This window comes from Monodelphis domestica, chromosome 1, assembly GCF_027887165.1.
Source record: "Monodelphis domestica isolate mMonDom1 chromosome 1, mMonDom1.pri, whole genome shotgun sequence".
Lineage (NCBI taxonomy): Eukaryota > Metazoa > Chordata > Mammalia > Didelphimorphia > Didelphidae > Monodelphis > Monodelphis domestica.
In genome coordinates this window covers 443,534,574-443,678,752 of record NC_077227.1, presented here as the reverse complement: position 1 = coordinate 443,678,752, position 144,179 = coordinate 443,534,574, and the positions used below count along the sequence as shown (strand labels likewise).

Below are 144,179 nucleotides of genomic sequence, written 5' to 3'. Positions count from 1 at the left end.
ATTAAAGTGAGGAGTGAGTATATTTCAGGCATAGGCAGTGGTCAGTGCAAAGGCACAGAGATGGGAAATGAAGCATTCTAAGGAATAACAAGAAAATCAGGTTGTCTGTGCCAAGAGGTATAGGAATTGGAATAATATGTAATGAAGTTGGAAATGTAGTTTGGGGAAAAGTCATGAAGCTCTCTAAAACCACAGGAGTTCATATTTGATCCTAGAAGCAATAGGAGCCACTGGAGTTTCTTGAGAAGGGGAGTGACAAGGTCAGACCTTCTCTTAAAGATGACTTGGGCTGCTGGTATAGAGCATGGACTGAAATGAGGAGAGGCTTGAGGCAAGCAAGCCAATTAGGGGTTATTGTGCTAGTTTAGGTAAGAGGTAAGGAGGACCTAAGCAAAGGTGGTGGTTGTGTGGTTAGAAAGAAAGCGATAAATGAAAAAGATTTGTGAATGGGTAGAAACAAGAAGATCTGGCAACTGATTGGATATATAGAGTGAGGGTAGGGAATGGGAAGTCAATGATAATGCTAAGCTTGTGAATCTGGGAGACTGCAGGGAGGGAGGCAGTGAAGGGTAGAAGAGGATAGGCTCAAGGGTGTATACAAGGAAAGGGAGATGAGTTCTTTTGAATTCGAGATGTCTATGGGACATCCAGTTTGAAATGTCTAATCAGGAGTTATAGGTGATATAGGACTAAAGCTTAGAAGGGACTGAACAATACAGACAGATTTGGGAGTCATCTGCACAGAGGTAGTAACTCCACAGTTGGGAATTATGAAGTGACCAAGTGAGAGAGTGTAAAGAGAGAGGAGATAGCCCAGGCATACGTCCATGATTAGGGGGTATGATATGGATGATGAACCAGCAAAGGATACAGAGAGAGACTGATATCCTGATTCACAACAAGTGTTTTCTCTAAAATGCTACATAATACAAACTCCCTTTTTAACCCCCAATTTCCCACACTATAATTCCTTTGCTTTTTGTTCTGATTTCTTTGGGTTTCTTTTATAATGTCTACCATTTCTATCTATAGTGCTTTAAAGTTTGCAGAATGTTTTACAAATATTACCTCATTTTATCTTTGCAACAACCCTGAGAGGTAGGTGATATTATTCCCATTTTACAGATGAGAAAACTAAGGCAGATAGAAGTGGGCGAGTGATTTTCGCAGGGTCACAGCTAGCAAGTGTCTGAGGATGGATTTGAATCCAAGTCTTTCTGACTCCAGGTCCATTATCAACCTCAGCATTTGTGCAGTTTGTACATAGACTCAAAGAATCTTAGTGATAGATGGGCCATTAGCAATTATCTGACTATTTCTACAACAATGCTACTCTACGATTATCCTTGACACGTGCTCTCTCTCTGTCTCTGTTTCTGTCCCCGTCCATCTTAGAATCAATACTGTGTATTGGTTCCAAGGCAGAAGAGCAGTAAGGGGTAGGCAAAGGGGGTTAAGTCGCATAGCTAGGAAGCCAAATCTTCTTTCTTTTACTTTCCCCTCTTTTTCCTGATCCTGTGCCCGGAGGCCAGGTCACACAAGTCAAATCCTCCTTCCAGTGGACAGCCCTTCAGATACAAAGGCAGTCTGATCTTTATTCCCTGCCATAATGGCTTCTCTTTTTTGTCATCTCTGGTTCTTTGAATTTATTTTCATTTGGCAGGGTCTTCAGGCTTCCCAGCATCTCTGGATTACAACAATAGAGAAGCCTGTAGTCCTCCTGGGGTGGGTGTAGAGGATGGGGTACAGAATTTCCCTCCTAAGACCTGTCAATAGCAACTGGACCTAGGACTTCATTGGTAGAAGAAACACCCAGAGAAAGACATTCTGATCAGTGCTGCTTGGTGCCTTCTGTTTGCCTAAATCCACTGGAGAAGGAAATGGCAAACCAACCACTCCAGTATCTTTATCAAGAAAACCTCATGATGAGTATTGGTATGCTATGGTCCAAGGGGTCATGAAGAATGGGACACAATTGAACAAAGGAACAGCAACAACAACTTTCTTTGCAACAGATAGGCTTAGAGAGTTGCCTAGAGCTATACCTGATAATATTTTTCTTATGTGAACTGCAATGAGAGCATAGTTCATAGAAGAGATAAAGAAGGCTCTGAGCTGTAAGGACAAGTGCTTCCTCCTATGTTCCAGACACAAGCTTCCCAATTGGGGGTCTGTTTGTTGAGGATGGAGCAGAGAGCTCTGACTTGTCTCAGGGAATACAAAGTTGCCTCTGCCCTTGAGAGGGTAATTCATTAACTCTTCTCTAAAGTATGAGTTGCTTTTTCTCCAGTTGGCTTGGAGTTAGTTTTCTCTGAAGTCTATTTTACTCTAAGAGGTAAAAGAACTCGGTGTCCTCAAGTGTTCACGTGCCACTCTGTCCTGTGCTCCCAGACCTATCAGGTTTATAGAATGTTCAGAAAAAGCAGCAGACAGATACAACACACTCTCCTGTACAGACATTACATAGACCCACATTCACACTCTCTCTACTCATAACCACACAAGCACATATACGCTATATATATTCACACTTACACATAGACCCATCTTTGGGATGTGTATATTCATAGGCTTATACGGGCTCGCCAATAAGACATGCATATAAAAGCTTCTTCCCATAAACCTTGTGTTGTTTCCCCATATTAGCTGGCCAGAGCTCCCTGCTATTCCAAGAGGGTGTCAATGATCCTGAATCTTTCACTCATTCTGGGGGAAGCTGTCAAACCTTTTGCCTCTTTCTATTTTAACCTGCCCTTCAGAACTCTGCTCCACCTCTGCCATGAAGCCTTTTATTCTCTTTAATCTGGGGACCTTAATTTAATGTGGGAAAAATTGAAAAGAACAAGTGATTCTCAGTTATGCTTTTTTTTTTAAACAACTGCGGGGTCACCATCATCTTGGGACTCTTTTTCTAGTCTGCAAAATGAGGGAATTGGAATATATGACCTCTGGGTCCTTTTCATTTCTAAAATCCCATGATTCTCCTTTAGGAATTTGGAGTGGTAGGATATCTCATCCCTACCTGTGTGGGATAAAGAAAGACTTATACTTACAATATATGGCATTTCTTGTTGATTCCAGTTGGCTGCAAATTTTCAGGCTTGTGCCAGGTTGGGTTCAGAAACAGAAGCCAGGTTTACTTCTGCTGAGAGGATACTCCAATATATGAAGGTAGGATGATTCAATATATAGAACTGCTATATGATCTTTTAAAAAAGTTAATCAACTTAAATTTATTTATAAAAGGAGGTAAAAATAATCCTTGGCACCTGACCATCTCTCTTTACTCCAGCCTTCCCCATCCCAATGTCTGGTGCATAATGCTCCCAGCATCCCAGGGCATCCTACAATTCTAAAAAAATTTCATATAGTCTCATTCTTGTGTCTTCCTCCTACCATTATTCAAACTGACCCATCTGAATGCTATTCTTTCAGAGCCATATTAACTGCCTGGAGACAGATTAAATCCAATAAAGTGATCTATTTAAATAGGCCAATGTGTTATCCTCCCAGGTAATAACCAGACCTTTGGTCAGTCAAAATACATATATCTCCAGCAGGCCACAATGAATGATTAAAAAAAAAAACAACCCTTACTTTCCTTTTTACTTTCTGTTTTAGAATCAATACTGTGTATTGTTGGTTCTAAGGCAGAAGAGTGGTAAGGGCCAGCCAATGGGGGTTAATTGACTTGTCACACAGCTAGAAAGTATCTGATGCCAGATTTGGATCCAGGCTCTCAATCCACTGATCCACCCAGCTGTCCCTTGAATGATTTTTTTAATTGTGGAGATTTCAGGCTATTAGAGGAAATAGTTGGGGAGGGGGAAGGTTACAGAGGAATGTTTTAACATCACCTAAATCATAGCTTGTTAACATTTAACCAGAATCTGCCAGCCTAGGGTTTGGGAAAAAGGAGTTATAATAATCACTTTCTTTTTCTTTTAAAAAATAAAGCTGTCTGTTCCTGAGGCCCCTTTACACATCAGTGGGGTGAGCTGCCCCCCAGGGTGGCCACAGCAAGGGCAAATCACCTTCAAGAATTATCAGATGAAATACAGAGACAATACACCAATAGTTCTCAATGACATCAACCTGACCTTTCACAGTCAAGAAGTGGTGGGCATCGTGGGAAGAACAGGCTCTGGTGAGGGATCCCCTGGCCACCCTTTTGTCCATGTTCTTTGTGAATTTGCAGATATTCAGGGGGTAAAAGTCAGCATCTGTTGGACCCCCTTTTGTTATTTCTTCTTGCTTTCTCTCATTCTATAGAGTTAACAAACATGATAGATGAAAGGAACTTGAGGGTCAGAGAGGCAATATTATTTGACCAAGGTTACATGGCTTGTAAGGAGCAGAGTTAGGACCAGAATCTGGGTCCTTTTTAGTCTCCCTTCTAGTCTAGTGCTTTCTCCACTGTACATCTTGCTATTTTTCTTCTTGACTAATTATTCAAAGTCTTTCTACCCTCCTAAAACTCTGTAAATGCCATGAGGGCAGGAATGCTGCCTTATTTCAAATTTGAACTCTCGACCCATGCTTAGGACAGTATCATGTATGCTGTAGTTTTGGTTTTTTAAACTGAATTAACTATTCATTGACTCAAAACCCTGAGCTCATACAGATTCAATGAAACAAACAATCCCTACCCACTGGTGCCCCCAGATACAATGGGTAATTCAGTAGTTAAAGTTTCCCTATGGAATTGGTTAACTAGGTCACTGTGTGGGATTTGGATTTCCAACAAGGGCCGATAACGTATTTCAGAATGAAGTGGTAACAAGATTATTTTACTCCTCACTCCTATAGGAAAGTCCTCCTTAGCAGTGGCTTTATTCCGGCTGGTCGAGCCTGCTGCTGGCAGTATCTTCATTGATGATATTGACATCTGTAGCCTTGGCTTAGAGGATCTGCGGTCTAAGCTGTCAGTCATCCCTCAAGATCCTGTTCTGCTATCGGGCACGATAAGGCAAGAATTGCCTCATGCTTACTGAATCCTGAAGTATCAGAGTTAGAATTTGTTTTAATGCAGCAAGCCTTTGTTCAGCACTTATTAGTACCAAGCACTATGATAAGTGCTGGAGATACATGGGCAAAAAGGAAAACAGGTTTTGCCCTTCAGGAGCTTAGAGGATACCACCAAAGGAAGCATCTAGTCTAGTGTTGGTAAACCTTTTAGAAATGGAGTGCCAGGCCCATCCCATCCCAACTCCTAGACTAAGTGCTGTGCCAGCGCCCCCCAGAGACCATGTGCCATGCCCCTCCTCTCCTACATGCTAGGTATGTCCCTGCCCCCAAAACACAGGGGAGGGAGAAAGCACTCCAATTGGGCTGCTGTGTGGAGGGGTGGGTGAAATGAGGCATGTCCTCATTGAGTGTAGAGAGGGGGAGGGGGGTGGCCCAAGTACTCTGCTCCCCTCCAGCTCTGCTGTCTGTGAACCATCCACCTTACTCTGCTGTGAACTCACTCCCATTGGCTACTGGGTGGAGGGGCAGGGGATGTGAAAAAATGTCATCAGGCAAGGTGGAGGGGAGGGGGAGCAGCTCCACCTGAGTCCTTCTGCCTTTCTGATAATTAACTCTTGGGGGGGTGGTGGTGAGGGTGGTTAAGTGCCCACAGAGAGTACATTGTGTTCCATTGCCATAGATTTGTGATCACTGATCTAGTCCATTATCCATCCCCCTGTTCTACATAGGAAGAAACTTAATTTCAGAAAAAGGAAAAGCCAGGTCTACAACCCAGATTTCCCAGTCTTCCTTCCTTCCTTCCTTCCTTCCTTCCTTCCTTCCTTCCTTCCTTCCTTCCTTCCTTCCTTCCTTCCTTCCTTCCTTCCTTCCTTCCTTCCTTCCTTCCTTCCTTCCTTCCTTCCTTCCTTCCTTCCTTCCTTCCTTCCTTCCTTCCTTCCTTCCTTCCTTCCCCATTTATAAGTTAGACCACCTGACTCCCTAGGAGGCTAGTGAATTATATCTAGAATAACTGATATCCTTACCTTCTCTCTTAGAATCAATACTAAGCATCAGTTCTAAGACAGAAAAGAGGTAAGGGCTAGGCAGTTGGGGATTATAAAATGACTTACCTAGGGTCACACAACTAGGAAATATCTGAAGCCAAATTTGAACCCAGGACTTGCTGTTCGTATCTACTGAGACACCTAGCTGCCCCTTCTAGTGCTCTCATCACTAGATTATGTTGACTTCCCTCAGGAAAATGTTTATAGTATTGGGTAAGCCACATGAACAAATAAACCACCTTTGAGATAATGGGTCCAACATTAGCTGCCTGGTTTTCTTTATCATGCTTCACTGATATTGTTGAAAAAGTATCTCTTTGCCTTATGGCAGGTTCAACTTAGACCCCTTTGAAAATTATTCTGATGAACAAATCTGGCAAGCTTTGGAAAGAACATGCTTGACTAAGACCGTGAGTAACTAAAAACACCAAAATCTTTTTATTTTATTTTATTTTTAACAAATGATCGGTTCTTTGGGAGACTTGAGAGGGATTGCTATGGTCTAACTTACACTGCCTCTCTGGAAGATGCTTTAAGGACAAACCAAACTATGTCCAGATGGCAATGAATATATAAGTAAAGGATAGATGAGGTAGAGCCTGCCTCTGCTCCTCTTTCTGGAGGTGGTGCTTAGAGTAACACTTGTATCTTTGTGTGGCAGATCTCAAAACTCCCAGAAAAACTGCAAGCTGAAGTTGTGGAAAATGGTGGAAACTTCTCTGTTGGGGAAAGGCAACTTCTTTGTATAGCTAGAGCCCTTCTTCGCAATTGCAAGGTAAGGAAGGAGCAAAGAAAGATCATAGGCTCATAACTCTTGAGTTAGAAAGGACCATTGAAGTTGTATACTCCAGCCCCTGTAATTTTATATTTGAGAAAATTACAACTCCGAAAGATGAAGTAACTTACCTATTTGATCTATGTTAGTAACAGAGCCTAGGTTCTAACCTAGAGTCTTTGACTACAAATCTAGCACTCTTTGGAGCACATGCTATTGATGTCAGAACTGCCATTAAGAGATGGAGTCAAAATGGTGAAATAGCAGGAAGATATATGGTCAAGTTCTACCCTATACCTCCAAACAGATATTAAAAAATGCATTAGAGTAACTCCTAATCTGAAAATAAAAAGCAAGAGCAAAACAAAACAAAAAACAGTAAATTTTTTTTTTCAGTCCATATCAGCACCGGAACCAAGACAGAGAGATATGTAGGTGTTGGGAATAGAGTGTAGCCAATAACAGCCATTTTTAATGCAGGAAGAAGCCGTACTCTAGCATAAGAAGAGTTCCCAAGTCCAGCACAGAGGGACCTAAACATGTGCAGAAATAGATGTCATCTGGCACTCTTACCATAAGTCTAGAGTGAACTAAAAGAAATCTTCATAGAGAGATAGCATTCTAGATATTGTAGCGCACAAGGGCCTTAGGTTGTGTATTGAGGAAGGAATAAGTACAGAAGCAAGCAATAGCTGTGTAGATCTGGCCCAAGAATACCTTCTAGTCCAGTCTGAAACCTGTAGAGGAATTATCAGGGCTGGAATCCCAAACCAAAGAGGAGACTGCTCTTCTATCACTGAATCTGTAGAGATTTCTAGGTGGCTGATAGTGTCTGGGTCCAGCAGCAGTCTACTGTAAATCCAAACAGGTATGTTGCTCAGACTCAAACTCAAATCAAGAATTTGCTGATCTTTCTAAGTATGATTAGAAGGACAGTGATCAAACTGAGCCTTGGCTCAGATCACTTTGAGAGCCCTAAAATCTTTAGGATCCTAGTAGGAGTTAACCTAAAGATCCTAGAATAATACAACTCTCCATAACCCAAGAAAGCAGTACCAGAAACCTAGAGGGTCTAAATTCAGCCTAGATATTACCCCTAAATATGTGTAGAGTCTGGTTTTTACATAAATATTTAAATCAGTAAATATACTAGAAGAATGAATGAACAAAATAGGAATAGATTCCTACTTTTAAAAACTTTTATGATAGGTACTCTTAAGGTAAAAATCCAGAAAAAGAGAATAACTCTGAAACATCTATCATAAAAGCCTCCAAGGAAAAACATAGCTTGGATATAAGCTCAACTAGAATTCCTGGAAAAGATTAGGTAAAAGATTTTTTTAAAAAGAGTTAAAAATGTATATATTTTTGTAAATTAAATGAGAGGACTAAAGGAAAAAAATTGGAAAATAAATAACTGAAATGAAGAAGTAAGTGGAAAGGGAATTCAAAGTTTGGTATAAGAAGTACAAAACAAACTCCCTGAAAATCAGAATGGATCAAACAAAAGATAATACTCAATGAGACCGAAAAAAGGGGAAGAAAATGTAAGATATTTCATAATATAAACAACTGCCTTGGAAAAGAGAACAAGATGAAATAATTTAAGTATTATTGGTCTGCCTAAAAGCCATGACCAAAATAAACAAACAAAAAGGAAACATAGACATCATATTTCAATAAACTGTTAATAAAAATTCCTACCCAAATGTTTTAGAAACAGTGGGCAAAGTAGAGACAGAATCCACTAACTATCTCCTGAAATAAACTCTCAAAGGACAACTCCCAGGAACATTAGAGCCAAAATCCAGAGCTTCTAGAGCAAAGAAACTATTTTACAAGCACCCAAAAAGTACGAACTTAAATACTAAGGAACCACAAGCAAAATCACACATGATTTAGTAATCACCACTATCAAGGAGAAAAGAACTTGAAATATAATAATCCAGAAGGCAAAGAGTATAGATTTATAGTCAAGAATAACTTACCCAGCAAAGCTGAATATAATCAGAGTATCTCATAGCTCAGTGCATAGAGTGCCAGGCCTATAATTGGGAGGACCTGAATTCAAATATAGCCTCAAACATTTCCTAGCTGTGTGACCATACGCAAGTCATTTAACCTCTGTTGCCTAGTTCTTACTGCTCTTCTGAAGACAGAAGGTGAGGGTTTGAAAACAAACAAACAAACAAAATAATCCTACCAAAAGAAAAACAATGAAACTTTAATCAAGTAGAAGACTTCAAGCATTTCTGATGATAAGACCAGTCCTACATAAACACTTTGAAATGAAAATACAAAGGTAACATGAGTGAATAATCATCATAAATTAAACAAGGATAAATTGTTTACATTATGATGTGTGGAGATGATGATGCATGTGTCCCCCTCAGAACTCAATCACCACAGTCACAGGAATTTAATTAGACAAAGGGTTAGAAGTGGTTCTGTTATGATTATCTTAAAAGAAGTATGGAAAAGAAGAGAAAGAGAAAAACATGCTAGAGAGAAAAAAGGGAGAGAAGGATGGGGGAAACTATCTCACATAATTGGAATATGCAAATAGAAATTTATACAACAGGGAAGCAGGAGTGAGGGGAGTCTAACCTGGAATAAGGGAAGTACACATATGAGTAATTTGGTACAGAAATATATTTCATTCAATAGGGAAACATGAAGAAAAGGAGAGGACGAAAGGAAGGGAAGAAGGGGAATAAATTAAGAGAGGGATCAGTCCTAAACCAAACAAATTATAACTAAGGATGTACAAAAATGTTAACAGGAACTCTTTTTGTAGTGATAATGAATTGGACTTTTAAGGGATGCCTGTTAATTAGGCAATAGTAGAATAAGCTATATATAAATGGGATAGAATACTATTGTGCCATAAGAAATAATATAGGGGATGATTTCGGAGAAATCTGGGAAGATATATGACAAGATTCAGAGTGAAATATGAAGAAGCAGAACAATTTATGCAATAACAATATTGTAAAAATATATAGCTTTGAAAGATTCAGAACTCTTACTGTTCTATACAATGCAATGACCAATTATGATTCCAGAAGGCTGAAGATGAAACCGGTTACTGACTTCCTGATAGGGAAGTGTTTTTGAGACCTAAACAAACAAACAAAATTTTTTAGTTTGTTTTTCTGTCTATTTATTTCCTTTACTCCTATTTGGTCAGACTTACTAAATTTGTCCAAGGTCTATAGAGAAGTAAGATACATTATTTTTAAAAATTAATTTTTGTTGATTAAATTGAACTCAGGTACCTCTTTCCTTTTCTCCTTCCTGAGAAGGTACCATTTGACCAAAAAAAATGCATATATAAACTATGTCTTTTGTGTTTCTGTTTATCAGTTCTTTCTCTGGAGGTGGACATTCATGGGTTATTCTTCAAAGATTAATTCTGTAGCTGGATATAATGTTCTCTTGGTTCTATTTGGAAAGCTTTTAAAATTTCATGTGATTTTTAAATTTTTTAAAATTTAATTAATTTAATTAATCATTTATTTAATTTTTTAAAATTTAATTAATTAATAATAAAATGAATTTAAAAATTCATTATTTGTCAGTAATAATAACAGTAATTTGTTTGGGATTGTTTTGGGTATAGATCTATGGTTTCATCAGTGATATGTATGTGAGAACTCACTCCATCAATGAATATGAGTATGATTGAGATGGTTTTGTGGGAGCAGTGATATAGCCCATATATTTCAGAAATATATCTTGAAATCAGATGATCCTAAGTTTAAGACCAGTCCTCCATCCACTGTACCATTCTGCCTTTTAACAATGTGATATTATTATAATATAATTTGTTATAATAATAATCCTTTGAATTTTCCTTAATATTATCCATTTTTCAAAATTCTTTCTTATACTTACTTCACTAACTTGGGAAGTAGAGATCACTATACCATTTCACAAATAAGGAAACTGAGGCACATTTTCTCCAAGGTTCCCTTTGTGATTCAGGTCAGGATCAGAACTTAGGTCTTTGTATTTTTGATGTAGTACATACTTCCCTTTATAACACTTGTCTTTATTTGCTGTTCACCTTTACATCATGGTATTAAGCAGTATTCAATTTTAGTTCTTTCCAGCAACCCACTCCATTCTGTAGTTATGACTCCTCAGGGCATGAAGTAACTTGCACACTTAATGATGTAAGCAATCATATTCATTAGCAGTCAACCAGGCATGGGTTAGTGTGCACTCTGAACCAAAATTCGTGTTGTTGATAACTGCAGTGATGTCACAGTCATATACTATTAGTCATGTCTTCAAACACAGTAGGAACTGTTCCCTTGCCCTACATCCACACACCATACATACACCTTTTTCTTATAGTCCATGACCCTGTCTTCCCCCTGCTAATATAGACCCTCTTTCCCTCGCCCCCTTCCCTGCTACACTGGGCATCGATAATTCACCTTTGACAAATGAGTATACCTTTGGGTTAAATATACAAAGTGTTATGTGAACTCTAAGGTGGAAAGATTATTATTGATTATTACTGATCTCAGGGAGAACTTAAAAGAAATATCATTTAAATTGACTAAATCTGGTAGATCAACAGGTTAAGAGGAGAAGGAGTACATTTTATACATAGGATACTATTAGCAAAAGCATGGAAGTAGGAAAATATAGGGAGTATTCAGGGGACCAAAAAATATTCTTGTTAAGCGGGATTATAGAGTACATGGAGGTGGGTAATGTGAAATAAGGTTGAAAATGTAGAGTGGTGCCAGATTTTGTCTGCTTTGAATGCCAGGTGGAAGAGTTTGAGTTTTATTCAGCAGGCAATAAGGAAGTACTGAAGATTTTAGAGCAGGAAATTTATATGATAATTTATTTGCATAAGGACAGTTTGAATTTTTCCCTTTATATAATTTTAGACAAATAGGAAGAAAGCATATTGGAAGCAAGCTTTAGGGACTTTGGAATCTTAGAGACTTTGCATTCTGGTTATATATAATTAACTCTGGGGTAAGTAGGTAGTGCATTACATTGAGTGCTGGACCTGGATTCAGAAGAACTGAGTTCAAATCCAGAATCAGACACTTAGTACTTACCCTTGTCATTTAATCTTTTTATATATCTACCACCCAGGGTTGTTGTGAGGAGGATCAAATAAGATTTTATTTATGAAACACTTAGCAAAGTGTCTGGCACATAATAGGTATTTAATAGATGCTTATTCTTTTCTCCTTCCCTAGGTCAGGGTTCTAATTCTATCTTCTTTGCCAGATTATAGTAATCGATGAAGCTACTGCCTCAATTGACCTGGACACTGATGCCCTGATTCAACGTACAATTCGAGAAGCATTCCATGGTTGTACAGTGCTGATCATTGCACATCGTATCACAACTGTACTGGACTGTGATCGCATACTGGTCATGGAAAATGGAAAGGTACAAAGAACTCCCTGGGAGCAAGAAGAGAGGGCAGGATTCATACCAGGGCAAAAAGGTCTTCCTTTTCAAGATAAGCCATAGCTGCTCTTTCAGCTACTCAACCCTTAAGAATACTAGTATTAGGAAGAACCTTAAAAATTAGTCTCCATTTTAAAGATGGAGAAAACTGAGGAATATAATGGGGAAGAGATTTGCCTGAGATTGGTGGCAGAGCTAGGACTTGAACAAATGTTTCCTGATTGCTAATCCAGTAATCTTTCCTACTCACTATGTTTTTATCATCTGGCTATTTTCTAGGTGTTGGAATATGACAAACCTGAAGTCCTACAGCAGAGACCTGATTCCGCATTTTCAGCTTTGCTGGCAGCAGCATAAAAACCATAAAGTTAGAGTGTGGGGTATGGGAGAGCTCCAGGCGGATCTGAAGATCAGAGATGGAAACAGCTCAACTACTAAGCAGTGAAGCTCTGAAGCCCCCAGACTACAGAGAGAGATTGTTTATGAGTTCTTTGATGAACTCAGTTCATCCAGAGATCCAGATCATGTCAAAATTTGATGATCTCCTTAGAGAAGGATGAGCACATTTTTTTTAATTTAAAAAATTCTGTTCTTAACTAACATCAAATAAAATGAGCATTTCCATATCTGACATGGAAAGGAAATGATTGTACAAGAAACTTTGAGTCTCTATTATGTAGAGCTTGCTTTTCTTTTTAAGGATATAATAAATTCAACATGTAACTTTCAAAGTTGCCCATCAGTCTGTAATTCCTTCTGGCCTCCTTTCCTCTTCTTATTTTGCATGTCGGTGGGGGAAAGGGAAATCCTTTCTCCTGTTTACCTCTCCCATTCAATCCTGACACCTCCCAAAAACTGAAAGAAAAAGAAAAAAACCTTTTAAACAAATATACACAGTGAAGCAAACACATTTTCACAATGTTCACATATAAAAATGAATATTTTACTCTGCAACTTGAATCTATCACTTGTCTGTCAGGAAATAGGGTAGCATGCTTCCTCAGTCCTCTGCAATTATGGTTGGTCATTGCCCAAGAGAGTCTTTAGTAATATCTCCAAATGGTATGTTATCTCTCATTGTTTAAATTATCTTTGACTCACACATTCTTTAAGATTGAGTTATTTAGCCTCTACTTTTTAGTCCTTCTTTTAGTAGCCTTTTATTAAGTGTATTTTTTATTGCAATGTAGTCAGTAAAGTATGTGTTTAATACAGCTTCTTTTCGGCATTTGGTCATGAAGTTTTATATACCATAAAATAAAGTCAATTTTTGTATAAGTACTATATGGTACTGAAAATAGGTATAATTTTTTTTCTGTTTCTGTTTAGGAATCATCATAAAGCAATCATATCTAGCATTTATGAAATAAAATTCAGGTCCTTAAACTCTTTCTTATTCTCTGGTTAGATTTATTTAGGCCCGAAAAAGGCATTATTGAATTTAACAACTCTTATAGTTTCATTGTTTCTTCCACCTAGAACTTATTTTTTTATTTTAAATATTATGATGTTATACCATTAAGTATATTTGTGTAAATTATCCCCTCTAGCATTTGTCATTTCTGATGTGTGAAGTGAGACCTCATAGTTATTTTAATTTGCATTTATTTAATCAATAGGGTTTAGAGAACTTTTTCATGTGACTATAGATCATTTTAATGTCTTCTTCTGAAATTGCCTACATATCCTTTGATTATCAATTGGGAATTGGCTCTTATTTTTATAAATTGGACTCTGCTATGTATATATTTGAGAAATGAGGCCTTTATCAGAAAAACTTGCTCTAAAGTGTTTCAATAGTGCTTCAATGTCTATGGTACTCTTTAGCAAAATGTGGTTTCCATGATGATCTCTTTCAATTAGGTCTAATTTTGCTTTTGCTTTATCTGAGATCATGATTGATACCCTTGCCCTCAACAGACTTAGCTCCAGCCCTTCATTTCAATTCTCTGGTTGTCTTTCTGTCCCAAGTGGGTTTCTTGTGCACAATATATTGTTGGATTTTGGTTTCCATTTCATTCTGCCATCAAATTCTGTACTATGGCTCTTAGCTCATTACATTTACATTAATAGATGTGATCACTAATTGCACATTTTCCTCCATAATGTTTTCTTTTGTTTATCCTTTGTTGTCTCTTTTATCCTTTCTCTTCTCAGAAGTTTGTTTTGCTTTTGACACTGCCATTTCCAATCTATCCCCTTATTCCCTACTTCTATCTCTTATCCTCTTCCCTTCTTATTTCCTTATTGAGTAAGATAGATTTCTATACTCAACTGAGTACATATATATATGTATATATATATATATATATATATATATATTCTTCCTTGCAACAATTCTTAAATTCTCATTGATCTGTCTTTCAGATCAGTCAGTTTTCCAGTGAGATATTTCAATTTTTCCTTTATTTTTTCCCCCTTTTTTTGACTTGGTGTCATGGAGTCATTAGCTTTCACTTGCTCAATTCTAATTTTTATAGAATCATTTTCTTCAGTGAATTTTTGTATCTCCTTTTTCATTTGGCCTATTTTGCTTTTGAAAGACTTCTTTTCTTTAGTGAATTCTTGTACTTTTTTAAAACATTAGGCCAATTTTTTTAAGGTGGTATTTTTTTTTGTGTGCCTCTTATCAAGCTGTTAATTCTCTTTTCATGATTTTCTTACATCACTCATACTTCTTTCCCCAATTTCCCCCCTTTTACTCATTTCTTTCTTTGGTTCTTCTAGAAATTCTTGTTATGTTTGGGTCCAATTTGTATTTAGCTGTTTTCACATTATTGTCTTCTTCTAAGTTTATGTCTTGGTCTTCTCTGCCACCATACTAGTTTTTTGTGGTCAAATTCTTTTGTTGTTGTTGTTGTCATTTATCCATTTTCCTTGTCTATTTTTTCATTTTTAACTTTAAGTTAAAGTTAGTCTCTTCTTATTTGGGGGTGGGAAGTTACTGTATCAAGCTTCAAAATTTTTCATGTTACTGTTTTCAGAGATAGTTCTGGGGGTTGGCAAGTTTTCAGTGTTTCTCAATTAGTGTTATCCTGGGAAAGGTATTGTTACTGTTCTCATGGCCTGCCCTTTGGTCTTTTCCCAAAAAAGACTCTTTGTTTCCTTGCAACTACTAGTACTAGTATTCCCATTGGTCCTGAAATTATGACTGGATCTCCTACTCTCCTGCAGTTACAAATGATAGTAGTCTTTGTGGCCTTGGATCAGTGACCAGGGCCCCTACTCCTTGGTGACTAACCACAAGCATTCCTTTCTGACCCGAAACTGCAACCCAGAACTGCATGTGGGCAAAAAGAGTTGCTAATCAGCACCAACTATATCCAATGCCCACAAAAGATCCCTTGTAACTTCTTTCTGACTAGTTGTCCAACCTTCTTATCATCTCTTGGCTAAGAGCCCCCAAAGCTGCTCCTGGTCTTGTGATGGCCACTTCCCCAAAGCCCATTGCTGGTGCTCCTACCTTGCTCTGGGCCAGTCCCCCCTCACCTCCCTCCTTCCTCCACCCCTGCAGTATTACAGACCTTTCTTGTGGCCTTCCTAAATTGTCTTAGGCTTAAATAAGTCTCCCTCTGACCTTTTTTTCTGGCTCTGTTGCTCCAAATTTTGATTTGAGGAGTTATTTTAAAGTTGTTTGAAGGAGATTGTTGGGAGAGTTCAGCTAGGTCTCTGAGACTCAGTCATCTTCTTTGCCTCTTCCTGCTTCAGATTATGCATTTCTGGTGGGGATGTTAGGGCTTTGTGTGATATACTGATTTGTATCATCTGGGGTCCTGACACTATTTTCTCTGAGTATTGAGTGTTGTTTTCTTTAAAAATCTTGGGTAGCTCAGGCCAGGATGCTGTAAACTTTCTGTAGTCTCTTTGTGGTCTGATTTAATGGTTTGATCATTGCCCTCATGATCTGAACTGTCTTAAACCCAGCGTGGATCTGAGAAACACAGTAGACAGTTGTTATCCTCAGTGCTTGACAACTATCTGGCAGACTCTATAGGTTCACAGTAGTAGAACTTCAAGTAATTCCCTGTATGTATTCTCTGTGCTGGTTATTTGGTTGCAAGTCTCAGTACAAGTCTTTGGGAAGATTGTATGATCTTGGAATAATACAGCAACTGATTTTCTCTTGTTTTTGCTCTCTGCCTTGTATATAGCCATAGGACCTCAGAAGGCTCTGGGTCTGCCTCCTGGGATGGAACCTTTCCCAAGTGATCATACGTCTCTAACAATCTCATTATAATGAAATGGCCTGAAAAAATTATCCATTGTGGTTCTTTATTATATTTCTCCATCACCATTCAGACCCATATTTTTCACTGATTTTTATTGAAATAGGTTTACAAGGGGGATATGCTGTATTCTTTCCTCTTACTCCACTTTTCCTTGTTAGAGTCAGGATAGGAATATTTTCATAATTCAAATCTCTTTTTTTAGGGTAAAGTATCATGAAGGAAGGGATGTTAAAAGCACCTTAGTGTGAATATGGCCTATTCAGTCAAATAAATAATAATTGCTCCTCTTTCAACATTGCTTTATGCTTTAGAAAGCACTTGCCTCCCAAAAAATCATGAGGTCATGGGTGTTGAGCAATATGGTCTTCTGAGACCAAGACATGTGATGTTTGCTCAGTTACATAGCTGGTAAGTGGAAGAGTCAGGACTCAAACTCAGGTCTTCTGCATCCAAGTCTAATGCCCTTTCCCTTACATTCTGCTGCTTCTCACATAAGAGGTAAACCAACTCCATGTTGTATCCAGTAATAGCAATAAAGTATGATGACCAACTATGAATGACTTAATTATTGTCAGCAATACAAGGATTTAGGACAACTTCAAGGGACTTATGATGAAAAATGCTATCCACCATCATGGAAGAAATGGAATCTAAATACAGATTGAAGCATATCATTCTTCATTTTATTTCCTCCATGAATTTTTCTATAGTGTAAGTGAAATGTGTCTTCTTTCACAATATGTTGAACTTGTATTGAATGACAACACTTGTATAACCTATATCACATTACTGGTTATTTTGGGTAGGAGAGAAGTGGGAGAGAGTAAGAGAACATGGTTTGCAAAATGTCAGAAAACAATGATTAAAACCCTATCCACATGAAAGTGGAAAAATATGTAAATGAACTCCAAGATAGCCTGCTTCTTTGTAGTTTTGCATATGTAATTTTTTATATTGGACTTGAGGCAGTTGCTTCAGTCTTGCTCAGGCACTTCCTCTCTGTATTTTCTTCATCTACTTTTCATATTTGGCTTTTTTCTACTTGTCCACATCCCCATTTCTTCCTTCTCCAAGCCTTGTCCTCAAAGTATACCCAAATACTCTTACCTATTGTTCTGCACAAAACACATAACTGACATTTTCACTGAGGTCCACTTCCATAATCTTTGATAGAGAAGCTCAAAATGGGAGGTTGATTGGATCATACATCTAGATTTGGAAGGGACAAGGGACCACAGAGATTATTTAGTCTAACACATTCTATTTCACTGATGAGAAAATAGAGCCCCAAGGAGCCTAAGATATTCTTCCATTGTACACTTCTATAGCTCTCTCAATGTCGTCCTTTAGGTTTGCCCAGCTATTTGGCAATGTAATTCACATTTTTAGTAAACATTAGAGATTGCATTATAAATTCACATCTCCTCATTTCTATGGTTTCAAGGCATTAATCACATCCAAACCCATTTCTGTACTTTTTGATAGGTACTGTGACCAATTTTTTTGTTGTGAGCAAGGGTTGTTAAATCATTCAGTAAGTATTTATGGAGTGTCTACCATATGTCCCCCAGGACTAGTCTGGGCTCCAGTATTAAATTATTAATCATTGACACCACCAAATTAAATGAAGATTATTATTTTTGGTTGCTACTTACAAAGAATTCTATGAGAGAAATGGTGAATTGTTTTTCCTATTGATCATATAGCTTAAGTATCAATACTGTCATCCTTTAAAATAATTAATTTTAACTTGATTCTATTCAGTAAACATTAAGTGCCTACTAAGTGCAAGCTACTGTGCTAAGCACTTGAAATACAAAGATGAAAACCTTTATATTTCCTGTCATCAAAAACTACATTCTAAGTAGAGAAATACAACTGGAGCTGTGAAGCTCTGCATAGCTTCTGCAAGTCTAGTTGTGAACTCCTAATGATAAAAATGTAGGGGTGGCAGAGAAATCAATTTATTTGTGCCTACTTTGTGCAAAAGTACCGGGAACCTTAAGTTTGGGAACCCTCTTTCCCATGGCCATGATACCTCAGAGTAGGCGATGCTGAGGCTCTGGGCCACTGTCCCCAGAGAAACTTTGGGTGCCTTTGGCCATTGTGGGGTGCCTCTTATGTTGCTACATGTTCTAACATGTTTCTCACCTGGAGTGAATGTCAGGCACAAGTGAACTGATTTCCTGCTGCCATGTTCAAGAAGTTTGCTACTGAGGATGAGACTTGGGCCTTTGTTTGATAAACTACAAGCCCTGGTCATTCTATAGAATCAAAAAATAAATGTAACATACAAGACCCCCACATGAAGCCAATAAAGAGACCGCCAGGAGTCCTCAAATGAAGAGGAATAACCTAGCCCCAAACTTGCAAAACAAAATACAGACTCATTACCTTCACTTAGCAGATTTATTTTCTTTTATGGGAAATGCCACTGTAATTTACACAAATGGCTGCTGCTCCAGTAATGAAAGAAGGAAAACCTGAGCAGTCATTGAAGTTTATTGGGGGCCAGGCCATCCCCTAAATGTGGGTGATAGACTTCCTGGGTGACAGACAAACCAAAGAGCAGAACTACATGGTGCCTTCAAAGTAAATGAATAAGCAAAGAATCAAAACATCAGTGAGCTGGTTATCTACACAGTTAGCAGGTTTATTCAAAATTGGGTTAAAAGCTGGAAGAAAAATGTCTGGAAAATAGCCCAGGAAATGATGTCATCAACAAAGAAGACTATGTGAAGCTCCATGTACTTACTCAAGGAACAGACATTAAATGGGTATGTGTTTCTGGTCATTTGAGGTTTATAGGAAATAAAGAAGCTGATAGATTACCAAAGGAAGGAACTAAAAAATCTCAAGACCTATATAATAGAGGCAGCGAGGTGGCACAGTGTAGGCCTTGTAGGCTAGTGGAAGATATATCATATTATACATGTATAAATAAAATCTGAGAAGCAAATTTGCACAAGAGCCCCGGGAGTACAAAGATGACAAATGGCATAGTTCTACTCTAGGGAATATGCAATTCTCTTAAGGTGGAGGAGACAAGTAGGTACACAAGTAAGTCTAATAAGAGAGAGAATACAATAGGGGCAAAGAAAAGATGAAAAAAAAAACAAAGAGATATAGGAAAAATTGGGGAGCAAGAGAAAAAGACCACAGATTTAGAAGTGGAAGGGACATTAGAGATCATTTATTTCAATCTCTTCATTTTATAAATGATAAAACTGAGGCCTAGAAAAGGCAAAAATGGGCCTTTGTCATCCAGGTAAAAAGTGATAATCAACTAATGTGGAGGAAAGGTGACCTCAGCTCTTAGAAGCTGAGACTTGAAAGAAAAGGCTTTCATCAGATGAGGATAATAAGGCATGGCCTGTCCAAACATTCTGACTTGGGAGAAAAAAAGATGAGGTGAATAGTTTTAAATTTGCCTAGAAATATAACAACAACAGCAACAACAGCTAGAATTATATAGAGTGCTATAAGGTTTGCAGTTTACATTTATCACCTCACTTTTTCTTTACAACAGCCCTGAGAGTTAGGTCTTCTTGTCTGCATTTCACAGATAAAACAACTAAAGCAGACAGAGGTTAAGTGACTTGCCTAGGGTCACAGATAATGTGTCTGAGGGCAGATCTGAACTCACTTCGTCCTGATTCTTGAGTACAGGACTCAATGTATAGTACCACCTCTCTGCCTTATTAAATATATATTAGTGGTAGAAGCTGGAGGAGATTTCAGGATGAAAAGAAACAATTCTACAGTGCTTAGGATCCAAAGGATGGAACTTTTAATGAAATTGGCAGGAGTAAAGGAAGAATAAAATCATGTACCTATAAAATCTACAATGTCAGGGCCAAGAAGGAGACTTATGAGTTTCAACATGACTGGGAGGCACAGGTAAAATTTATTAGGGAGTTGAATATTTCATTGAAACATTGAATGCCACTGGAAGTAGTGTAAAAAAAAAGTACGGAGTGGTAGAAACTTATTGAACCCTAAGGAGGGATATGAGTGAGACTATCACATTTCTATTTGGGATTCCTGACAAGAACTACTACTTAGTTTCTCCAGGGAAGTTTTTGCCAGTTTATAGGCTCTTATAGGCTGAATTCAGCTGTAGTTTTCTCTGTGGTAATTTGGCCACCAGATGTCAGAATCACTCCAAAAATGGAGGGATCCCCAGGGCTGAATTCTCAGCTGGCCTGTTCTGGGAACTCTCCAGGAAATGACCAGGGAAATCTAGTTGGGGGGAAATCTTCCGAAGTTTAGTGGGATAGCAGGCCTGCTGTCTTCATAAAAGGCCCTCTGATGAACTTGTCTGTAGGCAAAAAGTTGGCCGAGGATGTTGCTGATGTCACTAGGCTCTTTCATTTTTTCTTTTGTTTAACTTCCCAAAGCCCCAGGCAGCCAATCGTGGCTCTCATAATTTCTCCTCTTTGACCTCTTATCCCTTTTAGATCCTTCATTCTTACTGACATGCCAGTTGTCTCTAACACCCAAGAAGAGCATTTCTCAAACTAATTTAAGCAAAGAATACTTTTGATCTTGAAATCATAGGATTTGGGTGTGTAAGATCCTTAGAGGTTACCTAAAGTCCTTCCCTCTTATTCTACGGATGAAGAAACTGAGGCCTAGAGAGAAAGGTCTTAGTCCATGTCCTAGAAAGTACTAAAATGGCACAACTGGTATTCACAGTCAGACTCTGTGATTCCAAATTCAGTGCTTTCTCCATTAGGTCACATTGCTTTGATGTCCATCAAGGCTTCTCAGGGACATGAGATTCCTGGGGAACAATAGGAAAATTGTGGAGCAAAATGTAGGAAAAGAATCCTGTATTTGGAGTAAGAGGATCTAGATTCAAATGCTGACTACATTAATCCCTCTGTGACATTGGCAAATCATTTAACCTCCCTGGGTGGTTTTATCTTTGTAGAATGTGCAAGTTGGATTAAATGATATCAAGGTTTTCTTAATGCTTTAAATGTCTGATCCTGAGTTAAAACATTTCCTAATTCAATATTTATTATCTTCAAAAGAAAATTTTGCTAGTCCTGAAATTTTTTCACCCCATCCCTCTTCACATCATGTGATACACTAGGATTCTTCAGAAGATAGATGTTAGGAAATGTTGGTTTGCAGGATTATTCCTGGCAGAGTGAGAGGGTGTGCTAGTGGAGTAAGGGTAAATTGGGAGAGGGAGAAAGAACTTGCATTTTAACCAGAATCTGAGACTAATATAATGAAAATCAAATGGAATTTCAGCTATTTTCCAACAGATATGGGGGTGGATTCTCCCCACCCCAAGGACAAGAGAGCCTTTGTAGCACTCCTTGAGATAATTTCACAAAAAAGATTAAGACACTTTCTCCTAGACCAGTGATGAGCAACCTTTCGAACTTGGTGTGTCAAAATTCACCAAAACCGAGCATAACTCTGGTGATGTGTCACTTAAAAGAAAAAACCCTATAATTTCATGATATTTATGGTTTAAAAGAGGAAAATGTATAATTGTAATATATAACTATTTAATAAAACAAAAACTATTTATTTAACTTACCTGCTTAGTGACTTTTTTGTTCATCTGTCAGTCAGTTTTCTTTTGTTGGTCTTGATATTATTTAACTTGTGTGGGGTGCCCTGAACTAAGATAAGTGAGGGGGAGGGGGAATTCTTTAACTAACCTGCCTATTAGTGACTTTTTTGTTGCTGAATTTCATTGGCTAAACCTCCAATTGAAGGTTGGTATTTTGTACAATTCAGGCCCAAGCAAGTATTACTAACTTCATCTGTCAGTCTGTTTCTTTTGTTGGTTTTGATATTATTTAACTGCTCACCCAGGCTCCTCCTCTCCCCTAGCTGCCTGACAGGCACCACCAGCAGCTCACCCCCCCACCCCCTCGGGCAGCTGTGGAGCAGCTCCCCACCAAACACCCCCATGGCCATGGCCAAGGCTGCTGGGTGTGGTGGCTCCCAGACCTTGAGGCGTGCTGAATCTGCATGCAGCCATATGCCATCGAAAATGCCTACACATGCCAGTGCTGACCCTTGTGTCATAGGTTTGCCATCAAGGTCCTAAGTGATCATTCCACTTATTTACAAGGCTAGCTCTATATTCTAACTCAGTGGTAGATCAAGAATTGTCTAACTCTGAACTTCCTTGTCATTAGTTTTGTTGGAGCAACAGTTTGAAAATTAGAGATAAAAGTATTTGCATATGTCAGAGAACCACAGCACTATGCCCTCTGAGCTAAACTGTTTAGATTGAATACACAAAAGGAGACACTCCTGAAGCAAATTAGGAACAGCACCATTGGAATAGTCCTGGTGTTCTGGGCAAAATCTGCAATGCATAAGTTAAACTGTAAACTAGATATTTCCTTAAACATAGCCCAACCTAATAGTGCTAGCTATTCTGTGTCATTCAGATGTACAACATTTACACACTTACAGGAGCAGATGAAGATAATAAAATTTCTAAAGAATTCATAGAAACAATTTTTTAAAGTGCATTCATTGTGTGAGGTCTAAAATGTATATTTCAAAGAGTAAAACAAAAGAAAAATGATCCTTTGCATAGAGACAGGCAGTTAGCATATGTTGCAACATGTCCTTGACACCTACTATGTTGCTAGAGAAATGAAAAACATTCTGCAATCATTTAATAATCATTTAAGTGCTTCTGGGAGGCAAGGCTAACATACCCCACCACAATCTCATTTTAGGTTACTGTGTTTAGCAACACTTTACACATTGTGATATAACAGAAAGAGTGCTGGGGATAGATGTCACTGTATTATTTATAACAATTGGATCAGTAGTTTAGGGTCAAACTTCCTCTTGTGTAATAAATGGTAGGGTGGTCACCTCTTTACCTGCTACTGGTTCATTTTCTTATTCTCTTTTATCCCAAGTAGTAAGAGGATCAAAGGGTATGTTTTGATTTTTCTAATTAGTTATTAAAATTGAAATATCTTCATTAATCAGTTATATTGGAGTCCCACAGAAATTTATTAAATGTTGTTTAATAAATAATAATAATAATAATAACAAACTGGAGAAGCTTCTATTTTTTCTATAAGCTTTTGACTATATACTTTATATGTCAAATCTTTTAATATCTCAAATTTAAAGAAATGTCTACTGACTATACTATTTATTATCATGGTAACTATCAACAAAACAAAGATACAAATGATCATTATGTTAATATGTTGCTAATTATTAAATTAATATTTATTCTCTGTAAGAAAGATGACAAAATCAGCATTAACTACAATTACTTCTCACTTCTGCAAACATAGTCCCACCATTCTGTTACCTCATACTGAGAAAAAGTCTCTTCTCAAGAATTTGCTCCTGAAGTGAGTGAAATGCCAGTAGGTATCATCTCAAAAGAATTCAGGCTCAGATTTTCTCTATGGTGAATGCAATGTACACTGTGGCCTCCTTTCCTTAAGGGAATAGACTTACTATATAAATATGGAGGTGAGATTATATACATTTCAGCTATGTGGGAAAGACGGAGGAGTTATTGTCAGTTTCCATATTAGACATTTTCCCTAGGGTGCATGTCAATGTCTGGTGGTTAGGGTGTTGCATGTGTTTATTCCACAATCCTCTAGTTGGGGAGGTGTTAAACTGTAATGCAAATAGTCAGCTGCAATGCAAATGGTATTATAATGAGTTAAAGGCTACAAGTAGCAATTTGCTTTTAGACACAGTGGGGTTTTCCCTTGGAAAGTCCCTGTAAATTTTGTGGTCACTAGGGCCCTCAGAAATTGGATGTCCTAACAGGATTGCCTTTCCTCATCAGCTGCCTACCCTAATCCTAACCCTAACCCCACCCCATGAAAATAAGCTCACTTCTCTCAGGAAATAAGTCCTCTTAGTTCTTTTTCTCTGTCTTCTCCTCAGCCACCAGAGTTAATGGTCTGGTCTCTCCAGAATGGCAGTTAAACTCTCAGTCTTCATAGACTCTTCACTGAATGACAGTTAAACTGTCACTGTCAGTCAATAAAATTTATTAAGTACCTGCTTTATAGCAGACAGTGGGCCAGGTGCTGGGCATACAAAGAAAGCAAATTATATCTCTCAAGGAGTTCATAGTCTAATGCATAAACAACTACAAACAAACAAGCTATTAGCAGGATAAATAGGAAATAATCAACCAGAAGGAAGACACTGGAAATAAAGGTGATCAGGAAAGGCTTTCAGCAGAAGATGTGAGTTTAGCAGGGACTTGAAGGGAGGGTAGGCAGAAGGCAAAGATAGGAGACAGGGCATTCCGTGCACGGGAGACAGCCAGTGAAAACATCATGTGAGAATTTAAGACTACTATAGACCCCCTTTCTTTCTTTTGGTACCCTAAGACCAGCCTTGGATTTTACAGGGAAAATTCCATATCGAGTTTGAAAATAGCCCATTCTCTGAATCCCATCTTTGACTGAATTAAGAAGAAAGGCTAATGGTTTAAGATAAGGGGAATCAGAGACCTTTGGGTCCCTAGCCCCCAGAAGATCAGCCTCCGATTTAGACTGAGATGGATTCCATCAAATCAATGGGATTTAGAAAAGTGATGTCAGAGGGAGCATAAACTTTGACTGGGGAAAGGAAGTAACTCTTTTGCCTCCAAATCCTGGTGAGAGAAGTTGGCTAGGTAGCATTGGAGTGCTCAGAGTGTGACCCTGCAGCTGGCTTGGGGAGGTGGCTAGGAGAGTGCCAGTGAGCGTGAGCACTGGCTAGGGGAGTCCTGGAGCCCACACAACCTGTAGGGCTTGGATCTAGCTTGACACCTAGCTCATCTGAGTTCTGGCTAAGAAGCAGGAGCAGTTGGCTAGGTGATGAGACACATGAAGGGAACAGCCTGCCACATTTAACTGATGCCTTTTCTTTTTCTGACTTGCTTTGTTACTATTTAATAAATTAAGAAATAATCTCCAGAGAATTTTAATCTTATCAGTTAGGAGATGAAGTGTTCTGTTTCAGGCAAGGAGATCAGTAACAGGATCCCAGATTTCATGGTGGGGTGGGGTATAAAGTATAAGAAGGCTGGAAAGGATGGGGGGACTGCTTTTGAAGGCTTTGAAAAACATAGGATTTTATATTTGAATCCTGAATTTCATAAGGAGTCATTACTAGTTTAGGTAGGTTAGCAGTGGGGGGTGGGGAGGGGAACACTGTGACATGACCAGATGTGCTTTAGGAAATCACTTTGAAAGCTGAGCAAAGGAGGGTCTGGAGTAGGGAGAGATTTGTGGCAGGCGGATCAACCAGAAGTTTATTACAGTAGTCCAAGTGTGAGGAGGTAATGAGGGCTTGCACCAGGGTGGTGGTAGTATCATGGAGAGAGAAGAGGGCATGGGCAAAAGATGGTATTAAGGTATTGTGTAATGAGAATCTGTTACCCTAAAAACAACGATTCCCAGAAAAAACTACGATTCCCAGAACTCCACTCACTTCCTGTCATTACGAAGTAGACAGGATATAAACTGGGAGGAGGTCCTACTTTTTCCCTTTTCCCTCTCTGTAGCAGCTTTGATGGAGCAGGGATTTTTGAGCAGGTAGAAAACTTAGTCACGTGGTTCTATTTTGTCAGACAATAAACTTAAAAAAATAATACTTCAAGTATTGCACATTAATTTAAATCCTACTGTATAATCAACACACCTTGGAAACACATTGCCAGAGGGGAGATGAGAGCGAGTAGAGGATAACACCAAGGTTATAAGCCTGAGTGACTGGGGAGATAAAGTAATAACTAGAAAAAAGTAATTGGGAAATTCCCATGCATAGCTCAATGAAATTATGAGCTGTCCCATGTGGGGTTATCCAAGAGGGACAGAGCAGAGTGGAGAGTGCTGACAAAAAGTGATCCCCTGGAGAAGGAAATAGTATACTGCTCTCCAATATCCTTGCTAAGAAAATCCCATGGATAGTATTAAAATACTAAAAGATGTAACATCAGTAGTTGAATCCCTCAAGTCAGATAATGGAGGATAGAAGGGCCTGGATTCCCATAGTTCATGGGATCACAAAGAGTTAGACATGCCTAAGTGACTGAACAACAAAAACAACAATTGTGAAAGTAGGATGAGAAGAGGGTTTTGGAGAAAAGAGAATAATGATTTCATCTTTGGATAGGTTGAGTTTGATGTCTATGGAACATCCAGTAAAGATTCTATTTGCTCTTAAAGAAAATGTTACAGTATCTATGTTCTCTGTAGGAGAGGCTATTTAAGCTGATATTATATAGTAGCCCCACTAATGGACATGTGCCCCAAGGGTCAGAGGTATTCATATAAAAATATTCGTAGGTTTCTTATCTGTGACACAGGCCAGCTTTGTGATCCCAGAAAAACCACTTAAATTCTTATCACAGCAACTTTCTAAGAATAAAAATGTCAGAATTGCAACACCATTGCTTTTTTGCACTGTTAGAGGGAATTTCCTTGCTGGGATCTCCTTACATTCATGAAATCACAGTCTGTTAAATAAAATTAGAATAGCTTTATTTGGGGCAGCAAAAAAATTGGAAACAAAGTAGATATATTTCAAATAAAAAGTGGCTGAACAAATTGTGATCCATCAATGTAAAAAAAATATTACTGCACTGTAAGAAACAATGAATATGAGGAATTCATAGAAATATGTTGCAGCATATAAACTGACACAAAATAGAAAAGCGAAGAAAGTGACAAAGCCAGGTCTGAATTCAAGTTCTCTGAATCCTAAACTATAAAGCACTATAGCACTTATTATATGGATTATTTATACAAAGGGGCTTGCTTGATTAGATTGCCTAATATGTAGAAGCCATGTGTTTCCTACATGGGCAGGTATAGTCTTCTTTGATTGGCTAAATTAGAACTGACCACAATGAGTCTTCTTGAGTTTTTTTCCTACAATATCGAGAGTGTGAAGCTCACATTTCATCCAGTACACAGTTTCCATAATGTAAGCCTTGTATAGTATAAAACTGAGCTCTTTGTATTTGCAAGGAGAGATTCTCTGCCTTAGACTTTTGATTTTAGTTTATCTTAGATTGGAAAATTCTAGAAAATTAAAAAAAAAAGATTTTTAGGGTTGGAAGTGTACAGTTGGCTTTTTTTTCCCTGTTGTATAATTCCTCACAAGTCCATTCCTTTGGTGTAATTTTGCAAACTTTTCCTTTGTTGATTTATTGATTATTTAAATTCAGTTACTTTTTGTATTATTGAATTCTTTATAAGTAGCACTATATTGATACCAGATACTGATAAACAAACACAGATATTTTTCCATATTACTGAGTCTTATAGAAATAGTGATCACTCACCTATTGTGGGAGTTAGGTTCTAGAGTCGCCCTGAAATAGGTGAAAATCCAGTCACTGAACCAATCAGTGTCCAGGATATAGAACACAATGCTGTGGTTGGTTGTCTTTCATTCTATCAGCCAATAGTGTGCTGTGTACAATCTCAAGTTAACAAACTTGAGCAAGCATATTACATTTCCATTGTGTACACTATGGTATTCATCCACAAAATCCTGTGATACAGTGAAGCTGCAATACAGAATTATATATATATATGCAAATATATTTAAAACCTGCAGTACAATGAAGCCTTGAAAAGTGAACCACAATATAGTGAGGGACGACTGTACTGATATTAAGTTTTATGTAAGAAATTAGGAATCACTAGATTGCTGCTGTCTAGTAGAAATGTTCATATTATTCTTTTTGCATTTAACTTGACCTAGACTACTGACTTTATGTGTGTGTGAAAGCAAAATACTCTGCTATTTCTTAGGGTGAAATATCTGAGCCCTAACTCCACAAATATTTGAAATTTTTTGCTACTTTTCTCATTCAACCTACTTGTTTTCTTGTCCTGTTGGGCGTTTTGGATTCCATTTGGTTTATCTGGACAGTAGCAGGGATCCATAGGGAGAATTTTGGGTGCTCTTTGGGATAAAAGATGGAAAGATAATTGCTTGAATCTTTGTTGTTATTTCCTATGCTAGAAAAATTCCTAGAGAAGTTTGGTGTGCCCTGTGTAGAAAAGGAAACTCATGGTGTAGACCTCAGTTGAATGGCCTTATGCACTGAGGGAATCATTGGAAGACTTTCTATCCAAGACAGTCTTCTCATTTGAAAAATCTGATACCAAGTTGCATCCAGATCCTAAATCCTGCTGGGGTGGGGGTTAGCAGGGCTCTATGTAGTTTGGAAAACTCAGTGGGGGACTAGATTTCTATTCAATATAGAGCCAGCTTTATCTTTACTCTTTCTTTTGTTTTGGTTTGAAAAGCACCTGATAAGGTTAAGGCTAAGCAAGCAGAAATAATTGACAAATTTTGTAAAATGCATCTTGTTTTGTTCAATTTGCAAAGTTTTGTATTTGTGGATAACCATAATTTATAGCTGTACATATTATTTTATATATTATTATATATATTATATATTGTCATGTAACTTGATTGTTTTATGACTAAACTGTATGGCACTGGGGAAGCAAGTGAAAGGACATTGCTTGTGCTTCCCCAGAGATGACTGAGAAAATATTTTGAATTTGGGATAGTAACTGAATTTGGGATGATGACTAATATATACCTGTGCCTATTTAACTGTGATGTGAAATTTCAAATGGAGCAAGGGGTAACTGGACATTCACAGATCATCCAATATGGAAGAACTTTTTATTCCCTAGCCTCTGACCCCCACCTGACATCCAGCTCTCACTTGTGGCTCCCAGTAACTGCTAGCATGTGGCAGCGGCCACACTCCGGGCAATGGCTTCGACAGGCCGGCTAAACCTTGTGAGGGTAGCCATTGGGTTGTCAACCCCTGGTGAACCAGGGCTTTGCTCACCCAGCATGTGAAGACTGCTTCGGCGGAACAGATGGAAGAAACCAATAAGAAGGTTCAACGGCTGAGATGGCGACACAGCAAAGCACTGTGGAGTGCTTAGGGCGTGTTGGAGCACAAAAGACAACATGGCCATCCAATGCAGCTGAGGAAGTTTCCAGGTGTAACGATTTTTTGTGCCACTGGAACCAGGCTTCCAATGCCGAGAGAGTGGGACTGTCTCTGTGCATCGACTTTTCCACTTAAATCTCCTTCATGCACAAGTATCTTTGTGCACACTCATCTACATCACAGATGAAAGCGCACAAAGACAATCGTCATCCTCGGTTACTGAGAGACTACTACCATTACTACATGGAGGAGTATAGCCTCCTATGATTGCCTATGTTAAAACTGGCCAGACTGAGTCACTTTCCTGGCATTGTTTGGGCACTCTTTTTCCTATTGTATCTAGATGATGAAGATCAAAATATCCATCGTATAATATCATGAATTTAACTAGTAAGAGAGGAAGGACTTCTTCCTCTTGTGTCCATTTATTTCAGCTGAGGGAATTGAATTGGGGATCCAAGACAGCTCCAAGAGATTCATGACAGAAAAGGATATCCATTGCCATTGAGAGAACAGATGGAGTCTGAATGGCATGGGACTTGGGGTTACCCTTTCTGGACACCCTTTCAAGCTCCAGAAGATTTCAGGTCAAAAAAAGAACAGGAAAATTCCTTTCCTTACTTGTTACTCTTGTGATGCTGAGGAAAAGGTGACCCTGGGTGACAGAGACCCATGATAAGGGAAGACCCCTGAGAGAAATAGTCCCCTTGGATTCTCCCCTAGATTTCAAGATGGACATAGATATACATCTTCTGGTTATGACATCTTCTGGTTTTTTTTTTTTAAGGTATTTTGGAGTCTTGCATTCTTGCAAAGGGTTCCTGTCCCAAACCCCCTCAACTCCTCCCACAGCATGAATACAAATTCATTCCATTCTTTATTTCCTCCATGAATTTTCCTCATTTGGAAAAAAAATGAAGTGGGCCTGGGGATATTTGTTCCTATGCTATTTCATTTGTCCTTAGTTTTAGGTGCTACAGAAAGATGATGAGGTTCAAACCATGGAGGATGTTGGAACCAGCTAGCCTGGCAAGAAAGCCCAGAGAAGACAAGGTGCCTAGATCTGGAACCTGAGGTAGGATTCTGGATGTGGAAATAGAATCTTATTATATAGGAATAGAGATGAACAGTGCTAAGCTTTGAACCTAATCTCTGCCTCCTCCCCAGAGAAGTAGGGTTTCCGCCTCCCATGTGTTGTAGATTGTTATACCTTTCAAAGTAAATGTTAATTCAATATCATTAGCTAAATGAAACTGGGGTACAGGGGATTCTCTACACTCTAAGAGAACACAATTGGTGCAGGGTGTAACCATATGCAGAATCTAGATACTCTGAAACCCCTTGAAGTTAATGAAGAACCCTTGAGGGAGGGGTGAAATAAAACCTACCTGGCCTTCAGGCAGTGGAGTCTAGAGTAGGAATTATACTTGTTTTAATACTTAATTCTAGGGATAGCTAGGTGGCTCAGTGGATTGAGAACCAGGCCTAGAGACAGGAGGTCCTCAGTTCAAAGGTAGCCTCAGATACTTCCTATCTGTGTGACCCTCCAATAAGTCACTTAATCCCCATTGCCTAGTCCTTATTTCTCTTTTGCCTTGGAACCAATACATAGTATTGATTAAAAAACAGAAGGTAATGGTTTTTAAAAACACACACACAATTTTATGAAAACAATATTGTTACTTAATTGTTTGATGTGCAAAATTCTTTTCTTCCAAGGAAGAGAACCCTGGATTCATTTAGAAATATTTCTAGGTTAAAAAAAAAAAACTTTTTAAGAGGGATAATGACAATATGAAGAATGCTAGTTCAATGACCAGGAAGGTGATGGCCTAGAAAGCATGTCAAATGAAGAATGGTAGCAACAACTGGAGATGTTTAGCCTTGAGGAAAGAAATGTGAGATAAGAGAACAGGAAGAAGAGACTTTTTTTTTTTTTGAGAAAGGTGAGAGAGGCATACTTAAAGAAAAACTTTTGCTGGGTTACCAAGTAGGTTCATAACCTGGAGACTATGAACTTAATCTTAGAAGATATTTTGATGATGGTATTTCAGTATAATAGGTTTCCTTTGTAATTCTATGTATTTCAAAACATTATTCTGAAAAGGGATCTATAGGCTTCACCAGATTGACAAAGGGTCCATAACAAAAAAAGTTAAGAACTCTTAGTTTAGATGAATTCTGTTTAAAGAAAAAAACAAGGAGCAAATTGGTGGAAATTAGGTGACAGATTTTTGACTCCATTTAATGAACAAATTCCTAACTAGAATTGTTTCATGAGATAATGAGCTCTCTTACATGGGAAGTATTCAAATAGATGCTATTTGATGACTTACTACTACTACTACTACTACTACTACTACTACTACTACTACTAGTTAGTAGTAGAAACTAATTATGCAAATATTTGTCCCATTACTCTATTTTTGGATCTTGGATAATCTTTCTCAGGAGCATGGAGAAATGACTTCCTTAGGCTCTGTCCCTGTTGAACTCTATCCATGATGATCAAATTATTGGGAATACTTGCCAGGGGCTAGACCACTTCAGGAATAATGCAGTTTTTCCTGTGGGCAGCTAAATTGCTTGTTAGGTTAGGGTCAGTTGCTGATTTCCACTCTCAAAAAAACCCTAAGATGAATTTTATTGCTCTCTTTTGTTTTTACATTACCTTCTATCCCATGTAACACTTCTTTTAAGTAAAAAGAAAAAGACGAGAAACATCAGCAAAATTATTTAACACATTGAAAAGAAATCTGAGAGTATATGTAACATCCATGCCCCTGGACTGTCCCTCATCTTTACTTCTGTACAGGAGGAAAGGTGTCTTCTAAGAAGTTTCTTACCTGGAATTAGCAAAAGGGTGAATATTAAAAATGAGAAAGATTGTTTCCCTGATAGGTGAGAGCCTTGAATTCTATTTTTGTCTCTGTCACTAATGCTGTGACCTTGGGCAAATCATTTTCCTTCCTGAACCCCAGTTTCCTGATCTATAAAAGGATCATTAGACTAGATAAGTCTTTATTTCCTATAGGGTTAGAAATCCTGTGAGACTATATCTGAACTGACTTGCTATGTGACTTTAAGCAAGTCATTTCCTTCTTTGAGTCCTCCAGTTCCTCATCTATATAAAAAAAATAATGTTCTCTAGAGTCCCTTCCAGCTCCAATATTCCGTGATTCTATGCATCTATGAATAAATTTCTTTCCTGGCTCACATTCTCCCCTAAACCGGTTATCACCACCTAATAAATTACCACAGCTGCCTTCAAGGTAAAACAATATCAAGCTATTTATTTCTCATGTCAAGAAAGAAATGCTTGATATTCTTTTTCCCTTAATGAAAAAGTCTCCTATCAAATTCTTGGCTCTTCAATGCTGTTCTTTGCATGTTGTATTTTTGTAGCTGTGCCCTTCTCATCAGCTTCTGTTTGAAACCAGAGGGCTTCAATTCTCTCTCTAGGCTTGAAGAAAACATTGCCCTCATCCTCTGAGCAAGTACATATTTCTCTATTCTGGAAAATGTGTGCCCATATCCCATGAAACATTTTGTTCCTTGTTCCAGTGGAAGACTAGCCTCACTCCAAAAGAGAACATACCAGATATATTCAACCTCCTGGCCTTTACTCATTATCTTTTTCACAGCTGAAATGGTCTTCTCCCTCCTCCCTCCTTCCTCTTCCTTGTCTGTCTAACTCCTGGTTCATGTGACCCAGTTCATATCCCACTCGCTGGATGAATCATTCCCCAACCATTCCAGTCCACAAAGATTTGTCCAGTCTCTGAGTTCTTACAGTACATTTAGTCTATGCTAAACAAGATATCTTTGAATTACAAGTTTTCTGAGCCAGGCTTAGGGGTATTTAGGTAGACAGTTGCCTATGGCACAACACACAGGGGAGGAAAAGGAGGCACATTTTAATATGACTTTTTATAAGTGTCTTTTTTTTTTTTAAATATCAGAAAATTCTGGTTTCTCTGGCCTTAAGGTCGATTTTACAATGTCAAGTCACAAATGTGATAATGAAAGCTCAAAGTCTCTAGTGGATAGGCAAACACAGGAAGTCTACTTTTCAAATGCAAGAGGGAACTACATTCAGACCTTGCCTAGGGCAAACAAATGCCTTATGGCTAGATCTAGTAGACTTGTGTCATTCTCTACTAGTTTTGTGTCAGTATTTTGGGCTCTTCCAACAGTATTATAAATTCCTTGAAGGCAGGAATCATGTTTTATGTCTGTCTTAAATTCTCAGAAAGTAAGACCATGTCTTGTACTGGGTAGCACAGACCCAGGGATCTCTTCTGACCATGAAGATTCCCATGAACAATGACTATAAGTCATATCTTGCCACCCACTCAGTACTTCATCTTCGGAGAGTCAAAGAATTCATAAGGCTTATAGAATTTTGAATTAGAAGAGAGTTTAGAATTCATTTAGTTCTAGCTCTTTGTTTTTTTTAAAAAATGAAGGAATTAAGGTCCTGAAAGGAAAAGGTACTTACTTACCCAATGTCATTCCTTTGGAAGGAAATTAATGAAAAGCATTTAAAAAGTGCCTACTCTGTACAAAACACCATTTGAAGCCCTGGAAATACAAAGACAAAAGTAGGACAGTCTCTGCTCTCAAAGAGCTCACATTCTAAAGGAGGAAACATTCCATGATTTGGATGAAAAGGCTTCAAGGTTCCATGGGGTGCAGCAACCAAGCAGAGAGTCATATATTTGCTTTACTAATATTTGTTTTACTGTTAACAACTGTGTCTGTTTCTGATGTTGAACTATTTGACAATGCCAAGGACTTCAAAGGTGAGAACTCTCTTTTCCAAGTCTTCAGTAGCTGTGATTGCTGAGAAGTCAGAGGCTATAAGCAGTTGCATTCCCATAAGGATCTATTCCCAGGATTCTAGTCTGGAAACAGGATCAGTAGATATGATGGTATTAATGATGCTACTGTTCCTACTATTCTTTTTTTTTAACATTATTTTATTTGGTCATTTCCAAACATTATTCATTGGAGACAAAGATCATTTTCTTTTCCTTCCCCCCCTTTCCCCCAACTCTCCCATAGCCGACGCGCGATTCCACTGGGTATCACATGTGTTCTTGATTCGAATCCATTTCCATGTTGTGGGTATTTGCATTAGAGTGTTCATTTAGAGTCTCTCCTCAGTCATATCCGCTCAACCCCTGTAGTCAAGCAGTTGCTTTTCATTAGTGTTTTTACTCCCACAGTTTGTCCTCTGCTTGTGGATAGTGTTTTTTCTCCTAGATCCCTGCAGATTGTTTAGGGACATTGCATTGACACTAATGGAGAAGTCCGTTATGTTCGATTGTACTACACCTGGAGGTTGTTCCAGTCCCCATGGAATTCCTCCACTTTATTATTCCTTTTAGCACAATAGTATTCCATCACCAACATATACCACAATTTGTTCAGCCATTTCCCAATTGAAGGACATCCCCTCATGTTCCAATTTTTGGCCACCACAAAGAGCGTAGCTATGAATATTCTTGTACAAGTCTTTTTCCTTATTATCTCTTTGGGGTATAAACCCAGTAGTGCTATGGCTGGATCAAAGGGCAGACAGTCTTTTATCGCCCTTTGGGCATAGTTCCAAATTGCCCTCCAGAATGGTTGGATCAATTCACAACCCCACCAGCAATGAATTAATGTCCATACTTTGCCATATCCCCTCCAGCATTCATTACTTTTCTTTGCTGTCATGTTAGCCAATCTGCTAGGTGTGAGGTGATACCTCAGAGTTGTTTTGATTTGCATCTCTCTGATTATAAGAGATTTAGAACACTTTTTCATGTGCTTATTAATAGTTTTGATTTCTTTATCTGAAAACTGCCTATTCATGTCCTTTGCCCATTTATCAATTGGAGAATGGCTTGATTTTTTTGTACAATTGATTTAGCTCTTTGTAAATTTGAGTAATTAAACCTTTGTCAGAGGTTTTTATGAAAATTGCTTCCTGGCTGATTTTAGTTACATTAGTTTTGTTTGTATAAAACCTTTTTAATTTGATGTAGTCAAAATTATTTATTTTACATTTTGTGACTCTTTCTAAGTCTTACTTGATTTTAAAATCTTTCCCTTCCCAAAGGTCTGACATGTATACTATTCTATGTTTACCTAATTTACTTATAGTTTCCTTCTTTATGTTCAAGTCATTCACCCATTCTGAATTGATCTTGGTGTAGGGTGTGAGGTGTTGATCTAAACCTAATCTCTCCCACACTGTCTTCCAATTTTCCCAGCAGTTTTTTTTTTTATCAAATAGTGGATTTTTGTCCCAAAAGCTGGGATCTTTGAGTTTATCATATACTATTTTGCTGAGGTCACTTACCCCAAGTCTATTCCACTGATCCTCCTTTCTGTCTCTTAGCCAGTACCAAATTGTTTTGATGACCGCTGCTTTACAATATAGTTTGAGATCTGAGACTGCAAGGCCCCCTTCCTTTGTATTTTTTTTTTATTATTTCCCTGGATATCCTTGATCCTTTGTTCTTCCAAATGAACTTTGTTATGTTTTTTTCTAAATCAGTAAAAAAAAAATTTTTTTTTGGCAGTTCAGTGGGTATGGCACTAAATAGATAAATAAGTTTGGGTAGGATGGTCATTTTTTATTATATTGGCTCGTCCTACCCATGAGCAGTTAATGTTTTTCCAATTGCTCAAGTCTAGTTTTAATTGTGTGGAGAGTGTTTTATAGTTGTGTTCATATAGTTCCTGTGTTTGTCTCAGCACATAGATTCCTAAGTATTTTATATTGTCTAGGGTGATTTTAAATGGAATTTCTCTTTCTAATTCTTGCTGCTAAATAGGTTGGAGATATATAGAAATGCTGACAACTTATGCAGGTTTATTTAGTATCCTGCAACTTTGCTAAAGTTGTTGATTATTTCAATTAGCTTTTTGGTTGAATCTCTAGGATTCTTTAAGTAGACCATCATGTCATCCGCAGAGAGTGATAACTTGGTCTACTCCTTGCCTATTTTAATGCCTTCAATTTTTTTTTCTTCTCTAATTGCTACTGCTAGTGTTTCTAGTACAATGTCATATAATAGAGGTGATAATGGGCATCCTTGTTTCACTCCTGATCTTATTGGGAAGGCTTCTAGTTTATCCCCATTGCAGATGATGTTAGCTGATGGTTTTAGATATATACTGTTTATTATTTTTAGAAATGACCCTTCTATTCCTATGCTTTCTAGTGTTTTTAATAGGAATGGGTGTTATATTTTATCAAAGGCTTTTTCTGCATCTATTGAGATAATCATGTAATTCTTGTTGGTTTGCTTGTTGATATGGTCAATTATGTGGATGGTTTTCCTAATATTGAACCAGCCCTGCATCCCTGGTATAAATTCTACTTGATCATGGTGAATGACTCTTCTGATCACTTGCTGGAGTCTTTTTGCTAGTATCCTGTTTAAGATTTTTGCATCTATATTCATTAGGGAGATTAGTCTATAATTTTCTTTCTCTGTTTTTGACTTGCCTGGCTTGGAATCAGTACCATATTTGTGTTATAAAAGAAATTTGGTAGAACTCCCTCTTAGCTTATTCTGTCAAATAGTTTATATAATATTGGGATTAGTTGTTCTTTGAATGTTTGATAGAATTCACTTGTGAATCCATCAGGCCCTGGGGATTTTTTCTGTTCCTACTGTTCTTGGGCTTAGGATTCTGGACTGTCTCTACTGTGGCTTAAGAGGAGGCAATATTAGAGGTGGTGGCAGTGGTTTAATGGACCTAATATATAACAACTCCTATCTTTCCTTCAGGGTTCCTTCCTGCTTAGATACTACCAAAATCTCTCCAGCTTTAACTTGGACCCATTTCCTCCTGTTAAATCTTCCATGGACACAGAAGAAAAACATATTGGCGTCCCCTTCCAAACTACAGACAATTCTTGCTTTACTTAAATTTATATTACATTGGCTTGGCTTTAGATAAAGAATACTGAAAGAAATCTGCATTCCAAAAAACATCTATGCTAACTTTGTTGTAAGTATTCTACTCTCTCTGCTCCTGCTCGTTGGCTCCATGGCTTCCTCCCCCTCCCCCCCAAAGTGAAAGTAGAACAGAAATACAGACAGACCACCACTCTACCTGCCCTAGTGTTCAGCTTGTCTGTTTTCCCTCCATCATGCTTGGGTACTGAGTGTCACCTGTCCTCTCCTATCTGTCCATGTCTGGCCCCCAAGTGACACCCTCTCCACATCTCCCTTCTTCCTCTCTTTTCAGGCCAGGACTCCATGTGTCTGGCCCAGATCCTGCAGGTTCCTCCTACTGCTCTCCCTTGTCCTTGGACTATGTCTCTCTCTACAGGGATGCCCACAGCTCTCTCCTGCCTCCTTCCCTCCCTCCTTGTCTCTCCCATGTCTAGGAAAATTCATATTATACTTTACATCAAGATCTTAAAAGCTTACCATTTACATTAATGTAATCCTGTATTTGAGAATCACCTAGCCCAAAAGAGTTTATTAATGGTATACTAGGGTGTCAGAAATGACATATGACTACCACATTGGTCCAGAAGATGATGGGGAGATTTAATGATGAAACTGTGGCTAAAATGGGGGGAAGATATGTATAACTACAAAGATATATATATAATATAACCCTGATATGGGGATATGGGCTTCCCCTAGACACCACCAAACCTCAAAGATGTCCCAGGTCAGAGAATACATAAAGAATTCACTTTCCCTTGCATTCCTGCTGTGCTGAGAGATGACTTTGAGTTGAGAGGAATATCCCCTTTGGCCTGTGCCCTTATTCTTGATGAGCCTATAGATAGGCACCTCCCAGCTTGTTTCTGATAAGCATCTGTTTTGAGTTCAGATATCTAGCCATCCCCTAAACTGGACATGTTCACTCCATTTTGACTTTGAGGGATAGGACATAAGCACATGACCCATCTTGGGCCCCAGAGTCCCTAAAACATCATTCCATCACCCTACCATCATCCCATATCTAGTCACAAAGGCCCTGTTGTCAGGAGTATATAAGTATCCCAAACTCCATCTCCTCTGGGAGGCAGTATTCTACCTGCTCCTGCATCTTCAACCATTCAACCCAATAATTCAACTTCCATTAACCAATACATTTTTTTTCTATTTTTAAGCTAATTACTGGAGCCTTGTCATTCATGAAGAAGGTTTCCCTTCTGGCCCAGGTTTTCCTAATCAGCTCTCCCATTACAACTCCTCTGTGTCTCAGTTACCTCAGCTATAAGACTGGGGATAATAATAGCACCTACTTCACATAGTAGTGGTGAAGATCAAATGAGTTAACAAGTATAGTGTTCTGTAAGCTTTAAATCTTTTTATAAATGCCAGTTACTATTTAATGGAGTCTCTCTTTGTAGTTTGTGCCCCATCACCTATGGACATGGGTTATTATTATTATTATTTATAAACTCTTACTTTCTATCTTAGTAGCATCTTTAAGACAGAATGGCAAGGGTTAGGCAAAAGGGGATTAAGTGATTACCCAGGGTCACAAAGCTAGGAAATGTCTGAGGCCAGATGTGAACCAAAATTCTCCCAACTTTGGACCTGTTACTCTATTCACTGTGCCACCTAGCTGACCCTCAAGAATTTTTTGTTCATGCATTTGAACCATTTTAGTAGAAAATGTGGCAGAGTAGAAAATTACTGCATTAGAGGTCAGGAGACCTAGGTTCCAGCTTTTCCTCTACCATAAACTAGCTGTGTGAAGTTGTCACATAACCCTCCTTGATTTACAGCATTTTTTAAATGGAAAGGATAATTGCTCCCCACCTCCTTTTCTAGGTTGCTATGAGACTTAAGTGAGCTTAAGTGCAATAGATATGAATAGCAATTTGAAAGACATAAAGCACTTTCACATGTGTTTACATAATAACAAATGTAAAGTACTAATAATAGCACGGATTTTCATTCATTGAGGGGTGAATGGAGACAAAAAGGATATTAAACATTAGACATATCTCAAGAAGGTAACCATACCACCTTTTTCATTTCAGATTAAAAAAATAAACAAGTTCCGTAACTGTTTCCCAACACTATAATTTAACCATTTCTCTCATCTCTTGACTCCAGGGTTTTCACATTCTTTTTGGGTGCGGAGAGGGGGAGATAATGGATTTCTTTGGTTACAGCCACCTAGGTATATTATATCATTATATCAGTAAGAACTCTGGGTATAGATGTTAGAAGCAAACAGCAGGGGGAGAAAGTGACCTGGAAAAGAGTGGGAAGAAAAAAATCTGGGTAGGTTTCTTGAAGTCAAATAATTGTCAAAGCTCACAAATTTTTGTGCATTGACTTCAGGAGAGAAAGAAGGAAAAGACCCTATAGAGTATTTATAGACCTTCAGCTTTGAAATTTTTATAATAAACTTACATTGTATGTAGTTATTCAATAGATATTTATTGAATGCTATGTATAAGGCCTTTGATAAATGCTTTGGGAGACACAAAGATTTGTCAGACTTAGTTCCTTCCTGCACAAAATTTACAGATCTGAGATTTGGCCCCGGACCTGAGATTTCATTGATGTAGGAGACTCCCATTGAGAGAACTCCATATACCAATGAAAATGATATATCAAAAATGAAAAAGTTCTTTATATGCAAAAAATTATCTGGCCCAAGTGCCAGACAAACCATTTATTTAACTAAAATTACATCTACTATGTCTAAATTATTATAAGTCCTCAAATGGGAACTCTTAAAGAATGAAACAAAGAAATTATGGCTTGGAGCAACTGAGTTACTTACCCCAGGACCACATAGCTAGTTTTATAGCAAAACTAGGGGTAGAACCCAGGGCTCCTCTGTGCTAATGCAGTGTGCTTTCTGCCTTAGCTATCTCCCATTTTCCAGAATATTGTGATCCTGCTAAATTGGAATCCAGCCATAATTTCTTCACCTAAAATGGGGAAAATAGCAACTGCTTTAACCTAACCACAGGTGAGGGAACAAAAGAAATCATACATATGAAAGTATTTAGCAAAATGTCAGGTGAAATACAAAAATAAAGTCAATTATTTGGGTAGCAGGATAGAGCATCTGGGAGACTGAGTAGCTGCAGCTGACCACAGCCTTTGGTGCATGGAGGAAGTGATGCCCCTTTAATGAAGAGAGAAGGGAATGTTGGCTCCTGAGAGTTCCCTGGTAGGAGTGGAGGGAACGGCAGTTGAATGGGGCAGTTGGAGAGAAAGGGGCCAGGAAGAGGTAGAAGTAGGAGGTGAGAAGCTTGGAAGGTGACCATAGAGAATCAAGGTGAAAAAGAGGCAAAGGAAGCTGAGGCAGACAGAGCCTGGAACTCTCATTATAGACCATCTCCTCTTCCTTTTATTACGGCCTCACAATTGTGATATTTAGATTTTCTACCCAGGTAAAAATTCTCTTTGCCTTTATTCTTGGTCATGGATTATGGTAGAGTTGCTTTCTCATTATCTTTGATCATGGTGATTGTCACAAGAACTTTCTACTCTTACTTCTCTTCCAAGAGCACTGAGACTCTTTTAGAAATTTAAATGCTAATTCTAGACTCTGTCACTCTGACTTGTTACATTCTACCTCATCTGAGCTACACTATTTCTCTTCTCTGAGCCTCCCACTTAGGCCCTTCATGCTTGGGAAAAGACCTGCCACCAATGAACCCAATCTGAGCTTTCCAGGGCCATTACTCCAATTGGTCCCATGATTCTTTGTGAGCTGTAGATATACCTGAAGGATGTTCAGATTAAAATGAGGGATCCTTTGGGTAGAAAATAGCCATAATGATAACAGTGAATTTAAAGTTTGTACAGCATTTTATCTATGGTAGGATTTTATGTAATGTAGAATATAGTAGAAATTGGCATTGAATTTGGAATGAGAGGACTTGAGTTTGAGCCCTAGGACTGACACCTGTATGACTGGGTTAGTTACCTGACCTTTGTGAGTCACGATTTCTTATTTGAATTATAAAGGAGCTGGATTAGATGATCTCTAAGGTACTTTCTAGTCATAAATACCATAATTCTAAGAAAACTCCTTTTAGACTCTGAGACCAGTCAGTCTTTCAGAGGAAGAAGCAAAAAACAGTAGGGGGGGGTGTTGTAATACAAGCAGACCAGACTGACTTTCCATGTTCTAAAGAATTATAATAGCCAGCTTAGAGAAGGGAAGACTGAAGGGTGATGGCATGCCAAATCTCAAACATGGGATTTTTAATGTATGAATATTATATGCTCAAGAGATGGCATCTGTATTGAATGAAGCAAGAGATTTAGGTGGGTTACAAGGAAGACTTTAGTGAGTGCTTCACCAAGAAAGATTGAACATCTCTGCTTCTGTACATCAATAGCCTCTTTTTGCCCTATTTGAACTGTTCAAATTTGGTTCTGGTTAATCCTGTCTGGAAGAAGAGGGAAGATCAAGGACTTTTTAAGAATCTGCTGCAGGTTTAGGGGTTTTTTGCCTGCTGGGGTGAAAAAAGCCCCATTGTGTCTAGAGTCCTGCTGGCTCTGCAGCAAAAGTGGCCACAACAGGTCCCATGAGCTGGCTGAGTTTCATTTACCATCCCCTCCTTTACCAAGCTAGCTGTCAATAAGCATATTTCCAACTCTAGGCAGTTTCTCACTGCTGGCATAGGATAGCATGACAGACGGGATAGAAATGTTAGCCAAAGCAGACTTCCTGATTTTAAAGTCCCATCCCCCCCCCCCCCCCCCTTGGGGCTGCCAAATTTAGCATAGTGTAGCTCCAGCTGCAATGCTTCCAAGCTATCTTAGGTAATCATAACTATGCATTCCCTACAGAGAGCTCAAGGAAATTACCTCCCAGTGCCAATTTCCTATTGAAATAGTGTTATTTGGATGCTGATCAGGTAGGCATGGACCTCAAAGCCTTCAATATGCCTTAATAGCAACTAGATTGATTTGTAGATTGTTGGAAGTAGAAAGGACCTTAGATGCCATCTGGTCCAAACCTTGATGTTACTGAGGAAGAGATATAAGTTTAGTTAAGGGAAGGGACTTCTTGCCCAAGTCAGTGACAAAAAGACAGAAACTGGGCTTTTAAACTCTGTATTCTCATTGCTTCACCATTCTAAAAAATAAAAATTTTTAAAAAGTCATAGAATGAAAAGAATGCGTTCAATACTAAATTATCCTTGATAATGGAGGACAATAATGGTTAAGCTCTGGAGTGTGGGGCACCATTTTAAGAAAGTCAATCCCTGAATAAAGCCTTCTCTGATCACTCCAAGTGATAACAACTTCAACCTTTAAATCCAATGTTGAACTGTGTTTCATAAAGCTCAAATGGCTCATACCATGAGTATTGAAAATGTTAAGTTTATCTGCTTGTTTTCCCTCCTCCTTCTTGCCCCCATCCCCATAGACTTTAGGGGAGTGTTTGTCTTGGCTAAGTTCTGTATATCTTCCAGCACTCAGTTCAATGCTTTCTATACAACACATGCTTACTAAATGTTTTGAATGAATGAAGACAATACCTAAAGACTTGAGGCTGGCAAACGTAAAAGGAGAAGGGGATATTTTTCTTCTAATAAAGATCTGAGAATGAGGAGATAATTTTAGCATGGAATGGACAGTTTCTATGAATCATCAAAGAAGCCTAGTATATAGAATGGACTGTCAGACTCTGGGGTCATTGGGACCTCCTTTGGGAATATTTTGTAAGAAAGCAATCCCTTTTCCTGATAGTCCTAATTATATAGGGTTGAGATAACTTCTCCCGAATTTGTATGTCTGTTTTCATTTCAAGGTGAGGCTTCACTGAAGTTAAGAACCCAGAGTACCCAGCAACACTCACCATGGTGGGTGAAGGCCCCTACCTAATATCTGACTTCGAAAGAAGGAGGCGTAGATCCTTTGCAGAGAAATATGATTCCAGTTTAAGAACGATGATCCCTTTACGGCCCCATGCAAGGTAAGTCCATTGCCTACAGCTTAGTAGGAAGGTTCTTTCTACAAGTTCCTTTCACTATATATCTAGTATTTGTACAAGCTGATGATATTAATCAGAAAGCCTCTTCAGGTTTTTCCTGCAGCTGTCTTTGGAACTGGAGAATTAGGCAGAAATTGTTCCCTGTTTGCTACTTTGAGAATCCCCAATCAAGGCAGTTGGAGTTACCTGCCTTGGGAAGGATGTAACACTAATAAAGAGTGGGTGGGTACATTTTAGTTGAGCAATCCCATTTCCCCTCCCTTCCTTCCTTTTAAAGAGACCCATGGGAGGAAAGAGGAGGGGAACTAACATTTATTAAATGCCTACTATGTGTCAGGTCCTATGCTAAACACTTTACAAATATTCATCTCATTTGAAACCTCACAAAAACCAGGCTATTATTATCCCCATTATACAGTTGAGGAAACTGGAAGACAGAGGTTAAATGACTTGCCAGTGTCCCACAGTTAGACAGTGTCTGAGATCATTTGAAATCAGTCTTTCTGACTCTTTTCCAGAGCTCTATAAACTGCACCACTTAGCTGCTTCTTGAAAAAAGCTGATGATTAAAAGATGAAGCTGGGAATCATTTTCTGAGATCATTTTTTTCTCAGTGTCTCCTTCTACCTGTAGCATAATAATCTTTTCACAGTATTTTAAGATTTCTAAAGGATCCAAAAGACTTCCACTTTCCTCACAATTGTGAAGTAAGTAGGGCAAGTATTATTGTCCCTACTTTTGCACATAAAAAATAAAGACTCACATTTGTGGAAGTCTGTTGATAGATTAAGGTTACAATGGTTATTGTTAATGCTTTGCCCTTCTTTTTAAAAAACAAAGACAAAATGGGGGCAGCTGGGTGGCTCAGTGGATTGAGAGCCAGGCCTAGAGATGGGAGGTCGTGGTTCAAATTTGGCCTCAGATACTTCCTAGCTGTGTGTCCCTGGGCAAGTCACTTAACCTCCATTGCTTAGCCCTTACAGCTCTTCTTCTACCTTAGAACCAATACACAATAAGACTTTTATTAAAACAAAACAAAACAAGAAACCATAACAACAAAAAAGCTTACCTTTCATATTAGAATCAAGACTGCCTATTGGCTCCAATACAGAAAAGTGGTAATGGCTAGGCCATGAGTGTCAAGTGACTTGCCCAAAGTCATACCACTAGGAAGTGCCTGAGGCCAGGTTTGAACCTAGGATCCCACCCCTCAATCCACTGAGACACTTACTGGTCCCCAGCCCTCATAATTAGCATCAAACCTAGGACTGTTGAATCCTATCTCTGTCCATAACCCCAGGGGAATTCTAATAGTGTAAAGAATCACCTGTGTGATTATAGCATTCTGTATCCACTAACAGAATGGTATGAATTTTTAATAGAAATTCGGCTTTAGAGAGAATCATTGGCATACTTGTCAGAGAGTCAATAAGCATTTGTTAAATTCCTATATACCAGGTGCTGTGTTGAGCTCTGGGGATACAAGGAAAGACAAAAGACAATTCTTGTTCTCAAGGAGCTCACACTCTAATGGGGGAAGACAACATGAAAAGTGTTATAAACAAACAAGCTATCTTCAGGATAAATAGGAAATAATTGACAGGGAAAGCCCCAGAATTAAAAGAACTTGGGAAAGACTTCCTGTAGGTGAGATTTTAGTTGAAATTTAAAGGAAGCCAGAGAAGCTAATGGATAGAGATGGAAAGGGAGAGTGTTCCAGGCATGGAAGGTAGCCAGAGAAAATGTCTGAAATGTAGAGATGGAGTATCTTCTTGTTTGTGGAACAGAAAGGAAGCCACATTTACTGGATCAAAGAGTATTTTGGGTGTGGGGGACAGAGTATAAAGTACAAGAAGACTGAAAAGGTGAGATTTGGAGGTAGATTATGAAGGGATTTGAATGGCAAAAAAGAGAATTTTTTTATTTGATTCTGGAGGTGATAGGAATTCAATGGAGTTTGCTGAATATGTGTATAGTGGGGTGCAGGGTAACATGATCAGAGCTGTACTTTAAGAAAATCCCCTTGACTGAATGGAGAATGGATTACATTGAGCAGAGCCTTGAGGAAGGAAGCTCCACTAATAACCTATTGCAGCAATCCAGGTATAAGGATATAAAGGCCTGCACCAAAGTGGTAACAATGTCAGAGAAGAGAAGGAAGCATATTCAGGAGATGTTACAAAGGTGAAGTCAATGGACCATGACCACAGATTGGATTGGGGGTGGGATGGATGAGAGAGAGTGAAGAATGATAGATGACCCACAGGTTGTGAGCCTGAGTGAAGAAGAGGATGACGATGCCCTTGACAGTAATAGAGAAGTTTGAAAGGGAAGAGAATTTAGGGGGAATGATAATGAAATATTTGATATGCATATTATTCCATTTTGGAATGTCTGTTTTGGATATGTTGAGTTGAAAATGTCTACTGGACATCCAGTTCAAGATATTTAAAAGGTAGTTGGAGATATAAGTCTGGAGGTTGGAAGAAAGATTAGGGGTAGATAAGTAGATTTGAGAACTGTCAATAATAACTAAATGCATGGGAGCTGATAAAATCACCAAGTGAAATAGTATAGAGGACAGAAGAGTACCCAGGACAGAGCCCTATAGAGCACCCAAGGTTATTGGGTATTATCTGGATAAAGATCCAGTAACATAAACCAAGGAGTGATTAGATAGGTAGATGGAAAACCAAGATGTAGTGATATTCCGAGAACTTGAAGAAAAGAATATCAAGGATAAGAGTATGATCAATAGTGGTAGAGGTCACAGAGAGATAAACAATGGTGAGGATTGAGAAAAGGGCCATTGCATTTAAAAATGCCATTGGTAATTATGGAGAGAGTAGTTTTGGTTGAAAGATAATATTGGAAGTTCTTGTAGAGAGAGTTTAGATAAGAATTAGAGGAAAAAAAGTAGAGGCACTTATTGTAGATGATCTTTTCAAGGAGTTTTACCACAAAGGGCAGAAGAAGGGATGTAGGATGATAGGAGGGATGGAAGGATCAACTGAGGGCTTATGAGAATGGCAGAGTTATGGGCATGTTTGTAGGCAGTATGAAAGGAGCCAGTAGACAGAAATTAAAGATAAATGAAGGAGTGGGGATAATAGAGGGGAAAATTGTCTGGAGCAGATAGGATGGAATGGGATTGTTTATAGAGGTAGAGAAATTTGCCTTTGCAAGGAGTAGAGCCTTTTTTATGTGAGCTAGTGGCAAATTAGGTGATAGTGGCAGATGATTTAAGAGGAGGAGAAAGGAAAAAGAAAGAGTACTTGGAGAATGGCTTCAAATTTTTTCAATAAAATATGAGACAGAATTCTCAGATGTTTGAGTGGGGGAAGTAAGACCAGTGGAGAGGTAGAGGAATGAAGTAAAGGTTTAGAAGAACTGCTGTGAATTGTGAATAGTGAATAGTGGGAGAATAGGATAGGGAGCTGATAAGGGAAGTATAGAAAGAATGCTTAGCAGCAGTGAGGGACCTAGTTGAGTTTATGTAACTCAAATTTGTAGTTGACCCCAGTTTTTTTTTCCTCCTTCATTCAGTCAAATGTGTGTAGAAGCAAAGGTAGCAAATGCTAGGAATGATACAGTGTTGAGACAGCAGGGCACAATTGGTGATTTGATAAAGAGGCAAGGGACTTAAGAGAAGAGGATGTTATAGAGTGGCATTGGTTTACCAAAGGAGATAAGATGGGGAAAGGAGAAGTAAGTGGCTAATGTGGGGGTGGTAGTCAGGGAGAGAACTGATGGGTCAAGGGATTAGAGGTACTGGTGTTGAAGAAGAGGAAGGTTTAGTATGGGAAGGCAGAAGGAGAGGTGAAAAGCCAATAGACTGTTATTAGATAATTAGAATTTCATAGTTCTTTAACACAGAAGCAGTTAATTTGTACATGATGGCAACATTCAGGGGTCTATCCCTATTTGTGGCTGAAGAACTGGTCATTAGAAGTGGGTAGGTTGAGAAACTGGGAGGTTAAGACATTTGAGGGAGTAACAATAAGTATTCTAAGTCCACTAGTATGACAGCAAGAATTAGGGGAGGAGAGAAAATAGGAACATTTTGAGGAAGGAAGAGGAGTGTCCTAGAAATCTTTATTCAATAGCTACCAGGATTTTGACTGGGTGGTAGATGTGGAATGTAGGGACCTCAAAGCAGGAGAAGTAGCTGGGTAATTGTAGGAAAGGGAGAACCTGGAAGTGACAATGGGAAGCATAGAGTGTTTTATCTCTCTTTAACTCTCAAGACCAGTGTGCTGAGAGGAATGAGTGAAAATGCAGCCAGTGCTGGAAAGGGGGGCCACAGAGGTTGTCAGTCATGTCCCCTCATGGTAACCACTGCTCATTTGTAATACCCAAGGTTGGGATGTATAGTGATTTGATTATATACTGAACAGATTTGGCTTCTAATTGTTTGATACACATCTTTTCTCCCTAGTGAGATGGTGAACTCTTGAAATTAGAGAGACTATCTTATGCTTCCTCTTTAATCTTCACCAGTGGGTACATAGTAAGAAGGTGTTCAGTAGAGAGGCTCAATAATAGAATTAAATGAAGTCAATTATCCCTGTGGGGACAAATCTGAGGCCTTGTCCATCTAGGCTTTGATCTATAATCATTGTGATTAGCAAGCACAGATGATCTCCAAAACCGTAGTTATTTAGCTGCTTTCCTTATTTCAGTTTTTCACAATAAGGAGTGCCATTTGCTGTGACTTTTCCAAAGGTTTTCTAGTTTTATACTTAGGTTTCATAAAGCACTTTATTCACATTATCTCAATTGACCATCACAATAATCCTATGTGGTATATAGCATTGGAATTTTATTTCCACTGTACTGATGAGGGAACTAACTCAGAGAGCAACTGAGAGCAGCAGCACTTGAATCTTAATCTCAGCTCTGCTGGAGCTCTACTGGATAACCTTGGACAAGTTGCTTAATCTCTCTGAGCCTTAGTGTCCAAACATAAAATGATAGTTTTGCTAGATGATCTCTTCTTCACCTTTATATATCTATGAACCTAAGGGTCTATGTTTATTTGTTTATTATTTTACTAATTACATGTAATAACAAATTTCTACACGTTATTATGATTGTAAGTAAGAGAATAAAACGCAGTCAGACATACATTCAGTAATACTGAAATTCAAGGAATACCAAATGTCTTCCTTCCTCCCAGGCTGGCTACCAATCCAGTTGATGATGCAGGGCTATTTTCATTTGCCACATTTTCCTGGCTTACACCTATAATGGTCAAAGGCTACAAACACTTTCTGAGTATGGATGCCTTGCCTCCGCTATCACCCTACGATACATCAGATGCCAATGCAAAGAGGTACTATTGCTTTATTAAAATTTTTTTCTGGGACCTTCCATGGAAGTGAGCCTAAAGGACCTGATTTGCTTTGGATATTTCACATAACTATGATTATTCCCTCAAAAAAGGCATTCATGGATTTAGGAAAATTGAACTAACTACAAAAGGCAATCAGAGAACTGGAGGTATGAGGTATCCTTCTTATTTCTAGATTGTACTCTTTGTCCTTGGGAGAATTTGCTATTCTTTTCCCCATATCTCCTAAATGTTTTGCCCTGGGGAGTTAAGAGCTAGAGAGAGGCTCCTGAAGGAATTGTCATTTTTAGGTCAGGATGATCCCATTATAAGTACTGTCTATGACATAAGGAAAGGGTTGGATTTCAAAAACAGAAGCTTCCTGAATTACAGTGCCAAAGAAGATTTAGAGACCTGCTGAGGGTCACATAATTAATGAATCTCAGAGCTCTGGTGGGCACCTAATATATTTTTTTTTTTACACCTAATATATTTTAATGGACAACATTGAAGGCAATAGAAATAAGGATGGTGATGACACTTAAGAAATATTAGGCCACTGACTTAAAAATACATAAGCCAAAGAGGAGGATCAGTTCTTCCCCTTTACTTCCCAGGAGGAAGCCATTCTGTGACTCAAGAGAGTTCATTCTACTTATGCTACTTCTCAGAGATGCTATTGAGTAGGTGACTTCACAACTTTTGTGTCTTTGAAAAAAACTAGAAGAGAATAATAGCAAACAGATTGAGCAGTTGCAACTACCTCCTTTTGTCATCTGTAATCAAGGACTCAACAAAAGTCCCTTTGTATAGCAATTTAGGGAAATGGCATAGCTGTTCTCCAGCAATCAGAGTTGCAGCATAAAAGATTTAGAACTCTATTTTACTACCCTTTATATAAATTGTGTTATAAGATATAGTTTTTAAAGAAACTGGTGCCTTAGTATACTACTCATATACCAGACCTACCTATTCTTAGGGGAGAGGACTTACATGGGTCCTTTTGGGCTTGAGGACTATGTAGCCAAGTTGCTTCTTGGTGAAGGCATATACCAATTGGGCACCTCTTTAAGTGTGAGACTATTTTCTAGGAAGGAGGTCCTGATTGGCCTGTCATAGTCTGGACAATATCTTTCAGGGATATCACTTCTCTTTTTTACTTTTCTATCTTTTGAATCCTATCTTATCTATAGAATACCAACCACAACTCTAATATTGCCCATGTCTCAGAATCACAGAACGGTTACAGGGGTAGAAGAGGGACCTGAGAGATCATTTAGTTCAATTTATACCTAAAAAAACTCCATCCCAGTAGAACCTTTGTTAGAAAACAAGGAGAATATCACTTCCCCTTCCTCCATTCTGAGTCTTTGCTCTGAGATAGTCTACTCCACATTTGGATGGTTCTAATTATTAGGGATGATTTTCTTAAATTGAGCCTGGATTTGCCTTTTAAAAATTGTCCTGAAATGAAACTAATCAAAGTCCACAAGTCCACAAATCAGGTACTAGACTGGGCTGTAACAAGACCACTTAGAAGTATTATGAAAGTTGCTTAACATGGCAACCATTGGGACAACATAGATCTTTCATTCGAAGGAAAATGTTTTAGGAATCCTAACCATAATCAACTTCCCATGACAGTAAGGGGGAATAATCAGGGAATAAATTAAAATTAAGCGATCCCCATTTGCTATAACTTCCTCTCCTATCTCCTTTATCCTCTTTTCAGAATTGATATTATGCTAAAGTGAACAACTATTGTTAAACAAACAAACAAAAGGACAAAGAGAAGTAAAGGGCCTGGAGATGCACAAAATTGGTTTTTGTTCCTTGGAGAGGTGATGGTACCCAGGCTAGTCATTCCAATACCACTTTATCCCTGGAGGAAAAGACTGGGGAAGGGGAATGACTCTGTTATTCCTATAGCCCATAACACAGTTTTTCACTATAACAGTTTATGCTCGCTGATATTACCTATTGGTTAGTGCTGATGTTTCTTTTCAGATTTCACATAGTACTGTTTTCTAACTCTCTTATGGTATCTTTTCTCTCAATTACATTGTGAACCCTGCAAGTGCAGAAGTTGTCTTATTTAAACTTTGTATTTCTCCTGGCACCTGCCATGGTGCTCTGTACATATAAAATGTTTAATAAATTTTTGTTGAATGAATGAATGAATATGAACAATTAAAAGAACAAGTAGAAATATGACACCATTCCTTCCTCTCCCCTCCCTTCAACACAGGTTTCGATTCCTTTGGGATGAAGAAGTAGCAAGGGTGGGTGCAGAAAAAGCTTCGGTGGGACGAGTGGTTTGGAGATTTCAGAGAACTCGTGTTCTGATGGATACCATAGCCAACGTCCTTTGTATAATCATGGCAGCCATAGGGCCGGTGAGTGGGGATTTCCCTTCCACAGACTCATAATTGACCAAGAATGTCATTAGCTAATTTCTGAGTTAATTTTAAAAGTTATAATATCATTATCTTTGTACTCCTCAGAGACTCATTTTCAAAATGCTAATTCTAATTGAGTATAGCAAAGACCACTAAAATTAATTGCATGGTCTACCTACTAAGTCAGAGCTAACATTTTCCATGAGCCTTCCATATTGGCTTAAACTATGGATCTTTGATATTACACAAGCAATTACCACTTGGATTCCACACTCTAGCCCTGAATGCCTCAAGCCAAGAGAATGAAGAAACTTCCCAATGGCAGGTAAAAAAGAAACTGTGGATATAAATATATAATGTCTGTATACACACACCTACATACCTACATATATATAATTTGTATCTTGGTACATCAGGAGGAGTAGACAGTCTTCAATATGATAAGATTTTATGGACACTGGCAAACTGGAAAGACCATTTGCTCTTTAAAAAATCTAATTCCTTCTGCTATGTTAGGGATTCTACCATTATAGCTTGGCTTAAGGTTTTTCTCCCTGTTCAAATGCAAATTCTAGAAGGGATCCTACTTTGATCTGTGATATGTCATTTACACTTCAGAGTGAGTGAGATAATGAGATCTGGTTTAAATAGGAAGGAAGAGGAGAGAAGATTTGAAAGTAACAGAGAAGTGGAAGGAGGAAGAAAGTAGCCCTGAGTAGAGGGGAAATGCACTGAAAGGGAAGACTGAAAGTATGGATGGCAAATCTCAATTTTGCGGATGTTCCACCCTAATTGGGAGAGAGCTCATTAATTTTTGGTGAAATATTACCTTAACAACCCAACAATAGCCCAACTCCCCCTTAATGACTTGCTATTACTCTTTGGCACATATCAATTCACTGCTTCTAATGTGGAAAAGTCTATTTCTGTGGTTTGGAAAATGCTATATGAGTTTAGTCTGCAGCTGGTGTCTGGTACTCAGGCTGCTGCCCTGGGTAACCCAAGGATTTCATTACTCTGTGCTATTTTGCAGACGGTTCTCATTCACCAAATCCTCCAGTACACAGAAAACACCTCCAAGAACATCTTCGTTGGCATTGCCTTGTGTGTGGCCCTTTTTATCACTGAGCTTACTAAAGTAATATTCTGGGCACTAGCCTGGGCTATAAATTATCGCACGGCAATCAGGCTGAAAGTTGCCACCTCTACTGTAGCCTTTGAAAACTTGGTTTCATTCAAGACTCTGACACACATCTCTGTTGGTGAGGTAAGCAACCAGAGATTTGCATTAGAAAAATAAATCTAATAAGTGGATTTTCTTTATCCATTTGCCAGCATTTCTACCTGGTAGTATTGCATTGTGGAAAGGGTGGAGGGTTTAAAATCATAGCTGTGTTAAAGGTGACTCTGTAGCTTTGTCCCTTTCCATTTACTCTTTCCATTATCTCATTTGGTGATCTATTGGTTCAGTTATCATCTCTATTCTGATAATTCCCAGGTCTATATACCTAGTTCTAGTTTCTCTGCTGAGGAAAACTTGCACTTTAAAATATTTCTTGGACTTTCTGAATTGGATGTTCCATGTATATCTCAAACTCAACATACCCAAAATAGAACTATCTTTCCACTCAATGTAGTCTGCCTCACCCCCTAAACTAAACTTTTATTTTCTATGGTATAACTATCCTATCCTCTCAGCCCCTCCAAAGCTCACAAACTTGGATTCAACCTCAACTTTTCATTCCACATATTCTGCCTTCAGGACATTTCTTTTTTATCTCTTAGGTAAAAGGGAGTCACTGGAGTTTACAGAGTGAAAAGGGGTGAGAGTATGTGCCACAGTCAGGCTTATACTTTGGGAAAATCACTTTGGTAGCCAAGTGGAGGATGAGTTGAGTAGGAATATATTTGAGGCAGGGAGACCAGTTAAAAGGCTAAATGCAATAATTCACAAATCAAAAAAAGCCACTACCCTGTTAGTTCTTCATCACCTTTCACGGTAGTGGCTTTGTGAGTGGACATATTTGAAAGATGCTGTGTGAGTAGAGATGGCAAATTTGTCAATAGACTGGTTATGTAGGGGGAGTCAGAGGGAGTAGTCAGGGAAAATATTGAAGAATATAATGACAGAGACTAGTAGGATGGTAGTGTCTTTGATAGTAACAGAGTTTAAGAAAAAAAGGGAGAGTTTTGAAGTAAAGATGAGCTCTGGTTTAGACAAGATGAATTTGAGATGCATATATACATGAAGTCAGATATCTAAAAGGCAACTGGTGATTTGTGACTATAATTCAGGAGTGAGTCTAGGTTAGTGAACACAAACCTAGGAATAATCTCCATAAAAATGATAATTAAACTCAAGAGAGCTTGAAGATCACCAAGGGAGATAGTATAGAGTGAAAGAGAAGGCAATCTAGCACAGAGTCTTAGGGAACACTCACAATAAGAATGAAATGAATGAAGAAATAGCAAAAGAGATTGAGGAGAGGCCAGAGAAATAGATGAAAATTAGGAGTGACACATTTCATGAAAAGTCAGAGAAGAGAGAATATCCAGGAGGAGAAAGCAACACTGTCAAATGCTGTAGAGGGGTGAAGAAGGATGAGGATGGAGAAAATGCCATTAAATTTGGAAATTAAGTAACCATTGGTAATGATGGGGAATGCAATTTTGGTTCAATGATGAGATTGGGAGCCATATCATAGAGGATTTTGACAGACAGTGTAAATAGAAGAAGTAGAGGCAACAAATGCAGAGAATTTTCTCAAAGAATTTAGCTGCAATGGGGATGAGAGATAAGGGAATATAGCTAGTGGAAATGGTAACATACAAAAAAAGGTTTTTTTAAGGATGGAGGGAGACACAAGTATGTTTGTAGGCAGAGGGAAGAAGACAGTAGATAATGAGAGGATGAAGTTTAGAATGAGACAATGGATAATAATAGTAAGGGTAATCTGCTAGAAAGAACAGGATTGAGTGGGATCAAGGGTATAGTATAGAGGGGCTTGCTTTGGCATGGAGAAGGACCACTTCTTTTTTTTTAAATCCTTACCTTCTATCTTAGAATTAATAATGGGTATTGGTTCCAAGGCAGAAGAGTGGTAGGGGCTAGGCAATGGGAGTTAAGTGACTTGCCCAAGGTCACACAACTAGGAAGTGTCTGAGGTCAGTTTTGAACCTTGGACTTCCTGTCTCTAGGCCTGGTTCTCAATCCATTGAGTCACCCAGCTGCCTCCAGGACCACGTCTTTAGTAGAGACAAGAGTGAAGGAGGAGATAGGTAGGGATGATGTTTAAGATACATAAGGAGTTTCTCATAAGAAACAGCCTCAATTAGAAAGGAAACTTTTGCTGAAATATGAGGCAAAGTCATATTAAGTTGGAACATAGAAAGTGAGGCTAGGAGGTATCTTATGAGGTTTTTGAAGAGGCCAGAAGTTTTGGAGTAGTTGCTATGGAAAGTGGAATAGAATAGAACCGTTGCCTTGTTGCGGTAAAGGCCTTGTTGAGAAGAGATAACATAAATTCATAGTAGTCTCAGTTGTCATGGTTTTGTGATTTCTTTTGGCTCTGTTCAGTAGCACCTGAGTTACAAAAGAGGTGTGGAAGGTGGAAGTAATGGTATGGCAAAGCATAATAGCTCATAACACAAAGGAGCAAGAGATTTGAGTGAACAGGATAGTGTTTTCATCAAGTGGTTGAGGTGTAGGGAAAGGGGAGGAGAGTATAGCCAGTGAGAGGCAGATGTCCTAGAAAAGAATTGAGAGGTGAAGAGAATAGAAGTCATGGTCAGGATGAATAACAATGTTAGGGGTCAAAAGATATAAAGATGGTATGATAAAAGATTAATATCAAATAAAGGAATTTCAGGGTCTGTGAAGGTGGAAGACTCATGAATGATAGAAAAGGATTTGACTACCTCTATATGTAGCTGAGTTGGAGAGGAGGGTTAGTTATGGAAACTCAATTGATTAAGGAATAGAGAATTTAGGAAATTTAAAGGAGTATAAATGTATATGTCAAAACCCCCAAGTATGAGGGCAGGGATTCAATTGGTGGGAAGATTGAATGAGGTTCTAAAGTAACTCATTGAGAAAAGCAGGAGAATGTCCAAGGAAGGTCTAACGATAATGGCTGCAAGGATCTTAACTGGTTGATAAATATGGATAGTGTGAAGCTCAAAGGAGGACAGGTTGCAGAGAGATAAAATTACAGAGGTAGAGTCTGGAAGTAGCAATGGGAAGGATTGTCTCCGAGGTCTCTTACAACCCCTTCTCCTCTCCACTGGTTGGGTTTGTTTTTCCATGCACAGGCAGTCATTGTACGTGGTTTTCTTCTTGCCTGGCCATCTGCATTCTTTCTTATAGGTGTCTGGTTCTCCTGTTTCTGAGTTGTCTTTGAGTTTTTGTGTCCTGTTACAAACTTCTAAGTATTGGTCAAATAAGAGATGGAGTAATTTTAATTCTAGTACTGGAAATCTTCAATTTCCTAAGAACTCAAGACAATTCTGAAAAAAAAAATTGGCCTGAGAAAATGTTTAATTTCTGAAAAAGTTAACCCTTCTGATATTAGAATACATGTGTTTTCTTTTCAGGTCATCAATATATTATCAAGTGACGGCCATTCCTTATTTGAAGCTGCCTTATTTTGTCCATTGCCAGCTACAATTCCTGTGCTAATGGCAGTGTGCTCAGTATATGCTTATTTCATTCTGGGACCCACAGCTCTCATTGGGACATCTGTATATGTGATATTCATCCCTATTCAGGTAGGCTCTTTTATTTACTTTCTGGCTTGAACCATCCAAATACATATCTTGTCCAGGAAATGTGTGGGTTTCCTCTCTACATGTTGCACAAGAAAAATGTTTAATTTGACACGATTGATAAAGTGTATTTCTCTGGGCTGCTGTGAGCACATTTCAGAACCTGAAATGACAAAGACCTAAAAAACCTGCTTCTGATACTATACCTACAATCTTGGATTAGGAAGGAAAGGCCAAGAGGATGCTGCCTTTGAACACTGTCTACTAAGATTTGGGGGACTTGCACTCTTCTGAATCATGAATGACCCACACTTATCCTTGAAGTACTGCTGATTGAACTATGCAAAGTCTGATTGGACTAAAAAAAATTCTAGGCATTAAATCCCATGGGAAAAAAGTCTCAGTACTAACAGTAGCTGGAGATGCCAAATGAGTTTTTTGCCCACTTCTTTCTCCATCCGCCTGCTATCCATTCTGGTGTTTATGACTTCATATTGTAACCAGATAGTTTCCCTCTATGACTCTCAACCCTGACCTGCTTTCCCTGATTAACTATCTTCTGTTTCCCTTTCATAATAATTTAATCTCTATCCATTTCCACTGGTTTTTCTCTTTGCTAGACTGATGGACTAATAGTTAGTCCATCATAATACTGGCTTTGCCTTCCACATAGATTCATACAATTATTAGAGCCTTCACTAAAGTTCTTCACCAACACCCCCAGGTGACCCTGGCTTCTTTAAAGCTATGTCAGCAGAGCATGAACACTGGCAAGTCGTTCTAAATGGAAAAGGCTTTGAATGAAGACAGGCTTATTTGGAGACCCTCTGACAGTAGGCAGATGGCCTCCTCCTCTTCTAGAATATATCGCTACCTGGCCTCTTGGATAGAGAGGAAGACTTAGAGTAAGACGCATGGATTCAAATTCTATCTGATTGTGATAAAAATGGGAGTTATTCTGATGCTATAGAAGACTGGCTCTGACAATAAGTGTCTCAGCCTCTAGCTGAGAATCTTCCTCTATGAAGGTAATATGCTCTACTGATTGAGATATGATTTAAATTTGAATCTATGAGGGAGAAGAGAACCCTACCCCTTGTTGCTCCTGAGGGCATATCTAAGATTATTCATTCATCTTGCAGTCAGTCAACAAGCATTTATGAAGTGCCTGCTATGTGTAAGCACTGGCTTAAGCCCTAGGGACCCAAAGAAAAGCAAATAGTCTTTGTTCTCAAGGAACAGACAGTCTAATGACAAAGAATAGAGATAGAGCAGGACTCATCTGAAAAGTCATTAAAACACACAGGATCATGCAGAGTATGTAGTGACAAGCATCTATAGGAACAAATGAAAAGGCAAAAATAACAGGTAATTCTGAAGTCTGAATCAGAATGGCAGAAAATGCTCCAGCTGCTTTCTATGTGATGATTGTTAGCAATTCAGCAATGGTGATGTTCTCACTTCTCCTTTAGAACCATCACTGCTCCAAAGCCTCACTCTAGAAGTTAACTGAAGTCACTCTTTAGGCTGAAAGCCTACCTTTTCCTTTAATCTTTTGGTTTTAGTTCAATTGCAACTCAATAACCCTCTATAAAGGTAACATTTTACTCCTTGATTTCAGATGTTTATGGCTAAGCTCAATTCAGCCTTTCGAAGATCTGCCATTACTGTGACAGACAATCGTGTCCAGATAATGAATGAATTTTTGACCTGCATCAAGCTTATAAAAATGTATGCCTGGGAAAAATCCTTCACAACCAACATCCGAGGTAGAATAAGCATGGAGCCTCTTCATAGAATCATTTACTTTGCTAACATGCTATTCAGAGGTTCTTAAAATTAAGGGGAAAAGAATTCCAGTAGCCTATAAAGGGTTTCTTTTCAGGATTTGTTCTTGTGCCACCAAAGTCAGTGTGTGTTCTATGGTTTAATATTTACTGGGGAATATTGTATTAATGCCGCTGAAGGGTTCAGGTGGGGTAGTGGATCACCTTTAATGAAAACATTTCACCAAAATACTGTATTCTAAAAGAGAGCTGCCTTAAGCTATTTACTTGAATTAGAGAATATATGTATATGTTCTTTTCTCCTCATAGGTCATAGTCATTGAATATCTGAATGATCAAATGATGTGTTCTTCCTTAGCTGGAAAAACTAGGACTCAAAGATATTGTCTTTTTTTTTTCCTTAAGAGACAATTTAAAAATTATTTTAATAGAATTTAAATGTAAATTTAATTGCAGGGGCATTTACATAATTGCTCTCATGGAATCAGGTGGTTGGCCAGTTAATGATCTGAACTGCCATTTACAATTGACTCTCTAGTTCTACAATTATACTTTTGTTGCACCAGCAATTAACTGGGGCTGAAAATATTGTATTATCATATATGAGGCCAGATTTAGAAAATGAATTCTAAATATGCCAAAGGAATTGAAAGGAACTAAAGCATCACACCTTCATGATGTCCTTCCTACATGGTCTCCACAAATGGAAAAGAAAAGCTTTTATGTTGTTTGGCAGAAAAAAATTTGTAACTTTTTATTGGCTCCCAGAATATAGAATTACAGAAACTAGGCAGAACCTTAGAGGAAAATCCAAGTTAGTCATCTTCAATTTACAGATGGGGAAACTGATGCCCTAGTGGAGAGGTGACTTACCTAACATTAGTGATGTGCATGCAATACCATACTATTTTGAACTATTTTTTCTTTTGTAGGCATAAGGAAGAAGGAAAAGAAATTGCTGGAAAGGGCAGGGTTTATACAAAGTGGAAACTCAGCCCTTGCACCTGTTGTGTCCACGATGGCCATTGTCCTGACTTTCACTTTCCATGTTCTTTTACAAAGAAAGCTCACAGCACCTGTTGTAAGACAAGTCTCTGTCTCTTTTTTCTTTGTATTAAGGTATCCCCTCGTGCCACCCTGGGCAGCTTGTGGCATCTGACAGGGTAGCCACTTCCCAATGTCTCTGTTCCAATGCACAGGGCCTGATGATTCAATCTGACACTTGTCGTGGCAGGGCTGGGACTTGAAAGGAGCCAGAATGGAAGAGCCCCTTCCCCCCCCCCCCCAAAAAAAAAGGCAAAGAGGAAATTGCCTGTTTAAAGGAAAAACCAGTAAAGAAGGAAAAACAAACCATAGAAAGAGAAGTCCAATCAGAAGAGTTGTGTAAGGATAGGAGGGAGGGGAAGAGCTGGGACTGGCAGGGGCCAGTGTTTCCAGAACCTAACACATATAAAGAGCTTAATAAGTTTGAATACAAGGGAAAGTCAAAATTTATTTGGGATAGGGGGAGTTTTGACCCTGACAACTTAGACTACCTCCTAAGTCATCAGATCAAGAGGAAGCTTGGAATGTAGAGGGAAATGAAATCATAGAGGAAGGCAAGGCAAAACCAGAGAGAGAAAGGAAAAAAAAACAACCTGTATGGGAAATAGGCAGCAGAATCAAGATGGAGGAAGCTGATTTGATGGAGAGATGTTTTGAAAAGTCAAAACACCAAACACCAAAACGCAGGGTGTTGGGGGAATCTAGAATTATTGGCAAGGAGGATACCTTGAATTTGCCTGGAATTCTAAAATATAGCACCTTTTACTTTCTGAGAGTACTAGTATTATGTGTCATTTCAGGCATAGTTTACTTTTGCACACTTCAGGGGGTTTGAACTGAACCACAAACTGAAACAAGTAATACTCATTTGCTAAAAAACCCAACTTGAGTTCAACTCTTTAAAAAAATTAATTTAATGAGTTCAACTCTTAACTGGAACATAAACCAAAAAACCCCATTGTTAAATTTTTTCTTACTCCCCAAACCCAAAGTGTACCAATTTAGAATTCTAGATTTTGAAGATCTGGTTTAAATTCTGACCCTATTGTTTACTAGGTGACTTTGTATAAATCACTTGTCCTCACTGAACTTGTTTCATCATTTGTAAAATGGGGGGGGGGGTTGGGCTAAATGATCTCTAAAATTCCTTCCAGTTATAAATCCCATTCAATGAATTCAGAATTGAATCTACATACTTTCTAAAATTGTTGAATCAAAGAAAAGCCAGAACTCACCAAAAATTCTCTGTGCCAGGATTTCCTTTAGTTTGAGTTTCTAGCACAATAGGCTCTCTCCCTTCCCAGTACAATATAAAGTCCTTAGTTTTGTGTCAAGCCTGGAAGGAATTTGGGACTAGATAACCACTGCATATTCTTAATCATTAAAGTAGTTGAAGAGGGGAGTATCTTTTGTGAAATGGGAACATTTCTTTTTGGGAAATCTTGGGATGGAGGAGATGAGAATTCTTATCATTCTTAGGGAAGAATTAGCTGAAACCTGTCACTTATTCAGGGATATCTGAACAGCAGTCAGGAATCCCTTAGGATTCAAAGAAAGCAGATGTGATGTCAGCTTTTAAAGTGGGTGGCTGGGGAGAAGCCATCAATTACAGACTGGTAAATCTTACTTCAGTCTCAGCAAAAACACAGGTGCTGTTTATTGAGGATGAAACTGTGTGTCACGTAAGATGGAAATGGGGAGAGAGGTATTCTTCCACACAAGCTAGAACTTGGTTGGGGCCAGCTGAGTGATTTCTGCAAAGGAATGACATGATGTGTTGAAGAAGGCAAAGCAGAGAAGGTGATTTGCTACCAGGCATGGGGACCTTGGGGGTGGGAACCATATTCCCAGTAGGGAATATTTCCAAAGCCAAGTTCTGATGTACAGACTGAGATGTAGTAGGTTAGGCTGGACCACTCCTGGGGGAAGGGGCAGAGCCAGTCACTGACAAGCTTCTTCTCAGAAATGAGAGCAGGTCCTATACTTGCCAGACAAATTGAATGTGGGTTGGAGATGTAAACTCTGACTTTGAAAGGAATCCCACTCTGAAGACCTGGAAGGAAACTAGTTTATGAAAAACATACGAGGACAATTCAATTCATGATGACGGTGGGTCAGAGTAGTCCATTGGAAAAAGAGGACCTGTATTCAAATCTTAAGTCTTATCTCCCTATGTGACCTAATCACTTCATTTCTCTGGGTGTGGCTCAGTTTACTCATCTGTAAAATTAGGGGTTTGGATTTGCTAGCTTTGGAGGTCCCTTTTAGCTCCAGGTCCATGATCCTATAAGATCAGATGGGAGTGTACCCAATTTGAGGTGTAGCCTGTTCTGATGCCTAGTTGTTCTCCTTTGGTCTGGCCTCTTTCAATAAATGTACTTGTTTTTAATTAGCAGAATATCTGTATTGTGCAGAGTTGTGATGGGAAATCACCTGGTTAACTTTAAGACCCTATAGGAATAGGAATAGGAATTATTAAATGCAATTGTTACTTAGATACTCGATTTAAACTTGCCAACACCTTGTCTCTAAGCTATAGGGGAATGGGAGAGAGGGAAAGGTTTCCCCAGAGGCTTCAAACTCTGGTTCAGTGTTTCTCATCTCAATAAATTGTAACCCCCATGAATGAATGGCTTCAGACACAAGATAATGGCTCATCCCAAACCCTCATACTTTTCTTTTGTCCTGCAGGCATTTAGTGTGATTTCCATGTTTAATGTAATGAAGTTTTCAATTGCAATCTTGCCTTTCTCAGTCAAAGCGGTGGCAGAAGCTAACGTTTCTCTAATGAGATTGAAGGTATAACTGTCTCTGGGTGAGTAGGGAGGGGAATTTCTATTTCTGGGAAGGTTTCTGGGCTTGGAGAATATTGTCCTTTAATCTGGGAAATAGCAGAGACTCACTGGGTGGACAGGGTCTTCAAGTGGGTAGTCATTGAGGAAAGGTCTCACTCCAGAATTACCTGAGCTGGAATCTCTAGTAAAAGGTAAAAAATGTCCTTTGTACATGGAGATGATTCCCCTAAATCATCATCAGAAGGAGATGTGCTTCCAGTTTTATTTTGCTTTTCCTTTCTCTTCTCTTCAATCTATCCTGCCCACTACTGCCCAGAGGCACAGTGCAGCTTCGGTGGAGATATGGGTTTGGTATCAGAGGATATTGGTTCAAATTCTGACTTTGTCATTTCATATCTTAGTCAACAAACAAAACATTCAATAAGCACTTATTAGGTGGCAGGCACTATGCTAAATACTGAAGATACAAAGAAAGCAAAAAATAATTCCACTCCTCCAGGAGCTCCTATGCTAAAGATTATGTGATTTGTACATGAATATGTAGGTACTCACTAGATATATACAGTTTAAATAGAAGGTAATATTATAGAAGAGGACACTAGTATCAGTGGTTAGGGTGACCAGTGAAATTTGTACTGAGTTTTGAAAAAAAAAACCAGGGAAACTAAGAGGCAGAAGTGGGCAGGGAGAGCATACTAGGGACATTAAGGACAAAGGCATAGAGATTGGAAAGTGTTGTATGTAAGGAGTAATGAGTAGACCAATGTAGCCAAACTGCAGAAAATGCAGAGGGGAGTAAACCATAAGAAACCTGGAAAAGTAGGCAGGGACCAGGATATGAAGAGCTTGATTAATTAGAAGGTTATTTCAGTAGTATAGGCAAGAAGTGATGAGGACCTGAACAAAGGTGGTATCTGTGTGAATCAAGAGAAAGAGATGAGCATGAGAGCATGATAAGTTTTGGCAATGATTCCAATATGTGAAGTGAGAGTCAAGAGTCAAGGATGACACTACGGCTGTCAGTCTGAGTGATTGGAAGAATGGTGATGCCCTTGATAGTAATGGAGACTTTGGGGAAAGGATAATAAGTTCTCTTTTGGAGATGTCAAATTCAAGATGCCTTTAAAGTGTACAATTAGAGATATCCAAATGAGAGTTGGTTATGCAAGATTGTAGCTCAGGTGAAAGATCAGGCTGAATTTATAGATCTGGAATCATCTGCATAGAGATAATTGAACCCATGTCATTTCATACCTCTATGGCCTTGAATAAGTAACATAAGCCATCTGGACCTCAAGCCCCTCATTTGTAAAATGGAGGGTTAGACTTGATGGTCTCTAATGTTGCCCCTTTAGCTCTAAATCCAAGATCCCAAGGTCTTTCATGTGAATACATCTGGCTGTTTCGTTTGCTCTACAGTCTCAAATGGCAATCTATTAGTTAGCAAGTAACATTTTTCTTAGTATTCAAGGCCCTATCGAATCTAATGCCACCCTACCTTTCTCATCCTATCTTTATATCATGTACCCAGTGGCTTCCTCTGCTGTTTGAACAATTCCAGCACTCTTGCCTCTGTGTCTTTTCTTATACTCTCACCTATGCAGAGAATCCTCATTCTTTCTCTTCCCATGTTTTGCTCTTATTTTCATTTCAACAAGTATATATTAACTGTCTACTATGTGCATGGTACTGTGCTAGGTACTGTCATATTCCTACTCATCTTTTAAAGCCCAGCTAAAATTTTACATCTTTCATGAAGAAAACTTGTTACCTGCCACAGTAATAACATTTCCCTTTTCAGCTAACATATCATTTTTGTTTTGTACCTGTCTAGTTCACTTATTATGTACATTATAGTTTTGTGTGTTTGTAATTTATCTCCTTCCTTGACTATAAATTCCATGAGGACAGGGACTATGTCTTAGTTAAACTTAATACCTGCCCCAGTGTTTGTTAGTATCCTACATTAAATAGGCTTTTAATAAACTTTCTAGTAGGTGTGATGGATTTCCTTGAATTTTTCATGCTCTCTAACTTTATTCTCCCTTCCTCCCACACAGACCTGGTGAACCACATACACTTTTGGGAAATGGTTGGGTGGAGTTGGGGGTGCCCTGATTTCATTAAAATAGTAGTTTAATCATTGAGCAGTACCGTCAGAGAAAAGTGAAGGGTAGACAACCTCATGAATGTGTAGAAGAATGTAGCTTACAACAAACTTTTTCTTTGTATGCACCATAAGTTATATGCTTAAAAAAACCCCAACAACAACCCAAACAGGGAAAGATTTTTTTGGCTAGGTAAAGCCAACAAACCAGATGCCAAAATGCTATCTGTTATACCTTCTGAATAGCCTGAAGTTCCCTAGATTGCATAGTCATTTATGGGTCATAGAAAATGCTGTGATGTTTCTTCCAGGTATATGATATCTTCAAAATTAAAATTCTCTCTTTAATTTTAGAAAATTCTTGTGAACAAAAGCCCCCCAACTTATATCACCCAACCAGAAGATGAAGATTATGTATTGATGCTAAAAAATGCTACATTGTCTTGGGAACATGAACCTAAAAGGATAATTATCCCAGGGAAAGAATTTAATAAGAAGAAATTGAAATTTAGAAAAAGATTGGACTCAGAGAGTTCTGTTGACTTGAGCCAGAAATTCCATGGGATTACAGGGCCAAGTGAAGGAGAAAAGAAGACAAAACCAGTCCTGCAAAAAATAAATTTAGCTGTGAAAAAGGTAGATTTTTCCATCCTAGAGTACCTCTATGTCCATCTTGATATGAAATCTGCAGTGGTTTATACACAGGGTTGAGAGCTAGGTACAGTGGAATTTTTAAGAAAGAGCTACATTCTTCTCTCAGTTCTTCAAACAGAACATGGCCTGACTAAACTTAATACATACACATGCTAATTAGAAGAATGTGCTTATGTATATTGGAAGACTTTTTTTTTTCCTTTGATCAGTACCTTTGATCAATGCATGAATACATCATTTCTTGTGTGCCCCTTGTACATGAGCATGCAGTCAGGAATAGACAGATACAAATGGCTCAACTTTCTGAATTCCTTGAAAAATGAACCAGGCTGATATAGTAAAACTAGTATTTAGTAACTCCTCCTCCTTTCAGAATTGCTAAATCAAAATAAGCTGCATCTTTAGTTGCAAAGAGGAATGGGTGGGAGAGAGGTGACATTAATTCTAAACATAATAATCGCCCATCATTTGGCTTACCCTTTTCCACAGTAAGTTCAAAAAGAGAGAATGTTTCTTGTTGATTGTGCAATGTGGAGGTCAACCAAGAGTATAACTTCTTAGAGTAAGTCAAGTGATGGTCTGTCACACGTTGTTAATGTAACTGGGCACCATCTCAAAAATGAAATCATGTGATGTGAGGCTTTTTTGATTCCATAGTTCCCCTTGGCTCCCATACGGGAGGTCCTAGGTTCAAATCTGGCCTCAGACACTTCCCAGCTATGTGACCCTGGGCAAGCCACTTGACCCCCATTGCCTAGCCCTTACCACTCTTCATTTTAATTTTTTAAAAAGAGAAATTTTGTTCTCCCCCTCTACATTTTTTCTTTTTCTTTAAAAAATAAAACATTACTGGATTAGTTAATCAAGGGCACATTTGTCATTTTAAGAGCTATGCAGACAAGGTGCAAATATTAAAAAAAAAAACTAACAATACCGCCCCCCCCCAAACCATCATCTCCCTACACAAGTTTGTATATAGAGTATGCCAGATAGGGCTGCCCACGATCCAGAGCCCAAAATGGGATGGGTATAACTTTTCTACTCCCTGGGAACCCCAGCTACTATAGCTGCCAGTCCTCCTCCATTGTTCTACTTCCTGCCCACTTCCTATGAGGCTCTGATGAGGAAGAAAAATGCAGTAAGTCTAGTGACTTGGTTGTCCTGAAGACCCCAGCTCCTCTTTAAGCCTCCAACCTAAGGACTCTCTTTGCACAGTAGTTTTATCTGTTATGATTTATACTTATGTTTGGTGGAGTCCAGTTCCTTTTGGGTGAGATGTCTGTCCTGCTTTCTGCAGGCCCCACTCCTACCAGGGTTAAAGGGAAACAACCATTTAGACATTTTTATTATTTTCACTTCTCTAACCATTTTGTTTTATGCCACTCAAACTATACTTTTGAGGCCCTGTCGCTCTGGTTGTTATGATCAAGGAAGGCAGAAAAGGTAAAATTTTGTAGGCTGAAAGCTTTTAAAAGTTGAGAATTACCAAAAAAGCTCCTTATAACAAGTCCTTAGACTCCATTACCTCTTCCATGGCTAAAGTACAGAGTTAAGGGATCAAGGTACAGTTCAGAAGGTACATTTTTAGCCAAGAATATAAGGCTGAAGAAGATAATTCTGTATTTTAGAGTAAGAGTAAGGATCTGATTAAAAGAAACTATTTGCAATATTAGCATTTTTAATTAAGTTTAGATATTAATTGTAAAAATTACATTTGATCATTTAATTTCTTTAGTTTGATATGTAAAATAATATCTTTTGTAGTTGAATATTCAATATATGTTCACTTAAAAAAATTCTCTGGCTGAATAACCTTAATGAAATCTCCTATTCAAGTTCCATGTCTTCCTGTCTAATTTGAATTTTGTCTTCTTCCTTTGTTGACCTGAATGTCTGGGAAGCAATATCACCACCATTTGCAGTACAGTCCTTTACTGTACTTATGATAAGCAACAGCCAAGTTATTTCTCTTTGTCATTGATTATCTAATTAGCTGTAAAACCAAAGGCTTGACTTTTCAGGTCTCTTCCATTTTGAACGAACCTTTAAATTTCGTTTATAAGGAACTGAAGGCTATTTGATAATTTCAGTTTGAGTTATTATGACTGTAATGTGGATGATTACTTTCAAAAACAACCTCTACAAACAACCACCTCTCCACATACAAATATACTTCTTTCTTTTCTCCTCTTAGATTGAATTGGCTCTTTGTTTTCATTATCTTTTCCTTTTTTTGAAGGCTCTGCATAGGGCAAATTACCTCTCCAAACAAGGTAGGCTTGTGTCTCTAGGCCCAGCACAAGAGCAGTGCTTCATGGCCAATGCTCATACATTATTACAAGAAGTCCTCTGGGTTACTCCACTATGCTGCACAGTAAAAAGGATTTAATTAAGATTTACATATCTGCATCCCAATACATATTAGGATGATGACAGGCTTTCTTAGAGTGACATTTCTCATCCCCTCCTCTTTGCAGCTTAGAGCAAAGGCATTGTGACTAGGCCATCAGGACAGGGGGTTCTGGCAACATCGCTATGTCTAATCTCTGTTGTTTTGGCAGGGAGAGGTCTTGGGAATTTGTGGCAATGTTGGAAGTGGAAAGAGTTCCCTCATATCAGCCATCCTGGGACAGGTAAGAAAAATGCTGAAGAATAACTTTTTAAAAAAAATTTAATTTCCCTAAAGTAATGCATCCAAATGATTTCCTGGATTATCTATTTCTTGTCACAAATGTGGGGTATAAGTTGCTTGGCAAGTCCAGACTCCTAGGCAGAGTCTTACTGTGTAAATACTTTGTTTCTTGTTCTATGCAATGAAAATAAATATTCACAATGATTTCTCACTGGTGATTTCTCATGCTTCACAGCTTTACTTTTCTATATCTGATGTAGGACATGGTGCCACACATACTTGCTGTCCAAGAAGCGAAGCTTAGAAAGTGATTGACCCGTTAGTGATGGAACTATAAATGAGACTGTTTGTGAAAACTTTGCTCTCCTTGATTTTATGGGATCTTAGACTCCCTTTGAGTTCCAGAACAAGTAACTTCTGCTTGCTATATGAAACCTTGTCAGTGGCTTCTCCTTCACATTTCACCGTAGTGGTTTATCTGTATGCCCATGTGTACTATTTTTCTCTACATCCAAACATGATTTTCACACCCTTGAATTCCTAGCACAATACCTTAGACAAAGTCAACCAGTCAATTATTCAAGTATTACTATAATTACATATCATACATATATTAATGTAAATATATATTAGTCAATTATATACTTGCCTACCATGTGCATTATACTAAGTGCTAGGGATATAAAAGAAGGCAAAGGATAGTACCTGTCCTTGAGTAGCTCACAATCTAATGTGAGGGGAAGCTAACATGCAAATAACTATGTACAAACAAGCTACATACAGAATAAATAGGAAATAATCAACAGAGAGAAGACACTAGAATTAAAAGGGATTTAGAAAAGGATTCAACAAATTCCCAACTTCAATTGGAACTTCAAGGAAGTCAGGGAAACCAGGAGTTGAGATAAGGAAGGAATTATTCTAGGCATGGAGGACAGCCAGCGAAATTGCCTATAGCCAAGAGATGGAGTGTCTTGTTTGAAGAATAGCAAAGCGAGCCAGTGTCATTGGAATGAAATGTATATGTGTGGGATATAAGGTATAAGCATACTGGAAAGGTGGGAAAAAGGGTAGGTTATGATAGGCTGTGAATGTTAAAGAGAGAATTTTATATTTAATCTCAGAAGTGATAGAGAACTCCTGGAGTTTATTGAATGTGGGGTGGGAGATGACATGGTTGGACCTGTGATTCAAGAAAATCACTTTGGCAGCTAAATGGATGATGGACTAAAGTGTAGAAAGACTTGTGACAGGCAGAGTGCCCAGAAGGCTATAACAGCAGCCCTAGTGGGAGGAGATGAGGTCTGTACCAGAATGATGATAATATCAGAGGGGAAATGGGGGAGTATTAGAGAGATGTTACAAAGGTGAAACAGGCTGTAACTACTGATTGGATATGGGAGTAAGAGGTAATGAGGACATCTTAGCTGTAAGTCTGGGGATAGAGAGGATGCACTTGACAATAATAGGGAGGCTTTGAAGGGGGCAAGGTTTAGCGGGGAAAGATAAATTCAATTTGGGACATGCTAAGTTTAAGATGTCTATAGAACATCTAGTTTGAGAAATCTATTAAGTAGTTGGAGATGGGAGATTTAGAGATCAGGGCTGGATAAATAGATGTGAAAATCATGATGATGATGATGATGATCATTGAATCCATGAGAGTTTAAAAGATCACATTATAGAGGAGGAAGAGCAGAGGGCCCAGGACAGAGCTCTGTGGGATTGCCCAACATTATCAGGCAAGAGTCTGAGAAGGAATGGTTAGACAGGTAGGAAAATCAGCAAGAATCAAGAAGAGAGTGATTGACAGTGTTAAGGATGCAGAGGTAAAAAAGAATGAAGACTGAATAAGGATAGGTACTTAATGCATTATTAGATTAAATTGATTAGGGTCATAGGATTCATAGCTGGAATGGTCTTGATCATTGAGTTCAACCCTTCATTTTACAGAGGATGAAACAAGAGGTGTTAAGTAACTTGTTTGAGATGGGGTGGAATGGAAAGAACATTGTAAGCAACTTGGATTCTAGTTTTTCCTCTATCACTTACTAGCTATGTGACTTTCAGTTTGTCACAACTTCTTGGACCTTGGTTGTCTCAGCTCTAGAAAAGAGATTACACATATACATACACATACACATGCCTGGAGGCAGGAGTCTGGCCTAGATGACCACTTGAAGTCCATCCTAGCTTTAAGACCCATGTTTAAGATATCTATGAAACATCTTAAACATGATAGAGAATCTAAGTGACCATTGTCATGAACAAAAGCTATAATGCAGTGGAAAGAATATAGAATGGGAATCAAAAGAACTGGGTTTGAAACCTGATTGTCCCCCTTATGTGTAATCTAAGGGCAAGTAATTTCAACCTTCTATGACTCAGTTTCCTACAAGATAGAATAATGGCTACCACAATTACCTCATTGGGTGGTGATGATTCAATGACATATATGTATAGACATACATATATGGCTATAAAGTGCCCTATGAATGTTAGCTACTCTTAGTAGAAGCTAAGTATCATAGTAGGCTTTAATGGTGTAACAAATAAACCATGTCTACCCTCAACTATCTTAGTAGTATTCATGTAATGATCATGGAATGCTGTTGACAGAAAGAGGATATAATAATATACAGAGTATAACTTTGCAGACATTTGGAGACATGAATGTTTTATGTTCTTATTTTAGATGCAGCTATGGGGTGGATCTGTGGCACTCAATGGAACAGTGGCTTATGTGTCACAGCAAGCATGGATCTTTCATGGAAACGTGAGAGAAAACATATTATTTGGAGAAAAGTTTGAAAGTCAAAGGTAAAAATGTGTTCCTCAGTAAATGCCATTTTGAATAATAACAGTGTGAGTTTCATTTTTAAAATGTCCAATTGTATGATCCAAGATAATTCTGAGAAACTTATGACAAAGAAAGCTGCCATCCACCTCTAGAGAAAGAACTGTTAGGGTCAGAATTCAGGTCAAAACATACTATTTTTCACTTTAGTTTATTTGTGTTTTTATTTTAGAGTTTTGGCTTTATATGATAATACTCTTACAAAAATGAACAATATGGAAATATGTTTTGCATGATAATACATGTATAACCCTGACTGAATTGCTTGCCAGCTCTGGGAGGGGGGAGGGAAGGGAGGGAAGGACATGATTTGAATCATATGACTTTGGAAAATTTATGTGACAATTTGTTATTACATGTAATAGGTAAAATAGAATATCTTTATAAGTTAAAAAAATAAAAATGTCCAATTGCAACATTTATAATGGCCAAATGGATATTGCTTTTTATTCAAACCATCCTAGCAGACTGGAAGAAACTGTTTCTCAGTGCCCATGTTCACACACTGAGAAGCTAATTTGAATCAGAACTTTATCTCCACTGTCAAGTAGCATATGCTAAGGACTTAGCATAACAGCACATATGTTTACTGACTGCAGAAAAATGAAGTCACTAATTTTGCTTTAGGCTGAGTAACCTAAGCCTCTCTTGAAATCAGTGGCAGGTATGCACTTAATCAGTCCTGACATTAATTGATGCCACCGTCCGGATGCGTTGCTATTCCTTTCCTGGAAGTGATTTAATGGAATGGTAACAAAATCTCCATTTTTAAGACCATGCTGTTAAAGTGAAACCTATTGAGGAAAGAGGGCATCAGGTTTATTAGTAGAACAAAGGTGGATGTGGGGGCTGCTGGTGGTAAGAGAGAAATGTAGTCTTGTAGACTAGACTGAGTTCTACACTCACCCAAAGTCTCAGCTCCCATCCCTGAAAGTATAGGGGTGAGGTGATGGTTAGAACAGGGTCATATACCTAACCTTGCTCCATATGCCAATCTGAAGAACAGTGTGACTTTTAGAAACAAAATAGAGTTTCAAAGGCAAGTATTAAATTTTTCAACAATACACATCTTGGAATTCTTTCTCAAAAATCCTGCTCTTTCAATTTTCCTCTTTAGATACCAACATGCTGTCAAGGTCTGTGGCTTATGGCAGGACTTGAAAAATCTTCCTTATGGAGATTTGACTGAGGTGAGCATTGCCATGTCCTCACCCAGAACAGCAACTATATAGGCAGGCTCTTCTCCCAGATCCCTCAGACTAATGGGGACCTACTTTAGTTGAAGACTCTTTGAGGAGCAACAAGACTTCTGATGAAATCTAAAGTTGAAGTTCTTCTAGAATCCTCAGTAGAAGTTTTTGTCTCTTCTCATCATGGTTCCTCAGCTGCACTTTGCCTCTTATTGATCTGACCAAACTAGACTTCCAAAGTCCAGGAACAAGATACTGAGTGAGGCCAAACTTCTTTGGATATGAGTAGGTCTAGTCTTTTGCCACCATCGTCAGCTAAGGTGAAGTTAGCAGGCTTTGAGGATCCATGTTTTCAGAGGTGCTTCACCTTGCTGATCTGATTTGTTAGATTAACTGTCATAATTAAGGTTCTACAAAATTTCCAAGAACAACATGTTGCCTCTTGGTGAAGGGAAGAACATTCTCTTGCCATGAACAGTTCTCTGATCAAAGACTCTTAGCAAACTATTTTTCACCTTAAAAGTTTTCCATAAGGATATAATTGGGGTCTAGGTTCTGCTATTTCCAGTCTGACATTCATATTATTCTGGTCTGGAGAAGGGGCAGGAAGAAAAGATGATTGTCCCTCTGTCACTGCCAAGCTTGAAGTTTGTGTGTGTGTGTGTGTGTGTGTGTGTGTGTGTGTGTGTGTGTGTGTGTGTGTGTGTGTGATTTCATTATAAATTGGAAGCACCAGACTGAAAATTTAGACTAGCTTCTCTGCTAACTGGTTATTCCTCTCAAGCAGAAAATGGAAGGGCCAATAAGACATGTTCCCTCTATTCTTTACAGATTGGGGAGCGGGGCCTCAACCTCTCTGGAGGCCAAAAGCAGAGGATCAGTTTAGCACGAGCTGTATATGCAAACCGTGAGATCTACCTGTTGGATGACCCACTCTCGGCGGTGGATGCCCATGTTGGGAAATACATATTTGAAGAGTGCATTAAAAAGGCACTAAAGGGGAAGACCATAGTTCTGGTGACTCACCAGCTACAGGTAATGGGAAGCAAGGTGTTCTTTGTGGCCACATTACCAGTGGACACTTTCTGACTCAACACCATTCTATTTGTACAGCCAGCAAACTAGATTATTCATAATATTAACTCCCAATGGATATAATACTTTGAGGTTTACAAAACATCATCCTCACAACCTCCTTGTGAGGTGGGTAGCACAAAGATAATTATACCTGTTTTACTGATAGAGCAACTGAAGCTCAGAGAAATTAAGTGAGCATCCAGGCTTCCTGGCTCCAACTTGGCCTGGGCTCTTTGCATTCCATCATACCATAAAATTAGGGCTATACACACTCTGGGACCATGCAGAGGGTAGAATACAAGCTAGAGGAGCATTACAAGTCCACTAACCAAAGGGAATACCATATTTAATCTCCTGTGCAAATCTATTCTTTGTGTGCATAGCTATGATGATAGCTCTGTCTCTAAGAAGCCTTGTGACTTTGGACAACTTTTCTAAGCCTATGTTTTTTCCTTTATAAAAGTGAGGAGGTTGAACTGCAGGATCTCTAAGGTGCTTTCTTCCAGCTCTAACAAATTGTGGGTGTCTCCTCCCCACTCTTCCCACACACTTCAAGATAATTTCATTTTACTTTTTGCCTTTAAGAAAATGCAACTAACCACCAGGTGGCACTGGGAGAATGAGTTCCATTTCCTGGCAGTCCAGTCTGAAGAGAAAGGAAGAGAGGGTATAGTAGGGCAGGAGGAATCTTCTGCCTTTACACTTTTGGGATAGTTTATGGCTTTTTCTAATATAAGTAGAAACAAGTGCAATGACTGTGGCAAACTAGCCAAAGAAATCTGATGTGGGATTGCAGTCTATGTAAGTTTCTAAAATAAAATGAAGCACATCTTTATTAGCACCATACAGGTTTCACTTATTCAAACTATACCAATGTATATCTTTATACCAGGCCATACCAAATGATGCATGAATTCAAAAGCTAAAGGCACGTAATTAAAATAAATCAGGAAGGTAAACAGCAAAGAATTGAATCAGTTAGGAAATGATCCTTGCACTCATACCTATGTGACTCTGCCCTTCTGCCTCTCCAGGGGGACACCACTCAATCTACCATCTGATTCCTCTGAGTCCCCAACATAACAGGAAGGGAACACATATCCATATTCACGCTAGCAATCCTGAACTTTAAATCCAAAACCACTCTGTTTAGTTTGAATACTCCTTCTCCTGGGCAATGGACAAACACCAAAGCCTGTTGCCAAAAAGCTTTGAAAGATGCCCCAATTCAGGAAGCCATGACCAGGTTCACCATACTTGCTTTTTCTTCACATTATTCCATTTAAAAGCCAACAATTCATGATGCCAGGTATTAGGGGCACAAAGACCAAAGAAAAACGCCTTAATCAGGTTGCTTCCTATTGCTCTGACTTTTGCCCCAGAGACAATGTAGTACAATGGAAAGAGTAGCTTTGGAATCAGAAGACGTGGAATCAGAATTCTGACCATGTCACTTACTCCCTGTGGGAACATAGAAAAATAATTTAACCTCTCTGAGTCTCAGTTTCCTCATCAATAAAATGAATCTGGATTAGGCCAGATGATCTCTAATCCTTCCTCTTTTGCTCCTATCTCTCTGCTGTCTATCCTTCTGCAACCCAAAACAGGGTTTTATGTAAGACTCATGGAATGTGCTATAGAAAGCCTCTGCAGGCAAAAGGTACACCTTCTGGGAAATGCACAGAAAACTTCCTCCAATGAATGAGGCTTCCTTGGCTCAAGTTTAGTAGGAAATAGAGCACAGCAATGTAAGAACAATTAAGAACCTGGAAAGGCCCTCTGAGATCATTTAGTACAACCCCTTCATTTTCCAGATTAAGAATCTGAGGTCCAGAGAGGAAGAGACTTGTCCAAGGTAACACAGATAATAACTGTGTGAGCTTTTTAACCCAAAGCTTCTGACTTCACGTGCTGGACTCTTTCCATTAAATCATGGAGTATCACTGGACTGATTGACATTGAGGATTGCTAGTCAGAAATACTTTTTAAATTTTTCCTTTGAGTTGAGGTATATGTTTTGGTACAGTAGAAAGAACTTCAGCTAGAGAGTCAGCAGCCATATACTAACCAATTCAATTCAACTTTTCAAATTCAACAAACATTTATGAACTACCTAAGATGTGCCAGCACAAAGATTAAAAAAAAGTTCATGCCTTGAAGTTAGGTTCTGCTGGGGAAACAACAGGCTCATAATCTATAACAGGTAAGTAAGTAGACACAAAATCTCTTCAAAGCAAGTTCAGGATAAAGGGGAAGAACACTAAAATCTTGAACAGAAGCAGGGGGAAGTATCAGGAAAGACATCTCCGAGAAGTGGGGCTCAAGTTGAGCACTGAATAGAGTTAGGGATTCCAAGAGTCAGAAGTGAGGAGGGAAAAATTCAGGTCTGTTCATACAAGTCAGCCTGTTGGAAGCACAGAGGCAGGGGATGAAATGTTGTTTATAGGGAGCAATAAGCATGCTTCTTTGGCTGGAGTGTAGAGTGTTTTGGGAGGAGGAATCTCAAGTCAGAAAGATAACCTGGAGCTAGACTGTGAAAGGCTCTAAATACCAAACACAAGCCTATATTTTATCCTAGAGTCTCAATAAAGGAACTACTTAAATATCTCCAACAATTCAGTTACTTAGCCAGACTTGAATTTCAGTCCTGGCTCTGCCATGAAGTCTGTGTGGCCTTGGAGAACTTGTTTTTCCTCTCAGAGGCTCAGTTTCTTAGATATAACTTGTAGGAAAAATATCCACCTACCTCAGATTACTGTGAAATAATATAACAAAAATGTACTATGTAACGGTTAGGTGGTAATATTAAAAAAAAAAGAAAGAACCGTAAGAGTGGTGTGACCTAGACCTTGAAAAGTCAAGTCATTCTCTCCACTGAGATGCCAAGAAGGTTTGGGCATTTGATGTTTTCTCTTGGAGAACCATTTTTTTGTTCATTGTGTCTGTTCAATGACCTTTGCATGATTTATAAAGACTTGACCAATGGATGTTCAAGGTTTTAAGACTTTTTAAATTTGGAGTTCACTAGTCCTGCCTCCCTGAAGTCTGAACAGATAAGAAGTGACATTCCTTTCAGGCATCTCAAAGAAGAATGTGCAAATTTTAAACTCAGCCAGAAGGTCTTTGATGAACATTCATAGTTCTTCATTAGCATAGGTGCCTATTGTACATTGAAAAAAAAAGAAAGAAAAAAATTAAAAGAAACCCCTTTTTCTCAGATGGATTACATCCTCTTCCCACAGGAAGGACAGATTTGACTCTGTGAGATGAGCTCAGTCTTATTTCAGAATCAATGGAAAATAGAGTTCAGTCCAGCTCTGTGGGACAAGGGTTGATCATGAAAATAAGAGTTTTGGGGGTAAAAGTAATCCCAATATGTGGGTGATACTATAGTACCCTAATTATGTATTTGAAGCCATGTATATATAATGAACTTATAGGAATTATAGAGGCCCTACCAACAACAGCGGGTGTAATAGTCTATTGTGCAGATGAGTAACAATAATGAGCAATGATGGTAAAGATGATGGCGATAACATTACTGTGGAAGCAATTAATAAACATTTGTTAAGTGCCTGCAATGTGACCAACACTATACTAAGCACCCTGGATACAAAAAGAGGCAAAAGATAGTCTCTGCCCAGGAGGAGCTTACAATCTAATGGAGGAAATAATATGGAAACAAAGTTAAACAAAGCAAGCTCTATACAGGATAAATAGGAATCATTAACAAAGGAAATTAGTATTATTAATTATTTATATATATAGTATTATTTATATATATTTATATATAATTTTTATATATAATGTATATATTATATATAATATATAGTATTATTAATTAACAAAGGCATTAGTATCAAATGGGAATTGGATAATTTGTAATTAACTCAAAGAAAGAAGAAGAAATAAATTTCTCGTGTTTCTTGAACATTTTATTGGATTAAGAGCTGGAAAGGACCTTAGAGATCTAGTCTAATCCTCTCATTCCACAGGGGAAGAAAAAACCTCAGAGAGCTCAAATGATTTATCCAAAGTCACTCAGATATTAAGTAGGGGAGCTGGGATTTGAACCCTCTGACTCTAAATTCAGTCCTCTTTCTACTACATCATACTGCCACAATACTTTTTGAGGTTTATTAATTTCATTTTCCTAATTAATGTGAGATATTTGTAAAGTGCTTGGCATAATGCTTTACCTACAGTAAATGTTTATTAAATCATCATTCTCTTCCCCATTAGGATGATTATATTGTTTGTGTTTATAAATGCTAATAGTAATCACAAACATCAATGCTTTTAAAGTTTGCAGAAAACTTTACCTACAATAATAGCTTATCTGAGCCTCTTGATAGTTCTGTGAGAGATAGATTACTACATGTATTATCATGTCCCATTTTATAGAAGAGAAAATTGAATTTTAGAAAGGTTAAGTGACTTGCCTAGGGTCACACAGCTAGTAAATACTGGAGGTGGGATTTGAAGCCAGATCTCCCTGATTCCAAATCCAGGCCTCCCTCTCTCTGCCATACCATGCTACCTCTCAACAATGTTATGTGCATTGGCCATGGAAGGGGATACAGGGAGGGGAGGGAAAGAACATGACTTGTAACCAAGGAAAAATATTTTAAATTGACTAATTAATAACATTTTCAAAAAAACAAAACAAAACCAAACAAGGTTATGTGACCACTTTGGTACTCAGGACATTTTTAGGTGCCAAGCTAAGAGGGACCATGGGAGATACTTGGTCAATGGAAGAGACTATTTCACTCTGTAATTTTCTTTGAATGAGTGCTTCTACCTTCTGTCTTTCCAATGCATCATATTGTAGATTACTTTTACATTTCTGCAGTTTTTAGAATTTTGTAATGAAGTCATTTTATTAGAAGATGGGGAGATTTGTGAAAAAGGAACTCACAAGGAACTCATGCTGAAACGAGGGCAATACGCAAAAATGATTCACAACCTTCGGGGGTTGCAATTCAAGGTAACTTGCAGTCTTTCCAAAAAGATGTTTGGGAGGAGCTACTTATGGGTTTCTTTCTTTGGCAGAATTCAGGTTTTCCTTTTCAGGAGGAATTTTATTTTGTTTCCAGGATCCTGAAGACATTTACAATGAAGCAATGGTGGACACCCAAAAGGAGAGCCAGGGGGATCCCGATTCCAAGGGAGAGAAAAATGCTGGTACAATCAGAATTAGGGTCTCAACTCTCTTATTGCTCATGGCTAGTGAATGGCTCCATAGCTGTCTTTATTTCTAATCCTAGCTTTGGCTCCACAAGATGAGAAAGATGAAGGAAAAGAATCCGAGTCAGATCTCGACTCTATAGAAATAAAAGGTATGGTTTCATTCATCACAATAGATATTTATAGAGAGCTTTTAGGTTTACAAAGCAAACTATGTACAATATTGATCCTAACAACAGCCCTGGAAGGCAAGTGCTACCAATATTATTCCCTCTTATAGATGAGGAAATTAATTAACTAATCTAATGACAGATAGGTGACAATTTCATGCCACCTAGTGTCCATGGTAGAACTCCAATCCAGATCTTCCTCATCCAAGACTAGCATTCTTTGGTTTCTGCCTTACTGCTTCATTCATCTATGCATTCATTATTTTAAAGCATTATCTGTAGTAGCTCATAATAATAGCTCACATTTTTATAATATAGTTCAGGAAATCCCTATTTTATAGACAAGAACTATGTAGCCAGAAGAGCCTTCATGATTTCCCTATAGTTCCACAGCTAATAAGTGGCAAAACCCAGACTTGAACTGACCTCTCTGACTACAGGTCTTTTTACATACACTCAAATGCTGAGCCCCAGGTATGCCCAGCTCGATGCTAAGCACTGTGGGGTAAAGCAATGTGAGCCTTTGCTCTTGAGTTGGGAATCTTAATTCTGCAGCTACATGAAACAATAAGAAAAAAAGAAAGTTTATCCATCACAAACCAAAGTGAATACAAAATGCTGAGGAAATAGAGAGATATTGCAAATGGGGAGTGGACTTGAGCCCAAATTAGAGTCATCTTATCTGACTGCCTCACTTTATAGAGGAGGAAAATAAGGCTCAGCATGATTAGTTGACTTGTCCAAGATCATACTAATTAAGGAGTAAGAACTTTCTAGCTCTTCAGACTCTAATTGAGTTTTTTTTTTTTGCCACCACCCCATGTTACTCTTTTGGAAGATTTGGGAGCTACTCACAAATGAATTTATTTATTTTTACTTATTTTTTAATTTGGAAAATTCTATTTAATTAATTTAGAATATTTTTCCATGGCTACATGATTTGTGTTCTTTCCCTCCCCTCCCTCTTCCCTCCCATAGCGGACACACGATTCCACTCTGTTTTACAAGTATCTTTGATCAAGACCTATTTCCATATTATTGATATTTGTACTAGGGTGATCATTTCACAAATGAATTTTAAGTTCTTAAAAAGTGATGAAAAGAGGGATTATTTTTTCAAAATTGAGGTTTTAGAACTTGAAAAAAACCATTAATAAAAAAAATGCCTTCTAAGTGAAAAATCTGTGATAGATACAAGGTGGAGAAAAGGAAAATCATTGTTGCTGCCTTGGAGGGGTCCTGGACCTCAAAGTAGGAACCTTTTGTCTCTTGCCACATGTTGGAGGGAAGACGAGGGAGATGAGTCCCAAAAGGTCCTGCAATGAAAGATATAGCATAGTTGGGAGAAAGTGAATGAGATGCCTTCATACTGGACATCAGAAAAATCACTCCAAATTTCAGGGTCAAATGGCTTTACCCATCGCTAGGGTTATCTTGTCTTTTAGCAGGAATTCTAATAACTTAAAATTAATGCATCCATCAACTGAGCAGTTTACTGAAAACTAATGGGAAAAGAAAGGAAGGAAACTTGCAAAGACGATTCAAGAAACTGAGGCCTGCTATCTTTGGTGTGAAAGCATTTTTTAGAATGTATTTAAAGAGAAAACACTAGAGATACTCTCGGTGCTACTAATGAACTCATGAAAGAATTTGGTCAGTTTTTTTAGAGCTACGAGAGAGCAGACATTAGGATCTGCCTGCGTGAATCCTGAGGTTTATGAGAATTATTCTTCATTTTGTTGTCTCAGAGAGAGGCTAATGTTCTTGAGCCCTGCTAAGTACATTCAAGGAAGAGAAAGATTCTCAGGCAGTGTATAATGGAGTTTCTATTCAGTGAGTTGCTCTTGAGCTGTGAAAGTTGTTCTTACCAGGGCAGAGTCTGTATATCTATAGTGCACTCATCAGCCCAATGCTATTCATAACTGCCTTTTGCTTAGAAGAAGGATTTTGATTTCTGGCTTTGCTTGGGTGTTGACCTTTTCATTTTGCTCTGTTGAGAGGTAGGAGCTGGGAAAAGGGCAACATCAGAAAACGGTATATTCAGACAGGGCTGCCGGGGTTCCTTTGCAGGCAGTATCTATTTTGTTGAACCGTATGTTTATGGGCTTGGGGGAGCTATTTTCTAGCTGCCTAGAAACTAGAATGGGACTTAGGGTGACAGTGTGACAGGCTATAATCCTGGACCACTACTTGTTGTGCGCAATTAGAAGTCAGTTTGTATGTGTGGGAATCTTATATACAGCTACTGACTACTGCCCTTTGTGTTTTTCTTGGCAGTTCCTACACACCAACTCATTCAGAATGAAACATGCCAGGAAGGATCAGTGACCTGGACAACCTATCACAAGTACATTAAGGCTTGTGGAGGTCTGGTATAAAATGTCTCTGATTTTCATTTCTGCTCGATTCTTTTTAAGACTGTTTAGTTCACATTTTATGATTTCTTTAACAATTACTATTTTATACTAGAGCTGTTAATCAATACCCTTCCTGAAATTTAAAGTCTGAGGAATTCAATATTTCAATGGAATCATTCTTTATCTCCCAGTAAGGCTGCCAGCCCTTATTTTAGGGAAAAACAAGTGGGAACCAGGAGCCGACCAGCTTCATCGCCTGAAATGGAGTGCTCTGATCACCTCATATGACTCCAGTCAATTCAAAATAGTACCTGCTTTCACAACAAAATCCCCATCACAAAGGAATGTGCCAGGCTTGGAGATGTGGAATCTTTGTTGCTTGTAGTGTGTATATTTTTCCTCCTGAGATCAGCATTCTATTGAAGAATTCTGAGTCTCCTCAATGAATGTACATTTTTGTAACACTCCAGTGCCATAGGCAGACAATCAGGACCAATTTTCCAATTGAAGGGAACAAATAAATCCAGGATGACAGTGCTCTGTGCGCAGAATTTTACATGTGAGCACCCTCATGTGAGGTGGTTCCTGATAGGTGGCTGTAATGTTTGGGCAGCTGGAGATACTACTTTGAACATTTAAACACCCCAAAAATATCTGGATTCCAGGAGGACAAAAAAACCTGACTTCTATCATATGAGTAACTAGTTTGGGAATTTCTCCCTCCTCTTCCAGGGTATCTCCGGTCCATCTCTGTGGTGTTTCTCTTCTTTTTGATGATTGGAAGTTCAGCCTTCAGCAACTGGTGGTTAGGTTACTGGCTAGATCAAGGATCTGGGGTAAGTTTCATTCATTTTACTTTTTAAAAATATTTAAGTAATATTGGTATTTACAGTATTGGTATCACTCTAATTCACTGAATGCAAACATGCTTTTAAAGTCTGTACCAACATTTAAAGACATAACTAGAAATAGCTTAACCTGGGGCAAAGCCATTCCAGTAGAGAGGGAAAGTATCCAATATTTGAGGCATCAGTCTTTTTAGAAGTAAAATGAAGGGTTGGGGGCTCTCTAGTTCCTTGAAGCTCTTTTTTCCATTACACAAATGTAAATATCCATTTTCTTCCACCTTCTGGAACATCCTTCAAAAGTGGTGTCTCCAGCTTAGGCAGGAAGGTGCTTACTTCACAGTACCCCTGCTTAATTATTCTCCACTCCTCCCTACTTCAGCTTTCTCTGTGGCAGCCACAGTGAAATGTTGATCTGATAAACAAGGTCAAATGCCCCCAGCATGTAGAAATCTAACCTCCAAAAAACTTTTGGAACTTGACATAAACTAGACATTTCCACCAAACTTTGGGAAGAGCAAATGAACTCACAAAGACTTTTCACCCTTGGGGGAGGATATTCTAAAATTGATTGCATCTTCAACTTTCCAAAGGAGGGCTTCAAGATACCAGAAGAGCCCAGTTGCTGATTGAAGTCTTAGAGACTTTCCAAAAGACTGGAAAAAACCCATGAGGATCTTGATGGTATCTACTCTCTTTACCCTTGTAAGGACAACTTGGCTCATAATGTCTCCATGTTCATGCATTTCCCTTCTTTCCATGAATGATGGGTCCAAACTGAGAGTGTGATAGAGGCTTCTTCCCAAGTTGGGTCCTTTATAAGTTACACTTTGAGGAAGGCACTGAAAGTTTTGCTCTAAAAAAGGCTCATTTATCAGGCTCATAATTTCCATCTGTGTTATTACCATAAGCAATAAAAACAGTTTAGAAAATGGCCTGTGTTTGTTCCTTAATGGTCATGTGAATTTAAACATACAGCCCAGAGAAAAATTAAAAAGGCATTTCTAAGTAGGATATTATATCTTCTTGGGTTACCGCTAGAGAGCTACATTCTCACTTTAAAGAGATGAAGCTAGAAAGCAGTTTAAGTCATAATGAGAATTCCTTGAATTTATTTCACACATTTCTCATAAGAGATTCAAAACATTTAACCATGTTACCTCCTCTTTATGGAAATAGGCAGAGATATATCTTATTGTATAGGTAGGAAAACTGAGACTCTTATAAGTAAAGCAACTTTTCCAAAATCATTCACAGGAGATAGTAATAGAGGGGTTTTCTGGTAAAACCCATTAAGATTATGTCAGGTTCAGTCTATGTCATTCTGGGTTGGCTTAGCCCATTTCCCAACATGCTCAATGTTACTTTTCTTTCTGAGTGTCCTCATGTCAAAGACAGTAGAGTTCATAGAGTTGTGGGATGCCAAAGGAATGAATTCTGTTTGGTGCTTCTCTTAGCTATCCATCTACCCTTGTTCTCTAGCCCATTTACTTCTGCCTTTGAAATGAAAGATGCACAGTTGTTTGCTTGCTCTCCTCACTAAATGGCAGAACCTAATGAAACATATATGCTCCCACACTGAGGAATAGTTTCCTTGGATTCTGGGGCCCTGAATCACAAACTCATTGGTTGATAGATAACTTTGTTACCAGCAATAAGTCAAGTTTTCAAAATCTATCCCATCCTCTTCAGTTTTCCCTGAAATGGTTCTTTAACCTCCTTTCCCACTAATGTCATCTAAGAGACAATTCAGATTCATCACCCATTTCATAAACTTCTTGTCTTTTTTTCTTTCCACAGGTGGGCTGCAGGACTTCACATGATGAGACCCCTTGTCAGCCTGGTGATATATTGCTGAATCCCGACCAATACATTTACCAGTGCGTGTATGTGGCAAACATGTTGGCTGTGATCATTTTCAGCATTATAAAAGGATTCATTTTCACCAAGACAACTCTAATGGCATCTTCCAAATTACACGATCAAGTGTTTGCAAAGGTAAGGCAGAACTCTTTGTGATGGCAAAAAATTGGAAAATGAAGGGTCATCTATTGACTGGGGAATGGTTTAACAAATTGTAGTATCTAATGGATGGAATACTATTGTGCTGCAAGGAAGGATGAACTGGAGGATTTCTTTTTTGGTGGTGTTCTTCATTAAAAAACTTTTTTTAAAAGTTTTTTTTTTTAAAGTCCTTCAGAATTGTCCTGGATCATTGCATTGCTGCTAATAGAGAAGTCCATTCATTACATTTGATTGTACCACAGTGTATCTGTCTCTGTGTACAATGTTCTCCTAGTTCTGCTCCTTTCACTCTGCATCAATTCCTGGAGGTCTTTCCCTCCAAACCGGAGGATTTCTATTTGACCTGAGAGAACCTAAATGAACTGATGCAGAGTGAAATGAACAGAATCAGGAAGACATTGTACATAGAAAGTAAAACATTGTGGAATAATCCAATGTAATGGATTTTGCTGCTAGTAGCAATGCAACAAGCCAGAACATTCCTAAAGGACTTATATAAAAGAATGCTAACCACATTGAGAGAAAGAACTATGGGAGATATTGACTCTGGGAAGGGGGAGGGAAGAGGGGAAGGAAAGGAAATTAATCATGTAAACATGGAAAGATATTTAAAAAGAAAAAAATTTGAAAAAAGAAAAAGGTAATTAGAGTAGGTATTTTGCAAAATTAGAGAGTTCTAAACTGGCAGCTGTGGTAGAAAGTGGAAACAAAACAAAACAAAACCATAAGATTCACTGGATTAGGAGTCATAAGTCTTAGATTGGGTCCTTAATTAGTTACATTTAATATCTGTATAAAGTCCCTGAGCCTCAGTTTTCCCATTTGTAAAATAAAGATATTTTGAGAGATATTTCTAAGGTCCCTTCCAGAGCTAATATTCTGACCCCTATCTGTGGTGTAATAGGAAGAGACATTAGTAGTCAAGGGACCTGGGGTTCAAATCCCACCTCCGCTACTTAATATCTTTGTGACCTCATTAAGTCACATTTTTCTCAGTTGTAAAATTAGAAAATGGATTAGGTGACCTCTAAAGTCTCTTGCAGGTTGAGCATGTTGCTTTATCTCTATAGTCTTCACTTAGCTTTAAAATGGAACAATTGGACTATATGTCCTCATGCCCCTTTTGGCTCTAAATCTATGATGATGAGCTTGATCATATAGCATAGGGGGGAAATAAAAACCACAAGAACTAAACCAAAACACTGGATTTGGAATCAGAGAATCTGGTTTCAAACCCTCATTCTGCCTTTGTAACAATGGGTTAGTCACACCCTACTCTGAATCTCAATGTTCCCATTGGTAAAATGCTCATGTGGGGTAAAATGACCTCTGGGTTTCTCCCAGCTCTCATCCTATGACATGAATTTTTGCTCAATGACCCTGGAACATTGCACCAAAGATCACTGCTCCATATGACTTCCTGGTTTTTTTCTCCCCACAGATCTTAAAAAGCCCAATGAGTTTCTTTGACACAACCCCCACTGGCAGGCTAATGAACCGTTTTTCCAAGGACATGGATGAGCTGGATGTGAGGCTGCCGTTTCATGCTGAGAACTTTTTGCAGCAATTTTCGATGGTGTTATCTATTATAGTTATATTAGCGGCAGTGTTTCCTGCTATACTCCTTGTGCTAGTTGGACTCGCTTGTATTTTCTACATTCTCTTACGGTAAGTTGTTATGGATGCTGCTGCTGGTTCTTTTTTTAGAGGTGTAGCCAAGGATCCTTTATTACAATGGTGGGCAAAAAACCCTGCATGATATTGAAATATCTGTGTGTTTACCCACTTATGGAATAAATCAATTTCTACAGTTTTTGTCAAACACAGGATGTTTTTTGAAAGATGATCACTGTTTTTGATGTTCGATTTTCAGATGTTTTCCCAATTCCAGGAGAGTTCCTTTGCTCATACTTCAGGAAGGCGAGGGGGTCAAGATCAGCTCTAGATATTGGATCTGGGCAAATCCTTGTTCCTCTTTGGTCCTTAATTTTCTCCTCTGCAAAATGATAGATAAATATGAGTCTCCCAAACCCTTCCAGTTCTGGCCTTCTGATCTTTTATTTCTGTGTTAGATGAATTAACTTCTCTTTGAGAAAGTATATTGGTTTGTCTAAAGATGCAGAGTCTTAATGAATCCCTGGAAAGGCTTAGGGATCTTTTTGATGGGGATTTGGGGAAGAAAGTCTAGGAAGAAGAGACTAGAAGGAAAAAGCATCAGGATAAGGCTGAGTGAGGCACAAGAAAACTAAAACACCTTTTCTCAACTTTTCTTAGTCTGATAGAGTTCTGAACCTATTGGTCTTTTGACTATGTTTGCTTCCTAGCTGTGTGACTCCAGGCAAGTCACTTAATCTCTCTGAGCCTGGTCTTATCATCTGTAAATGGGGATAATAGTTCCACTGTCTAACTCATTGGCATTATTACCATCATTATCATTTATTACTCTAGACCAGTTTTATCATTGGTAAAATGAGCAGATTGGACTAGGTGATCTCTATAGTCCCTCTCCAGCTCTAACATTTTATTTACTATTTTATTATGGACCATTCATCTAGCCCCCCTCCTTCCAAATGCACTTTGCCAGACCAACTATCTTTCTAACTTTGCTGCTAAAAATTAGCCAGAGGGAATGAGGACACTGGCGTGGTCAGAACAATTTCAAGGATCACTAAAGCGGCCCTTGACTGGGAAACATTAGAGTCTAATAGGAGGCCAGAAAATGGTCTAAATCAACTAATCTCTTCAAACATGGCTGGCCCAACAGAAAAGAATTAGAATTTAAAAAAAGTAATGCCTCAGAAAGCGAGGCTTTAGAACATTTAGCTCTTAGGAACCTAGAGACTCAAATTCAGCCTACCTGCACTGTATCTACCTCTACTGTATGTGGTATATGTAGTTATTTGGCATTTAATAAATGTTGTTGTTGTTTGGTGGTATCCAACTCTTTCTGACCCCATTTGAGATCCTGGAGTGCTTGCCAGTTCCTTCTCCAACTCATTTTACTGTTGAGGAAACTGAGGCAAATGAGTGACTTGTTCAGGGTCACATAACTAGGAAGTGTCTGAAGCCAAACCTGAACTCAGGTATTCCTAATTCCAGGCTCAACACTCTGTCCACTGGGTCACCTAGCTGCCCCTTGTTTTAGCATCTCTCATTACAAATCATTATATATGGATGAAGATATATGGACATATATTTCAACACTAATACTGTGCCTAGTTGGGCACTGCCTGGTAGCTTCAATGAGTGGGCTGATTGTAATCACTACTATCGAGAGGGGCAGCTGGTACAGTGGAGAGAGCTTTGAATTTGGAGTCAGAAGAACTGGGTTTGCATCCTAGACATTTACTAGCTCTGTGGCCCTAAGAAAACTGTTTTACTTTTCTGGACTTCAGTTTCCCCATCTGCAAAGCAGGAATAATTCTATCTATCTATTTGCCTCAGAGAAGGAAGGAAAGGGTAGTTCTTGTCCTAGAAGAGGGTCTCATCTATAACCTAATATTAAGAAAATCCTCTTCTGAAATGAACATGCTTCTGAACATGTTTCTGAAAAGGACATGATGATAGGCTCCATTAAAAAATAACTGAAAGAACCAAGCCGATTTTTGCATCAGCCTTCTTATATTAAACTAAGGTTACTGGATTACATGATTTAGAACTAGAAGAGATGAGCATCTAGTTCAATTCTTTTATTTACAGATGGGGAAATTGAGGCCAAGAAAAGAGCAATGGAAAAGGCAGGGTTCTAAGCCAAGTCACAGGGAGGTGTCTGATATCCAAGGTAGACAGCAAAGCCTAGGCATAAAAGACTTTGCTGACATGAGACCAAATATCTTGGTGAAGACTAGAAAATTTAGATAAATTTCCTCAATTACTGACTGAACTGTTTGCTTTCTGGGTAGGTGTTTGACTTGATACAGCAAGGGTAAAACAGTTTTTATCCTTAAAAAAAAGAACAATGACCCTAAAGTTACCCTAAATTTTGGTTGTTCCTACTGCCTATGCAAACCAAACTAGACCAACAACGAATATTTTTGTTTTTTAAAACTATAGTTTTATTAGTTTCTCACGTAAACTAAAACATTTATCCAATAAAGTATTAACAAGGAAGAGGTCCTGCCAGGTCCATTTTTAAAAACAAATGTTTATTTTCTGTGCTAGTAACAACTCTAAGACCGAAAGCTAGGCAATTGAGGTTAAGTGATTTGTCCAGAGTCATACAGCTAGGAATTGTTTGAGGACTGATTTGAATCCAATTCTCCTGACTCTATGTCTAGTGCTCTATCCACTGTGCTGCCTCACTGCCCCTGCCAGATTCATTTTTTTTAAACCCTTACCTTCTATCTTGGAATAAACACTGTGTATTGGTTCCAAGGCAGAAGAGTGGTAAGAGCTAGGCAATGGGGGTTGAGTGACTTGCCCAGGGTCACACAGCTGGGAAGTGTCTGAGGCCAGATTTGAACCCAGGACCTCCCGTCTCTAGGTCTGGCTCTCAATCCACTGATCCAACCAGCTGCCCCCCCCCCAAGATTAATTTTTAATGAAAAGATAGCACTCATTTGTAACAAGGAATACTCACTGACACTGGATTAAGAGCCAGAGGACTTGTTTTGGGAACCTCAATTCTACCTACTAGCTGAGAGATCTTGGGCAAGTCACTTACACTTATACCTTCTAGATCTCAGTTTCTCCTTCAGTAAAATGAAGGTGTGAGACTAAATGAGGGCTCAAGGTCCCCTATAGCTCTAAAGCATATGATATTGCTAAATGCTTGATATTCCTTAATTTTAATAACAAGGTTCTGCAGCAACAGTTTACAAACTATTTTCCTTATGTTGATCTGATATGGGAACTATTGCCAGAACCATTATTCCCATTTCAGAGATGAAGAAACAGTCTGCTATTAATTTGCTTGGTCCTCCTCACTCCCCAGTAGTTATCAGGGTATAAGTCAGACTTGTCTGAATGATCCTGAACTCCTGGAGATATTGGGATTCAGGTCCTGCCAGAATGATCCTGAACTCCTTTGGACAGGAATGGATAAGTCTTGGATCTTTTATCCCAATTTAGCTTGAGCTGCAGGGGTAGAGGCCAACATAAGTTAGTCTTCAGGCTCCCCAGGTGATGGTTGTTTTCTGATGATGCTCTTGGTACCCCCACACACAGCTTTCCTTGCTTCTCTGCTTTCTTGCAGAATTTTCCACAGAGGAATCCAAGAGCTGAAGAGGGTGGAAAACATCAGTCGGTCTCCTTGGTTCTCTCACATCACCTCCTCCATGCAAGGCCTGGGCATCATTCATGCCTATAATAAAAAGGAAGAATTTATCAGCAAGTAAGCATCAAACAGTGCCCCGGAGTGGTCTCAGCATCGCATCTGTCAGCTTGTTAATAGGAACAAATGACACTTCGGGACTCGGTTCTTCACTTGTTTCTGTGCAAAGAGCTATGACCTTCTGTGGCACTTATATAGCAGATGCCCTAAGTACCCCTGGCTCAGGGATTGAGTGACAGGCGAGGGCAGTGCTAAATGAGTGGGTCACTAATTTCCCAAATAGTCCAGTGTTTCCACATTCAGGCCAGAGTTTTAACCACATTAGAACTCCATCTAAATAAAGAGGCCCATTTCCTGTGTCGTCAGCCCCCAGTGAAACTGGGTCCTTGTGCAATTCACCCTTGGCAGGATCCTTCCTTTCCCCTTTTTGGTGTTTTCAGGTCTTTCCTTTGACCCCTCTTTTGTGCTCCATCCCTACAGAACAAATGATGAAGTGATCTCATTAAGAAGTCGAAAAAGTCTTAGCTGATAAAGGCCTAAAGTTTTCCAACTATCCCTGGGAGATATATTTAAATAGACCAAACTGGGAGACTACAAAGCTTAATTACCCCAGGAATGAATCCCTTTAAGGGAAATCAAAGCCAATTCGGTACCCTGACCGGCTGGCTTTATCTCAAGGTATCTTGCCTTCAACTTGACATTCCTTACAAAACTCTCCTGATCTCCAAACTTCAAAATGAAGGGCCCAAGCCTTCTGGACCTCCCTGGCCCCTGAGCCATCTTGGCTTTAAGCTCTAAATCTATATTATATATATAAATTCTATTAATCTAAATAACAAATTTAAGGCAAATAAAGTATATGAAGAAATTTACTTTGTCCCAGACTAAATCCTAGACCTAAAATTATTCTAGATTGCAGCCTGATTCTTTTTGGACTGAGCATCGTTAGGACCTTAGACAAGAAGTCTTGGCATTCACCAATGTGGGCCCTCTGTGCAAGGTTCATTGGTTCATTCTTCTAGGCTCATGTTCAACTCCTAGCCAAACAAGAATTCTCCTGATGGGAGGCTTGTGATGTTTTACTCACAGTACCAAGCAACTACTAATCTAGCTGTCCAATTTCATAGCTCCTTCCCAACCGAACCAAGGAATAAACAAGGAAATTGCAGCAGATAAAGTAGTTCTCATTACCTCAGCACCAGAATATTTTAATCTAACGTGCTCATAAAGGATAACCATATTATTAATATTAATGGTAGAATTTTAGGTATTGTCATTAGCGTGGAGGGAGATATTTAAAGGAAAACAATCCTGCCTACTATCATCTTAAATTACAAAAAAATAGGTGGCCAATACTTTATGCTACCTGTGCATATATCAGGATTGGGTTATGTAGAGTTCTTCAGACAAAGCAATCTTTGTGTCTATTGATGCTAACCTACTCCTGTATATAGAATATAGCATTTACCTACAAAGTCAGGGCCATAAGGATGAAGTGCTTCTGTATAAACCAAATCTTTTACATTCTTTTGGATTCTTCTATTTAATCCAGAGGCTTTTTTCTAGCCAAATTATGCTGTTAGCCCTGAGTTGCTATCAGAGTTGAGGATGAGTACCCTGAGGCACTAAGAAGAGAATTCTCTTGAAGAAGGGGCTTAGAGTAATGTTTCTCCTCTCAAATAATTTATATTCACATGATATTAATATTTTTTTTTGCAAAATTCTCACTTTTCCCCACCCCAGTACTTTAGGCTGGTATAAGGTTGAGGGAAGGAAGAGGGAAGAAAGGTCTAAGAAGAGGGGGCAGAAGTATCTAAATTTTTATGGTTTAAAAAAATTTTTTTAGAATAAGGATATTTGATGGCAAAAATTTTGTGGACCCATTAAAAATTACAAAAAATAAATAAGTTGGCAGTTGGGAATCACTTGATTATAGGGTTTATTACCGACTACTTTTAGGCCTCCTCAGGAGGAAGTTCATTCATTGGCAGCCTTAACCTGGACCACAGATTCCTCTCTTAAAGGACTTATTTCAAATGTTGATTCTAATTAATATTTATCTTAGATTTTGAAATAGAGAACAAACTGTAATTTTCATCATAGCTAATATTATACATGATCATTTTAGCTAAAGACATCAGTAATCAATCAAAAAAATTTTTTTAAGATTAGAATTCCTTGTCTTACCCAGGCTGAAGTAAAAAGGAGCTAGATCTAGTCCTGGTTCCACTCTGATTAGCATAGGAGCTTTGACCTTTTTTATTTCTGACCTAGACCAGTTTGCCACCTCTTAGTGGCCCTAGCTGCTGGGGACTCACTCTAGTAATGCCAAATTTAGTAGACACTAGACTGACATTAACCTATTGCAGTTCCAAACTCAAGAAATCAGCAAAATATCAGCCTCTCCCAGTAACAAGGATTATAGGCATTCACTGTCAGGCCTGGCCATATAGTCTAAAACAGATCTATTTTGTATTAGAAGGAAGACAGAAATGCAGTTATCCATATAATCATTCATGTCAAACAGTTAGATTAAACCCCTGACTTCCTACAATTTTTCCTGCCAAGGTTTCTCTTGAAACAGCCTTAAAGAATACTATGTCCCCCATACCTTCCCAATAAATACTGACTGATGAGTTCTCTTGACAAAAATTTATCTCATATCATACACTTCTAAAGAGGGCTGAATTCTAATTTTAATAGGTTGCTTCAGGAAATATTCCCAATATGAAGCCCAGATGGTGATTTTCTATCTGGTGAAACTAACCACAAAGATAATGCCCCCGATCTCTTAATAGCTTCCTAGTCTGTCAACTGAATTTTGGAGATTTATATGAGTACAATAGAAACATCTTGGCAGTTGGAAGATTTTTTTTTAAAAACTAAGCAATGCAGAAAATAAACTAGAGGAGAAAATGGATAGTCATTGCAAAGCTAGTCAAAAGTCCAGTCCGGGCATCCTTAAAAACAACACGTGCTATCAATGACTGCCTACATTATATGACACCATTATTTTTAGAAGAATGGGCTTTCTCAAAGTATGTGTTAACAAAACCTGAGCATGGTTTATAGATTTTTAAAGGCATAGACACAGAACCACAGAAGGAACTTTAGAGGCCATCTATTATGGCCTACACACTAGAAGAATTCTCCTCTCCAGCACCCACTGTATAGGGAAACCCACCCTCTCCCTAAGCAGCCTGTTCCACTTTTGGTCATCCCTAACAGCTACATTTTGGCAAAGGCTCATGAAATAACAGGGTCCTTTCACCATCCATAAAAATCTTTATGCTTCTAGTCTTTTTTTTTTAAACCTTTACCTTCTGTCTTTGAATCAACACTGTTTATTGACTGATTCCAAGGCAGAAGAGCTGCAAGGGCTAGGCAATGGGGGATTAAATGACTTGCTCAGGGTCACATAGTGAGGAAATTTCTGAGACCAAATTTGAACCTAGAGCCTCCTATCTCTAGACTTGGCTCTCAATCCACTGAGCAACCCAGCGACCTCCATCCTATTCTTTCAGAAGCATCTGTTTGCAGATACTGAAAAAAGTACATTTTAACGTCTAAATTCTCTATTTCAGGTTTATATTTATTTAATCTAAGTTTTCTTTATTTCAGGTTTAAGTTATTAAATGATGAAAATTCTAGCCACCTCCTGTACTTTAATTGTGCTCTCCGGTGGTTTGCACTAAGAACAGATATCCTCATGAACTTAGTCACTTTCATTGTGGCCATACTGGTGGCTCTGAGTTACTCTTCAATCAGTGCTTCATCCAAAGGTTTATCCTTGTCCTACATCATCCAGGTAACATCTGACCCAAAGATGGGCATTACTTAGACGTTCTGGTATAGAGAAGGGTAGGGAAGGTCCTTTGTTACCCCTTTCTCTGCTGCTCAATACCCAAAATTATTCTTGATGAATGAAAATGAACTTAGTTTACTGATGCTCAGTTGTCTCTTTTCATTGGTTCAAAGGCAGCATCCTCCAATCCTGCCAAATCCAGGTTTTCTATTAGTATTATTAATTTTCCAAGAATGATGGATTTCTCATTGTCACAAATAACAGTAAATCTCATCCTTGCTGAAAACTATGGATTTCCTTTTCATCTTGTTTTCTGATTTCATTGAAAGTTAGTTCCTAAGAAACAGCTGGGTGGCTCAGTGGATTGAGAGCCAGGGCTAGAGATGAGAGGTCCTGGGTTTAAATCTGCCCTCAGATATTTCCTAGATGTGTGACCCTGGGCAAGTCACTTAACCCCCATTGCCTAGCCCTTACCACTCTTTTTGCCTATTGCTTCTAAAATAAAGGGTAAGGATTATATATAAAAATATGGCAGCTAGGTGGCTCAATTGGTTGAGAAGCAAGTCTAGAGGTGTGTGACCCTTCACAAGTCACTTAAACACCATTGCTTACCCCTTACTTGTCTGCCTTAGAACCAATACACAGTGTTGATTCTAATACTAAAGAGAAGGGTTTTAATTTAAAAAAAGAAAATTAGTTCCTTTGGGAGAATAGGCACACAGAATAACAGTGCCTGATTTAAAACTACTTAGAAGACTTAGAAGAGAGGTGATGAATTGGCCTTAAATTCTTGGCATTGTCAAAGTGGCGACATGCAGATAGAAGGGAGAGAGAGAAAGAAGGCAGGCAGGCAGGCAGGCAGGCAAGAAGGAAGGAAGGAAGGAAGGAAGGAAGGAAGGAAGGAAGGAAGGAAGGAAGGAAGGAAGGAAGGAAGGAAGGAAGGAAGGAAGTATTAAATGTTTGGTATGTACCAGGCACAATGCTAAGTTCTTTACAAATGCTATCTCATTTGATCTTCATAACAACTAGGAAAGGTAGATGCTATTATAATCTCCATTTTGCACTTGAGAAAATGGAGTCAGATAGAGGGTAAATGACTTGCTCAGGGTCACATAGCTAACTCAGGTCTTCTTGACTCTAGGTCTAGCATTCCATATACTATCCTAGAATAAGAATTTAATACAAATTGAATTCAAAAAAGAAAAGAAAATAAGAAGTGTTTCTCAGATGTCTGCTATGTAGCAGTACCAAAAAAAGCAGGGCATAAACACTGCCCTTGGCATACTTGTAATTTCGTGGAAAGAAAAAACATGTGGATATGAAAGTTAAATATATGTATATATGTGTGTATGTGTTTATGCATAAACACAATTGAATATTTTTACATATATGTGTTTATACATATGTATAGAAACTTAGAAAACATAATTGAATGCTAGATTAACTTCTATGAGTACTATTGAAATTCTAAGAAGGAAAAGATCTTTGTGAGTTGGAATAATCAAGAAGGCTTGATCCATCCCATAAGTTTTATCAGAGACTTGGAGGAACTCATAAGTGGCATATGCCTATCAAGTGGGGAAGGTAGATTTCAGATGAATCTTGAAAAAATGAATAGGAATTGGATTAGCAAAGAGAAAGGGGGAGAACATACAAGGAGGGGAATATATATATATATATATATGTATATATACATATATGTGTGTGTTAAGTGCCAAATAATGAGAATTACCTTTTTCATTTGAGGTGAGAAGGGAACAATAAGTACATTTTTATTACTGGATCAGAGGGTTCATGTTGTGAAGAAGAAGTAAATTGGCCAGACAATATGGGGCCAAATTAAAGAGGTGCCAGGCTAATGAGTTTGATGTCACAAGTAATGTAGAGCCTCTTTAGGTTCTTGTGCATGGGAAATAATAACTCATATAAAACAGAGCTTTAAGAAGTTGAATCTGGTGGCTGCAGGCAATGTGGATAGGAGAGGAAAGAAAGCAGAGATCACCTAAGAAATCTACATGTGCAGTGATAATGACCTTTATTTGCAGTTACTGAAGTAGAAATGGAGCAAGAAAAGATCCAAGAAACATTAATGAAAACCTCCAATTTTGACCAATAATAAATAATTAATTGCTGAAATAGAAATAACTATGTGAGAAGCAATCATTCCATCTTGGAATTTATAATAAAGGAGAGGAAAATTTGGCATTGTCTTATGGGCACCTAAGATTTTAATAAGTAGATGCCAAAGGATTTAGAGAATTGATAGATATGAATCCTTGGCATAAAATTTCACAGGAAAAGTGTGCTAACAAATGAGATGAAAAGCTCTTAAAAATGGAACTCTGAAGATACAAAGACAAACAATTCTGATAAGCAAGAAAAGGGGACACTGCCTAAAAAGGCACATTTTATGGATATACAAGAAACTCATTAAATATTTTACATTAAAAAAAAACTTGTACAAGATGGAAATAAGAGCACATAAAGGCAGATGAATACAGAAGCATAGCAGGGAACTGTCAAAATACAGTCAGATTTACTAAGGCTAGGAATGAGCTAATGCTAGTGGAGAATGCTGGCCACAGAAAAATCCTTTTTATTTTTAGTAATGGTGAGGTTAATAGGAAGGTTGAAAAATCAAACAGGTGGGGATGGGATAATGGAAAAGGCTCCAGATGAAGGAAAAACTACTCAAATCTAATTTACCTTGTTTTTCCTGCTAAGAATAATATATTGTACATATGTTCCCACCAGTAGAATGAAAGCCCTTTCTTTGATTGCAGGAATATTTCATTAAAAAAACCCTTACTTTCAAAAAACAGGAAAAAACCCTTACTTTCTGTCTTAATAACAACTCAAAGGCCAGAGGGGCAAGGGCTAAGCTGATGGGGTTAAGTGACTTGCTTAGGGGCCACATAGCTAGGAAATACCTGAGACCAGCCAGCTTTGTTTGATTGTTTTATTATTTTTATTAAAGATTTAGTAACCACCACAACCACCATAAAACATTTAACAAATGCATAAAAATTATGTGCAAAACCACAAACTCCAGATTATTTACAATTTGTTTTTTTTAATGTAAATTATATATGTGTACTAATATAAACATCCTCTGCTTTTAAGTACCTTTCAGATTTGTTTTACTAGAATATTTTTTCTCTTGATTTTATGGCTGTTATTTTAAAAAAATATAATCATGATATGTATTATTCTTATTCTCTTTTCTTATGTTTCCCTTATTTTCTTCATATTTCCAGTATTTATATTTCTAATAACATAATACAATCCATTACACTCAGATATCAGAATCTTTTCATCCATTTCTCCCACGCATTTCATTTGTGTTATTTCCAGTTATTTTGTCATAACAAAGTTTCCATCAATGTTTTAATACATACACAGCTTTTTACCCTTTCCATCATACCCTTAGTCCAGATCCTAGAAATGGGTCAATAAGCGTGAATAGTTTTATAGTTCTTAGTATATATTTCCTTCTTGTTTTCTAAAAAAATAAATTCAAACCCGCTCTAGCAATGCAATGTTTCTTCATGTTCCCATTAGCATTTAATTTGATCACTTTAGCCCTTCTGGTTCTCAGATAACATACCTTACCAGGACCATATTTTGCGAGAATGGTCTTTAGGCAGCAGACACAATTTGTGATCAGGATCATACTCTTTCCAAAACAAATCTTTCCAGTTTGGTAATACCCAATGGAAGTTTTGTTCCAGTGCTATAATCCCTCAAGTACTATTTCCATTGTATGATAAGTTTTAAAGTAAGACTTTTGCATTATATATATATTTTTTTTCTAAACCATTATTTTCCCATAAGAAGCTATATTTGGATTATATGTATACTCAGGCTTAGAATCAATGTGATGTGTATGGGCTTTCCAGATGTTTTTCTTATTTAACTAATCTAAGATTTTATTCATCTTAACATCTTATTTTTTAAATTAGATTGATCTAGTTCTGAGGGGAGGTAATTAAAGTCCACCACTATTATTATTCTGTTACCTATTTCCAACTGCAACTTGTTTAGTTTTTCCTTTAAAAATCTGGGTGCTATAACACTTGGTCCATATAGTTTCAATATTGATAATGCGTCATTAGAGTTGGACATGACTTAAAAATGACTAAGGAACAGGTATGTATTAGCGAAAAATGAGGAAGGCAGTGTTTTACTTTCATAATAGGTACATATGAAAAGGAGTGTATACACTTTTCTAGGGGTGATGTGGTAAAAGAGACTAAGTCTCGCTCCTATCTGAATCAAGCAAAAATGAGTTAAACACAGAGTGGAGTTTGATGTAGAAATTCACATGACTGAAACAATTGATCAACAACAACAATGAAAGTAAATAGGATGCAATGGGTTAGAAGAAAAGAATTACGAAAGAAAACTAATGTCATCAAGGAAATTTGAGTGAAAAAAGATAGACTGGTGATATGATATGAGCATGAAAGTCAAGGATAGCAAATGTTCTTCATTAGTATCTTTACAATGTCAAAAAAAAATGGAGAAGGCCCCTAGCATATTTGGAAGAATTCTGAGGTGAACTTATGATGACATTTGTACAAGCACGGTACTATATAGCAGTGGTATCAAACTCCCATAGAAATGAATTCTCATGGGCCAAACACTGACCAAGAAAACCATAAATTAACATTATCTGTGTCATATATTTTAAAATTTATTTTGTTAGACATTTCCCAATTATATTTTAGTCTGGTTTAATCACACACACACACTTGACACTTCTGCCATTCAAGGTGGACAAGCATAAGTGAGTTGTCATCTGGATTATTGGTGGTCAAGTCAAAATTCATGAGATCACAGATCCACTTGAATAGACACTTCCTACCTTTGTGACCCTGGGCAAGTCACTTAACCTCCATTGTCTAGCCCTTACTGCTCTTCTGCCTTAGAACCAATGCATAGTATTGATTCTAAGATGGAGGGTAAGGGTTTAAAAAAGAGAGAGAGAACTGAGAACAATGGGCAAAAGTTACCAAGAAGCTGATTTAGGTTTGACATAAGAAGGATCTGAGATCATTATGTTTCTGAGGAACTCTCTGCCCCTAAAATATTTCAAGTAACATTAGGAACCTAGATCAGGGAAATTAATATGTAACAACACAATTTTGGGTTAATATTTTGGAAGTTTTTACTGAATCACATTTTCATCTCATTTCCTCCTAGACCATCACTTCATTAATCTTTTCTCAGTGAAGAAGGATGGGGAGATATAATAATGTGAACAAGACTAGTTATCTGTTTTTAGCAGATTTCACCAAGAAAGCCCTTTTTGTTCTCAATATTTTTATCTTTCCAAGGCTATTTTCCTAGATATTCAGAAAGGGCTTCAGAGAAAAATAGCATTTCTTGATATTTTCAGTTTAAAAAAAAGTTTTGCAATTTTAAAAATATGCTTCCAGAGCACAGAGTGCCTGAAGTTTGGAAGACCTGAGTTCAAATCTGACCTATGTCTGGGCAAGTCACTTAACCTCAATTGCCTAGCCTGTATCATTCTTCTGCCTTGAAATTAATATTTAGTATTCATTCTAAGCCAGAAGGTTAAGGATTATTTTTTTAAAAAAGAATGAAGATATTATACCTTCCTATTATATTATTAGTATAGAAATGAAAAGTCTGGAGAATTTAAACAGGCAATGGTCAACTGCATCAAATTCTATTGAGAAGATAAGGAGAATGAGGATGGAGGAAAGACCTTAGATTTGGGTAAAAGCTTCTTAAGGATCTTAGGCCAGAGGTATTGGCAAGTCCAAGGGACTGAGGAGGATTAAGAGGTTAGGAAATGGAAGAAAACAAATTTGTATGGTCTCAGAATTGCAATACTTTTAAGCTTAGATAGAAATGGACTAAATTATCTCTGTGTACTTATAGACCAAAGTATGGAGGGATTGAAGGGACTGAGTCATTGCTACACTGCTTCTTTATAGCAGTGTGGCAGAGTAATTCAAACTTGTTCAAGGTTGGAAACTGATAGGATTTTATCGGTGGAAATGACATTAAAGGAGAGGCATTACCATCTGCTCTGCTGCTGCACTCCAAGAACAATGGGGCCTTTCCATCTTATTTGTGCCGAAAACTTTCCATTTGTTTCCCCCCTAAGAATGTGAGCTCCTTTAGAGTAGAGACTGTCTTATGTTTTTAAATTTATATTTCCAGCACTTAGCCCAGTGTTTTGCATATGGTGAGCACTTAATGCTTTTATTGTCCATTCATTCATTCATTCAGCCTACTTTATGGCAAAGAAAATGGTCCTCTTGGAGGATACTTTGGGTCAGGATAGAGCTTTGGTATGTATAAGATGGTTAGCATGTTTAGCACTTGAGCAGGATGCTTTGCATTGACTTAAAAATTATTTTTAACCCTTACTTTCTGTCTTAGAACCAATACAATGTATTGGTTCTAAGGCAGAAGATCTGTAAGGGCTAGGCACTGGGGGGGGGGGTAAGTGACTTGCCCAGGGTGACACAGCTGGGAAGTGTGTGAGGCTAGATTTGAACCCAGGACCTCCTGTCTGTAGGCTTAGGTTCAATCCACTGAGTTACCCAGCTGCCACCTCTGCATTGACTTTGGAATTGAATTTGAGGCTTCATTTATCCTGGGCAACTTTCTCCTACTTATTGGAGAATGTAGGGCTCTGCAGTGATAGTTGCTTTGAGAAGTCTTAAACTTGTCCCTGCCTGATATATTAGGTTCTACTAAGACCATAGATTTCTAGCTGGAAAGGACACTGGAGATAGCCAATTCTGATTCTCCTACTTTAGAGGGGGAAGAAACTAAGGCCTAGAAAGAGAAAATTACTTGAACAAAGTAATTGAGGTTTTAAGCTTATGGTCAGGAACTGTGCTCGCAATTTATTGGCATAGGGAGTTCTCCGTGAGTAATTTCCTTTGTCAATGCAAGTTGGTACCTTCTCTTCAATCTATCAGCCAGTCAATGAGCATTTATTACACATTTAACATTGTACTAAGTGAGGGGGATACAGTGAAAGCCCCAAACAGCTCCCAACATCAAGAAGCTCATATTCTCAAAAGGGGAACAATGTGTAAATAATGAGGTAAATAAAAAGATATACACAAAGGAGATGCAAAGAAATCAGGCAGCTGGGTGGAGTAGGTAAAGTGACAGTTGAGCTGAGTCTTGATAGCCAGGAAAGAGGCATAGGCAGGGGGGTAGAACAGTCCAGGGGTGGGTGAGAGCCAGTGCAAAGACACAGAGACAGAGTGCCATGGTTGAAGAACTGCCAGTAGGACAGCATCGCTGCATGGTGAAACACAAAGGAAGGAATAAAGTGTAAAAGACTGGAAGGGTTAGAGAGGACTAGTTACAGAGAGCTTTAAATGCCAAACAGAAGATGCTCTGCTTGATCCTGAAAGGCAGTAGGGAACCATTGGAACTCAGGAGACTTACAGAGTTGGCAACAGAGTGGCAAATGGCTTAGAGTGGGAAGAGATTCGAGGTGGGAAGACCAGTTAAACAAATGTTGCAACAAGTGAGAAGTGATGAGGGCTAGAAGTAAGGCTGTGATTGGGACAGTTGAGAGGAGGATACAACAGCTACCATGAAGGAAGAAAAGACAAGATTTGGCACTGGTCTGGCTAAGTGGGCTAAGACTAAGGAGCCTCATGAGGATGGCACCTCAATTTGTAAGTCTTAGAGACTGGCAGAATGGGGGTGCTTTCAACAGTAATAGGGAAGTTTGGCAGAAAGGAGGTTTTAGATGGGGGAAAATAGAGTTCTGTTTTGGATACGTTGAGTTTGAGATGCTTGTGGAATATTTGGTTCAAGATATACAAAAGGCAAAAGGAATACAGGACCATTGCTCAGAAAAGAGGTTACAACTGGACAGATTGACTGCTTAAAAACTTTATACTCTTCCCTTTTTAAAAAAATTGGGGCATTTGCTCATTTCCAGTCCTGCAGTATCTTTTCTATTCTTCACAATTTTTCAGAGATAATTAAAAAAGTATCTGCTCCGCAATTGCATCTGTCATTTCTTTTAAAACTCTGTGATACAGTTTAACTAGCCCTGGAGACTTCAGTGAGGGCAGATGAGTGCTCTCTAATCTTATTGAATTCAACTTTCTGTTAGTCGTGTTTATGCTTCTTCCTCAGTCCAAAGATCAAGGAAAACAGATAGGGGCCAGGTTATGAAGAGCTTTAAATGCTAAGGAACTAAAATATTTAGTCCTGGAATTAACAGGGAATCATTGGAATTTATTGAGTTAGATTAATAATGCAGTCAGACTTTTTCTTGGAGAGAAACACTTTGCTAGCCCTGTGAAGATTGGAGAAGAATCACTATTAGTTCTGTTTTTTCTCCATCATCTAAGTTTATTCATCTGTAAAATGAATGGGTTGGAGTGGAGCATCTCCTATTAACTTTTAGGGATATGTATTTTTTAATTTTAATTTTTATTGTCATGCAAAACACACTTCCATATTGGTCATTACTGTAAAAGCACAGTCATATATAACCAAAACACCAAACTAAAACAATAAATACACTGATGTGAAAGATGACTCCAACAGTTCTTTCTCTGGTGGTGGATAGCATTTTTGCCATTAAGACCTTCAGAATTGTTCTAGATCATTGCATTGCTGAGAGTAGCCAAGTTTTCGCAGATAATCATCATCCAATATTGCTATTATTGTGCACAATGCTCTCCTAGTTCTGCTTATTTCACTCTGCATCAGTTCCTACAGATCTTTCCAGCTTTTTCTGAAGTCCTCCTGCTTATCCTTTCCTATAGCACAATAATATTCAGTCACCAACATGTGCCACAATTTGTTCAGCCATTCCTCAACTGATGGACATCCCCTCAATTTTCAATTCTTTGCCACCACTAAAAGACTGCTATAATTAAAAAAAAACTTTCCCTTCCCTTTCAGAATCAATATTGTGTGTAGGTTCTAAGGCACTAATCCACTGAGACACCCAACTGCTCCCTGCTATAAATATTTTTTGTACAAGTAGGTCCTTTCTCCCTTTTTAAAATCTCTTTGGGATGCAGGACCTGTAGTGGTATTATAGGATCAAAGGATATTCAGAGTTTTATAGTAGCCCTTGGGACATAGTTTAGGGATATTTTAAAAAAAGATATAAATAGAAACACTAGACTCCAATTTAAAGAAGAATTTACTTATTTCTCTTCCTATAAGGAAATGCAACATGTTGTCTGGACTGGCAGATTCAAACTCACATTCTTTAGGGCAAGGTATCAGGAAGAAGTTTAGAGTCACTCACCAGTGAGTGGGAGGATTTGGAGAATGGGCAGAAGAAGCAGGACAGGAGAAAGAGAGGGAGAGAGATTATGATTTAGTGAACTAGGAGTCCTTGCCTATGTGATCTTGGACTGATCACTTCATCTTTGCAAACCTCTGTTTCTTCTGATATTAATTGGGAGGCTGGTTTGAATTATAAGACTGTCTGCTAGCATATAGAATTAGTTCTCTGAGAGCATACAGAATTAGTTCAGGTGGGATAAAATGAAGCAGTATAACACCAGGTGGGAAGAAGTAGCTGATAGCCAGCATGGGCTCACAGAACAGTTCCACTTCATCACAGTTCCAGAGAACTGGAATGAAGGAAGCTGTGTGTGATCAAATGGTGGTAGAGTGGGATGATTCCAGCCATCTGGAGTGCTGGTGGAAAAAATGTAATTACCATTTATTTCTAGATACAAAGGAAGTGTTTAAAGGGAAAACAACACAACAAGAGTATCTTATAAGGTTCCTGGGAGATGATCTGAAAATGCAATTCTCATTATTTTGGCTCCTCAGAAATATAGCTAGAGTAATCATACATTTGCTCCCCTAAAAATGACCAATGCCACTGATATTAGAAAACAGCCTGCTAATTGTGACAATTTATCCCTTTCAATAGTTAAGTGGACTCCTACAAGTCTGTGTAAGAACGGGTACAGAGACACAAGCCAAATTTACCTCCGTGGAACTACTAAGGGAATATATCTTGGTAAGAAGTTGTTCTAGTGAGTGCTCAAAAATGAGACAATATTTCACATTTGCAGGAATGCCTGTACTCAGGTCACTTGCACCTTTGTCCATTGTTTACTAGCTGGTTAATTATTTTTCATTCTAGACCTGCATTCCTGAGTCTACCAACCCCTTCAGATCAATGAGGTGTCCTAAAGGATGGCCAAAAAATGGAGAAATCATATTCCAAAATTATCAAATGAAATACAGAGAAAATACCCCTCTTGTCCTCAATGGTTTAAATCTGAGTATCCAAAGTGGACAGACCATTGGTATTGTTGGAAGGACTGGTTCAGGTGAGATCAATCATGGTTTTTGTTTACTTCTTGTCTATTTTGCTTGAGATTTTACTGACCGTATCAATGCAATTATTATGGACAGTGGTATGTGTTGGTACTTTATCTAGATATCATACATACATATATATCTCATATATATGTGGTATGTGAGCTGGCACATTCTTTAAATTACTCTCTGTAGTTGTGATGATTAAAAATTCCAAGAGACTAGGTTCTAGGTAAGAAAATCAATTTATTGATCATTCTAGCAATAACCAACAATTTAATTGGTTAGTGATCTCTCTTGATGATCAAAGACCAATACATTCAGCACCTTGAGTTATTAAATACAATTTTGGAAGATCCTTATTTGGTCCTCACCTAAATAGCCCGGGACAAGTCTCACTGGTGAAAACTAATTAGAAGGTAGGCTCGATAATGTACAATCTCTCCCTAATTCCTTAATGGTGATAGAAAAGCAGATTCCCATTCCTAGGATTCCAATGTCTCTATGAAGTAATCAAGTTACACCTATTGTCAGATCAACCCAATGTCCACTCAAGGATGCTGAGATGTTGTATCCTGGACACACATGATTTAAGCTAGCTGTTATTTACCAAATGAGGTGGAGATTACAATCTCCATTTCAATCACCCCAATTTAGAAGATGCCTGGGGGCTAGCTGTGTGAAAGAATGAGGGCAGGGAATGAGGAAAAGTGTCGATTAATCTTCAAAATGAAATAATGATTTCTTAGAAATAAAAAATGATACATTAGAAATAATAGTTATAGCATATATGTATATATACATACCTATATATTTTTACTCCTCTCCTACATATTAGTATCACAGGCTGTCAGTACATAAAGTTTGGAAAGAAATATGTGCTCATGATCCCAGCACTAATGGGGACATAAGCAACTGTTTTAGGACTTTTGATTATACCTCATGAACTAGTAGCTTATTTCTACCCTGCTGCTTTACCAAGGCACCATTTTTTAAAAATCCCTTTTTTCTTTTCTTTTTTTAGATAGGATGGAAATCCAAGATGTTTTGTAACTTTTTCTTTTTTCCCAGGAAAATCTTCGTTAGGAATGGCCTTGTTTCGCCTAGTGGAGCCAGCTGCTGGCAAAATATTCATTGATCACATTGACATTTGCACCATTGGTTTAAGAGATCTCAGAACCAAACTTTCTGTGATTCCCCAGGATCCTGTCCTGTTTGTAGGTACAGTAAGGTAGCTGTTCTTATCATTGAACGTTCATATTCTCAGATAGTGAAATCAGACTGGCCAGGATAGGGGGTTACAGTCTGAGAAGAATCACCATTTTAGGGGCAGTCAGGAGAACTGTTGGTAGCTGATTTTTAATGAATCACTGGTAAGTATGGCATGATTTGTTAAGAAGGACCAAATCCAATAAGCTACAGTCAGCCAGATACTGCCTGCAGCTGATCCAGGGAAAACAATTATTAAACCCCACCCCACCGTGGCCTCCTTAACCCAATAGGAGGGTAAAATGAGATAATAGAGGTAAAGCTGCTTTGACTAGTATGCTGAATGCTATTATTACTTGATAATCATTACCCACAAATGAATTCACTCCCAGGGATAAGGAAGCTGCCCTTTTGAGAATGCATTAACTTTTTTAGCTCACTTCAGGTACCATTTAATATGCTGGTGCAGTAATGAGCTGTATGCCACCAGAGAAGACTTGATTCAGGATTACTCCCTGGCTGAATGAAGTACTGTTCTCCTTTTATAGATCACCTATACTCTGTATATTTGTTGTATGTATTTCAATATTACATGTTGTCTCCATTAGGACATATGGTCCCTGGGAGTAGGTTTGTATGTTTTCTTTTTGGGGGGAGTGGGGGCTTTCATTATATGCTTGATATTTAGCACATTGCTGATGTAGTAAGGGCTTAATAAATGTTTGTTAATGGACTGAATTAATTCATCAATGGTAACATGACATGGTATAGGTTAAATGCTTTGTATCTGAAATACTAGGTAGCTGTGAATGACTATGATTGCAGAGATCATGTTTCTTCATTCTTTCTTGATGAAATTACTAGACTGGTAGAGTAGGGAAATGCCCTGGACAAGATATGCAGATTTCCGGGAAACGTGTATCAAAATTTCTCATGATATTTTTATGGACAAGATGGTAAGCTATTATCTATCGTAGATAGTTGTTTGAAAGATTAAGAAATAGTTGAATGAGCAGCCCCAACGTCTAATTGTAAAGAGGTCCTGGTATAGGGCTATAGGGAAAGACATTTGGCTATGTTCTATTCAATATTTAAGGATAACTAATATATTGAATGACAGAACTGAGATCTAAAAAGATATTGACAGATTGAAATGAAGGGTTCTCATCCATTTCAAGGATATGACAGAAGCAGCTCAATAATTTGCTTTATTTTCCATACTTTAAGGTATGCAAAGCATTTTAAATACGTTCTCTCATTTCTTCCTCTCAACAATCTAGTAAAGTAGTTGTTAAATGAGTCATTACCATCATTTTGGGGATAATAAACTGAGTTTCAGAGAACTTCAGTTACTTGTCCATGGTCACAAGGTCAGAGGCAGAATTCAAACTCAGGTCTTCTTGCTTTCAGATTGAGCACTTTTATCGTTAGGTAACAATTGGGAAAAGATCAATATGAATTAAATGCAAGATGGCAGAAAAAAAGAGAAAAAAATTTAAATCCTACTTTTCAAAACAAGGAAGGCATTAAGTCCGCATATTCTACTCCGGTAAAATACTTCTAAAGAACTTTCTTCATCTTTAAGACTTGCATTTTAAAAGAGATGTTGATAAACTGGGACACATCTAGAAAAAGATAACTGGGATCATGAAGGGACCAGAAACCATAACATATGAGGGAATGATTGAAGGAACTGAGGTTATTCAGCCTGAAGAACAGTAATGTGAAGGTTTTTTTTTTTTTCAATTATCTCTAAACTGTCAGAGAAAATGTGCTGGGATTAGGAAGTGTCTCTGGACAACCAAATCAATGGGTGGAAGTTAGGAGACAAGTGTTCAACTTAGTAGGAGGGAGAGTTCTAAAAATCAGAGCTATTGAGAAATGGAATGAATAAGGCAGTGACTGTCCTCTCATGGGAGACATACAATCAGAGGCTAGATGATTACTCGTCAAAAATCATAAATCTAGAGAAAGAAGGGACCTCCAAAACCATCTAGTCTAACCTATTCATTTTACAGATGAATAAACTGAGGCCCAGAGAGAGTAAATGACTTGTTCAAAGTCCCAAAATAAATCAGTGTCAGAGGCAAGATTTGAACATAGGTTGTATAACTCCAGAGCCAACATTTTCCCCACTGTACCACAATGAATTAGAGAGGAATTCCAGTATTTGAGTAAGGAGTTTGACTAGTTAAATCCTAGGATTCTTTCCAAATGTCAAATTCTGGGCTCCACCAAAGAGATTGTATAAGTTCTAGTTTATTGTTAGGTTGTGATACATCAGTTTAATATTGCTTGAAGCTTAATCAGTCTAATAATTTATCAATCAAATTTTATGCATTCCTTTATAGCCTCTTTATTGCCAAACTGCAGAGAACCACATTTAAATGCACCTGTAAAATAAACTAATTGGCTGTCCCTTCATCTTAGCACAATAAATTTTCTCTTATTTTTATTAGGTTTAACTTGGATCCTTTTGAGAACCACACGGATGAGGAACTCTGGCAGGTCCTGGAGAGAACTTTCATGAAAGATTCAGTATGTTTCTAGGCCATATTGTTTTTCTGAAAATTGTATCACCTCTTCCTGGCTCTTTCTCTACACACACTTATCCCAGGATTATGCTGATTTTCTTGCTTTCACTATCATTAGCCAATTCAGTACAATTTGCAGAGCCTGGCAAGCCTATGGGAATGCAGTCTGTCTTAGTGGTCCAGACCAGAGAGAGCAGGTGTGTGGCCATATCAGACATCTATGCTTCTCCAAGGTATGCTTCTTCTAGTCTTGGATCCAAGATGGGCATTTCCATTGGCTACCTGCCTTTGCTAATTAGTATTATTTCTGGGGCAACAATTTTGACCAGATGGGCTATTTGAATGGAATAATGAAAACCTTTCTCTGCCCACCTCAATTGCCAGGGAATTTTCCCTACTGCATCCTAGCTGTGAATGCACAGTCACTGAAAATAATTTCCAATGGTGCATAAGTTCTCCAGAACTGCAGATGAGTCATTAATTCTTTTAGTTGGGATAACTAGGGGAGTATATGAATCACATGGCAATTTTGAATTATTAATATTTAGTTACTCCCCAGTCTTTTCTTATGAATGTTTGAAATATTAAAATAAATATTTGGCATCTCCTCTTATGTGTTCAGTAAAATAAAACATGCTGATTAATGTGGCTGAGGCAGCAATCAATAAACATTAGGCATGACAATTGTATAGATCATCATTTTTAAATGTGACATTTACCATGTTTTATAGATAATGAAACTTCCAGAGAAATTACAGGCAGAAGTCACAGCAAATGGAGAAAACTTCTCTGTAGGAGAACGGCAACTTCTTTGTATGGCAAGAGCACTACTTCGTAATTCAAAAGTAAGGAAATAGCATGGAAAATTGATTGGTTGTACTTTGGGTATTTCTAGCAGGGATGCTAAAGACAAAAGTTATAGCAGCATGATTGCCTTTTGGCAGAGACAGAACAATGGACCACTTTGAAACTGAGCACAGGCTTCTTGAAACAGGGTTCTGGAGGGTGAGTGGGTGGTATACATTGACAAAAGTGCCATCTTCCCTTGTTCCTCCTGACTCAAGAGCCCAGCTTGTATGTCCTTTCTATTCTTCCAAGTTGTGCGGGTTTAATCCCTTCCTTTCATCTGTTTCCTGAAAAGTTGGAGGCCTAGTAAATAAGAGGGTATGAGATATTTAGGGTGTGAGGAATGCATAGTTTAGATTTGCTTTTCTCAGGAATCTGACCTCTCTGGGTTTTTTATTTAAAGGAAGATATTGCTATTGCTTTCAAAGACTCTATTTTTCCAACCCACTTCAGCTTTTTTTTTTGTGATAACAATTCACAATTCTATAGTACTTGCTGGTTTACAAAGCACTTTAATGTCCATTATTCTCCTTAATCCCCAAAATAATCCTGTGGAAGAGAGGGCAAGTATTATCATCACCATTTTACAGAAGAGGAAGCTGAAGCTCAAAGACACAGTGAAGCAATTTGCCCAATGCCACACAGTTCCCTGACTCCAGGTCCAGTGTTCTTTCTACTCTATGCCTCCTAATTGTTGAGGTAGAAGTATTAAATAATGGTATTGTGGAGGATGTGAATACATTGCAGATCTATCTATCTATCTATCTATCTATCTATCTATCTATCTATCTATCTATCTATCTCTGACTATCTATCTAGACAGTCCTCTAAACAAAAACACTGGCCATTTCCTTCAAGGACTCAGAGTTGGTAGAGAGTGATTTTTTTGCACCTCTTTTCTTCAACAGATTGTTCTCCTTGATGAAGCAACTGCTTCAATGGATTCTAAAACAGATGCCCTGGTTCAGAGCACCATCAAAGAAGCCTTCAAGGGCTGCACTGTTTTAACCATTGCTCACCGTTTAAACACAGTCCTAAATTGTGACCGTGTCCTAGTCATGGACAATGGGAAGGTAAAGTTTTATTGTGATTCACTTACCTGGAAACATCATTGGGTTCAGTCTTTGTGTTAGAGATTTTTCTAATATTTTGGCACTTGTTCTCTGACTTTCAGGTGATTGAGTTTGACTTGCCAGAAGTTCTTGCTGAGAAGCCCAATTCTGCATTTGCAACATTATTAGCTGCAGAAAAAGAAGTCTGACAGTAAAGAACATACTTTAGGTTCCCATCATGTGATGTTAGAGAAGGATGATAATGTGTGAAATGAGGAGGTAATGAAGTCAACTCAAGAGCCCAGTGTCCTGGAACGCCTATCATTGTGACTTTAGTGGAAGCAGGGGTTGACATGCAGAAAGCACCCAGCCCTACAGAGAACCGACTGAGCTAGGGTGGAAACTGCCTGGCCCTCCAAGTCCAGCCAATGCTCCTCACCTTCATGTTGGGTTTGAAATTGGTAATGGACCATGGACAGAAGCAGTTAGAGCTAGTGGATTCATACACTGCCTCTCATCTACTAAAATTCCTACTCTATGTCCCTACTAATTCAATTTTATTTCCTGAAAATGGAAATATTGGAATTTTTTGAGGGTGGGGAGAACATGTTAATGTGAAACAAAATGGGGAGGTGCCTGGATATAGAGGTTTTACAGGTTTCCTTACAATACTGTCAGAAGAAAAAGAATGTGTGTGTTCCATTTAAGTTCCAATTCACTTCTGTCTTGACTATGTAGCATGCAAAAACTACATGGATCTGTAGCATGAAAGACTGATCGCAGTGTTTGTTAAAAATAAAATCATACTGTATACTCCATTTGATCTATTAGTCAGAATAACCAGGAAAACAAAATGTTGGAGTTTATATATAATTGATATTTTTATATCTTCTTTATTTGGTCATTAAAATGCAGTAGAAAATTAAACTACCTTGAAATGTTGCTTCACAATTATTTTCCTGAGCATAGTCCAACTTTTGTATCATTTCCTCTCACAGAACCATACTGATTTCTTCCTTTACTCAATAACTTATGCGATGTTTTCCTAATAAAGAATTTTCTTTATGACTTCAAGGTTCCTTGCAGCTGTGACAGATACATTAAAAATGCCCTCCAAGTAGACCAGGGAGTGACCAGTTCTAATTCATTGTGACATTTAAAAAGAAACAGCAAATCCAAACTGTTCTTTTGCAATATTTGCCACTGGCAGCTTATTATTATTATTTTTTATGAGCAGTCTATTGATAGTTACAGCAGTTTCTCATATATGGTTACGCTATGGTGATTTAATGTTGCTTATTACATTAATTCCTGTGATGTGAAGGGAAATTTGATGTCTTGAAGATTCTCTTCTTCTAGCTTTTTTCTTATTGAACTGAATAGCAGAGGGGAGGGTTTTCATCAGCTAAAGATTTACACTGAGTTCAATCAAAGCTGAAAATGACGAAGTCGGGGATGCTCAATTCAGATGCAGCTCATGCCAAGGAAAATGCCTCTCCTCCAAGCTCTGAATCTTCAAGGTGAAAGGACATAGTATACCTTTAAATGGTCCAATGCACAGGGAACAGCTTTCTCCCTTGGTTTTTGGTCCTGATTTTGAGATCAAAACACTAATGTACATTTTGACTATAGAGGTTACAAGTGTAGGCCTATTACCGTCACTCAACTTGATAGATACCTAGCAACTCCTATTATTCAATAAGCAAGAAATCCTGGTTATACATTTGTCAGGGTAGGGATTCCATTCTCTTCATCCAAATGCAGGTCAAATTGAGGTCATTTTTATTTTCTTCCAACTTAGTACCAGAAGAGCAACTGAACGTTGATTTTTAGGAGGTGGCTCCATCAAGCCAACAATGATCTAATCCTTTGTTTATTCTCTTGGACTCAGTTTCTTCGGTAACCTTAAAAATGTGAAAAAAAAAATTTTCACTCCCAGTAAACCAGAAGAGAAACTCAATAATTCATATCCCTTCCCAATGAATTTCCTTTGGTGTCTATTTGTTAGGCAAGGTCATATTAGCACTGACTGTAAGGGTTCTGTGATCTCTGATAGTATCGAGGATTCAGTTGTTGCTGTTCTTGTGACACAAGCATCACTACTTGGCCCTTTTCTGTACACACACACACACACACACACACACACACACACACACACACACACACCCCTACTTGTGCATACACACCTTGCTCTTTTCCTTTTTCCCATGTAATTCATCTCTATTATTGTAATATAAAGTCTAGCTCAGTGTCTTGGACTATGTCTGCCTTTGCAAGCTGCCTTAGGAGGAAACCCTCACTAGGACAGTAGCAGTAGTTGCCACCTGGCCTTTGTCATATAGTAACAGGTATGTATGGCTCCTTGCATGGTCAGTTAAGTTCATTTGGTATTTGAAATACAGCAATATAGGATAGCACCAGGGTCTCAACACTATGTTCTTTGTGTTCTGGGAAGGTCCATTTGGAGCAGGATTGTGTGTGATGAGAGGTCCAAGATCCCTCCAAGCTCTAAAGAATTAAAATATTTGGATTCTGAATTTTAAGGGTGGGGAATTCTTTCAGGCTCCTGCTTATACAAAGGGAGACTACCTCATGCTTTTAATTCTCAAGGTAAAAATGTCATAAGAAAAGAATCAATTCCGTTATATAAAGAAATTAATTGGAATAAAAAGTCTATCACTACCAATAAGGTGTGAAGACAAGATACACAAAGTCAAGGATGTTATTTTTAGTCTTATTGGTGAGTGGGAAGCAGAAAGCTCCTTCCCTGGCAGCAAGCTCCAATATTTAAGGTGCATAAAGTTATTCAAGCTACTGATAAAATGCTATTAGGTTCATTTGAGAGAGAGAGTGTGCATCTCTGCCAAAGGGGAATCATTTATCTCCTCTGTCAGTCTTAGGGCCCTTTAAAAATGTTTCTTTTGCCCTTTTTGCCTCCTCTGGGAGATCAAAAGAACTACCAAAGTTTTATTCTTGCCATTGAAGCAAATAGATCTAAACCTGGCTCAAAGTTAATAAAAATTGGAAATGCTCTTTTCTATGAGATGGAATCCTTTTGGTCAGTGACATGATTTAAAGGTATTTGAAATACTGCAGTTCAGGTTGAGGTCAGATGACCAAAGAAATTATCCTCTTCTTGTTCTTTGTAGAAGGCCATGTTTGAGGGAGGTTAAAGCTATTGCTCAGAACTTAACAGATTAGCTGATTGCCATGGATAGGGTCTGACTGTGTCTTCATGTCATGAAAAGTCCTTTGCAGCTGAACAGTTTTTACCTCAGGCTGAGATAGAATCAAAAGGCCAAAATGAAGCCCACAGCTTACATTTTAGCACAAAATTGGGAGAAAACCAGATTACAAAGACCACTCCAAGAGCTTTCTCTAGATCTGGGTCCCCTCTGGTTGTCATGAAATAGAACCAGAGAAATCTAAATACAGGGCTGGGATTTATTTGTGAATTATTTTTTTTAATTGCTCAAACTGGAAACTACTTGACATTAGGGCAAGGAAGATCCCTTAGGAAGAAAGAAAATGTCAATGTTGGAAGCTCTAAACTGTGATTTTATGCCATATATCAGACACAGTAAGGAGATTAATTGGTCTAGAAGAGGTGGTTTAGATGGGAAAGAGTAGGTGGAAACCTGCTTTGTACTTTTTCTGCCTGAATCTCAAACATGGTTGATGCTTGATCTTGGACACAATTGTGAAAGAATGGCTTGTAGGAGAAACCATGTGTATTGTCTGGAAAGACTCCATTAGTTAATGAAAGGACTTGCTCAAGGCAAAGCTGAGGTAGTGGACAATCCCTACCCAACAAAGCCATCTGGGTTATGAAGAGATTTCAACATTTCCCCACTACCATCTTTTCCCCCCTCCACACGCATAAACCAGGACATCCTGAATTGGAAACTTAATGTTAAAAAATGCAATGTCTGATTTGCCAACTTTCAACTACATAAAATTCAGTTCAGTAGAGAGAATGCTTTAAATGGTTTGCAACAAATAGGGAAATAGAAAGAAATTACAATTCCCTTTGGTATATTTGGTTTAAACTATTGGCCTATATATTCCTATAACTGGTAAATCTAAGAATACAAATACACAGCCAATTGTAAAATGGTTAAGCTGGCATGTTCTCAGGGCATATTTGGCATGGGAAACTGAGTATGATTCTTTGTTAGTTGTCCATCAAATAGCTACAATACATCAAATTTGATACTCCTTTTGTTTTTTTGAAAATTTTATTTAGTCAATTTAGAACATTATTCCTTGGTTACAAGAATCATATTCTTTCCCTCCTCTTCCCCCCCCCCCCATTCCTTTCCATAACTGATGCACAAATCCACTGGGTTTTACATGTGTCCTTGATCAAAATGTATTTCCATGTTGTTGATTGCATTAGGATGTAGAGTCTACATCCCCAATCATATCCCCCTCGACCCATGTAATCAAGCAGTTGTTTTTCTTTTGTTTCTACTCCCACAGTTTTAACTCTGAATGTAGATAGTGTTCTTTCTTGTAGATCCCTCCAAGTTGTTCAGGATCACTGCATTGCCACTAATGGAGAAGTCCATTATATTCACTTGTACCACAGTGTATCAGTCTCTGTGTACAATGTTCTCCTGGTTCTGTTCCTTTCACTCTGCATCGACAGAATTTCATTCTTGAGAACTTCCTATTTGAGTTGTTCTGCAACTCAAAATCACTGCATTGCCACTAATGGTGGCACTCCCTTCTTGGAGATCCTGGAGACACATATATTCTCATTTTGAAACAAACAAAAAATCCAGATTTACAAAAAGAATGGCATAATGATCCCCTTGACAGGGGATCTGCAAAAGGGGTCACTAAAAGATTTCAATAAATATCAAGATCTCCTAATTCAAACAGGATCTACTTGACAAAATTTTGATCAGCACCCCATCTTTCAGGAACCTATCCATCCAAAGTGCAGGGTCTGTAAAAATGATCAGTTCTGTTTTCAATAGAGAAATGGAGGCTTTATACCAGGGACTGCAGTTGAGTCTCATGGTCATCATGATAATCATAGGTTACCAGGGCTAGAGAGGGCTCACTTGTCTTTATGGATGCAATATTGAGAATTTCCTAGAAGGCAACATTTGAGTTTTTAATGTTGTAGTCCCATTTTCATTTTCTTACACTAGTCTTCTTCTGATGCCTCATTGTAGTATAGGGGGTAACTTTGGGTTCTCAAAAAACATGCTCTCAGAGCACAAACATAGGTATATCTGACCAACTTGGAAAGGCTTCAAGTTTGGGCTTGGGAAATGACACAAATGTGTCTGTCATCCAAGGACCATTCAGGTTAAATTCAGAGTTTCATTACTACTGTGGGTCAAAGGTGAATGAATTTTTCAGCCATCAGTAGAAACTCCCAAAGACTATCTACAAAAGTATAGAGGAGGTGTCATCTCTGCTGATAAAATTTAGTAACCATTAACAAAAAGAAACATTTAAATAAAGGAATTTTAAAAAAATTTCATACACAAAATCACACACTGTTATTTATAGCATGGCATTTTTAAAAAACTCCATTGTTTAAAGTTGATAGACATTTTTTAAAAACCCTTACCTTCTCTCTTAGAATCAATACTGTATATTGGCTCTAAGGCAGAAGAGCGGTAAGGGCTAGGCAATGGGGGTTAAGGGACTTGCCTAGGGTCACACATCTAGGAAATGTCTGAAGCCACATTTGAACCTAAGACTTCCCATCTCTAGACCTTGCTTTCAATCCACTGAGGCACCTAGCTTCCCCCAGATAGACACTTTAAAAATTTCTCTTTTTCTGTCCACTTCAGAATGCTTTTTCATGAATAATGAACTGGAGTAATTCCATGTGAACTGGAAAAACCTCTAGGAATTGATACAGAGTGAAAGGAGGAGAATCAGGAGAACGTTATACACAGAGACTGATACACTGATACAACGTGATGGACTTCTCTACTAGCAGCAATGCAATGATCCAGGACAATTCTGAAGGACTTATGAGAAAGAACACTATCCACATTCAGAGGAAGAACTGTGGGAGCAGAAACACAGAAGAAAAACAACTGCTTGATCACATGGGTTGTTGATCTCATTCATCTCAATTATGGACATTCTTGACTTGGGTTTAACCTGATTAATAGGGGTATGTTCTGGTTTGAATTCCAGGAGACTGCTACTGGCCTTGGCCACTATTAGCTAATTGGATCAGAGTGAGGGAACTCTACATTTCCCTTTAGGTTATTACTATTATGAATCAGGTACTTAAAAAATTCTATCTCATTTAATTTGATTCTTACAACAACCCTGAGAAGTAGGTGATGTTATTATTTCTATTTTACATTTGAGAAAACTGTGGCAAACAGAGTTAAGTGACTTTCCCAGAGTCACAAAGCTAGTAAATACCTGAGGCTGGATTTGGACTCAGGTCTGCTCTCTCCAGGCTCAGTGCTCTATCCACTACTCCACCTACCTGCCTAACATACCCGTAGGGGTGAGGTGGAGGGTAGTGGAACTGTTCTGAACCAAATGACACCAAGACTGACGGCATAAGCAGGCCTTCTACTAGTAGGCTATACTTATCAGAGAACTTTTTCTATTCTGTCTCTCCTGAATCTGTAAATCAGGAAAGAACAAAGATAAAGTAAAAGATGGGAGAATAATTTAGTTGGTTGAGAGGCCAATAGCAGAGTCTGGTTGAGTAGGCACTGTCTTATTCTAAAGATGATGGAGTAGAGAGCTACCAGAGAAGACAAGGCCTCTGTCTTGGAGAATATTTCAATCACAAACTTTTGTACATGTACATTATTTTATAGCTTACTTTTAGCTTATTGTATCCTCATAATAGCTTTATGAGGTCTATTTGTCCCTATTTTACAGATGATGAGACTATTATAAAGGTGGTTCTTCTCCAATCTCTACAGGGCTACCAAAGTGGTTCTCCCTAAGGATAGGTCTGACTGCATTATCCTTCTAACTCAATAAATTCTAGTGACTCCCTGTTAATTCCAGGACTAAATATTTTTAAAGTCCCTTAGCATTTAAAGCTCTTCATAACCTGACCCCTTTCTACTTTTCTAGTCTTATAGTTCCAGAACGCCTACAAACTCACCATACTGGACTATTTGCTATTCATCCCATGTGATCCTCCATCTTCCCTCATCCCCCCACTTTAGCATTGGTTCTCATGCCTGGAATACTCTCCCTCCTCACTTCTATCTCTTAGAATCCCTGGCTTTCTCCCAGAGGCTGCTAAAATTCTCCCTTTCCTCATAGTGAGACTTTCCCTCCATTCTACATGCATCCATCTATCTACTCTATATGCATCTTGGGGCACCTATTATTTTACAAGTTGTTTCCCTATTACAATGAGTGATGGATGTATATGTTAGGAAAAAGGAAAAGAATAAGTATTTATTAAGTCCCTACTCTATGCTAGGGCACTGTGCTAAAAGTTTTACAAATATCTCATTTGTTACTCACTATGATCATGGAAGGTAGTTGCTGTTATTATCTCATTTTAAAATTGAGGAAACCAAGACAAACAAAAGTGAAGAGACTTGCCCAGGGTAATACAGCTCATAAGTGCATGAGACAGAATTGGACCTGAGGTTTTCCCAACTCCAACCCAGTGTTCTATCCTTTGTACCACTTAGCTTCCAAGTTAACTATAAGTAAAACGAACCATTCAAGGTCACAGAGCCACTTAGAGGACCCAGATCTTTGGACTTAAGTTCTGTGTTTTCTTCATTTTCCTGCACTGCCTAATAATGAGCCTAGACATTAATCAAGCAAGGAAAAGAAATACTCAATTAAATGAAGAGTGAAAATGTCAGAAGATTAGCAATAAAGAAAACTGTTGGAAGAAGGATCAATACAAAAAATGACCACTGCAATCTGAAACTTTTCCTTCCCTAGTCAGACATAGTCTGCGTATATTTATGTGAAGAGAAACAGTATTTGTAAAGTTATCAGTAGAATTAGGGGAGGCTAAACTCTTAAAGTGGATTCTATTAATAGAAACAAGCTACCTTACAACATGAGCCAAAGCCCTGAAACCAAACTGAGAGGAAGATGCACAGGCTATTGGTGGTTGAGAGGGTTAAAAAAAAGCATTCAAAAACCGATTACTAAAAGTAATTTATTTGATGCCCTGGGTGACAGCCACCCCAGAGATGCACTAGCTGATGAAACTGAAACAGAGAAACGTGGCAGTAATTTCAAGGGATTGGGGATATAAATGAAAATGAGGACAATAGAAGAAGAAAATAAGAAGATAAAGAGACAAGGGAACACATCACCACCTATTGCTTTTTGAAATGGGGTGGGTAAGAGGAGTTCCCCAGGGCAGAGTTCTAATGGGAGAAGACATTGGAATCTGTGATAGAATGAAACGCTGTCCCCGCCCAACCCCAAACCCCAACCATCACTTTAGAACGGAAAGATAGAGATCTCTCTGACAGCAACAGAAATTGCACTGGAGATGGAGTACAACTTGCCAGCCAATCCAGGCTTACTGACTATCATTTCTCTGGATAAAGAACTCCATGTAACTGCTTGCTAAGGAAGCAGATACTGTTGGCTTCACAAAATATTTGAATTAATTTGAAACTAGTATAGAGCAATCCCGAGAAGGGACAACTCTGGGCAGTTTGGGCTGGCAGTCTTCCTCAAAGCAGAGAAGAAAGACTTATAATCTGAAAAGTAGTTGAAAGCAAATCCTAGAAGAAAGGACAGAAACAAGGAAAGAAGCATTTTATTATTATTACTACATTCTAGGAACTATGCTAAATGCTTCACAATTGTCCCATTTGATCCTCACGATAATCCTGAGAGATAGGTGCTATTATCACCCCCATTTTGCAGTTATGGAAACTGAGGCAAACAGCAGTTAATGGATTTTCTCAGGTTTCTACAACTAGCAAGCATCTGAGATGAGATTTGAACTCAGGTCTTCCTGACTCCAAGCTTAGTGTGCTACTCTGCTAGAATAATCTCAAAGCAGGGACAGGAAGATTGCTGATGCTTCAGACATTTTTTATAACTATGAAATTAAGTTGAGATTTTTTTCCCTTAAAGTGATTTTTATGGGAAGAGTTGAGGAAACAGAGGAGTGATTTACATGGGACAGAGGATTAAGTTCAACACCTGAGCGCAAACCTTGTCTCAGACAGAAGCTATATGAATAAGGCAGATGACCAATAAGGCAGATGACCAATAAGGCAGATGACCCATAAGGCAGATGACCCATAAGGCAGATGACCATATGACTTTTCTTAGGCTCACGTTCCTTACCTGTAAATGAGCATAATACTAGCACCTACTTCAAAGCCTTGTTACAAGGATCAAATGATAGATGTTCTGTAGCATTCTGTAAACTTTAAAGTACATTCATATAATTGTCAGCTGCTCTTATGATTATTGTTAACTTACTAGACCACCAGAGAGCAATCAGAAGACCAGAGTTTAAATCCAGCCTCAGTTAAACAGTAAATACTGATTAAGTGCCTATTAAATGCCAGCCACTATTTCAAGGGCTGGATGCTTATTAGCTGTGCGACCCTGGGCAAGTCACTTAAGTTCTGTTTTCTTAACTGCAAAATGGGGATAATGCCTCAGTTTCCTTAACTATAAATGGTGATATAAATAGCATCTCCATCCCAGTGTTGTTATGATGATCAAATGAGTTAAAACTGTAACAGTGTCTAGCACATGATAGGAACCATATAAATGCTAGCTCTTATTAGTGTCATTATTATTATTCCCCGTGCCTTATTGGGCTCAAGGGCTAATGGTTGTGGATGAACTTTTATCATTCTGTCAAGTATCAAAAGATACTCAAGAATATTTTCAAAAGACTTATTAGAGACAAAAATCTGTTCTGTGAAAACTATCCAGAAGGCCAAAATCCATATAGCAAAAGCAGAATCGTTTTTTATTTTTGATGTCTTCTGCTTTTTTCATGGAAGTTATTTTCCATCCTGCCTCTTAGAATGAATGTTCACTTGTGCCAAACTAACTAACTAAATAAATAATAAAAAAGCAAAAATATCCAATGCAGATACCTTGTGTGACAATGTTGACAATATTTCATCCTAACAGTTTCCAACCTCTCTGCCTCAAGGGAGACCATTTGCTTCATCATTTCTTCCTGAGGATTTTCATTTCGCTTTTTCATAGTTAAAATTCATTTTAGAAAATTTCTTAAAACATGGGCCTGAACTTATCGACATTAGGTCCTCCCCCACCCCACCTCTCTTGGGGGGGGGGAGTGGAGGGGTGAGGGAGGGAAGAAAAATCCAGTGGTTCCCTGTCCTATTACATTTAGGCAAAACTGCTTTGGCATTTAAGTCTCCTGAACCCTACACATGCACAGGAGCGACTCTCTCTCTCTCTCTCTCTCTCTCTCTCTCTCTCTCACTCTCTCTCTCTCTCTCTCTCACTCTCTCTGTCCTTCTGCCCTTCTGTCTCTGTTTCTGTCTCTGTCTCTCCTTCCCATTTCCTCCCTCTCTCCCCGCTCTCTTCTGGCCACTTGCCACCCCCACTCCCCACTCCACTCCATTTCCAGGCTCCACTCTGCATATTTGCTTCGCTGTCTCCCATTTCTGGAATGCCCTTCCCCTCCCCTTTCCCACCTTAGAATCCTTGCCATCTTTTAAGACATAGCTGAAGGCCACTTTCTATAAGGGGAGCTTTCCCAGTATACCTTCCCTTCCAAAGTTACTTTGATGTCTTCTAACTGTAACTATACATGCATATGTTGTCTCACCATTCGAATTTAAGCTCCGTGAGGGCAGGGACTGTTTTCATGTTTTCTTTGAATCCCTGAAACTTAGCGCAGTCCCTGGTCCATGGGAAGTACTTGTCGACTGCCAACCAGACGAGGGAGGAACAGCTGCCCTCTGAATTTGGGACCCTGTTCAGCAAATCTACTAGTTCCCAAAGCCTCTGTGTCCCTCAGCCCAAAGTTGGTCTCACTCTTTCTAAGGGGAGGAAGTTGTTTGAAATGATGAAAGGTAGTCCATATAGTGAAAAATAGGTGCAAAATACTAGCTATTCTTTAAGGTGAACAAAACCCTGACGCAAGTGCAGGATATACTCATTATTTATTTTGTAAATGAATAACCTAAAAAAAGGTTTAGAAACCATCTATCTAAACTGCTTTTATTTCACAGATGATGACGTCTGTGACTCACAGTTTAAATATCTTGCCTGTGGTAACATAGGGATGCAAAGAAAGGCAAAGGCCAGACTCCATTCTCAAGGTCTTAACTACTTAATGAGGGAGAAAACATGAAAATAGTCAACCACATACAAGCAAGAGATGTAAAAGACAAATTGGAGATAATCAACAGAGGGAAGGCACCAAATACTAAGGAGGATTGGGAAAGGCTTTCTGCAGAATGTGGGTTTTTTTGGTGGGACTTGAAGGAAGATGGGAGGCAGAGATAGTGAGGGGGGAAATTCCAGGCTTGGGCAACAGCCAGTGAAAATACCAGAACAGGTGATGGAGTGGATAGCTTTATTGACAGGTTCTCAGACTCTAATTCCAGAGTCTTTCCCATTGAAACAACCTGTATTCTATTAATTTCATGGCTGTGTTAGAAATTATTCCAACATTTTATAATCTTTGCTCTGGTATACTGAAATTTGCTTTAGGCAAGTTACTTTCTTTCTTTCCTCTGTGAAGTGGAAGAACCAGTAGTCTCTTAAAGACCCTTCCAGCTCTGACATTCTAGAATTTTAGAATATCTATTATTGACTGATAACACAAGTGTAGACTTCAAGCTTTTTTGATCTCTACATCCCTAGCTGTTGGGGAAAAAAAGGATGGGGTGGGGGAATTGAGCATGCTCCCATATTGTATATTATATTTATTTACAAATTACATACATATTAATTATACTCAAATATAAATTATATGCACATAAATTAGGCACATATACATTATAGATGTATTACTAGCCCAATAAATTATATACATTAATAAAACATACCAATTTGAAATAGAAATAAGACTATATTTTAAAATATTTTTATTTATTAATGGTTCAAAAATGTTTTGCTCTCTCTAAAATATTATCAAAGTACTATTGATAATAATATTTTAAATGAGAGCAAAGTGATTACTTGTTATTTTTGAAAATCTTGATTTAACACTTTATGATATGAGAATATGTCCTAATATGCTGCAAGGTAATGAACAAGTGAGGGCATCCCTGTCAACCTCCCAGTATGATGGAACTCCAATTCTTCCCTTAGGACATTTCATGTATTGCATGTGACATGTGACCATCTGGTATACACCCAGAGTGAGTCAATGTCAGTCTGTATGTGAATTACTAGCAAAGCTTCCTTTCTTTATTTTTCTTAAAAAAAAAAAACCAATGCCATTTGTTTTTCCTTAATGTATATAGGCACCAATCATGACACCTGATTTGCTGTAAACAAAAACTAGATGCTGAATCTTAATATTTGGAAGAGTGGGGAGTGCCGGGTCCATGGGACAGCATTCTACTTGCTAAAGAAAATCCTGTTGTTATAATGCTAGGAGACAAAGAATAATTGATTGGAATGAGTCTTTTAAATTGATTGTGCCAACTGTTGTCTGCAATATAGAGGTAGTGGCATACTACAATAGCCACACTGATGATAGCTTTGGGGTACGTTTATAAACAGTTTTTCCTGGATATTATCTTGTTCTATGGCTTCCTCTTTAACTCACCCATAAGAAACAAGACAATGACAATTCTTCAAATCAAGTCAACAAGGTTGCTAAGCACCAGGGTTGCAAAGAAAAGCAAAAGACAGACCCCAGTCTCAAGGACCCAACAGCTTAATGGGGGAGAAAACATGCAAAGAGACAACTGCATACAAGCAAGAGATAAAAGATAAATTGGAGATAATCAGCAGTGGAAAGACACCAACACTAAAGGAGACTGGGAACAGCTTCCTGCAGAAAGTGAACTTTTTCTCTGTGACTTAAGGAAGATGGGAGGCAGAGATGGGGAGGGAGAGAGAGTTCCAGCCAGTCTTGGGGAACAGCCAGAGAAAATACTTGTAGTAAGGTGATGAAGGATCTTGTCTGAGGAACAGCCAGGAGGCTAGTGCCATTGGATCAAAGATCATAGGAGGTGAGTAAGGAATAAAAAGTTATTATTTTTTAACCTTTTAGAATTCATCCTGTCCAGCCAGTCTTCATACTCTTCCTTTCTAAAAGTTTTGTATGTGCTTGGTAGATACTCAGATTCTAGGCCCTTTTCTTCAGTCACAAGAATGTATATTTTTTTCTCTTTGACCAGCCATTCCTCAATTTTATGGTGCTGGGGCATGGGGAGACTGAGTTTTTAGAGTTATCATCCTCTTTTTAAAAAGAAGTATCTAAATTTAGTTTAAACTTCTCTAGTTTTTCAACTAGCTGGCTAATATGGGGGAATGATTTTCTGAGAAGCCTAAGGCAATTCTTACCTGTGGGTGCTAGAAAGACTGTGGGCCACATCAGAGATCACATCAGTCCCTGGTGCCGCGGGCCATTTCATGTGCATATTCAGCCCTTTCCCCTTTCCCGTTCTCTTTGGTTTCATCTGTGGGAGCTCTAGTGCAGCTGAACTATCTCAGCAGCCACATTTATCCGGTGATAGAAGTAGTACTTGAAGGGCTCAGACCAATGACTCATGGGCGGCAAAGAAGGCTGAAAGCTGTTTAGGGGGCGAAGCCTCTGGATCCAATTCTTTTTTTCTCCCCCGAAATGAAACAACTTTTAGAGCTAAGTAGGACACTGAAGTCTGTTTCTTCTGGGGTTTTTCTCCTTTATGGTTTGCCTTTTTTTCCAATATCTTGCTATCTACTCAGAGACAGTCTTTCTTTTAAAATAATTCACCTATTCATTATTTTCCATCTCTCTCTCTCTCTCTCTCTCTCTCTCTCTCTCTCTCTCTCTCTCTCTCTCTCTCTCTCTCTCTTTCTGTCTCAATCTCTGTCTGTGTCTGCCTGTCTCTCTCACAAAGGGTTATTTACTGTAGCAAGAACAGATACACATTAATTCATCTGATAGAATGTAAGCAATTTAAGACACGAACTGTTCACTTCTGTCTTTGTGTCCCCAATGCTGAGCATAAGGATTCGCATGTAGTAAGTAGGTGATTAATAAGTAGTTGTTTATTATCTTATGCCAGCAGCCTTATGGGCCTGATGCTTTGGTCTCTCCGCTTAGTAGGGGCTGAGAAACAACATGGTATGGTGAAGAGAGTCTTGTACTTGGGAGTCAGGATAGACCTAAGTTCAAATCTCACCTCAGATATATTTATTAGTTATATGAACATGGGTAAGATGCTTAACGGCTCTTAACCTGTTTCCTCATCAATGAAGTGAAGGGATTGAGTTTATCATCTCCAAAATCAATCACTTCTAGTTTTAAATCTATCATCCTATAACACTCTATACCACATGGTCTCCTTGGCTGCTGCCCCAGTATTGCCTCTGTCACTACTAGTGCTCTACCAGGCTAGTCCTGCAAAGCAGCCCTTATTCTGTTGCATCTGTACTTCCCTCTACATGGACTACCCAGCCCTTGGAGAAAGGTGGAGAGGGAAAGAGGAACCAGCTGACTGTCCCCATGTACCCTACCACCATCTTGGCTACCATTGCTCCTGACGCCTGCCTCCATCACCACTGTATCTTGCAGTCATTATCACTCTCAAACCCAGGCTTCAGCTCTAAACCCATTGCCATTTGTTTTTCCTTAATGCATAGCTGGTCTTGGTTTCAGCTGGGAACTGAAGGGTGCTAGGGGTCCCTATTTTCAGTCTGCATCTGTAATGGTTGCCACCACCATCCATCTGTCCATATCCCTTAACCCCACAAGTCACCCATTTGGAATGATCTTCACCAGAAATAGTCTTGCTAAGATTTCCTATCACTTTGGACACCATTGTCTTACAGGTCCTATAAATATATGCCAAAGACCACCGATAGATCTGAATGATAGGTTGCTCCAGTTTGGTACATCCCTGAAGTGGTTTCCTCCATTCTGAAAGTTGGGGTTCATAGACTAACTTACTTTATTTCTTGAAATGCTCCATATTGATCAGGAATATCTTCTAAAATACACCACCCCAATTGAAGCAGCGACAAGAGTTACCAAGAAATCAGAAAGAACAAGGAGTAATCTACCATCCTAGTTTCTGGATGAAAAGTCATTAGCTGTTAAGCAGATAGATTAAAAAAATTACAGAGAACTCAAATTCTACAGACAATAAACAGAATTGTCACTATTGTGTATTGAAACCAGAAGAATAGGTCATATTCAGTCATTAAACCAACACATGAAAATTCAAATAGATACACAGAGAAAATACTGCAGCATAAATAGCAGTGCTAAGATACATAAAAAGATTGTCAGAATGCAAAATATGATCTGGAAGAAGCCCTAGAGTCTGCTCTAGTATTTGCTGAGTCAAATGAGACTGGTTTATAGATGACTACAGATTATGTGAGGCATGGGGGAGAAAGCTGACTTCATGACATCTCAGGTTGATCTGTGTAAAGGACAGCATCGAAACAGGTGCTCCTACTGGGAGTGTGCCCAGAGGAATAGCAGCCAAGCAGAGTAAAGGTCAGGACAGAGACAGAGTTGTGAGATGTTGACTTTTTTAAATGAAGGGAAATTTCCCTTTCTCTAGTCAATCCTTCATGGTTCTGGAGAAGGTCATCTTTTTTCCTACCTTGGAATATCATCAAAATATACAGATTCAACAATAATAAAAGCATCACCTTTAATTTATACAATACTTTCTAATTTTCAAAGGCATTCTTAGTTCCTCTTGATCTTGTTATATCATTTTAGACAGCCAACTGCATGGCTAGAAAATGGTGCATCCTTTTCCTGCAAGGCCAATCCTGGTCATCATAATGACACAGTGTTCAGTTTTTGGGGTGCTTTTTTGCTGTTCTTCCCATTTACATTGTTGTAATCACTGAACATATTATTCTATTGATTTTCTTTACTAAGCTCTGTGTCAGTTCACATAAATCTTCCTATGTTTCTTTGAATTCTTGCTATTTATTATTTCATTCCATTACATCAATGTACCACAATTTGTTGAACCATTTCCAGAAGATGGTGACATACTTGGTTTCTAGTTATTTACTATAATAAAAAAGGTTTAAAATCATAGAACGAGAACTAAAAGGGATCTCAGTGACCAGCTAGCCTAACCCCCTCACTTTATAGATGAGTAAACTGAGGACCAGAGAGAGTAAAATCCTAACCTTCTGTCTTAGAACTAACATTGTATATTAGTTCCAAGGCAGAAGAGTGATAAGGACTAGTCAATAGGAGTTAAGTGACTTGCCCAGGGTCACACAGCTAGGAAGTGTCTGAGGTCAAATTTGAATACGGGATCTTCTGACTTTAGGCCTGGCTCTCAAACTGCTCAGTCACTTAGCTGTCCCAGAAATTAACTGATTTTCAAAGTTACATAGGCAATAAGCATAAGAGGTGGTATTGAACCTCAAGTCCTCTAGACTCTAGAAGCAGAGTTTTTTTTTTCCAATAATACATTTTGCCCACATTTCCAAAGCTGAGGTCAAGTTCAAGGCAAGAATCATTAGTCACAGCAAGTATCATTTGCTCACATGTACTGATGACTCAAGAACATTGTTGACCGCAATAACTTTTCTAGTTATATCTGAATCTTTTTGAAAGGGAAGGACTATCACTCTGCTCCTGAAAAATATGAAATATTTTGGCGTCAGAAAAAGTGAGAAGAAAAATCCTCTGCTTCCCTCTAAGGGGGAGACATTGTTCCTATTCATATGGAAATGCATGGGAGACCTGCACCTTTAGGTCCATAATAATTCTACTACCAAATATTGTGCTGATCAAACACTTGAGTAAGTTCCACATGCTCCTTCGCCTCCTACCAGTAAACATATCAAGTGCCTATTTTATGAGGGTATGCTTTGCCTTTCTCCATCTACAAAATGAGAATAATGCATTCACCTTTAATATTCATAAATCCCATTTAAATTCTAAAATTGGAAGAGCTAAAGAAATTCGGAGTGGAAAAAATTACTTGTGAACTGAAACAGAGCATTGGATTTTAAGTCAGAACCTGACTTTGAATCCAGGATTTGCTGTTTATTAGCCCTGTAACTTTGGACAAAGCACCACACCCCTCTGGACTTCTCTTTGCTCATCTGCTAAATGAGGGAGCCAGACTAGGTGGCCTCTAAGATCTCATCCACCTCTCTAAACTTTGGTGTTATATTTTAATATTCATTCATCTCAGATATTGGATGTTTCCTACACAAATTGTTTGATCCATCTGTGTCTATGCCTCTTGGCTTGTTCATGCTGAGAGGTGCCTCTTATATTTGGCAATATCTACCTGCAGTCTGAGGAAAACTGATGTCTTTTGCTTACTTAAAGCCAGAAGCAGAGAAGCAGGATTAGTTTTTCCACAAGCTGCTAAAATGTATTTTTTTTATGAAGCACTAAGCTTCCAAGAATTAGCCCTAATCCATGTACTGCACTTGGATCTTTAGTGCTCAAGTTCAAACCAGTCTCTTTGTATTGGCAGAGAAATGTGGTAAGCACAATCTGTCAGCTCCTGGCAGACTCTAGCTTCCAATGGCTGTACTCCTGAAGTGTCTTGACTCCTAGAATTTCCGGTGGGCAGAGTCCAGTGAAGCCATGCACACCCCCTCCCGATTCCCTTTTCCTTCCCCCAGTTGTGACTAGTCTCCTTTCACTCTTTATTTTGGGGTTCAACATTCAAAGACAGAAATATATGTCCTAAAAAGCAAATTCATTGTCCAATGCCTCTATCTCAGGACCCCATCTCACACACAGAAAAACAATAGGATGACTTTAACCAGAAGCAAATGATAAAGAAAAAATTCTAGATAGAATTATTCTTCAATATTTCAGTGGATTCATGGTATAGATTAGGATCTCTTCATGTATTCTTACCCATTAGAATTTTCCATCCACATCTCTTTGTTAATTCTGCATAGATACGCTGGCCATTATATGGGAGTCTTTCTCTTCTTTTGCTATTTCATATCTTTATATCATTGCAGCTGTCTGGAGTCAGCTAGGTAGCACAGTATCTAGATGGGCCCAGAATGAGTAGTTTTGAGTTAAAATCCAAAGTCAAAGGCTTCTTAGCTATATGACCTGAGTAAAATCACTTAACTGCTATCTACCTCAGTTTCCATAAATGTAAAAAGAGAACAATAATAGCATCTATTTCACAGGGTTTTTGTAAGATGAAAATGTAAATTGCTTAGCAGAGGGCCTAACACATAGTAGGTATTTCATAAATGTTTGTTTCCTTTCCTTTCCTTTGCTTGTTATATGTTTTAAATTTTTATATTTTTTTTCCAGATTACATGTCAATACAATTTCTTAATATTGGCTTTCTGATATTTTATAATCCATGTTGTCTCCTTCCCATCCATCTTTCCCCTCCAAAAAGGCAGGTTGTATATATATATATTATCAAATAATACCTATTTCCATGATCATCATGTTGTGAAAGAAAGCATATATCTCTTACACTAGTCAAAAATTCCTAGAGAAAATAAAGAATGGCATGTTTCAATTTGTATTCAGAATCTGTTCCTTCTATGGTGGGAGATAGTCATTTTTTTGTCATGAGTCTCTTGGAGTTGTCCTAGATACTTTCCTTGTTGATAATAATTCACAATTATTTACAGTTGATGATCATACATTGTTGTTAATGTGTATAGTGTTCTCCTCATTCTCCTTCTTTTACTTTGCATTGCTACAAATACGACTTTCCAGGTTTTTTGGGCAATCATCTTATTTGTCATTTCTTCTGACACAATAGGATTCCATTACCATCATATACTACAACTTATTCAGCTGTTCTCCTATTGATAGACATCTCTTTGGTTTCTGGTTCTTTGCTACCACAAAAAAGGCTGTTCTAAATATTTTTGCACAGTTGGTTCTTTTATCTTTATTCTTTTTGGAGTTGCCTTTTATATTTTGCTCTTGATACATGACAAATTCGCTTACTTTCCTCATCATGAACCTTCTTGATGATGCCAGGCATGACATTTCTCAAACATAAGTCATAGCATCTTAGATTTAGAGATGGAAGGGACCTCAAGGGTCATCTGATCCAACCTCTTTGTTTTACAATTAAGGAAACTGAATTCTTAAACAGTTAAATGACTAGCCTGGTAGACTTAAAATTTGAATGCAGCTTCTTGGACTCCAAATCCAGAACAAATCTCCCCTCTATTACTGCATCATAATTGATAATATGCTATCTATGACCTACTTTTAGTTGTTCTTAAGGAGGACTGGATCATCAGAGATTGATTTTCCTGGTTCTCACCTGCAGTCTACTTTTCGGTGCTGGGTTTGGGAGCCCCTTGATGTCTAGCCTTGCATCCCTAGTGAGCCTACCTCCTAATCTTTAAAATCCAGAGTTACCATTCCTCACTTGCTCCACATAGGAACATCAAGAAACATCTTGCTCTTAATTACTCTGGGGAAATGGGAAAGTGGTGCCTTCTTTTGGTGATAAGAAATGGTATTTGCCCTTTGTTAGAGAAGACAGAAAAATGAATTAGCCACTCAGAGACTCACAGATTTAGCCTATATTAATCTTGTAAGAATGTGCAGAGAATATGAAAAGAAATATGGGATTAACAGCAGATAAAGCTGAGAGAATTTGTCAGCAAAAAAAAATTTAGCATACTTAATTCACTTGCCAAATTTTAATAGCATTTCTATTTTCTCTCCTTGCAGCATTAGGTGTCCCAACAGATGAGCTTTGTATGGAGGTTTTGTCCATCTGAGACTTTTCACATGACTCAGACACTTTTGATTTCCCCAAAGAGAAAGAAATCAGCACTAGTTCAATAGGATAGAACAGCTTGGGCAGACAGGGAAGGTGCCACATTCTGCAGTTTGGGGACAAAGGAGCCTTGTTTCTTCTCATCAGTCTATGAGAGGAAAGCTTTCTCTCTCAAATCAAAGGGCATTTATTTAAAGGGGAGTTCACTTTCCTGAGGTTCAAACCAGATGTCATTCCGCACTTTATTGAAAGTAAGCCAGGCTGAGCTTAACAAAGAGAGGTTGAGGACTACAAGCATGGCAGAAGATGGATGTCCTGCTTGAGGAATGGCAAGTAGGCCAGTGTAGGAGTATCATCAAGTTTATTGAAAGAGGAAGGGGATAAATTATAAAAAAGTTTCACATGTTTTGGCTAAGTTATTTAACTTCTATGGGACCCATTTTCCTCATTTTTAAAATAGAGGGTGGAAGATCTCCAGAAACCCTTCCAACTCAAATTCAAGGAAGACAATAACAGATTGCCTTAATGGGATAAGGGGAGATGCAATAGTTTTTGAGCATCAGGGAAAAAAGAGACAAGACTTTTTCTGAGAAACAGTAAAGCCTATGTAATATTCTGGGAAAAGCACTATATTTAGAATCAGAGAACCCAGGTTTAACAATTTGTGTGGCTTTGGTCAATACATCTATCCTCTGCAAGGATATGTTGGGGCCAGACTGACCAACTCAGCCCCTAAATTTTCAGTGTGAACATTTATGCCTGGCTTTTAGCAAATGCTCCAAATCCAGGCATGGCTTAATGTTTTGTTGATTTATAGACTTAAGAAAGTGAAGGGAAAAATGTTAGTAATTTAGATTAAATTTTAAAGTGTGTTATATATACTTTTACTTTCTTTTCAGAAAGCTGATTGTTAAACATTTATTAGCACACTCCCGTTTCTGGTCCTTGATTTCATCTTATGTAATAATCGGGGGGGGGGGGACAAAATGATTACTGAGGTCCCTTTAAATCATATTATCTTTCATTTTAGATTCCCAGAGAGGTTAAATAAATTGTCCAAAGTTACTCAGGTAAGATAGCAGTGACAAAATAAAAATCAAGGCCCTTTGGTTGCGAATCCAGTATCTATTCCATTGAGCCACAGTTTCCAATGAACCACAAGTTTCCCTGAGTCTGTCTGTGAGATCATAGGACCATGGATTTAAGCCTGGAAGGAATCTTAGAGGTCATTTTACTGAGGAGGAAACTAAGTCTAAGGCAGGATAAATGACTTTCTTAGGATCATACAGGTTATGTCTGAGGTGGGACTTGAACCACATCTTTCTGATTTTATGTCCAATGCTCCATTTCCAATATCACACTCTCCTCTTTATGAATAGATGATACCACTCATTCAGCAATGGGAATATTTTTTCAAAAGTAGAGAAGTGCTACACTGAGCTATCCACACTCTCCCATGTAATTCCCCTTGTGATCAACACATACATTTTTCATGAGAGCTGGCTGGGGGTCAGACATGCAATGGAACATAGGAAGCTAATTAGCCCACATGGGGATTGAGTCTGTGACTTGGGTCTCATTAGTATGGCTCTCTTATCAATTGATGACAACCCTTGGCACAAATCATGGATATCAAATCTGAAGACTAAAAACCATGTCTCTGTCCATTTTTCTGGAGCCAGGCCTCATTAAGGAGGGAGCTTAGCTGTGTCTAAAAGTTCTTCCAAATGATAAATTAACTTGGCTTTTTATAAACTGTAGCCTGAGGGAGGGGGTAGGCAGAATTTGGGTTATTCCCACTGAGTCTGATCCTCTGTTGCTGGATGACTGCTCCCTCACAAAGAACCCCATGCCGAGAAGTCACAAGACATCTCTTAGAGGAGAAAAGCCTTCCCCCACGGGAGCTGGAACTTGGCCTGGTTTCTTAGTGGAGAACAGCTGCTGGGTGGAAAACAGTAGCAGCGCAAGTGGGAGTTTGTTTCAGGTTCTTACCGTCATCATCATCACCATTATCATCAACATAAAGTAATATTTATTTAACCTAAAGGTAGGCCAAGGAGAGCAAAGTCAACAGGAACACAGAAGATTGAGGTCAAGTTTGCTAAGCCATGGTCTGCCACATCAGAGCTCAGAGCCAGAAGAGAAAGGTTAGAGTCCATAGACTGGGGCAACCAGGGGGGCACATTGCCACCAGAGAGAATGTCTGAGCAGTCTCAAATGTCTCCACAGCATCAGCCGGTACCTCCCTTTCTATTTGACTTTAACTTTTGGTTAACCCTTCTATGCCCACCCTCTCTCCATATACACCATTTATTTACCATGGCTGAAGCATGTGTCAAACATTCCTTCCAATATGATTAAAAATATCCAGTGAAAATGTGCATGGATCCTTGTTGATTTGATCACATTTTCCCCTGAGATCTGAGAGCCTTAGGCCTTTCTCAGTGTTTAACATCTTTTCATTCTTTGTAATAAGTCTCAGGGGAATTGTTCTCTCTGTGCTAAGATAATTCAAGGCGGAAAGAATAAAGGCTTCTTTCTTTCATTTTCAGAACCAATTCTTTGTGGGTTTAACTCAAGTTCCCTTCTGATAACTTCACTGGAGTATATTAATTGGTGTCAAAATCACAGGACTCCATGTTTAGTAATATTTAAATAAACTCAAACATTTGCAGAGTCGATTAAGAGTAGGCTCAAGAGTGACAATTCTACTCTTCCAAATGTAAATTTCCCTTAAAAGGAATACTTGAGAAGAGCTCTCTCCTTTTCCTTATGCAGGAAGAGACTTCAAGAAATGGCTTGAATCAAAAGATTGACGCCAACACCTAAGAAATCAAATGTAGGTTAAAGAAAGCAATACATCTAGAAGTATTCGATTGGTTCTCATTAATATTGGTTCATTAGAGGGGCTAGTTGAGATTGCTGAATTTATTTCCTAAAGGAGCTGAGTTTGTATGATGGAATGGAGATGAGAAATAGACCAGACAAAATTACTTCATTGGTAAGGATTTTAAATGACCCATTCTCTATTCAGCCCTGTCATAAAAGAGTAAGTCATCATCACAGAACCATAGAACATTAAAGCTAGAATGGACTTGAGAAACCATCTCATCCAACTTCCTTATTTTACATGTGGCGAAACTGAAGTCTAGAATGGATGGTTCATTTCCCCAAGGTCAGTAAAATGTCAGTAGCAGAACCAGATAAAGACTCCAGGTCTTCTAAATCCAAGCCCACTAGAAAGAAATGATAAAAGCTATTCCAGCCCTGGTGTAAATATGACATTCATGCCTAGGAGAGGTAGAATTACAGTATTTCAGAACTGGAAGGGACCTCAGTGGCCATCTTATCAAATTCACATATGGAAAAGAATTCATTCTTTGAACCTAAGATTCTATTACTTGGGCTAATACCCCAAAGAAGCCATTTATAAGAGAGTCCCCCATCAACTCCAAAATGTTATAGCAACACTTGGAAACAAAGTAGATGTCCATTAGATAGGGAGTTGCAAAACAAATTGAGTCATATGAATGGAATGAAATATCTCTGTGCTGCAAGAAATGTAATATAGAGAAGCACAGAAAGAGCTACACAAACTGATGCCCAGTGAAGTCAGCAGAGTCAAGAAAATGATATACACAGTGACTAAAACAATGTAAATGAAAAGAACATGTATCAAAATTATAAAGATGAAGAGGTACTCAAATGAAGAGATATGAGAGAATACCCTCAAACTATCACCCCTTTGTGGAGGTAGGAGGGCCACAAGTGTTATACATTGTGTAGTTGTTTGGACTTTTTCAATGTATTGATCAGTTCTGCCGACTTTTTTTCCTCTCCAAGAGAGCTATCACCAGTAAAAAAAAATAGTCTTTTTTTAGAGGGAAGATACTTAGGACAGTCTGGTAGTATAAGAAACAGAAAATATAAATAAAAACTTTAAAAAGAAAAAAGGAATCCCTTCTCCAACATGCCTTACATATGGTCATATGTTCTTTGCTTTAAGATGGCCAAAGAGGGAGAGCTTACTACCTAATGAGGCAGTCCGTTCCACTTTTGGACAGCTCTGTTTGTTTCCTAATACCAAGATTAAATTGGTCTCTTCAAAACTTGCATCCATTGCCTGTGATTCAGCACTTTGTGGCCAAATTGATCAAGTCCAATCCTCTTTTCACAAGATAGCATCTTAAATACTTGAATGAAGCTATCATATCCCCCATCTGTCCAAGTCTTCTCTTCTTCTTGCTAAACATTCAAAGTTCTTTCAGGTCTACCAAGATTACTTAGAGAGAAAGAAGGATGGAATCTATTTTGAGGGTTGTGCTGAAGTTTCAGAGCATCATCTGAGTGACAGTGATAGAAATTAAGTCCTTTGTAAGATCAAAGTCATTGAAGATGGTGGAAGCCCTGAAGCCTGACTCATATGTGTTTCCATGGGTGAATATTTTAGAGCTGCATGGAATATTATTCATAACTACACTTGAACTCAGAGTTGCTTTCACTGAAGAGGGTTTGTAGGGCTTTCTAGTGAGCAATTCTCAAGATGGGAAAACTGAGCGGTCAAGAAACTGAGGATGTTTAGAATGGTTTCTGTGGGGTCCAAAGATTCATCCCTTATTTTCAAAATGTCTGAGACATTGTCTTCCTTCCTTGCTTAAACACCGAGATTTTATTTGTCTTAAAATTCTGACAACCTAAAGTGGAGTCCAGCATGTTTCCTACCATTCATTGTTGTTTGGTGAATTAAATAAGTATAGAAAAGACATCAAAGGCATACATCAAAATTAAATATTCATTTTAGATTCATCCAGCTTAATCCTGCTAAAATACTGCCTGCTTTAGGGCTTTATCTCAAAGACTGGAGCATCTTGTCTCAGGATGCATTTTCCAGTTTTCTACCACTGGGGGCTGCTGTGGTTAGCAAGAAGACCCAAATCTGAGAATGGTTTTTTAAAGAGGAAAATATGAAGAAAAAAAAACCCAGTGATTATTTCATGACATGCATAATTTTGTGGCTTCAGAAGATTGGGGGTGCACCCTCCTCCCTGCTTCCCTCATTACTTTAAATATACAGTCTTTCTCTTTACGATATCCCCCTCTCAGAGTGGCAGGTAGCTCCCATCAGACCCTTTGCCTTGTGCTTGATCTGACAGATGTGAGTTGATAAACTAAGGATGTTGTCACTGGAGCTGGCTCACTCTTGGTCTCTAATATGGTATTTACTTACGATTGCTTATGCTTCTCTCTGTAAAACTCTGTTGAAGACACAGAAGCCCACTTCTCACTTCTGAGAAAGAAAAATGAAATGAAGATTAGAGTATATCTAGTTGGGGAAAGAGGACAACATTTCTTCAGGTACTGTATGCAATCCTCCATAATTCTAAAACTAAATGAAGATGTTTATTATCATTGCTTAGCTCTCTTATTTCTGCTCCTACTTGCTGCATTAAAAAAAGTCTGAAAGATTTCTAGGATTATTGATTTAGAACTAAAAGGGATTTTAGAGGCTATCAACTCTAACCCCTTCATTTTACATATAAGGAAACTGAGGCCCAAAAGGTAAATGATTTGTCAGGGTCACATGGCTAGAAAATGCCCAAGGCAAGATTTGAATCCAGGTATTCCAGACTCCAAGGTCAACATTTTATCCACTGTGTCAACTGGCTGACTCATTTCTTCAGCTCTGAACTGAGTTCTTTTGCGAAAACTAGGGAGACATTTCGATGGAAGGGTAATGAGAAAAGGTAAGAGAATTTTGAAAGCAAGACCTGGAAAAGTGAAGAACTTTTTTTTCAAGTTATAGATATTTAATTTACCTAGTTTGGGAAAGTGCATAGGGCTCCAAACATGTGCTGTATGAAATAAAGAAGTGGCTACAAATGTTCCTTTGTTTCTTTATTGCTGAACAAACTTTATAGCTGACAAAACAGAAGGGATGGAATAATTTTTTCCATATGATTATGAGGTCACAGAAAAATTGTTTTGCTTTGTTTTTTTAATCATTCATTTGTCTTGGGCCACTGCTGTTGATGTGGTTGAGAGCTCACAAGTTAGGTGGGAAAATGAAGCGGGTAAACACACTCCTTCTTATCTGTTTGGTCTTTTTCATCCTGTCAAATCATTTCTTTTCCCGTGGTGAAGAGAGTTTAAATTAGGCACACTAATAGTGGGGTTCTCATGCCATGACATTTTGGCTTGGGCTCAGTGCTCTTTCTGGAAGTCGGCTTCAGCTCCAGGAATAGGATTTGGAAAGGCTATGTCTACAGAGACTCTGAACTATGGCTAGTGCTTCTAGTCTGCAGATTCTACTTATGTGGTTTTGTGGTAAAATGTAAATTGGGACTCAGTGATTGTTACTTGACTCCTTCAGATGGAGGGCAATGTCCTTGGCAACCCTAAAACTACTAGAAGGAATGCCTGGATTGAATAAAATCTTTGGGAGAGGATATAGGGGGATTATTTGAGGGGAATATCTTTCCTTCCCAGTGTGAAGTCTGTGATAGTATGGTTTGGGGTGTTTTAGGGATATCACAGCAGTACACCTTCCTGGAGTCTCTTCCATTGAATTTATAGGAAGATATGGATTACAGGCAGATTAATTCCTTCCCTTATGTCCAATGGAGGCACAATTCATATTAAATAGGACAGGGTGGAGCATTATTCCTAGGGAAAGATGTCTAGGTTTTCAATTTGAGGCTAGATTGTATATAGGTAGTGGGGTAGAGGGTCCACAGCTACTTTCCTCAAGAATGAAATATGTCACATCCTCCTCATGGTTATATGTGAGTTTCTAAATTATTTTCTGTATTTGATTTTCCTGGTACCTACGCTATCAACTGATAGTCAATTTGGTTCATTTGGAAGCAGTGCTTTACTCAGTGGGGCTTCTATTAGGAGCCCAGAATCAGTTGGTTACTAAATACATAGGGCTTTCAATTCTTTCTGAGTGGTATTCACTTCATTGATTATTTCTGATGACCTGCCTCCTCACCTGAAAAAGGTTCTGAGTTTCCAAGTATGGGTTTAGCTGATCATAAAGAAAAATGGGAGGGAGGGAAAGATGAGTCAGACAGAAAGACAGAGGCAGAGAAAGACAGAGACAGAGACAAACAGACAATCCGAGAGACAGACAGAAAGGCAGAGACAAAGACAGAAAGACAATGACAGAGACAGATGTGGATAGACAAGAAGACAGACACAGAGAGACACAAAGGCAAAGATACATATAAGGGAGGAGAAACAGACAGAAGGACAGACAGGGAAATTGGGATGGGTCAAGGCTTTTGCTCCATTGGAATGACCTTGGGAAACCCAGGATCATCTACATGACATAATGCATTATTAGAGTCAAACTTCATTAATTCAACAAATATTTAAGTACCTACTGTATAATGTCTTAGCCCCCAAATTATTCAGAAAGACAAACAAACACTGTATCAGAAATATAGTTGAAGCTGTTTCTAAAAGACTTTCATATCTGATTCTTTTTTTACAGGCAATATCCCAAACACATGGGAACAATACCAAGTGTTTCAATAATACACAATATTCCCTGGGAAAAGGAAACACTTTTATTTGTCTCTCTCCTTGGCAATGAGTGCAGTTGGGAAGAGACAGAGAGACTTGTCCATATTCGAGAAACTATTTGGGAAAACCAGACAATTAAGCAATGTCTTTTCCAAGCCCTGTAGGTTCAATTGGGTTGTTGAAATAACTTGATGAAAAATACAAGCTGCCTAAAGTCACCAAAGTTGGCAGCCTAGTTAAATTTACTGGCACTAATAACAGCCTTTTCTTCTCTTTAAATATCCTAGGATAATGCCATCCTTACATGTTGTGATAACCAAATATACTAAACAATCCACCTGCTTAGGAAGTTTTCTCCTATTGTTGCTATCTTTCAATCATTCTTCAGCTGCTCATTTTTCAGTAATGTCTGACTCTCCACAACCCCATTTGGGATTTTCTTGATATAGACACTGGAATGGCTTGCCACTTCCTTTTCCAGTTCAAATAAGGTTATGTGACTTCCCAGGGTCATATAGCTAGGGAGTCTTTGAGGCTGGACATGAAGTCAAGGAAGATAAGCCTTCTGACTCCCTGCCTGGTGCTCTCTATCCACTATACCTCCTAGCTGCCCTTTCTCCTACCACAGTGCCGAATAAGCTAGGTACTTTCCTTTTTAGCATCAATGCTGACTATGGTGTTGATTTCCTTGGTGATATCAGTGCTAAGAAGACTCCCTTTCTAAGATCCCCCTTTTCTTCCTTCTGTTTCCCTGGAAGAGGGTATATTACTTGATGTCTTTGCACATCCTTAAGGGAAAATTGTCCACCCCAGAAAGGGTATTGCCAACCCAACACTGTTTATAGGTGCACCATGTGGTTCCCAACAACTTTCTGATCCCCTGGGCTATATACTCTCTAGTCCTGATCAATCATTCCATACAAATAAAAACCTACATGTGACACATCTGAGTGTTCCAATATCTAGTATGTTCATTTCATGACACTTCCTTCTTATTTTGCTCTAGCTGTACTTTCAAGGTTCTAGCATGAGAATACATTTGAAAATACATTTTTATATTGTAGTCATTTCTGGATATATTCATTCCCTTTTCCCTACCAGGTGATCCCTCTTTTCAATAAAAAAGCAAAGCAAAAATATTTACCCCATTAGATAGTGTATGCAACATTCCATACCTCTATTTTCCTACTATTCTACCATTGGAGTTAGGGACTTCTTCATGTTTCCTCTCAGGCTGAGACTGGTTGTAGGAGGATAAAAGAACACTGGCTTTAGAATCAAGGATGAGGCAACCTGGGTTGAAAACCTACCTGTGATATTTACTACCTGTGGGAGTTTGGGTTTTAAAATAAGAGGATTTGACTAAATGACTGCTGAAGTCTCTTAGAACTAGAAATCTATAACTATGATTATTGTAACTCAGTAATAGGTTTCTATTTAGTATTATTTTGATCTCCATTTTTGTAGTCATTGTGTATGCTATTTTCTTGCTTCTGCTTCTTTCTGCATCAGTTCATTTTTCTTCCTGTGTTTTCTTAAATTCATTCAATTTATCATTTATTATGATGCAATAATGCTCTGTTACATTTAGATACAATTTCTTCAGCCATTCCCCAATTGATATACACTGGTGTTGCTTTTTTTTTTCCTATTGCAAAAAAGTACTGCTATGAATATTTTATCTGAAGGGTCTTTTATTCTGTCTTCAAGAGCTCTTTGGAGCATATGTCAAATAGTGGACTGTCTGAGTCAAAAGTGTCTAAGGCTCTATAACCCATTTGTTCATTAGTTATTGCATCTTCCTTTCTTGTTGTTTCTTGACCAGGGGAAGAAGCTTGAATTTAAAAGGTCTGTCTATTTGGGCCTTCTATAGGTGCACATTGTCTTTCCTGTTAGAATGTAAGCTCCTTGAGGGCAGGGTCATAATTATCATTTAGCACAGTTTCTGCTATTTGATAGGTTAAATAAATACTTGATTGATTAATTGACTGATTATAGATGAGGACCTAAGACCTGCCCAAGTCATCAAATGGAGATTGTTGGCCACTCTCTCTAGATTACAGCAACGCAAGGTTCTAAATATGAGAATGGAATTGTGAAAGGAATTGAAAACTCAATCAGGTTCAGGAAAGGTACAGTAAAGTTCTCATCAAAGTAAGGTTTGTGTTTTGTACATTGTAGACTAAACACCTACTCCTAGCTTCCCTTTGTTTAATCTTCCTCAGTCTCCAATAATAGAATAAACACTAATTAAAAAAGAAATCTAGGGAAAAGCCTCAAAGACTTCTTTCCCCATTCCTCTTGGTTGCTTGGGGTCTACACCATTATCCCGACAACTGGGATCCCAAGATTGGAACTTTTCCCCTCAGGAACTCAGGAAAGCAGTATTTTGGGAACCTGAGGTCTCTGGCAAATCTAGGTGATGCAGTGGGTAGAGTGCTAGGCCCAGAGTCATGAAGGCCTGAGTTCAACTATGACCTTAGACACTTAGAAGCTGAGTGACTCTGGACAAATCACTTAACTCTGTTTGCCTTAGCTTCCTCCTCTATAAAATTAGCTATTTAGGAAATGGCAAATGACTCCAGCACTTTTGCCAAGAAAACCTCAAATGGGGTCATGAAGAGTCAGGAGTGACTGAAAGGACTGAACAGGGCTCTTCTGTCTTTCAGAGTTCTCTGTTTGTAGAATTCTTAATCTGGACCCACTTGAATTTCTGTGGTAGATCCTCAAGGGTGACCTGTTTGCCACATTTGAAGCACAAACTGTGTAAGCCTAATCCTGGACCTTCTTCTTGTGCTCCTGATTATCTTTTAGTTGTCTTCCCATGCAAACCAAAGATACCCAGTCTCCAAGAAGAGGACTGACAGCTAAGTAAGTTTTTAAATCAGTGATTCTTAACTGTGTGTGTGTGTGTGTGTGTGTAATGAACTTCTTTGTAAGGCTGATACATCCTATGGATTCTTTTTCAGAATAATATTTTTTAAATGTACAAAATAAAATATATGAAATTATAAAAGAAACCAATTTTATTGAAATAGTTTAAATAAGGAAAAAATCCCCACAAGTTCACAGACCCTAGGTTAAAACCCTCCACTTAAAATCTTCATTTAGTCCTATCCCAAAGTCTCAACAGTACAAACTTCACCTAATCCGGAATGGAACTTAGTAGGTAGAAGTTATTAATCTAAGATGATAGTGAGAAACACCCCCATCCAGTGCTAATGTAGCTTTGACATATTGTGATGGAGGTGCCCCAAATGACAAAGAACCTTTCCTTAAACTATCGATTGCTCCCCAGGAAGGAATTCATATTATTAATCAAAGGAACTTTCCATTTCAGGCAACATCTCCTAATCTCTCTATCAAAAGGTGGTCCCACTCCTACCCCCTTTGTCCACCATAGAGGTACAAGATTACATTCCTATTGAAAAAGAAAAGTTAGTGTCTGCTCTTGCTATCCTTTAAACTGAGCAGCAACACCACGGTAGATGGAGGCAAGAAAGTATAGCTTGCAACACTGGAATAATAGCCATGGGATATGAGCACTCAGAGATGTTAACCATAGACTATCTAGCCTAGTCCTTACTCTCCAAGAGATTACTATTTAGTAGGGGGATAAGATAATAATAATAATAATAATAATAATAATAATAAACATTTTTCTAGTGTTTACTGTCACAGGCAAGGTCCAACCTCACTCATGACTCCAGGGGTTCCTGACAGGTGGCCAATAATCAGTCAAAAAAATAACAAACGAAAGACAGCTTAATCATTATGACTATGGGAATGCTTTGCATCTGATAGCTGCTCCGCCATCCCCAGGCTTGGTGTTTATTTTTATACCCATTTTCTTGGCACACAGATACATTACCTAACACACGTGTCTAAATGGAGATAATTGGAAAAGTGATATATTAACTTTTAACAAATCACTTGATTAACATTCTATATTCTTGTATAATGGTTACCGATTCTTGACAGAATAAAGGTTGCATGCAAGATAAATGATTTTGTCACAGATGGCTTAATTTTCTCATTACCCTGTGAGAAGTTTTGAGTTTACAAACAATCAAGGAAACTTACTTATTAGAAGTAATCAGTCAGAAGTTCTTAAAGACAATTCAACAATTCAACAATCATATCATTGAGGTTGAAGGGTACTGGGAACACAATTCAAATTTAATATTAGACTGATCATTTCTCAGAGCTTACTAGGGAGTTTCTTAAGGGGAAGAATCAAGTCAAAAGAGGCATGATAAAGTTTGGTCTACCTGTATGTTTTGTATGGGCCTTTATGATTGATTTGTGTGCTAGCTTCATGAGAATAAGTTTCTGTGAGTTGGAAAGTTTTGGGCTTGGCCTGTAGCTGCAGTTTTACTGGGGATTATGTGTCTAAGTAAAAGTTAACCCATGATAGAATTTTGGGGTTGGATTTGAGGGTTTAATCTTTTGGTGATGTTTTGGGGAATTGGGGTACAGGTATTTTGCTCTTGCATTATTCCTTCTGAGACTAGGAGGAATAATAATCATGTCAATTCCATAGGTAAGGGATATTGATGAGAGAGGTTATGAAAGGGGGCCTGAGTGGCCAGTCACATCTTGTCAAGGGCCACTCTATGGCCTCCTTAGTTACCACATGTGACTCTGCCAAGGCGTCGTGGCCTGATGGCTCCCAGCAGTCTACAGTGCCTAAACCTGATCCCTGAGCCTATGAACTTCCTTTTAGACGCATGCTCTCTGGAGTGATAGGGGAAGGAGAAGGCACTCCTCATCATATGCTGGTAGAACTGTCCCATCCAGACTCACAAAACATGCATTTAGGGAGCTGGGAATCTCAAATCAACTGATGTTTTAGAACTGCAGCCTGTGCTGTCTCTGAAGGACTCATTCTCACAGACTCAGTCTTTTCTGGAACACTGAGCCTTTTTGGAATATTATCATATGCATATAATACCAGAAGGACAAGAAGATCCTGGAAAGGGACACAGAGAGAGAGGTGCATTCTCCCTTGTTGGTTCTCCCATGGGTTATTGAGCTATGGAAGAATGTGGAAGGCATGTCTATGTGAGGGAATTTTCTCAAATTATCAAATAATCCAGTAATACTCTTTGTGCAAAACAGAGACTCATCTAAGGGTCATATCCTTGCTCTATGAACAATCTGAACCACCACAGGTAGCCAAAGTTGGCTGAGCTATTAAAATCCACTGATAACAAACAGATCTAGTAATAGGTCTTCCTCTTCTGTAAATCTTTTGCTCTAATCCTGCCTCCCTCTCCCTCTCCCCTGCTGCCTTGGTGGTAACAAAATGCAGGAGCACCTCTGCTTGGATGCTGCTGCTTTCCCTTGCCTCATTTCTGAATCAATCAGCTTTTATCAGTTTGATCACATCATTGGCCTTAGTTTGGACCATTTCTTTGATAACAGTACCAACATTCTAACATGCAAGATTAATGTAGCCCTAGGCTAGGAGCTATAGAAGATAAAAAGGAGAACAAGACAGCCCCTAGCTCTCTGGTAGTTCACAGTCTAGCAGGGGAGATAAGACACATATACAAATAAGTGTAATACCTGTGATTTCCTGAGCACAGGAAAATCCTTCCTATCCTGATGCTGGCTGGTACTTTCTCTACAACTTAGAGTCTCAGAGAATCTCTGAGTACACTTTGAAGTTTGGTTACTTGTCCACGCTAAATGCCAACATTTAGTATGTGTCAGGAGGCAAAATGGGAAACCCAGTCTTCCTGACTTCACAGCTGGTCCTTTATCAACTCTATCATACTGCCTTGTACCTAAATTTTTTACAAGGGGACTAATGTGATTATTTCAAATGAATCCAATAATTTTTCTGAAATACTCACAATATTCAAGGTGCTGTGCTAGGAGCAAGAGAGAAAAAGATAAAAACAGATGCTGCTTTGAGTTTTCCCTTGTGGTTTAGACTTCCTTGTTATCTAGCCTAGGCCTTACTCTCCAAGAGATTACAATTTAGTAGGGGGATAAGATAATAATAATAATAATAACAAACATTTTTATAGTGTCTACTATGTGCCAGGCACTATGCTAGCTGCTTAATAATAATAATAATAATAATAATAATAATAATAATAATAATAGCTAACATTATCTTTCACATAGCACCTGCTATGGACCAGCAATGGTGCTAAGTGCTAAATGATAACAATAACAATAATAATGAACATTTTATAGTGTCTATTATGTGCCAGGCACTATGCTAACTGCTTAATAATAATAATAGCTAACAACATTCATGTAGCACGTACTATGGGCCAGCAGTGGTGCTAAGTGCTTAATTATAATAATAATAGTAATAATACTCATAATAATACCTAATATTAACATTCATAAGGCACCTTCTATGTGCCAGGTAATGTGCTAAGTGATTAATAATAATAATAAGTAACATTAACATTCATGTAATAGCTACTATGGGCCAGCAATGGTGCTAAGTGCTTAATTATAATAATAATAGTAATAATACTCATAATAATACCTAACATTAACATTCATAAGGCACCTACTATGCGCCAGTTAATGTGCTAACCTCTTAATAATAACTAACATTAACATTCATGTGGCACCTGCTATGGGGTAGCAATGGTGTTAAGTGCTTATTATAATAATAACATTTCTATAACCCTACTATGTGCCAGGCACTGTGCTAACTGCTTAATGATAATAATACCTAACTAAAATTCATATAGCACCTGTTATGTGCCAAGTGCTTAATAATAATAATGTCTAATTTATACAGTACCTACTATGTGCCAGGAAATCTGCTAAGCATTTTATAATTATTTTCTCATTTGATCCTCATAGCACCCCCTGGGAGTTAAATGTTATTATAGATACAGATGAAAAGATGAAGAAACTGAGGCAAACACTGGTGAAATGACTTGCTCAGGGTCACAGAGCTAGGAAGTATTTGAAGCTAGATATACATTTTTTTGAGAATCTTCCAGACTCCAGGCACAGTGCTCAATTCGCTGTTCTACCTAGCTGCCATAGAGAAATATGAGACCAGTTAGAACATGGATAGGAGCGTAGGAGAGGTCAAACAGCATGGGCTGAGATTCAAGGAGGGAAGGTCAGGGTAGGGAAGGTGACTTGGAGGAGGCAGCTCTTGAGTGAGTTCATGAAGGAGAGGGATGTCAGTGGAAGCATACAGAGGAAGGAGTAGATTTTTTTATAGGCATAGAGAACGGGGGTGAGGGGGGCACTACAGTACAGAAGAGAGGGAAGACAAGATCAACAGGAAGGGGAAGCTAGGTGGCTCAGTGAATTGAGATCCAAGCCTGGAGACAGAAGGTCCTGGGTTCCAATTTGACCTCAGATGCTTTCTAGTTGTATGTCTTTGGCAAGTTACTTAACCCCAATTGCCTAGCCCTTACTCTTGTCTGCCTTGGAACTAATACGTAGAGTGGTCTGAGTTCTAAGATAGACAATAAGGTTTTTTTTTTTTTTATGAACAGGAAATAGTAAATGTTAGGTTAATATGTAATGAAGAAAGCAGGAGGCAGCAAGTGTCAATGCTTTTGGACTTCCCAAGCAACTGAAGGAAATATTCATTATTTAAGCAGGCTTCCAGAGAAGCACTGCAACTTTCCTAGGGCAAATGGAAAAGTGCATTAGCAAGGTTGTATTGTCATTCATTCATTAATAGAGTCGACAAATATTCATTTACTGTGCACTTAGGATTATAATGGGTACTGAGTGGTCTGCAGAGATGCAAGGCTCAGTCCCTGCTTCTACTGTGATTCATGAAACCACTCAAGGCAATCTATGACAAATGCCCTAAGCTCTAAACAAACAGCAAGTGCTGGGAGAGTTAAAAGTAAAAGAGATTTAAACCCTTCACTTCTATCTTAGAGTCAATACTTTGTATTGGTTCCAAGGCAGAAGAGTAATAAGGACTAGGCAATGGGGGTTAAGTGACTTGCCCAGGGTCACACAGCTGGGAAGTGTCTGAGGTCATATTTGAACCTAGGACCTCCCATCTCTGGGCTTGGCTCTCAATCCATTGACCCACCCAGCTACCCCCATGTGAAGATGGGATTAACTTTCTCCTTGTCTATTTTTAGCTACACAAATAAAAAACTCAAAGCACCCCTACTTAACACTAAGTAAGAGAATTCTGGAGTCACTTACTAAAGTAAGCTCACACCTCTAAAGGTCACTGCCCTCCACCCCTTGGGCAGTGGTAGGAAAATAGAAAGACTGTGGTTGGTTTCCATAAGGTGGGGGAGCAACAGGAAGTGATGTTGAGAAAACAGCTTTAAGAAGACCAGCCTGAGGACTGATTCATTCTCTCTGCATAGGTAAGCTGGACTGGAGGAGGAGATTCTCCCTGGATCCTGTATTGTCTTGAGCTGTTGAGTGGAGTGATTCTTTCCTTGGTTCTTTGGTGAGGAGACCTTCTCTGCTTGTTGGTGCTTCAGTGGGACACTGTGAGTTCTGGTGAGATTCTTGGTGGTCTTAACCTCATGTGCAATGAAGGTTCTCAGTAGATTCTTCAGTGTTTCCTGGCTCTTCAGATTTTGGCTTCCTAATTAGGACTTTGGAGTCTGGTGAGATTCACTTTCGGATTCACATTTGCAGTTGGGAATTAAATTTAGGGCATTTGTAGCTAGGTAGTACTTTCTGTCTCTTTATCTACATTTTCCCACTTTCATTCTTTCCACCTCTTTGTAAATAAAGCTGCTAAAAGTAATTTTGACTTAAGCTGTAATATTTTTATTTTTTTTATTAAAAATTTTTTAAAACCTTTACCTCCTATCTTATAATCAATATTGTGTATTGGTTCCAAGGCAGAAGAAAGGTGAGGGGTAGGCAATGGGGGTCAAGTGACTTGCTCAGGATCACACAGCTAGGACATGACCGAGGCCAGATTTGAACCTAGTACCTCCTGTCTCTAGGCCTGGCTCTAAATTCACTGAGCCACCCAGTTGCCCCCATTTTGTTTTTGTTTTTTAAAAAGAAGGGCAAATCACTTAAGCATTGTATCCTTAATCTAATGTAATATATGGCCAATTAGAGAGTCACACACATACACTGGGGAACTGGAGGGTGGGAGAGAAAGGGTTGAAGGAATGAGAGGGGAAGAAGATGTTGACCACTGTAAAGATTAAAATTTAGGGGAGACTGAGGCAG

General features: G+C 38.4%; 2 protein-coding genes and 1 pseudogene across 5 annotated transcripts in view; all 3 read left to right on the top strand.

Moving 5' to 3' along the window:
* The window catches only part of LOC100016458 (ATP-binding cassette sub-family C member 11), a 92,344-nt gene extending 79,320 nt beyond the window's left edge, over positions 1-13,024 (top strand). For both annotated transcript variants that reach the window (XM_056812262.1, XM_007474827.3), the window contains exons 24-30: positions 3,082-3,171; positions 3,958-4,147; positions 4,810-4,969; positions 6,343-6,421; positions 6,673-6,786; positions 12,049-12,213; positions 12,514-13,024. In XM_056812262.1, the coding sequence (XP_056668240.1) occupies positions 3,082-3,171; positions 3,958-4,147; positions 4,810-4,969; positions 6,343-6,421; positions 6,673-6,786; positions 12,049-12,213; positions 12,514-12,591 (876 nt within the window). In that variant the 3' untranslated portion in view covers positions 12,592-13,024. The remainder of the gene's footprint in view (positions 1-3,081; positions 3,172-3,957; positions 4,148-4,809; positions 4,970-6,342; positions 6,422-6,672; positions 6,787-12,048; positions 12,214-12,513) is intronic.
* A 5,579-nt stretch (positions 13,025-18,603) lies between these two features.
* Positions 18,604-22,542, top strand: LOC100620007 (ribonuclease H1-like; annotated as a pseudogene).
* Positions 22,543-40,509: 17,967 nt separating this feature from the next.
* Positions 40,510-108,570, top strand: ABCC12 (ATP binding cassette subfamily C member 12). Of its 3 annotated transcripts, XM_001370228.4 has the most exons (30): positions 40,513-40,819; positions 43,198-43,362; positions 48,560-48,715; positions 50,961-51,108; positions 52,145-52,378; positions 55,705-55,878; positions 57,497-57,644; positions 58,595-58,743; positions 61,398-61,505; positions 63,963-64,244; positions 66,824-66,895; positions 69,590-69,714; positions 70,869-70,941; positions 71,773-71,976; positions 76,874-77,008; positions 77,118-77,205; positions 77,289-77,360; positions 79,656-79,745; positions 80,468-80,571; positions 82,381-82,578; positions 84,047-84,273; positions 87,800-87,937; positions 91,499-91,685; positions 101,605-101,694; positions 101,821-102,010; positions 103,071-103,230; positions 105,668-105,746; positions 106,474-106,587; positions 107,497-107,661; positions 107,763-108,570. In XM_001370228.4, exons 2-30 carry the CDS (start codon positions 43,247-43,249, stop codon positions 107,847-107,849), a joined length of 4,113 nt encoding a protein of 1,370 aa, XP_001370265.2. In that variant the 5' UTR covers positions 40,513-40,819; positions 43,198-43,246; the 3' UTR covers positions 107,850-108,570. The 3 variants fall into 3 exon arrangements, 2 of the variants coding, with proteins under 2 accessions (XP_001370265.2, XP_056668239.1); XR_008915296.1 differs by lacking the exon at positions 107,763-108,570 and having other exon boundaries at positions 40,510-40,819; positions 103,071-103,220; positions 107,497-107,520; XM_056812261.1 differs by lacking the exons at positions 40,513-40,819; positions 43,198-43,362; positions 48,560-48,715; ... (3 more) ...; positions 57,497-57,644; positions 58,595-58,743 and having other exon boundaries at positions 61,398-61,521.
* The last annotated feature ends 35,609 nt before the right edge of the window (positions 108,571-144,179 follow it).

What these genes read in the sequence shown, in the direction of transcription:
- ABCC12 (XM_001370228.4), top strand. Translation starts at nt 43,247, where the DNA reads ATGGTGGGTGAAGGCCCCTACCTAATATCTGACTTCGAAAGAAGGAGG. An exon ending in CTGTTTGTAGGTACAGTAAG is followed by an intron (nt 103,231 to 105,667) that starts GTAGCTGTTCTT and finishes TATTTTTATTAG; the next exon opens with GTTTAACTTGGATCCTTTTG. An exon ending in TAGTCATGGACAATGGGAAG is followed by an intron (nt 107,662 to 107,762) that starts GTAAAGTTTTAT and finishes TCTGACTTTCAG; the next exon opens with GTGATTGAGTTTGACTTGCC.